General features: G+C 41.3%; 1 protein-coding gene across 1 annotated transcript; it reads right to left on the bottom strand.

Moving 5' to 3' along the window:
* Positions 1-18,533: 18,533 nt before the first annotated feature.
* Positions 18,534-115,853, bottom strand: LOC147636014 (uncharacterized). The gene is made up of 4 exons (XM_086802058.1): positions 115,692-115,853; positions 115,225-115,596; positions 18,817-18,941; positions 18,534-18,663 (listed from the first exon to the last, which is right to left on the bottom strand). Exons 1-4 carry the CDS (start codon positions 115,851-115,853, stop codon positions 18,534-18,536), a joined length of 789 nt encoding a protein of 262 aa, XP_086658184.1.
* Positions 115,854-139,543: the final 23,690 nt, after the last annotated feature.

Here is a 139,543-nt window from a genome sequence, read left to right as displayed (position 1 = left end):
GAATATTCCATCGTAATGATTTGAAGCACTGGTTGAACAAGCATTTTAGGTGCCTATTTACTTAACCAAATTTCTTTGAACGGAATGGGTGCCTATTTACTTAACCAAATTTCTTTGAACGTAATGGGTGCCTATTCACTTAATCGAGGTAAAGTGAACATGCACTATATAAAACACTTTTTTCAAGTGCTTCAAATCATTATGATGGAATATTCTAAACTTATTTGTGTAGGTTTGGGATGTCTTTAAAAAGAAGAAGAAGTAATAAACCTTGTCCAAATTCGCCCTAAAAGGAGTCTAGATGCAAGGCCCTTTTTGTGATAGAAGGTTATCTCTGAGCCTTCTCTTCTCATTCCTCTGGCCCTAGCCATAGTTTGTCTAATGTGTGCTCTCTCTTTCTCTCTCTCTCTCTCTCTCTCTCTCTCTCTCTCTCTCTCTCTCTCTCTCTCTCTCTCTTTTTGTCCATGTAGTGAGAACCATTAATCGACATGCTCCATCCATGTATCCCCTCCCTGCTACTACTACTATTAAGTGGTTTGATACATGTGATGCGACATTTGTTGTGCATGACATAGGAAACTCACTCCATACTCTCTTTCTAGCTAACTTGTTGAGAGCTGAGAGAGAGAGAGAGAGAGAGAGAGAGAGAGAGAGAGAGAGAGAATGCATGAGACAAACTATGGGTAGGGCTAGAGGAATGAGAAGAGAAAGCTCAGAGATAACCTTCTATCACAAAGAGGGCCATGTATCTAGACTCCTTTGAGGGGGAATTTAGACAAGATTTATTGCTTTTTTTTAAAAGACATCCCAAACTACACAAATAATTTTGAAATATTCCATCATAATGATATTAGGTGGTGCTTATTCACTTTACCACAATTAAGTGAATAGGCACCCATTATGCTCAAAGAATTTCGGTTAAGCGAATAAGCACTTGAAACACTTTTTTCAACAAGCGCTTCAAATCATTACGATGGAATATTCTAGAATGAATACTTTTAGCATCAAATTATCTGTGAAGTTTTAGCAATAAATCTTGTCTAAATCTACCTTCAAAGGAATCTAGATGCATGGTGATTGGGAGAAGGTGCTCTCTCAACATTTTGTTCTCATTCCTCTCGCCCTGGCCATAGATTGTCCTCCTACTCTCTCTCTCTCTCTCTCTCTCTCTCTCTCTCTCTCTCTCTCTCTCTCTCTCCCCCCTTTACTATATGTAAAGGCCCTAAAATGGAGTCTCTCTCCCTCCCCCCCTCTCTCTCTCTCTCTCTCTCTCTCTCTCTCTCTCTCTCTCTCTCTCTCTCTCTATACTTTACTATGTTTTAGGGCCCTAAAATGGACTCTCTCTCTCTCTCTCTCTCTCTCTCTACTTTACTACGTGTAAAGGCCCTAAAATGGAGTATCTTATACAAGATGGGTAATTGAGCTTTCCACATGCTCAATGATTAGTTGAGGCACCCTTTTCTTGAACATTGCTACCCAATCTCCTCAACAAGTTATAAAAAACAAGACATATTACTGAAAAATCTTTAACTACGATGTTTTAAAGATTCCTTGTTGAGAGTCCTTGTTGATAATGCATTGGAACTTTACAAAATTGTTATATCTTTTGAAGGAAATCTTTAACTATGATGTTTTAAAGATTCCTTGTTAACTTTACAAAATTGTTATGAAATCCATTATATAAATGGGGACAGACCATCCAAGCCACCAATACGAGATGGGTGAGCCATATGTGTAAAATATTATCCTCTTATTAAATCACACTCGTGACATTTCATGTGGGACTACCAACTTGCCTTATGTGCATGGTTCAAACATCTAAGAAAGTTCTCTTGAAACAACTGGACATGAAAATATGAACTTTATGACATGCCATGATCTAAAGTTTCCATAGTGTATGTTTTTAAGAGTTTTGGTAATTGTTTTACATCCACATTAAATCTCCATGTACTTCTAACAAGAAATATGGATTTCTCAAAATTTTGGTTTTCTTTCTCAAAGGTCTTTTAAGCATGCCCTAAGAAGTATACCCTACTTTCTTTCTCTTGAAAGTTTTAAAAAAAATGTTTTGTTCCTTTAATCATGCCTTAAGAAGTATACCATATTTTTTTCTCTTAAAAGTATTTAAAAAAGAATATGATAACACAAAATATTACTTTCCATAACTTAGAGATGTTAACCACTTGAGATAGGGAAATTCGTCTTATTGTGCTTGTCACATTGATTATGTTAATATTGCAAATCACATATGCTTTATTGATCTCTAGAAATTATTTTGGATGAAGGCCCTTCCACATGTTCTCTCATTCTTGCTTCTAGTCCTTAAGGTCTCTCCATAATTAAAAAACTTCTTGCAATAGAGACCCTAGGGGGATTTTCACTTTTGAACACAAGAAGGCATTAAGTCTGACAATCTACTCATAATTACTCAAGGAGGGCTAGGGTGGGGGATAGTATATGGAGTTTTTGCTAGCTCCTTAATTAAGACAAGATTCTCTAATAGGGAAGCTGTTATGTCTAGAAAATAAAGTGTCTTGCCTTATCACCCCATGGGTAATCCATCAAAGCCTTCTTTTAAGTGTTTCATAATAGCATCAAGAATTTCTTGGAATGGACTGACTATTTCACATGATTTCTTCCTAAATCTTTACTTAGGTTTTCTTTTCCTAGGCTCAAGAATGGTCTTATGTTAGTAGTTTAGTTTGGTTTAGGGTTTAAGTTTATGCAATAATTCATATGGCATTTTTCGTTCTAGTGCATGCTTTAGTTGATCTTGGCATGATCTAAAGGAGTCATGTGCCTCCTCAACTCAGAATTTCTACATGCTTTAGTTGATAGTGGCATGATCTAAAGGACTCCCGTCCCTCCCTGATTTGGAATTTCCAACATGGGGTCAGGATACTCTCTTAACCCTTTGGGGACTTGATGTTATAACCCAATAGGTGTTTTGTCTAGTACCTACAATAAAATCATACCATCCTTGGTATTATTTTATTAGTGATACACTCTCAAAGGAATATGATGAAGTACTAGCTCTAGTATGATTTTATCAGTGATACACACTCGAAGGAATATGATGTAGTGGATGGTAACTTTATTGCCACCCTTGCTGATACATCTTGCCCTATCTTAATGTGCATTCTTAGAGGTCTTTTAGTAAGCAGAGACATTTTCTTTGGCATGAGACATTAAGCAAAGACATGATTTCCTTTGGCATGAGATTTCTTGGTCTTAACAACTTGGTCTTAACCACCTTAAGGGTCAAGGATTGTGCTACCTTTTTTATGGTAGAATCTTGTGTAGCTTACTTTACACCATCCTTAGTCGTGGCTTGAGCTTTGAGTTAGGATTTCTAGGTAACATGTGTGGTTGTGTGGCTTCTTTTACAAGGACTCTTACTAGCCTTGTGACTACATCGAACAGAATCATTTGAATGTAGCCTTGTGACTACATTTAATAGAATTATTTAATTTTTTAAGACACTTTTAGCTAGCTAGGGGTTGGTAATAAATGGGAACCATGCTTGAATGGAAATAGTGAATGGCTCTACCTTGCATGAGTTTCCTCTGGCATGATACATGATTTGGCAAGGGAAGTGCTACCATTAATGAACATATTTGGTGCCATTTCTAGGGACTAGCCTTAGGGCTATAGCTCCAAATCGGATCTATTCCAAGCTATTGGGATCACCTAATATTTCTTTGTATTGAGATACGTGTATTTCAAAACTTAAATGTGATATCTATCTAGATGTTCAAGTCAAGAGCTTACATTAGCCTTGCTGAAGCATGTGTTATTGGGTCTTGCCTTTGAGCTCCAAATGCAAACTTCCCATTGTGGGTGCACTAGCTCATCTACTATCGCATCCTCACTCTATTGTCACATCGAAATGATCATTGCCAAAGGGCTAAAGGGAGAGCTCTCAAATGCCTAGATGGAGCCAAGAAGAGATGGTCCTTTGCGATGGGAGAAGAAGAAGCTAATTGAAGAGGGAAACCTACTATCAAACCAATGTAAGCATGGATCCATTTAGCAAGCATGGATCCATTTAGCAAGCATGAGTTCGAAACCATACAAGCAAGTGAGAAGATGAAAGAAGGAGAGCTCACAAGAAAACTATTGTGAGGGAATGGTGTGTATTACTTATTGTGAAAATTGACTTATATACATATGACTACTAGTTTTCACACTAGACTGACCAAACTTAAAAATGGTCCTACCTCTATGACTAGTCTTTTACACGAAGTCCGTAGACTTTCCCTATTTGATTTTAAGGTCAGGCTTACCATGTGGCCTCAGTGAGTAAAGGCAAAGAGTCGCTTATTTGTCCACGATGAAATCCTTGACGTCATTGCCATTGGCTTTATTGGTGCGCTTGGTTGAGATTCTAGCTCTAGGTGGTGTAACTTGGTGTTGTAACATGGTGCACACAACGTTATGGGGTTGTGGAGGTGATTTTCTTGAGTCTTGAGGTTGCACAGTGGTGCCATGGAAGTGTGTGCACAGCTCTCTTTGGGGTTTGGCACCATGGGTGACTCTTCTTTGATGGGAATAAGGATGTTAGGGCCATTGCATGTGGGCAAGTTGTTACCTCTTTGCTGATTTGAGTCTAAAGGCTTTTCCAACTTTTCTAAAAGTGGTGTTGATATATGATTAGGGGTGGAAGCCACTACTCTCCAATCTTGCTTAACTTTTGGAGTTGACATTGTGAAGGCATGGCTTTGGGTCTCGACAGCCACTTAGATTTGACGTTCGAGGGTGTGGTTTGTGGGGTTCTAGGGCACGGGTTGACTTTGAAACCCAAATGTGGGAGGTCCCTACGTAGAATCCTTGTGATTTTCTAATAATTTTGTTAGGATCCAACGAAGCGTTAAATTTGAGGTGGTACTAGGTATTGAGGCTTGTTATGGCTCACCCTAACCCTCCTTGAAACATATCCAAAAAAAGATTACTTGGTGAACTGCAACTGTCGTGAGGATCTTTTCAATGGCCGAGCTCGTAACCCTCGAGGTCTCCAAGCTCTATAACTCCTTGAGAAGCAATTCCACCACGCCTCCCGCGAACGAGCATTGTCACACCGTCGTGTTGCACTACGGGTCCTCATCTCTCCTCTCATCTCACTTCACTCACACATACTCATGCAATAGAGAAAGAGATTAGCAAGAGGATTAGCAAGAGCAAGACTCAATTGCACAATGGGAGAGTATGTTGTATTATGAGAGAAATTCACTTATATACATGGCCATAAGTGTTTACACTCACCTTAAACTGTGGCCGCGGCCGAGCACTTTAGGCTCATAAGAGGCCAAACGCTATTACCAATGACTACTCTCCTAATATATCCATGAAGTACATCACTTAGGACTTCATCCTAACTTGCTACCACACGCTCTTGAAGCGAGAATCGCTATAAATACTCCATCACACCATTATGGGCGCTCATCCAAGTTGTAGCTTTGGACACTATTGCTTCATATCTTGAATGTATGACCCTTTGGTGTATCTATCGTGACTCCTTGATGTAAGATAATGGACACTATTGCTTCATATCTTGAATGTATGACCCTTTGGTGTATCTATCGTGACTCCTTGATGTAAGATAATGGTGGTAGCTCTTGTTAACCTTAGAATTGGGTTATCACCCTAAGAACATGAAAAACTACAATAACAATAAAATAAATAAATTAAGCAAAAGGTATTCTTTTCAAAAACAAAAAAGAGAGCTATTCTACACCAAATCTCACACAAATCACCATCAAGTCCACATCTTTTTCATGGAAAACCAGTAATTAAGATAATGAAAAATGAGTTATCCATAGATTAGAGGAAAAACGATAGAAAAAGCCAAGGGATGGCTCTCGAGCAACGGCACCAAAAATGTTATGGCTCACCCTAACCCTCCTTGAAATATATCCAAAAAAAGATTACCTGGTGAACCGTAACTGTCATCATGAGTATCTTTCCAATGGCCGAGCTCATGAACCGCAACTGTCATGAGTATCTTTCCAATGGCCAAGCTCGTAACCCTCGAGGTCTCCAAGCTTTACAACTCCTTGAGAAGCAATTCCATTGCACCTCCCGCGAGCGTTGTCACACCGCCGCGTTGCACTACGGGTCCTTGTCTCTCCTCTCACCTCACTTCACTCACACACACTCACTAGCATGCATTAGAGAGAGACATTAGAAAGAGGATTAGCAACAGCAAGACTCAATTGTACAATGGAAGAGTATATTGTATTATGAGAGAAATTCACTTATATACATGGCCATAAGTGTTCACACTCACTTTAAATTATGGCCGGCTGGGCACTTTAGGTTCATAAGAAAAGTAATGCTATTACAATGATTACTCTCATAATATATTCATGAAGTACATCACTTAGGACTTCATCCTAACTTGCTACCACATGCTCTTGAAGTGGGAATCACCATAAATACTTCGTCACACCATTACGAGCGCCCATCCAAGTTGTAGCTTTGGACACTATTGCTTCATATCTTGAATGTATGACACTTTGGTGTATCTACCGTGACTCCTTGATGTAAGATAATGGCGGTAGCCCTTGTTAACTCTAGAATTGGGTTAACATCCCCCCTTCTTCTTTGGCGATCACGTCGTGTTGAAGACCTTTGTGTGGGGAGAATGAATCAAGCTTTGTCGATGGCTTTGATGTTGAGTGACGTTCAATGGTCTTTGTTCCTCCGGAAGGCATAAGAAAAGCTAGTTAGTGAATGAAGAGGTTAGTGGTGTATTGGGAATTCCTAATGGGGTGGGGGTGGGCTTTTTTTATGAATGATTGCATTTTTATATTTGTGTGAGTCCTTTTTTTTGGCTCAATGGCTCAATTTATTTTTGGCAATGCTACATGTGATTTGTGTTAGTGGGGATGCTAAGAGATGTTAATAATGGGAAAGAAGAGAGGGAAGAATCCAGAGGAATGTAGAATTAATCATCAGAACGAGATGGTGATTCTCATTTCCTCATTTGATTCATGCAACATTCATTATTTGAAGAAATTGACGTTTGATGATGTCCCTTTGTGTGGCAAGATTCTTGTCAAATATTGTCGAGTATGACCTGTTCCTGTCTTCTTCTGCCCATGTGCTTTTTATGTTTTTATGTATATCTTAAGAAGAAAATATAAATGGAGTACAAGAATTGAGTCATATAGACTCTTATTGAACTGTTCTATGTTGAAGTAGTTGTGTTGTTTGGAGAGGTTTGTAAGTTGAAGGAAAATTCCAGGCAATGGGTTGTACCATTGACCAGGCTTTTGCCCACCATGGCCCCCCCATCCAAAGATGTGCCTAGAAGTTGTCAATGGTGAGGCTTTGGTGCAAATGTTCTCCTATGCATGAGTATGGATATGTACTCATGAAGCAGCTGCTGCGACATTAATTTAGCTTAAAGAATTGTAAGCAATAAGCTTAATAAATATATAATTAGATCGTTGTGCAAGTGTTAATGCGTGAGATGGCTTAATCCGTGATGTGGCTTAAATCGTGAAAGTGCAGGTTCTTAAGCCGTAAAACTGTTAACTCTTTCGATACCTGAACTCGTTAGATTGAGGGTTTTTTGGCCGTGAAGGGGTATTCCGTGAAACGGTCTAATCCCATGAAATGGTGTTTCCGTGAAAGTGCAGGCCGTGAATTGGAATTTCGTGTGAGGGGTAATTCCGTGAGGGGTAGTTTCATGAGATGGAATTCCGTGAATTTGCAAGCCGTGAACTAGAATTCCGTGAAAGTGCAGGCCATGAACTGGAATTCCATGAGAGGTAATTCCGTGGAAAAGGAATTCCGTGAGATTGCAGGTTTTGACCCCGTGAAGTTGCAGGTTTTGACCTCGACCTCGATAGTGTTTTTTATTCTAATTGATTTTATGGGTCAGCTAGGTCATGACTTGTGAGCAACAGCTTCTTGTGCCCTTATTTCTCACATCGAGAGGGGCGATAAGAGCATTGTTATTTTGTCCTTGATGCGCTCATAAGTCTCCATTTGCAAACGTGGGTATTGATTCTTGAATTTGCTGCTCAAATGTTGTCGAGGTAGTAGGTAAGACTGCTGATTGTTTGGTTGAACATACAATCTCTTGTGTTGGTGCAAAATGCACGAGAGTGGTTAAGTGATTTGCTTGTTGTTGCTTGGGCCTCCATTCTTGTTGAACTTAGGTAAAGTTGTTGGGGTTGAAGTTGGTGGTGAGGCTTTCTTCACATTGTTCGATTTTGGCAACCATATGATGGAATTACCATCGTAGTATCCTTGTTGTTGAAGCACATGCACAACTACCCATCTTTGATAAACATTATAAATTGGTGGCCAATGTGCTTGGTGCCGAGGCTTCCTTCTTTTTGCAGGCTTAGGGGATTTTGTGATGCGCTTGGGGATCCAAGCTTTGGTATTTCTTTGGTAGTACCCTTGTGCCTGTAGTAGTGTTTTTGGTACCCACACTTGTTGGCTTGGTGGAGTTCTTTGAGAAACGTGCATAGGCTTTTATGGATTGTGTTGTGGAGTACTTTTCTTTTTCCTTGGCCTCTAAGTGCTACGTTGGGGAAGAGGCTTTGACTGTCGAGGCACCCAAATTTGATTGACACCTTCATAGTAGCCTTGAGCTACAAGTAGCTGCTTCTCCACCCACATCTTGATACTATTAAGATACCTTGATTATGGTTGTCTTGGTGGAGTTTTCTTTTGGGTTGATGTGGAAGGTTTGGGGCCCTCCTTGACTTTGGCTGGCACAGAAGCTACAGGGTTGAGACTCATGGGCAGTATTGATGATGATGAGGCTAGAATCTCTTGTGGAGTAGATGTCGATGATGAGGCTTTCAAGCATGTGGTTGTCTCTTTTGGTGAGGTTTGTCGATGAAGATGCATAGGCTCTGGGGCCTTCCCTTTGAGTTTCTTGTTGTTTGGAGATAGATGGTTGGGCTGTAGGAACTTCTTCAGGAATAGCTGTTTGCGAGGTTTTGGCATCGAACTTCGTAGGTGAGAATGGGGTTGAAGGAGTAGATGCTCTAATGGAGTCGGTTGTTGACGCAAATGGTAGATGCTCTAATGGAGTCGATTGTTGATGCAAATGGTAGATCATTGTGTAGAGGGGATTTTGTGAAAGAGTCTTGTATCCTTTTGTGTTCAGCATCATAGAAATCCATTAAAGTTGGATCCTCTTCCTTGCAGTATGGTATTGTCAACTTTTTGTTGTTGCCATATTACTTCCAACACATACTCAACCACAAAAAACTTGCAAGTGAGGGGGTTAGTCTCAATATACATTTTATGTTCAAAGTACCCCAAACATGGCATGTTCAAGTCTTGTGTAAAGTTTATTCTTTTTGGATGGGCTGTGAGTGTTGGTTGACCTAACAAATCCCATAGCTCGAGCGTTATGAGATTGTATTCTCGTGTTGGATAAAGCTGCGCTTGAGCTGTGGTGATTTTATGGGAAATTTCCAATCCTACCAGAATCCTAGGGATCTTTTCAGTACGATATGTTGGAAGTTCCATCTCCTCCAAGGTTGCTTCCTCCTGTAATAACAATTGTACATCGCCTGCTCTGCAGGAGCGTTCAAGGTGACTGTTTGCATGGATTCATCTATTAAATACAACGATTCACCTATCCAAGTTCCACCAAGGACGACATCATACTCAAGAGAATCTAGGGTAAATGGAATGTAAATTCCATATCGCCATCGATTATTTGAGTAGTGTATCTAAAGTAACCTGGAACTTTAATGTTTTGTCCATTGGCTCCTCTTGCAAAACTCCACCGATCACCTTGTCTGGAAAAGCCATGTCTAAAGGCTGATTTCAAGGTTTTGAAGTTGGTCTTGATCGTCGTCGACATCAATACAATGAACCATCGACTAGCTTTTCTCTCCAAGCATAGGTTCAACGCATGTACCTTAGTGGGTAGTTGGGATTTCCAAAGGCTTCACATCTCTGTTCAAACATTTGAATGAATTGAACAGGGTCTGTTGTTTCGTCGTATTTACCCATAATTTTGGAAATTTGTTCAGCGGTATTTCTGTATGAGTCACTGAGGCCGTATGTGAGTGCTCTTGTTGGGAGAGACTCACTAAGTCCTTGCGCTACCCCCCTTCCTAGACTAGTTAGTATGTCCAAGGTGTGGGCATCTAAGAAAGGGTTGGTACTTATAGGATTTTTGGAGATGTTAGGTAAGGAACCAAAGCCCGATGGGATCGAAGTGACAAGGGGTGTAAAGCCTAATGACACGCTTTTTATAGGCATGGCCAATGGTATTGGGAGGTGAATTTACGGCATAGATCTCAATGTCTCGAAGATAGCCATTGGGTTCAGTCCTTGTGTGATCCTTGGCAATCCTTCTATCGTGGCCATGTCGGAGTGCCTAAATTCTCCTTAATTAGCAAACACAAGTTTTTTTTTTTGCTTTTAATATTCTCCCACAGCCCATTTTATAGCCTTAAGAGGCTTGGCATACTCTCTATTGGGTCAAACGGGTGTCTGGTCGCCCTAATTAGCTTATTCGCTATACACGTGAATGACCATAGAGATAATTTTCTAGAAAAAGCGTATGCTAGTAACTTCTCAGATGGAAGAGGAGGTCCTAAAACCTATTTTCCATCACTGTCTCAAGATAATTTTTTTGAGAATTTTTTCCCTGTTTCGCAGCACGTTTTTGAGGGTGTTCCAAAAGGAATTTTGAAAAACTCTATATGAGGAAGTTGTAGTATTTTTGGAGTACTACAACTTTGTTTCCTTGAGTCATCCATGATTTTGTCGTTTAGACCTTCAAAAAGTAGCCCGAATATGGCTCGTTGTTTTCACACTGTTTTTTACAATTTTTCGTGTTTTTTGGGTTGTTTGCCTCGATTTTCGGATCAAATTTTGAGGCTTCTAGTCGGAGGCCAAAATGGTTGATTTTGACTTCGGACAGCGAGTCCAAAGTCGAAGAGCTCGATGTCAGCTTTTCGAAGCCCTAGAGCGCCTTCATCGGATATACAGTTTAAGAGAAATGGGCCTCTAAATAGGGGTATTTTCCATAGTTTTTTTTTGGGGGCCAATGGACCCCTGTTCACGCCATGAAGCGGACTTCACGAGTTTTATATATTTTGATTAATTGATTGATTGATTTTATTATTATTATTATTATTATTATTACATGTGGTTCTTGAGGGCATGAACCCTTTGGCCGTGAAGTTGTAGAAAACGGTTCACGTCGTGAATCGGACTTCAAAGAACTATTAAATTAATTTATTTTTTTGGCCGATGGACCCTTGTTCACGTCGTGAATTGAACTTCACAAATTTTATAAATTTTAATTGATTTTGTTTAATTAATTAGAATTTTTTTGGGGGTAGTTCCCGACGTGAACGCTTTGGCCATGAAGTTACAGAAAATGGATCACGTCGTGAATCGGACTTCACAGGGATATTAAATTTATTTATTTTTGGACGCGTGCAGTTCCCAAGGACGTGAAGTTGTAGAAAACGGTTTACGCCGTGAACCCGATGGACCTCACAAAACTATTAAATTTGTTTTTTTTAAGTCTAGTGGGAAATACAAATTTCTTGTTTTGGTGAGGATATTTTTTGAATTTAAAATGAAAGAGATATAGGCATTTTCCCAAAAAGGTAAGTGGGAATCAAAAAAGTCAACCTTTTAATGGCACCCCTTACACCCTTCATAAATGACCCCCAAAATGGACAGTTTGACAACTTATGAGCATCTACTCATTGAATGCTCATTAGCCTTAATGAGTTATGTAAAAAGGTGATTAAGAATTAATGCAAGATTAATCCTTTCACTAATCTTTTTCTCTTACACTAATCAAGGACTTTAATTAACCATTAATTCACACAATTGAGCATATCATTGGATAGAGCAAGGGAATGCTAATCTTTATGCATTAATAAATGTGTAAATTAATCTAAAATAGGAGATTAATTAGACTCTTAATTATGGTCTCCTCTTTTTAGGCAAAATTAAGCAGAGAGTCAAATTTCTCCAATTAATGAAAAAATTGATGTAATTAGGTGTTTTGAGGCATCTAGATGCTCTCAAAACACTAAAAAACACCAATTTCGACTACTCATATGATCAATTTAGACCTCAATTAACACATTTTCTAAATTTATTTTGTTTCTTGAGCAAGATTAATCACCCTTAATGACAAAAACCAATCCATTAAGAGAAATTAGTTAAATTCAAGGGTTTTTTAATGGTTTTATGATTTTTTTTAAAAAAGATTAAGCTACTTCTAATGCTTGCTAACACTCCAATCCAAGCAATTTCAACAACAAACACACAACTAAACTAAAATTAATGATCTTAGTTCTATGTTTAACGTTAAAGAGAGCTATCATTCACTAAAAGTTACATTCTATTGCATTGTTCGATGCAATGGATGCAAACTAAGCCTGATAAAAACTATGTGCAAGGCCTAAGAACATGAAAAACTATAATAACAACAAATTAAGCTAAAAATTAAGCAAAAGGCATTCTTTTCAAAAATAAAAAAGAGATCTACACCAAATCTCACACAAATCACCATCAAGTCCACATCTTATTCATGGAAAACCATTAATCAAGATAATGGGCAATGGGTAGATTAGAGGAAAAAAGATGGAAAAAGCCAAGGGATGGCTCCCTCCTGGCAATGGCGCCAAAAATGTTATGGCTCACCCTAACCCTCCTTGAAACACATCAAAAAGAGATTACTTGGTGAACCGCAACTATCGTGAGGATCTTTCCAATGGCCGAGCTCATAACCCTCAAGGTCTCCACAACTCCTTGAGAAGCAATTCCACCGCGCCTCCCGCGAGCATTGTTATATTGTCGTGTTGCACTACGGGTCCTCGTCCCTCCTCTCACCTCACTTCACTCACACACACTCACTAGCATGCATTAGGGAGAGAGATTAGCAAGAGGATTAGCAAGAGCAAGACTCAATTGCACAATGGGAGAGTATGTTGTATTATGAGAGAAATTCACTTATATACATGGCCATAAGTGTTCACACTCACTTAAACTGTGGGCTTAACCGGCTGGGCACTTTAGGCTCATAAGAGGCATAATGCTATTACAATGACTACTCTCGTAATATATCCATGAAGTATATCACTTAGGACTTCATCCTAACTTGCTACCACACGCTCTTGAAGCGGGAATCGCCATAAATACTCCGTCACACCAGTACGGGTGCTCGTCCAAGTTGTAGCTTTGGACACTATTGCTTCATATCTTGAATGTAGGACCCTTTGGTGTATCCACCGTGACTCCTTGATGTAAAATAATGGCGATAGCTCTTGTTAACCCTAGGATTGGGTTAACAAGGCTGTCCCTTGGATCTTTTTGGCTTTAGGGTTTGTGTAAACAACGAGGTTTTTGGGACCGAAAGATATTCATTTTCTTTTTTGTGGAAGCCGTGGGCTTCTAGCAGCTTGATGAGGATCTATTGGGACTCAAGGTTTGGGTAAAAATCTATCACTTGAGGGGTTCTTGCATGATAGAAGATCTCCACTCATGATTAGATTTTGGACCAAATGGTGGCTGCCAGGTCCTTGCACATAGGCATCATACTTTCCCTGGCTAGCTAGGTCCGTGCATAGGCATGATACTTTCCCTAGCTAGCTAGGTCCTTGCATAGGCATTATACTTTCCCTGGCTAGCCAGGGTACTCTTGATGGGTAACCATTCCTTCTTGGTAACCTCCCTAAAGAGTTTCTAAGGTTAAGGTTTGGAGGTTGGTCTTTGTCTCCAACGAGGTTTAGGATCTCCATAATGGTTTGAGGGGGTGATTCGGCATGACATTGTGTAGTGTTAGAGGTTACCTAAGGTGGTGGCTTGTAAGTGGAGGACTAGGCTTGTGATGTTGATAGATTTGTGTTGACCTCATCCTCCAAGGGTACGCGATAGCCATTCCAAAGGGCAGCTTGAGCGTTGTGATCCTTCTTCACAACAGTAGTTGATAATGCAATTCGTGGCCATAATCCATCCCCTCCCGAGGATGATTATCTTTTTCAATGTACATATAGGGGTCACATAAAACTTGCATGACCATGTAGGTTTAAATCCAAAAAGAGACTTTGTTTCAAAACAACCGACGATCATAGATTGGGAATTATTTACCATGGTAATGGTTGTTGTAGATGGTGCAAGGAGTGAGTGGCCTAATGAGGTCCACATCTCTTAAGCCAAAATGTTGTGGCTAGCCTTGGTGTCAACCAAGGCAGACCACATAGCCAGATGGTCTTTTTAGGGGAACTCTAACTAAAGGTGAGTCGGTTCCACTACTAGTTCTATATTGAATGCATCGAGCATGAACATGGATGTGATTTTGGCATTGTTCATTCATACAAACTTTGTCCCAACCTTTTATAGAAAAGCATCCACGGTTACAAAAACATGAATCCAGTCCTTGGACTCAATATGCTCTGGGAGGGGCTTATGTTCTTGGTCCTTATCTTCACCATCCAACATCTTCTTACAAGCACTATAATTATCAGTCGATGTCATGGTGTGAGTTTTTGCATTGCATGCTCTGTAATATCGCGAGATTGAACAAGTTCGAGCGATTGTGTAAGACTCATTGGTGAGAATACCTAGGTGTGATTTTTTGGTGAGCTTTCTTTTTGCGAGCTTCTGAAAATGGTGAGCTTATGGATCTTTCATGTCTTTTGTGTACTTAAAAAGCTCATGGTACCTAGTCCATTGTATGCAAAAGAATATATAAGTGAACTGGCATTTGTTGAGATAAAAAAACTAATGAAGAGTAAAAGGCATACAACATACCATGACGAGGAGACTATCTATGATTATTACATTTCAAAACCAGATAAATGGTTACTGCATTTTTCAACTTACTATTTAATTTCACCATTAAGAACAACGTTCCATAAATGTATTATGATTAACATATTCATGCAATATGATCCAATGGTTATTACATTTCAAAACCAGATAAATGGTTACTGCATTTTTCAACTTACTATTTAATTTCCCACCATTAAGAACAACGTTCCATAAATGTATTATGATTAACATATTCATGCAATATGATCCAATGGTCCATAAATGTAATATGTTCAACCATAAATCATAATACAAGTCTTGTAGCAACTCAATCATAAAATAACATAGAATTCTCATAACATACATGATAAGCACACTTGGTTCTTGTTGGGTTTCGTAGTCCGCCGCCTCGTGTTCATCGTATTTGTGTGTATCCACCTCGTGTGTGTGAATAGCCCCTAAAGGGTTATGTATGTGTGTGTAACCTTATGTGTTATGTGTAGGTGTGAACACCCTCCTAGTTGTGAACACGCTTATGCATTTAAGTGTGTATTGTGTGTGAACACCCTCCTAGTTGTGAACACGCTTATGCGTTTAAGTGTGTATTGTGTGTGAACAACCTCTTAAGGCTAGATATTATATGTGTGTGTATGTGAGAAATCATGTCATTACGTGTGCCATGTGTCAATGTTATGTGAGTCAAAAGATAAGGTTTGCAACCTATGAAAATGCATGTACTTGGTGTACTTTGAAATATTTTTTTTTGAAAAAAGCGTGAACTATATTAAAAGGATGAAAGTCAATACAAGATACAAAATTATTTTTTTAAGAAGCATAACTTGCTAGTGTGGATAGATCAAGCTAACATATTTCTCACTTCCGTGAGGTTCAGGATGTATTTATGTAATTCAAAATCTTTGAAGGATAGATCTATTTCCTCTGAGATCACTTGGCCGTCTTCTTCTAGGCGTTCTTTGTGGATTTGACTGATTTTATCTTGAAACTCTTCTTGAACTTTGTTCATTTGAATCAATTCCTCCATTGCGTTCTTTGTGTATTGTGCTTTACATGCTTGCATATTGGCTTTGTGAAGGGTTCTCATTTGCAAATTCAGACCCTCTCAGACCACACATCATATTGAGAAGGGTTCTCATTTGCAAATTCAGACCCTCTCAGACCACACATCATATTGAGAAATACATGATTAAAAATGCAGTTATTTTGGTTTATCCAAATAGCCCACATATATTCAGCACGAATAATGTTCCATAACTCTGCAAAATATTTAATTTGTTGACCTAGAAGAATTTATACCCAAGTAAAATCCCATTGTTGGACCGGTGAGATACATTGATTCAGAAATTTTAATGCATTGATTCAAAATTTCTACCCAAGTAAAATCCCATTGTTGGACCGGTGAGATACATTGATTCAGAAATTTTAATGCATCTGCATTGTAGGCAATAAACAAGTGGGAAATTGTTGCCGACTCCTTTTTACATCTTGGGCATAAACCGTCTCCATAACCAATACTGTAGGCACGTGCATGTGTCCACAACGCTTTATGCATGATCAACCAAAGTAGACAAGATTTCTTTGGTGGGATGATGGGCCACCAGATTTTTGAGAATTTAAAACCCCATTGTTTCCTGTCCCACAGCATGTTCCACCGACTATTTAGTTTGCAATGTAGCGGTGGATCTTGAGATGGGAGAGAGGGAACATGTAGAAGGTTCCGTTTGGATTTCCAGGAGAAGGCCTTGTGTGACAGAGGGCATTTAAGCTGGAGAAAAGCTAGTCTATCATCAGGCCATAAATGCACTCTATCCTTAACCAGTAGAGTCCGCAGTTCTGTAAATTGTGCATAGTTCTCGATCCGATTTCCAGCTACCATTAACACTGCACCAGATATCCTCCCAAGTTTGGATCCCCTTTTTGTGGAGTTTAAATGCATGTTTATATTGTTCTACAGGGATATTGCTCCCTATGGCAGTAGAGAACCAAACCGAATCTAGATGTAAAATATGTGCATGTTTTCTAGATTTATTGTGCAACTGAATTTCTGGTTTACATCTGTTCCACGCTCGCCACATTGCTTGGATCAGAGGGCTGCCCTGTGGTTTTATTTTGACCATACTAAAGAAAATCGTCAGCTCTAGGAGTTTCTTCCATTGAGGGAAGTCTGCACAGTACTATATTGTTCCACATTTCTTTTGAGAAGGATGGCCCAATCTTCTTAAGGTGATAAATTATCCATTTAGTCTGCAAAATCCACGATGTTGGGGATTCCTACGCCTCCCTATTGTTTGGGTTTACTTTAGGGATTTTTATCTCCTCTATATTTCCTGGCCAAAGAAAATTTCTGCATATCTTATGTAATTGCTTTAAGTCAAAATTTGAGGGGCGCCAACAAGACAAAAAATATATTGCAGTCGGAAAGAGGATATGCTTGAGCACTAGAATTCAACCTGCAAAGCTGTGCTATATGCCTTTCAAACGTCTGAATTTATTCTACACTTTATCTAGGATCCATTGCCATCGTTGATGCATAGAAACCCCAAATCCCATCAAGATTCCTAAAAATTTTCCCCTCATTCAGAAGTTTACATCCTTGATTCAAACAGTGTTTTGATTTCTGTTTTAGAATGATTTATAAAACGGACCCTAACGCCAAACAAAAGACATAAAGGCAGTCCCAAAAGGTGCTGATTGAGCCGGGGTCATTGTGAATAAGACCATTGGTGTTGTTTGCAAATTGTTGGAGACAAGTTTGGCCCTTGTTGTTTGGGAGTTGGATTCCCCTCATAAGTCCCTTTTCCATGGTACTTTGGACTAGCCATCCTAATGCATTAGCAACAATTGCGAATAGAAGGGGAGCTAAAGGGCATCCTTGTCGAATGGAGTGGGTCAACTTAAAGGATTTAGTTAAATTACCATTGATAGTTACCCTTGCCATAGCATTTCCAAAGAGTACTTGCACCATTTTCCTGGAGTTGGGGCCCAGTCCCATATCTTTGTGAGTCAAAAGATAAGGTTTGCAACCTATGAAAATGCATGTACTTGGTGTATTTTGAAATCCATACAATCACATCTTAGAGTCATGTAAAAATCTCTATCATTTTTTAGTACTCTCTCTCTCTCTCTCTCTCTCTCTCTCTCTCTTATTGCCTGCGCACAATAGCCATGGCCTTCTTTGAACGTCCATAGCTCTCACATGTGCTCTATGTGCATGCTTGTATACATCACGTCTTCTATCGCACTGGTGTTACTGTCTTCTTTTTGGTGTCCCACATAAAGCCTACCACCAGACCATAGTGCTTGTTGAACTCCGTCACATTGAAGATGTAAGCTTCTTCACGACAGCTGTAGTAGGGCTCTCATTAGATATCGGGGTGCCCTGCAACGTGCACCCTATTCGACCGGCATGTCACCAATTGCACCGCTTACGCTGGTGACGTGGCTCTTTTTTAATAAACATGTGTTTAAACATTATTGTTTGCACAATATATTCAAATGTGTGTCGTTTGACGGGAACACTTGCCGTTCCAAAGCAGGGGGTAACGGGTTACGCAGAAGGTTCAAACTTTGGTTAAACAAAAATTTAAACACTATGTTTAAACATGGTGTTCAAGGGGCTAGAGGTTGGGAAACAGGGTGCCACGTGTACAGGCACCCCAGATTTAACGAAAATCCTGTAGCAGCCTTGCCACCATGAGCACTAGCCTAGGCTACCGTCGCCTCAGTCACCTATCTCAGTGGCGAGCTTACAGCCCCGCCATCTCTCCAGTGGAGCTAGGTTCTGCTGTACCCACACGCCCATACACTGCCGGCTTCACATCAGGGCTACCACTCGCCATTGTGCAGCGCCTGGCAACATCACCATCGTATACTAACCTGTAGCTTGTTGGCAACAGAGCCAGCACTTAAACGCTTCAGCCCTGCATATAATGCTTCTGTTCCGCCTCTGCAACATCAGCGTCCGTCGACAGTCACAGCTCCCGTCGATGACTGTGACTACTCTCTTTCACCTCTCCAGCGCCTACACACCTGCGCGACCTAGATGCACGCCACCTGAAGAGCTCGTCCGTGTGGCATGTGCGCACCTCTGTAGCCTCCCTCCTTCCGATCGGTGCGCTGCTGCCCATGTGCACAAACCAGACGGTTTTCAAAACCTTGTCAGAAAGGCTTCAACATTTCAAATATTTTTAATATCAAAAGCTTTTTTATGTGTATTCACATGGGAAAAAAGGGAAATAATTTTTGGGCTTCACGCGTTCTTACGCTTCATCAAATGCTTCTACCGCATTGGCATGGTCTCTTTGACACCAACATCGGCCTCATCATTTGACACAACATATTTTACTAAACACCCATTTCCATCCACGAGACTCAAGTATTGGAGTCATGGAAACTCCGTCGTAAAAGGCATCTCGTTCATTGACACTCTTTCAAGTGAGGAGGGATCCCTCTTTCTCGACGTTTTCATTTAGTTTTCTATGTTTTTTTTGTTCAGGTAGTCCACCTAAAATGTGTATTTCTTTGTTAGGTTGTGTGTGTTTCCACTATGATGCCAAACTACTCTCCGCATAGAGTAAAGGGGGGCTAGTTCTGGGAGCTGAGGGATTTCATGTGTGGTCAAGCTCCTATCAAGCCTTGCATGAGAGTTTCAACTGTTGGTACACTGTGATCTATTGTATCATGTGTACAATTGTGGGCCCAAATCATCATGAATATGAATGCTACCCACATAACACCTCGCTGACTCCGAAGGGGGTTTGTTGGGTTTCGTAGTCCACCTCGTGTCCGTCATACTTGAGTGTATCCACCTCATAGTGTGTTTACAACCTTATGTGTTATGTGAATTTGTAGGTGTGAACACCCTCCTAGGTGTGAACACTCTTTATGTGTTTAAGTGTACTATGTGTGAACAGCCTCTTAAGGCTAGATATTATATATGTGTGTATGTAAGCAGTGATATCACTGAGTGTGCCATGTGTCACTGTTATGTGTGGTTATGTGAGTCAAAAGATAAGGGTTGCAACCTATAAAAATGTGCATGTACTTGATATTATATATGTGTGTATGTAAGCAGTGATATCACTGAGTGTGCCATGTGTCACTGTTATGTGTGGTTATGTGAGTCAAAAGATAAGGGTTGCAACCTATAAAAATGTGCATGTACTTGATCACTAACATTTCCATCACATCTTATTACACTTGAGAAGTGGTAGGGTATATTGATGATTTCACTTGTGAACTAGTACGGATGAGGACAATTGTTGATTCCTCAACCACCACTGAATGTTGCACATATTGCTTACTTCCATCTCACTTGATAATCTCCTTTGTTTGTGCTTGAAGGTTGTATAATGACATATACCTAGAAGTGTGCGATTCACACAATTAGTAATCACATATTACCCAATCTTGTGTAGACAATTAGCAACAACCGGTGTACTTTGAAATCAATACAATCACATCATAGAGTCATGCAACAATCTCTCTCTATCGTTTTTGAGTTCTCTCTCTCTCTCTCTCTCTCTCTCTCTCTCTCTCTCTCTCTCTCATTGCTTGCACATAATAGCCATGACCTTCTTTGAACCTCTATAGCTCTCATCTGTGCTACCCCTTATACATAATTAACTTTGGTAAAAACACAACATAGTTGCATAATGGAGGAAGCTCTAGTGCTTGAGCTTATCACTGTTGTTAGGTCCTATACAAAGCCTAAAATGGAAGCTATGAATTAGTGGCTGGTATTATATATATGCTCTTAAGAATATGTAAAAAAGTATAATCTTTATACATAAGACCATATACTCTTATCATAAGTAATATGCCATACACATAACATTACCATAAAGCAACATTCTCATGGGTAATTTTATAAGCTTTAATGAATTTCTATATATGCCTTTTTTTATATATTTACACTTGCTTGCACCCAAAAATGCATCTATACAATTGCCTCCAAGTTTTTTTTACATGATGGTCTCCAACTTTGCTCCATCTACATGATGGCATCTAATTCTACTCTATCTACATGCATAATGGCCTCCAGCTCTAATACTCCATTGCTCAACCCTCAAGGTCTCTTAAACCAACTTCTTAACCTCCATTATAGACATGTATATCTATATGTTTTCTTACACTTAGCCATAAGACTAGGCTACTCATGGCCATGCTTGTTGCTCCTAGCTACTCCTCACTTCTTCTCTACACAATTACGTATCATTATTTCGTGTACATATTTTTGTGAGATGTTCACCAAAATGAACATTCACCTTGCATGAGGAGAGAAAAAGCGAAGAGAAGATGCAAGGGTTGATTCAGGGGCATGCAGCAACTAGCCAACCCTACGAGGGTTAACTCCTCGATGAGAAGCCGCTAGGGGTTCACTCCACCACCACTTGTGTCACTCAAGTGGAGCTTTCATGTGCTAGGTAGAGAGCAAAGAGGGAAGGAGCTATGTAAAACTCAACCACTACCTCAATACCTTCACGTGTGCATGGAGAGAGAGAGAGAGAGAGAGAGAGAGAGATGGAGAGCATCACCTACAAGCACACATGCATAATCAAGCAAGCAAGCATTCATAGCAAACAAGCTCAACACAACCATCACCACACAAGAGAGAAAGAGAGAAGAAGATGACTCAAATGTGATAATGGGATTGTATATCCTTCCATATTTCTTCAAATCACTTATATACAAGACCTCACTTTTTTACAATAGCTAGTAAGGTGATGATGAGGTTAAAGAAACGGGTGTAGAGGGAGTAGGTGCGGGAGAAATCATACAGTGATTTGGGGTATTGGGGGGAGCGATGGAAAGCTTTGTAGCTTGTCTAGAAGACTGTCTCCATCATGTCTTTGAAGGTTTGGAGTTGCCAAGCTAGCATCCACTGAATGTGCTCGTAATATCCAAAGAGTTGCTTAAGGGTGGGTCATTGTTGATGTAGAATGCAAGGCCTTGGTCACCTTCGTCATAGTGATGCCATGTTGGAATCACGGCATAGTAAGGTGATGATGAGGTTAAAGAAGCGGCAATGATGGCCGACTTGGGCAGCACTAGCTTGTATTTGCAATTGAAGGCTGTCATCCGGGCGATCATGATTTCTTTTGTGTAAGGGCGACCGGAAGGGGGGGAACTAAACCATGGGAAGTTGAATTGTAGCTTTGGATTCTTTTGATGTTCTTGGCAAAATAGGTCCCATGCCCATTGTTGGAAGATGGGTAAGTAGGCTAGGTTGGTGCGGATATGCCGTGGGGCTTTGCAATACTCTAGCCAGACATGGGGTTTCAAAAATAAGGGGCATCGCCAGACAGGTTGTTTGCCCATGAGAGCAAAAGTGATTGGCCTTGTGTCAGGGTAAGGTTGCATGTATCCCCCTTGTTTCCCATGTGTAAGACCTTAAAAAATGGCATGTGCACATGCACTTACCCATTATGCATGAACATGTGCATGGATGCATCTATGTATGTGTGTGCACATGTGCGTGCATGCATATGCTATGTACATGTGTATTCTATGTGCATGTGTGTGCATGCACATGCTATGTACATGTGTATTCTATGTGCATGTGCATGCTCTATATATGTGTTTATTTTATGTGCATGTTCTATATATGTGTTTGTGTTCTATATGTGTGTGTTTTTTATGTGCATGTGTCATAGATAAACATAGGTGTAGAGTGCTTTACACTATCAACAATCAACCCGTCTTAGAGGAAGGTCCAGGTCACTCGTTGTTTCTTTGATTTTAACTCCCCTATTCTTGATCCCACCCCACCCCACTCCCTCTCCCACTTAGTTTCCTTCTTTATTAGTTTTACCCCCGCTTGCCCGTTTCTTTTTCTTTACCCCCCCAAAAAACGGTCCCTCCCCCCCTTAATTTTTAATAAGTTGTATTTATTTTTAGTTAACTTTTTTTGATATTCTCTTTATCATTGAATTAGAAAAACTCTAAATTCGCCCATCTACCCACTTAAACTTAAACCCCCCTTGCCCCTACGGAATAGCCCCAATTGATCAAAACCTGCCAAGTATCCCCTAGCCCTGCCCAAAGCTAAACTCGATCCAACCACCCTCGTGCACACTAGCCTTGCCTGCTCGTGAAACTCGTCATCATCTGTAGCAAAATTTCCATGGTCAACCTTGTCTATTGACATGTCAATTTCACCCCAGCCTTACATACATGAACCTTGCCTCCCACCTACCCTTAGCATTACCTCCCAGGGTCTTAAAGACCCTTGTCGGATGGCATCAATGGATGTCATTGATCAAAATTGCAAGGCCTTTTTTTAGGCCGTCGGATAAAGTAAACTAGGGGTGAAAAATATAAAATATAATGGCTTGAAACCATATGGTTTTGTTGCTTGAAGGTATAGTGTAGTGGTAAGATGTTTCTAATGGTGATCCAAGATCCCGAGTTCAAATCCACTTTTCCACATAACATCTTGCTCCAAATTTTTCTAAGTCCCAAACCCAAAGTCACCCTCATCCCACGAAGTAAACTAGGAAGTGCTGAGTAAACTAGGAAGTAAACTATGCCCGCTTAGTAAAGTTAAAAGTAAACTAGGAAGTAAACTATGAAGAAGAATTTTTTGTAGTTTTTTGTAGTTTACTTTACTCGCTCTAGTTTACTTGCCCTAGTTTACTTTATCTAACGGCCAAAAAAAGGCGTCGCGATTTTTGATCAATGCTATCCATTGATGCCATCTGACAAGGGCCTTTAAGACCCCACGGGAGATAGCGCTGAGGCCCACCTACCCTTGCCCTTACCGTAAGCTCATGCCTCGCCTCAAGTAGATCTGCTACATCTGCTAGCATGATGCCCCTTACTCACATTCAACATTCTTTCTTGGTCTTAGCCTTTGCTTACTTTACAACCATGCCACGTAGCTAAATAATTAGAGCTAGCTAGCATCGACTTGTAGATGTAGTAGCTAAATAATTAGAGCTAGCATCGACTCGTAGACGTAGTAGCAAAGCAAAGGTGCCAATAAGCTAGGCACAAAGCACATAACACATCATTGTAAAGGTAAAAAGTGTATAGAAACAAAAGAAAGAAGGCCTAAAAGATAATGAGATCACAACAACTTGTAGGCGTTTCAACACAAAAAGGGGCAGTGTGCCCTCCCAAAGCCAGCGCATGCACTAGCTTCTAGAGGGCATAGTAGCAAAACAAAAGCTCCAGTAAGCTAGGCACATAGCACATCACACATCAGCGCAAAGGTAAAAAGTGTGCAACAAGAAAAGATCAAGAAAAGGAAGAAGGCCTAAAAGATAATGAGATCGCCAATGGCTTGTATGCATTTCAACACAAAAAAGGGGCAATGTGCCCTCCCAAAGCCAACACATGAAGGGTACATTTTCCCCCCTTTTTTTTAAATGGGCCTCATCATCTATGTGTGCCTCACATGAGATGAGAAGACCTCATGATTAGCGAACCCCATTAAACCCATATATATATATATATGTGTGTGTGTGTGTCTGTGTTTGTGCGTTGTCGTGCCATGGCACGTCTATGGTGTGAAACCATGCATGTGAGGCCATCAAATGCAAATCCAGATGCATGGGATTAAGTGCCACACTGTACATGATATTCCGAGGGCCAGTAGAAGTCCCTGTGCCTGTGTACATATGGTGTGCGTGGTTTATGAATAAGCTTTGCTCTGAATGCCCTGGCAAATGTACAGAGTGGGTGGTTTTATGTTTTTTTACGAGTTGATGGTGATGCCTGCATGTGAAAGTGTGCCGGAAACTCCGAATGTGATGATGGTTGGTCAATATGGGGCTGGTTTTGGATGCAGAGATGGCACTCCATTTTTAGCAAGCGTGTGGCAATGATCGACAGTGCATGGCTCCGATGGAATTGATGTGTTTGGTAAGTTGATGCTGCTGACTATGAGCTGTGGGCACTTCTTACATCTGTTCTGGAAGAAAGTCGTGGATGCCGCACTTGAACTTGAAACAAGGTGATGTAGAGGGCATTAGTGGCCATTATTGAGCTTTAAAAATAAATAAAATATGATACAGGTGGCCAATAATTAGAAGAGATATGTGGAGGTCTTATTTGTTTGCCAGCAGAGGTTCCAGAAAGGTGGCGAAGGCGTGGAAGGTGGGTGAGCTAGTGGAAAAGGAAGAATTAGCCATCTAGAGGGGCCTCGGGTTCGGCAAACAGGAGAAGTAGTGAAGGTAGTGTTGTCGCCTCGTAAGCTGGAGGTCGCTGGCTGGAGACTTGTACAAAAAGGCACCCGGGTGATCGTGCGAAGGGAGTGTGCAGGCGAAGAGGAGCTCACGACTGGAGCCGCCTTGTGTGAGTGAAGCGCCGGGGGGGGGGGGGGGAGCGAAGAGCAGCAGTAGCTGAAGGCACTGGGAGCCGCCTGTGCGAGTGTGGAGTCGGGGTGTAGATGAGCGAGGGAGATCGCTTGCAAAGGTCTTAATGTCATAATGTTATATGTTTCCTTGGGTTTTGGAAATCATGTGATGATGTATATATGCCATATGCCATCTTTTGCTTTGTGAGTTGTTGGAATCTGAAAGCAGGTTTTCATGAGATCAAGAGTCATCTTGAAATGGTGATGTTGACATTATGTTAAACATGTGATGTGAATGGTCACATGTATATGGGAATCTTTTGAAGATTGTGCTATGCCTACATGTATGAGGCACTTGGATAAAGGGTCAGGAGATCTATGCTTGAAGCGGGTCATGCTCTTGACTCGTAATGTATATGCATTCATCAAGCTGAATTTGGGGTTGCTTTGAAGTGAATTGGCACATGCACATGTCGACCAAAATTGAGATGTCATAACCCCCTTGAAGAGTTATATATTCTGTTTCCTTGCTGGGATTTGAAGCTACTCTCACAGCCAGAAGTCTCACGAGCGACAGCTTTGGTGAACCCGACGTGAAACTGCTGGGGTGAGAGTTAGTGGTGAAATACACAGTGCAAGCTATGGCTGAGAATCCTGAGGGACAGGGGGTTCGTTTTGACCCTGGGGTTATGCAAATGTTTCAGATGTTTACTATGTATATGCAACAGCAGCAAGTGGCTGAGAGGGGGCAAATTTTTCCGACTAAAGCACTGTAGTCAATTGTGAAAAAGGTGGATCAATTTGATGGTAAAGACATCACAAAGTACCTACGCAATTACACAAAGGAAAAGGAGCTAAACAGGGTGACTGAGGAGGATATGGTTCGAAACTTTGAGCTAGTATGTGTTCCCGAAATAAGAGAGCGCATAAGAGGATTACAGGCAGCACATGGTGGCAGAAATTGGGAGGAGTTCAAGCTTGCTTTGAAGGATGATTATTTCATGGAGGATTCCGAGCGGGTGACCAAGCGAACTTTCTTGGAGTGGGTTACAAAACCCAAAATTGGAATTTCTGCCACAGAGTTGCTAAGAGAGTTTGAGAAGCGCTATGCCCAGCTGTCAAAGATTGAGCGCACAACCTTAGACAGGGAAAAAACAGAGCTCTTCTTACAAGCAGCTGGGAAAGATCTCCAAGAAAAACTAGAAATTCTCCTTGAGGATAAGGATATAGAGCAGGGGCTAAAGAATGATTGGAATGATGTCGAGGATGCGGTCACCATGCTAGCAAAGCGGCAGCGAAGGAGGGATAAAATGGTAATGAGCTTGGCAACTCCTATAACTGTTTCCCCTGAGAATCTACCAAAACCTGCTGCTGCAATCCCAAAGGTAGAAGGGCCGATGGATGAGCTTATTAAGGGCATACGAGACCTAAAATTGAAGGTGTCCAAGATTGAGGAAAAAGGGCTACCATTAGGGCAGGCTTCTATGCAAAAGCCTCAAAGCAAGGAAGGGTTTACATTCAGATGTATATGGTGTGATGACCCAGAACATGCAAAAAAAGACTGTGCCAGCTATAAGGAAGCTCTCAGAAACCAACTTGTATTTTTCAAAGATGGAAAAATCCACCTTACAGAGACTAGTCTTTCGTTAAACACAAACTTTGGAAAAGGAGGGATGAAAAAACTGGTTGAAGATATGGCTGCCAGCCATGCCATCTCTATGGTTGAGGCAGCAACCTATGGGTAAAAGGCCAGCCAATCAAAGTAGGAATCTGAAAAGGATGAAGACTATGAGAATGAAGATTTTTGGCCATCAACAATGGAGCTAATTGCGTCAAAGAAGGTGTCTAAGCAGGCTTTGCATGAGGCAGGAGACTGTATACGTCTTGAGACTGGCTGGGAAGAACCTGTGGATTCTTTATCTGTTCATGCCTACATTGCAAAATGCCAGAATAATGAGGCACAAATAAAGGAAAAGCGTAAGAGGGAAAATGAGGAAGGAGGGTGATCAAAAAGGGTCACTCGTGTGGTAGTGGAAAGAAGGACCCTAGGCCATCACATGTGCCTCCGCCACATAACCAGCCTCCACAGGAAGTATCAATGGAAGAAGCGCCAGCAAAGATGAAGCATGATAAGGAGAAGGGTAAAGGGAAAAGTCCGCTCTACAAGCTCCAATCTGATATTGAAGCCGCAATGGATCTCAAAAAGGTGCTAGAAGAAAGGATTCTAAACAGTAGGGTGGAATTTACACTAGGGGAAGTCTTGGGGATTGCAAAGAAAGAATTCCATGAGATAATTGATATTATACGAAGGAAAAGGCAGTCCATAATTGAATCTATTCCATCATAGGGGGAGACAAGCACTTCCAAGACTCATGGAGTACAGGTACAGCAAAAGGAAGAGAGAGAGAATGTGGTGGAATGCAGTCACTCTACTGGAGGGGCACGACAAGTGCGCTTTGTGGATGAGGGTGATGAAAAAGAAGTTCTTGCAAAAAGTCATTACTCTAGGAACCATTGGGAAAGGGCCACCACAGAAACCCTTGTCAAGATAGGAGACTTGGAAGAGCCGTATGTTGCCTTAATCGATCATGGGTCTGAAATAAATCTTATGGCTAAAAACCTCTACAACAAATGTAAGTGGCCAATGGATGTAGATCATGGGTGGATGATTAAGGCGGCTAATAACTCATCTGGAGAGCTCTATGCAGCCTGTCCAAATGTAAGGATAACTATAGGGGATGTGAAAGATGATCAGAACTTCTTTGTCCAGGAGATGTCATCGTATCCCCTCATCCTTGGGCAACCCTATATTACAGCTGTGAGGATGGAGACAAAAGTCTTAGATGATGGCTCAGCATATGCAAGAATAAGGAGTAAAGATGGCAAGAAAGCTGTTCAGTTCTTGACAGTTTGCATTAACCACCATGAAAGGAACCGTGAGTCTCTTCGAGAACAGTCACTCCCAAAGATAAACAGAGAATTCATGAACTACAAGGAGATGAGGGATTTTGGCCAGGTGCCATTGTAAAGCGGGATCGCAATGGTACAAGGGGCAATGAGTTCTCGCAGGACTCAATCAATGTAAATAACTTTTCAGCAAACTTTCAGAGATTCTCTAGCTATTGTCAATAGTCTTCGTAAAAAGTAAGGATTTGAAGCGTGGTATGCGTCGATATGTACAAAATGTACAAAAAAGTCTTGAGCAGTGTGGTCTTTTGGAGAAAAATGAGTTTATTTCAGGTGTGCTTGACGAGGTGTCATTTGTGGATACTATGGGTGAGCTTTTTGCCATGGAATGTGCATGCTTACAGGGTGGGAATGAGATGGTAAAAGTGTCATCTGTGGGGATGTATGATATAATCCGGGAATTTAAGGGAATGGAATGTAAAAACATGTATTGTGAGATGAATGCTCGTGTTGATACAAAGTATAAAACAGTTGCAAAGAAGGTGAAACCAGTTGCCTTGCCCCTGCTGTGCCACCAGAAAGCAAGGAGAAGATAGATGAAGCCTCTATGCAACCGAATCTCAGAGATCCGAAGAAAATTGGGCATAAGTTTACACAAGAAACCCTAAAAGAGCTGAAGATCAGTGACAAGGATTTCTTGCTACCATTTGAAAAGGAATGCTTTGAGGAGATGCTTGTAAAACATGGGAAGGCCTTTGCTTTTCAGCCGCATGTTGATCCAAGCGTGATAGCGCGGCGCCAATGGTGATCTTCACTGTTCCACATGTGCCCTGGAACCTGCGGCGGCCGATTCCAGTACCAAAAGCTCTCTTGCCAAAGCTGATGGAATTACTAAAAGAAAAGATCAGGATGGGAATTTTGGAGCCATCATGCGCTCCATACTCCAACAGATGGTTTACCGTGCCAAAGAAAAATGGAGCATTGTGCTTCATTCAAGACATGCAACCTGTAAACAAGGTCACAATCAGGAATGTGGGAGCAGGTCCGATTGTGGACGAGTTTGCAGAAGCATTTGCAGGGAAAGCTATATACTCTATGGGTGATCTGTATTCGGGATATTATCAGTTCCAGCTGGATATACAAAGCAGGGACATGACCACAATGAAAACTCCTTTGGGTTTGGTAAGGATGTGCACCTTACCACAGGGAGCCACCAACTCAGTGGTGCATATGATGAATGGAATGAATAAAGTCTTATGAGACTTCATACCACAAATAACTATGCCTTTTCTGGATGATGTGCCCATAAAAGGTGGTGATGAAAAAGATAAAGATGGGGATTTGGATTCGAAAGGGTGCCGCAAGTTTGTGGCAAATCATATAAAAGGATTTGGATTCGAAAGGGTGCCGCAAGTTTATGGCAAATCATATAAAAGATTGTGGTAAAATTCTATCCAGGCTCTTGAAGAGGTGAATCTTACTTGTCTGGATTGAAATCAGTGTTTGGGGTTGGTGAAGTACTAATCGTGGGGCATCTTTGTAGTACTAATGGGCGCAGACCTTGTCCAGCCAAGATAGATGCGATACAAAGAATGAAAGAGATATGCATTAATGTTACAGAGGTGAGGAGATTTCTTGGTGCATGTGTCTTTTATGTTATATGGATCCCACATTATGCACATGTAGCAGATCCTCTCTACCAACTTTTGAGAAAAAATCAGAGATTTTTATGGAGTGCTGCACATATTAAAGCTATGCGGAAGCTGAAATGTCTACTCCAATCATCACCTACTCTAAGGAAGGTAGATTATGAGTGTGGAAGGCCAGTGATTGTAACAGTTGATACTAGTCCTACTGGGATAGGATGGGCAGTAGGGCAAGATGATGAGGATGATCACAGGTATGTAATCAGGTTCGGAGCAAAGGTACTGAGCATTTGCCCCAGCAAAATTATCTGCAGATCAAGAGGGAGATATTGGGAGTAGTCACTGCTCTAAAATGTGAAAAAGAATATCTTATTGGAGCATCCGTGCTTGTGGAAACTGACTGCTTGCCACTCCTTGGGATGATTGCAAGCTGTACCACTCCTCCAGATATCTCTATGCTCAGGTGGATTGCCTATATCTGTGTGGTCATTAATGAAAGTCACATAATACCTGCAGCCTCCCATAGATATGGTCTTCGTAGGACCCCATACATCTGAATGCACAACATCTAGTGCATTTCTGCTCACATATCTGTTACGTGGAAACACATGCTTTGTTTGCTTCCCAAATTGGCATGCTTCACATATTTTTTGCATACCTTCCACTTTAAATTTTGGCAGCCCTATCATAATTCCTTTTGTCTGCATAGACTTCAATCTCTGCACATTTACATGTCCAATCCTTTTATGCCAAATGTCTGTGTCTGCAACAATTCCTGAACCATTTGCAAACATCGCAGCACTCATTTCAGGCATGTCTACATTCAACGTAAACATTCTGCCCACTCTGTTGCCTTTTGCAACCAACCTGCACTTGTCTTTGAAATCTTCAACATAACACCCATCAGGGTTAAACCGAACCTGCAAACCCTGCTCAATCATCTGGCCAACTGAAACCAGATTCTTTGTTATGTTTGGTACATGAAGTACATCTGCAAGGTACTTCACTTTGCCATCCTGCATAGATAATGGCACATCTCCAACGTGGGCAATTGGATGAGCAGTGTCATCCCCTGTTTCCACAAAACCTAGTCTTTTCGGGTTTTTCATCTCCTTGAACCACTCCCCATGACTCGTCATGTGGTTCGAAGCGCCTGAATCCACATACCATACATTATCTTTTTGTGCTGCATCAACATTTTCAGACATGGCATTCACGACATGCTGCATAACAAACAACCTTTCATTATCCTCATTATTTCTGCTTGAGGATGCATAGTTGTTTTGCTGCACTTTCCCGTTTTGCATGTCAGCCTGCTTCTTATAACATTCTGCCTGCACATGTCCAGGCTTACCACAGTAATAACATTCACGTGCATCATTATATTGCCTTTGCCAATTTCCACGGCCTCTTTGACTCCCCCTGCCTCTGAATTTGCCTCTTCCACCTGCGTGTTGTTGTTGTTGTTGTTGATTCTGGGACTGTTGTTGTTGCTGCTGCTGCTGCTGGCCATAATTCTGATTACCTGTTTGGCCACCTCCTTGACCGCGTCCATGGCCTCCTCTACCTCGTCCTCTTCCTGAACTCGTGTAGAAGGCCTGTTGCTCTGAACTGTTTTTGCTTTGTGAAGACTGTTGGTCTTCACCCAAGCTCTTCTCTTCGATAATCAGCATAGACACCAAATCTGTAAAGTTGGGAATGTTTTCCCGAGTCTGAATGGACGTCTTGAACGCCTTGTATTGTGGCCCGAGACCACGTAGACTTCCCGAGTCTGAATGGACGTCTTGAACGCCTTGTATTGTGGCCCGAGACCACGTAGACAGACTTCCACCTTGTCATCATCATCTACTGACACACCAATAGATGCAAGGGATTCCACAATACCCTTTATCTTCAGCGCATAGTCATTCACAGACATGCTCTTTTTCTCCACAGTATGAAGTTCATTCTTCAACTGTATCTTACGTGCCTTGGTATTTGTTTCATAGAGCTTTACCAAGGTGTCCCACGCCTCCTTGGGGGACTTGGCATCCTGAATGTGCCCAATCATGGTGTCCTGTATACTCAATACATAACCTTCCTGGCTCCTTGGTTCCAGTCTTTAAACTCTTTCACATCTGCAACAGTCAGATTTATATCCGGTATCTCCGGTGCCTCTTCATGCTCACCTTCTATGTAGTCCCAATAGCCTTTTCCCATCAAGAAATTCGTCAACCTGAACCTCCAAGCATGGAAGTTATTCTTATCCAGCTTCTCAGCCACAATTTGTGTTATGCCATCATTAGACATCTTGCCAAACACACAATTTTACCAGAAACTGCACTCTGGTTTTTCTTGCACAAATACTGTATTTTCTACAACGGTACTGTAGTACTCTCAAATGTCACAACCAGTGACTTCAATGTGCATACATACACCCAATGGCAACTGTAGACCTCTTTGCAGCACCCACAGTGTCTGCACAGTCAATCTGTCTTCCTGCAGTTCTTAAAATAGGGTTTTGCAGAGAATCAATGACTTACCCGCTGGCAGTGCTCGAAATCGCCTGCTTTTTGAAAAACGGAGGTCCAGACGCGCCCGAAACGCGTTTTCGGCCCGAAAATCGAAGTCCGATAGGACTATATAGTTGCCCTATAGCTTTACTCCCGCGAAGAAAGCTCCTCAATCAGAGACCGTTTGCCGGTGCCTCCCGTAGAGCTCCCGACAAGGGTGTAGTCACCAACACAATAGGGAAGAGTAGTTGAAGCTCTTACCCTCGTACCGCTTCCTGTGGTTCTCTTGCTTGCAGCTCAGCCCTTAGCACAAACCAGGCTCTGATACCATGAAAAGATACAGGGGGGAAGAGAGCTTGAGCTCTTGCAAGCACACACACACACACTCACAAAACCCTAATAGAGAACACACAAGGTGAGAGGCTGAAAATCTTCTTCTTCTCTACTCAACACTCAACACACCATATACAAGATAAGAGTACTCATAATATGAAAGGTACTCAACCAATACATACACGGGTTCTCTATAGTGTGAACTCGACTAAATGAGCTGGCGCTATAACTATGCCAGTCTCTAGAATGGCTGTCACACAGCCTGTCATCCCACTGGCCGCATATCATCCAAGATCTCACCAACCATGCCAGTGGTGTAAGTGTGGGGCCTATCCCCCAAGCGGGTCATCAGTGTCCACCGCCTCACTAGATGAGCTCGATATCTCAACAATATATATGAGGAGATCATAGAACAAAGAGATGATATCCAAGTGGAGAGGGTCGCTTTAATGGCCGCTTGTTGTAGGTGTCTCAACACAAAAAAGGAAAATTTCAGTAAACACAAAAGGACATACGAGCTAGAAAATGCATCCATTAGATCTCAATTATCATAGTTGCTAAATTGCTTAAAGGATGACCACATGTGAAGTTTTTATATACATATATATGTAAGTTCTATATATACATATATATATATATGTAAGTTTTATATATAAATACATATGTAAGTTATATATATATATACATATGTAAGTTTTATATATTCATATTTATGTCAGCTTATATATATATATGTATATATGAACGTTTTGTATGTACATATGTAATCTGATGTATATGTATATGTATGTATATATATATATATATATATATATATATATATATATATAAGATCTTATTTCTACCTATTTTAGCTTAGAGAAAGAAAATATTCTAGAGAGAGGTTATTCAGATTTTATATATTTTTGGATGGAATAATATCTCTTCTTATTAAAATAAAATTTCCAATACAGAAGTTCAAAAAGATTTTCAGAAGGTGCATTAGAAATAAATTATAATCTGTTCAAAATTCCTTATCCTAAGGGTCTAGATTTTTTAAAAATTTTAAATTAACGTTCTAAGGGGCCAATCAAATTCATCCAAATGTATGGAGGAGATAAATTGAAGAAATAAAGAAATCCCCTCCCAAAAATGAGTAAATACTCACATAAGATGAAGAGTGGACTAAGGACCAAAGGAAATACTAAAAAAATGAATTTTTGACACCTCAAGAGCGGGGATTCCCCCTCATGAAGGAGGCACCGATTTCCCATGTGTGGTGGAGTTTTAAATTCTCAAATATTGAGATATTTCCTCTCTCCTCTCTCCTTATTCAAGTCTAGTTCCAAAAAGTAAGCTAAACTGACCCAAAAATGGTCAAAAATGGACCAAACTGATTTGGAAAAGTCTAGAATCAGTTTGCTTGGTTAGAAGCTCACTTTTTCCTATAAATAGAAGCCATCCCCTTTGTAGAAGCTTAATAGTGTTTTATACACTGTTACTCAACTCCACCCCAGAGCCAAAGACAGTGAATTTATTGATAATTCATTAGTTTTTGACCTTTCCCTCTTCAAAAGAATTGGTTGCCACTCTTGTTGCAAACAAGAGTAGACCATCAAGCCAAAGGAAAGCTCACAGAAATTCAAGTAAGCTAGAAATCCTACTTTTTCTTTTTAATGGTTTTCTAATTTTTATTTTCTTTAAAATGAAAAAAATGATGTTATGTCTTGTTGGAAAGGCTTTTCCCCTCTCTTCATTCTTAAATTTAGCCTTTCTTTATCCTAGATAAGTAATCAAATTGTTAGAATTAAACTTTTCATACTGTTTCTCTTTTAAAAATGAAATTTGATTAGTTTAGAATGCTTTAAACAAATTTCTTTATCCTAGCCTTTCTTTATCCTAGATAAGTAATCAAATTGTTAGAATTAAACTTTTCATACTGTTTCTCTTTTAAAAATGAAATTTGATTAGTTTAGAATGCTTTAAACAATTTGGAATAATTTTTGAGTAACTTGAGGGTAGAAAAAATTAAAAAATAGTCAGCCATACAAAGGAGGTTATGGTAAAATTTTCTTAAATTTTGTGAAATAAGTTTTATCTTTTATTATTTAAAAAGAGTAATCCTTCTAAATGTGTTATTTTCATTCTAGGCATAGAAAAATGCATAGTAGAAATATTTTTATTTTAAAAGTGTTATTTCTATTAAAATTTAAACTCTATGCATAGAAAGATGCATATTGGTTATTTTTTTATTATAAAAGAGTGATTTTCATTAGATTTAAATTCTATGCATAGAAAGATGTATATTGGTTATTTTTTTATTATAGAAGAGTGATTTTCATTAGATTTAAATTCTATGCATAGAAACATGCATATTGGTTATTTTTTTTAATTATAAAAGAGTGATTTTTATTAGATTTAAATTCTATGCATAGAAAGATGCATATTGAATATTTTTTTTAATTATAAAAGTGTGATTTTCATTAGAATTAAATTCTATGCATAGAAAGATGCATATTGAAAATAATTTTTTTATTATAAAAGTGTTACTTAATTGATTCTTATGCATAAAATGATGCATAAAAGATTTTTTTTAAATTATAAAAGTGTTACTTTCACCAATATTGATTCTTATGCATAAAATTATGCATAACAGAATTTTTCTTATTATAAAAGTGTTACTTTCACCAATATTGATTCTTATGCATACAAGAATTTTTTTATTATTATAAAAGTGTTACTTTCACCAATATTGATTCTTATGCATAAAATGATGCATAAAAGAATTTTTCTTATTATAAAAGTGTTACTTTCACCAATATTGATCCTTATGTATACAAGAATTTTTTTATTATTATAAAAGTGTTACTTTCACCAATATTGATTTTTATGCATAAAATGATGCATAAAAGATTTTTTTTATTTATAAAAGTGTTACTTTTATCAAAATTGATTTTTTTACATAAATAGATGCATAAAAGGATTTTCTTTTATATAAAAGTATTATTTTCATAGAAGTTGGATTTTATGCGTAAATAGATACATACAAAATTTTTATATCAAAATAAGAGTTCTCTTTAATCCTATGTTTAAATCCCATGATGAATAAGTAAATACTCTGTGAGAGAAAATTCTATCGTTTCATATTCTCTAAGATGGTAATGAGAAAATTCAGAAAAACTATCAAAGTCGAAACTTTAGAAAAATGATTAATTTATTCTTCATAGGAATTCATGATTAGTTTTAAATTCAGTTAAGCAAAATACTCAATAAATGATTAATTTATTCCTCATAAGAATTCATGATTAGTTTTAAATTCAGTTAAATTCATGATTAGTTTTAAATTCAGTTAAGCAAAATACTCAATAAATGAAATTGAGTAAAGTAGTAATTGAAATATTACCCTTCGAGAAAGTTAGTTCAGGGAGAACCTTTCCAAACTCAAACCCTGAATCAGACTATGACCAAGACTTAATCTCCTTTATCAGTTTCAAGAAAAGACGATGTGACCAGTTCAGGAAAGTTTCACTCAAATCACCCACCGAATATGAAATCAAGTTAAGACCCTTGATTCTGAGGATCAAGGTTACAGAATTCAAGAAATTCTGTTGGAATTTTAGATCCATGATCTAGAATTATTGGAATACGGATTTAAGATATACCCATTGTATTCAAAAGAAAATCAAAAACTAAAAACTTGCATAGAAACCTTGTTTTCTTAAAAAGGATTGTCTTACGCCAGAATGCTAGAGGGAGCATTTGGTATATGTGTTTTTCTAAGGGAAGTTCGGTTTTGCAACAACTGGCGGGGAGTGTTCAAAGGACGGCTCACGCGGCAAAAACCTACCCAGGTCTTGACAAGCCTTAGTATGGTGAAAAATGGTATGCTTCTGGTATGATGGGCGAGGGCCAACGAAGCGGTCCCTGAGTGAAGTGCCAGGACACCTAAGGACGATCCTGGAGGGTTCTGACCAGGCGATGCACGGGCTCACGGTGCTTAGGACACCCATGCGTATATTGTGGAAGATATATATATATATGATGACCAAAAAATTATTGTAATCTGTTACTAGATCTCGTTGTTGACCTGCTGGTCTCAACGGAGAGTCTAGAGTGATACTGTTTTGTGAGAAACAAGGATTGAATGGAAATTTTGAGTTATGACATCTGTAACCAATAATTGTTTGTCAATGGATTGTTTTAAAAGTTAAACTTTAAAGAGGAGTGTGTGCGTATGTGTATTCTAAAGCAAAAGTTAAGAAAGGCATTCAATTATGGGTGGGTGAGTACTTTTCTGGTTCTACTAATTCCAGTGGTTGGGCGGTGGCTAACCAATGGGCCGGATGGGGTTAGGCTGGAATCAGTAGAGTTTTAATAATAAAATTGATTAATAGGAATACGCATAGAACTCGAGTAGTTAAATAAAAGCCCGAAGACTTCTGTAATGAATAGATCAACACGGCTATGCCTGATTCAATTAGGAAAAAGGCATTGATTCCTTCAAGTTAAGTCTGTAATAGTTTCCCTTCTATCTGATTTAATCAAATGAAGGTTAGTTTAGTATCTTGATCTCGTTAGAAAAATTTGTTAAGAAAATAAAAAATGGTGGCATTGTCCTTGTTTTTCGGGCATGGAAAATTTTCTCGGTTTCGATTGTCGGAATGACCACCAGCTTAGTCTCGTGCCCAAACATTCGAGGGCGAGGCCCCGAGTGAGAAACCTTGGCCGAGAATCCGGTGCGCAGAGGGGGCAGTGGGATCCCACAGTTGGTATCAGAGCTGTTGTAAATTTACGTAACAGCAACAGAAATTGCTTAAAATTTTAAAGTAAATATGGAAAATAATGTTTTCACTTGTTAATATTATGTTGAATGAACTTCAAAAATTAAAAACTCATAAATTGAATTGAAAATCTATAGATGGATACCCCGAATCTATCTGGCATTCCTGAACTCTCCCAAAGTCAGGATATGATAGCCTTTGCATTCGAGCACCACATCAACTCTGCGACCCGAGTAAGCAGAGTGAGAATCGCATGTCATTTTGAGAGTCTTTACTTTCTTGATCCTATGTATTAATGTCAGTACCAGTCATCATCAGAGGCTCAGGCAAAATATTTCCTTAGCCATGATTCTGATAAGGCTAGGGCTTGTTCACCATGTACAACTCTTTGATTATTCACCCAGGAACTTCAGAATTTCATGCCGAGTTTTTAGGCTTCTTAGCCGCTTTATTTCCTCCTAGAAGTAGAATTACAGCACCTCTTTCTGTAATGAATCATGTGTACCATGGTATGTCTCCTTCGTAGTTTTGCTTCTTTATGCGTATGCGATTAAGGCAGTGATTTTGGGAGCCGTGATGCTCTATGTATATATCGAAAACTTTTGATAATAAACGATGTTTTACAAAAAAAAATTTAAATTATTTTCATGATTGTGAATATGGTTAATAAAATTATCAGAGTAAATCTTGTTTCATGAAGTATGATGAAATAATTATCTGTTTAAAGAATAAATCAAAAAATTAAAGAATCATAAATCTGTTGTCAAAGTTAAGTTGACAAAAATCTTGTTTTGTCAGAATCATGAGGCGCGCGGCCTGTGCAAGGCAACCGGATCCTCTAACCGGATGATGAAGAGTTAGATCCGGATGTTCGAAAAGCCCTGCACAGATCCCAGCCTGGTCCCTTCAACCAAGGGTGAAGGGAAGCAGTTAGGTGAAGTAGTGGAGAAGTGGATTGAGGCTATGGAAGAATACTTTGATGTAACTGGCTACAATGAGAGAAGCAAGATGGCTCTCGCCAGGTTAAAGATTGTGGAAATATCCAGGGTCGCCTGGAGGAATCACTGCGAGACTAACCGTCTCGACCGAAATACCCAGACCTGGACCGATCTCAAAGCTTACCTCAGAAAGAGGTTTTGTCCTTCGAGCTTCCTTGAAACTAAAATGAATGAGTTCTTGGAACTAAAGCAGGATAGCCGGACAATTGAAGAGTACCATCAAGCTTTTGCCCTTCTCCTCAAATATTCCCCGCAATTGGATAAAGAGTAGCTGGTGGCCAGATTCATTCGAGGAATGAACGAAGAATGCCAAACCTGTCTTAATGGGCTGAAGCTGTAAGAATGGCAAAGGACTTTGCCAAAGCCTTTGTAGTTAAGATTCCGTCGAAGCCTACACCCTCTAACTTTAAAAGATTCCAAACCCCGGGAAGTACTTCAAACTTTCCTCCCCCAAAGAGGCAGCAAGGCCTAAATCAGAATCAGGATACTAGGAGATTCAGAAGTGAAGGAAGACCCTTCCCACATAACACTTTCTCAGGAGCCCCACCTCTTTCAAGGACTCAGAGGGATGAGCTCAGACGTGAGAACCGATGTTTTAGATGTCAAGGTTTTGGTCACCAGTTGAAAGACTGCCCGACTCCTGCCATGTCAAGTGGACAAGGAAGTCAAGGACCGAGAGTGTAGAGACCAGCCCCTTCCTATCAGTCAAATCAGGGTCCATCTCGTCAAAATCAAGGCAATCCTAGGAGAACTCCAGCTCATCAGCCATCTGCCTCTGTCCAGAGTAGCGGCAAAACTCCTTCCCAGAAGTGGGGCAACCACCAAAGAGAGTGCAGCAGCCAGAGCAATCACAATAGAGCAGAAGTAGTGGAAGAGGAAAGAGGACAGATTTATGCAGCAATTGAAAACCAAGGACCAAATTGCCAATTCTCCATCATTCATACTCCAGCTGAGTATTAGGGTAAGCCTTTTAAGCTTTTGATTGATTCAGGCAGTACTCATTCTTTCATTTCCCCAGGATGCTTGGGTGAGCTAGTCTTAGAACAGAAATCAGGGAAACCTATGCAAGTTGAATTGGCCAGTAGAAAGATTCTTTTCACTCACCTTGAGATAGATCATATTTAGTTCAATCTAGATGGGAATTTAACTCACTGTCAGTTCACAGTTCAATCTAGATGGGAATTTAACTGACTGTCAATTCAGAGTTATACCTTTGGGAGTTTTCGACGGGATCCTTGGAGGAATGGATTGGCTCCACAAAAATCAAGCTGACATTCAATGTCATAATGAAACCATTTCCTTCCATGACCTTCACGGAAATAAAGTTCAAGGAACCAGAATTTTAGGATCCCCAAGAATTTTAGTAAAGGCTTCTAAGTTACTAAAAGGAGTTAGTAAAGGCTTCTAAGTTACTAAAAGGACTTAGAAAGAAGCAGCTTATTTATGTTGTCAAAATGAATCCAGTAGGACACAAAGTTAAAAGCTAAAGAACCTGAATGGTTAAGTGATTATGATGATTTATTCCCAACAGAATTAACAGAGATGCCTCCAATTCGGGAAGTAGATCATGAGATAGAATTGACCCCCGGAGCTTAGCCACGCACGTACAAAATGCTAGTTCGTGAAGCCATCGAACTCAAGGAACAGCTTAGACAATTGTTAGAACAAGGGTTTGTAAGACCCAGTGTTTCACCTTGGGGTACGCGAGTTCTCTTTTTGAAAAAGAAAGATGGAACGCTTAGACTCTGTGTGGACTACAGAGGCCTCAATCAGCGAGATAGTTAAGAATAAGTATCCTATCCCCAGAATTGATGAGCTTCTGGACAGGCTAAGTGGAGCCTAGATCTTCACAAAGATAGATCTCAAATCAGGGTATTATCAGATCAGGATTAATGAGCAAGATATCCCGAAGACAGCCATCAATACTCGGTATGGGCATTATGAATTCACCGTCATGCCATTTGGATTGACAAATGCCCCGGTTACATTTAATCGCTTAATGCAGGACATTCTTAGAGAATACTTGGATGATTTTGTTCTTGTTTTCTTTGATGATATTTTGATTTACTCAAAGAATGCAGCTGACCATGAAGCTCATGTCAGAAAAGTAATTGAGATTCTAAGGAAGCATCAACTCTTTGCAAAAAGGAGCAAATGCACTTTCTCTGCCGACCATGTTGAATACTTGGGCTTTCTGGTATCCAAAGATGGAATTTCTCCAGATTCCGCTAAAGTCCAAGCAGTCATAGATTGGCTGAACCAAAGACAATGAAAGAAGTCAGAGGATTCTTGGGATTGAGTGGTTGGTATAGAATTTTTATACCAAAGTATGCTCTCATAGCTTCTCCCCTAACTAATCTTCTCAAGAAGAATATTTCGTTTCCATGGTCTACCAGGTGCCAGAGTGCTTTTGATAAGCTGACGACCGCCTTGGTAACCAATCCCGTTCTAAAGCTGTGCCGGATTTCTCTCTACCCTTTGAGGTAGTAAACTGATGCTATTGGTTTTGCCCTAGGAGGTGCACTCATGCAGGAAGGTCATGCAGTGGCCTATGAATCCCGAAAACTCAAAACGCATGAGAGAAATTATGTTGTCCACCACGACCTGGAACTACTTTCACTAGTATATGCCCTGAAGTTGTGGAGACATTACCTACTGGGTCAAAGATTCACTTTGATGAGACAGATCATTAGAGCTTAAAGTGGATCTTCACTCAAAAGGATCCAACATACCGCCAAAGAAGGTGGATGCAGACCTTGCAAGAATTTGATTTTGAAATCAAGTACCGCCCAGGCTAAGAAAATGTGGTAGTAGATGCCCTCAGCAGAAAAGCCTCCTTGCTTGCAATTACTGTAGTGTCAAATCCTTTGATTATTGAAGCAAGAGAGAAGATCATGCAGGATAGATTCTTTGGCCCTATTGCTACCCTACTCATGCAGGAAAGCAAAACTCCACAGGAGTTGAACCGAGTTCAAGGGTACAACCTGGATGATAGAATTATGTATTATAATCGTAGGCTATGCATTCCCAATGATGAGGGAACTAAGGGTCAAATTCTGAATGAAGCCCATGACAGCCTTATTTACAGGACATCCAGGTTTCATCAAAACCTACATGTCTGTGAAGAAAAGCTTCTTTTGGCTTGGTCTAAAAAAGGATGTGCTTAATCATGTACGTCAATGTCTGACTTGTCAGAAAGTTAAGGCCGAGAGAGTAAAAATGCATGGGTAGTTACATCCCTTAGACATCCCCCTGATGAAGTGGGAATGTATCAGTATGGATTTTATTACTGGATTACCTTCAGTGCAATCAGGTTACAACTCCATCTTCGTGGTAGTTGATAGACTACTAACCAAAGTTGCCCATTTGATTCCAGTAAAAGAAACCTACACTGCAGTGGATGTGGCCAGAGTGTTCCTCAAGGAAATCTTTAGATTGCATGACCTACCCAGAAGAATAGTAAGTGATCGAGACCCCAAATTCACGTCAAGATTCTGGACTGCATTTTTTGAAGTAGTAGGAACTTTCTTGGATCTCAACACAGCTTACCACCCCGAGACCGATGGTCAATCAGAAAGGGTAAACCAAGTAATCAAAGATATACTTTGGTCATGTTGTGGGGCAGGGAACCCAAGAAGTGGCTAAGCTATTTGCACCTAGTCGAGTTCATGTCTACAATGCTTCTTATCATCGAAGTATTGGGATGAGCCCTTTCAAAGCTCTGTATGGACAAGATTGCTTAACTCCATTAACTTGGTCTGCTGACCCATTGATTAGGGTCGAGATGTCCAGAGAGATGCTTGACGACATGGAGCAGCAGATGCAGTCAATTTGCAAAGATATAAAAGCTGCCTAGGATAGACAGAAGTAGTATGCAGATAAGAAGAGGTCAGACAGAAAAATCAGAAGCAGATATGGTCTTCATTTGGGGTATTGGGGAGAGCGATGGAAAGCTTTGTAACTTGTCTAGAATACTGTCTCCATCATGTCTTTGAAGGTTTGAAGTTGCCAAGCTAGCATCCACTGAATGTGCTCGTAATATCCAAAGAGTTGCTTAAGGGTGGGGCCCTTGTTGTTGATGTAGAATGCAAGGCCTTGGTCACCTTCATCATAGTGATGCCATGTTGGAATCACGTCATAGTAAGGTGATGATGAGGTTAAAGAAGCGGATGGTGGCAATGATGGCCGACTTGGGCAGCACCAGCTTGTATTTGCAATTGAAGGCTGTCGTTTGGGCGATCATGATTTCTTCTATGTAAGGGCAGCCAGAAGGGGGGGAACTAAACCATGGGAAGTTGAATTGTAGCTTTGGATTCTTTTGATGTTCTTGGCAAAATAGGTCCCATGCCCATCGTTGGAAGATGGGGAGGTAGGCTAGGTTGGTGCGGATATGCCATGGGGCTTTGCAATACTCTAGCCAAACGTGGGGTTTAAAAAATAAGGGGCATTGCCAGACAGGTTGTTCGCACCATGAGAGCAAAAGTGATTGGCCTTCTCTCAGGGTAGGGTTGCATGTATCCCCCTAGTTTCCCATGTGTAAGACCTTAAAAAATGGCATGTGCACATGCACTTACCCATTATGCATGAACATGTGCATGGATGCATCTATGTATATGTGCGCACATGTGCGTGCATGCATATGCTATGTACATGTGCGTGCATGCATATGCTATGTACATGTGTATTCTATGTGCATGTGTGTGCATGCACATGCTATGTACGTGTATTCTATGTGCATGTGCATGTGTATTCCATGTGCATGCTCTATATATGTGTTTATTTTATGTGCATGTTCTATATATGTGTTTGTGTTCTATATGTGTGTGTTTTATGTGCATGTGTCATAGATAAACATATATGTAGAGTGCTTTACACTATCAACAACAATCAACCCATCTTAGAGGAAGGTCTAGGTCACTCGTTGTTTCTTTGATTTTAATCCCCCTATTCTTGATCCCACCCCACCCCCTCTCCCACTTTGTTTCCTGCTTTATTAGTTTTACCCCCGCTTGCTCGTTTCTTTTTCTTTACCCCCCCAAAAATGGCCCCTGCCCCCCTTAATTTTTAATAAGTTGTATTTATTTTTAATTAACTTTTTTTTGATATTCTCTTTATCATTGAATTAGAAAAACTCTAAATTCAGCCCATCTCCCCACTTAAACTTGAACCCCCCTTGCCCCTACTATGGAATAGCCCTAATTGATCAAAACTTGCCAAGTATCCCCTAGCCCTGCCCAAAGCTAAACTCAATCCAACCACCCTCGTGCACACTAGCCTTGCCTGCTCGTGAAACTCGTCATCATCTGTAGCAAAATTTCCATGGTCAACCTTGTCTATTGACATGTCAATTACGTACATGAACCTTGTCCCCCACCTACCCTTAGCATTATCTCCCAGGGTCTTAAAGACCCTTGTCAGATGGCATCAATGGATGTCATTGATCAAAATTGCAACACCTTTTTTTGGCCGTCGGATAAAGTAAACTAGAGGTGAAAAATATAAAATATAATGGCTTGAAACCACATGGTTTTGTTGCTTGAAGATCCCGAGTTCAAATCCAATTTTCCACATAACATCTTGCTCCAAATTTTTCTAAGTCCCAAACCCAAAGTCACCCTCATCCCACGAAGTAAACTAGGAAGTGCTGAGAAAACTAGGAAGTAAACTATGCGCCCGCTTAGTAAACTAAAAAGTAAACTAAAAAGTAAACTAGGAAGTAAACTATGAAGATGAAATTTTTCTAGTTTTTTGTAGTTTACTTTACTTGCCCTAGTTTACTTCCCTAGTTTACTTTATCTGACGGCCAAAAAAAGGCGTCGTGATTTTTGATCAATGCTATCCATTGATGCCGTTTGACAAGGGCCTTTAAGACCCCACAGGAGATAGCACTGAGGCCCACCTACCCTTGCCCTTACCGTAAGCTCATGGCTCGCCTCAAGTAGATCTGCTACGTCTGCTAGCATGATGCCCCTTACTCACATTCAACATTCTTTCTTGGTCTTAGCCTTTGCTTACTTTACAACCATGCCACATAGCTAAATAATTAGAGCTAGCTAGCATTGACTCGTAGTAGACATAGTAGCAAAACAAAGGTGCCAATAAGCTAGGCACAAAGCACATAACACATCATTGTAAAGGTAAAAAGTGTATAGCAAGAAAAGGAAGAAGGCCTAAAAGATAATGAGATCACAACAACTTGTAGGCATTTCAACACAAAAAAGGGGCAGTGTGCCCTCCCAAAGCTAGCGCATGCACTAGCTTCTAGAGGGCATAGTAGCAAAACAAAAGCTCCAGTAAGCTAGTGACATAGCACATCACACATCAGCGCAAAGGTAAAAAGTGTGCAACAAGAAAAGGAAGAAGGCCTGAAAGATAATGAGATCGCCAATGGCTTGTAGGCATTTCAACACAAAAAAGGGGCAATGTGCCCTCCCAAAGCCAACACATGAAGGGTACATTTTTTCCCTTTTTTTTAAATGGGCCTCATCATCTATGTGTGTCTCACATGAGATGAGAAGACCTCATGGATTAGCGAACCCCATTAAACCCATATATATATATGTGTGTGTCTGTGTGTTTGCGTGAGGAGATTGTAGTTTTTATATACATATAAGTGTAAGTTCTATATATACATATATATATATGTAAGTTCTATATATATATACATATGTAAGTTTTATATATTCATATTTATGTAAGCTTATATATATATATGTATATATGAACGTTTTGTATGTACATATGTAGGCCTATATATATGTATATGGAAGTTTTGTATGTATATATGTAATTTGATGTATATGTATATGTATATGTATATACATATATATGTAAGATTTCTCCCTAGCCCCTCAAGATTTCTCCCTAGCCCCTCAAGATGTCCACTATCTTCCCCCTGTAATAAAAGATCTTGTTTCTACCTAGAGAGAGAAAATATTCTAGAGAGAGATTATTCAGATTTTAGATATTTTTGGATGGAATAATATCTCTTCTTATTAAAATAAATTCCCTCGAAATAGAAGTTCAAAAAGATTTTCAGAAGGTGTATTAGAAATAAATTATAATCTGTTTAAAACGCCTTATCCTAAAGATCGATTTTTTAAAAATTTTAAAATAAGGTTCTAAGGGGCCAATCAGATTCATCCAAATGTATGGAGGAGATAATTGAAGAAATAAAGAAAATCCCCCCCAAAAAATGAGTAAATACTCACATAAGATGAAGAGTGGACTAAGGACCAAAGGAAATACTAAAAAAATGAGTTTTTGACACCTCAAGAGTGGGGATTCCCCATCATGAAGGAGGCGCCTATTTCACATGTGTGGTGGAGTTTTCAATTCTCAAATATTGAGATATTTCCTCTCTCCTCTCTCCTAATTCAAGTCTAGTTCCAAAAAGTAAGCTAAACTGACCCAAAAATGATAAAAAAATTGACCAAACTAATTTGGAAAATTCTAGAATCAGTTTGCTTGGTTAGAAGCTCACTTTTTCCTATAAATAGAAGCCTCTCCCTTTATAGAAGCTTAATAGTGTTTTATACACTGTTACTCAACTCCACCTACTCAACTCCACCCCAGAGCCAAAAATAGTGAATTTATTGATAATTCATTATCAAGCCAAAGGAAAGCTCACGGAAATTCAAGTAAGCCAGAAATCCTACTTTTTCTTTTTAATGGTTTTCTAATTTTCGTTTTCTTTAAAATGAAAAAAATGGTGTTATGCCTTGTTGGAAAGGCTTTCCCCCTCTCTTCATTCTTAAATTCAGCCTTTCTTTATCCTAGATAATTAATCAAATTGTTAGAATTAAACTTTTCATATTTTTTCTTTTTTAAAAGTGGAATTTGATTAGTTTAGAATGCTTTAAACCATTTGGGATAATTTTAAGTAACTTGAGGGTAGAAAAAATTAAAAAATGGTCAGCCATACAAAGGAGGTTATGGTAAAATTTTCTTAAATTTTGTGAAATAAGTTTTATCTTTTATTATTCAAAAAGAGTAGTATCCACCATTTGTGTATTCTAAAAGTGTTATTTTCATTCTAGGCATAGAAAAATGCATAGTAGAAATATTTTTATTTTATAAGTGTTATTTCCATTAAAATTCAAATTCTATGCATAGAAAGATGCATACTGGTTATTTTTTTATTATAAAAGAGTGATTTTCATTAGATTTAAATCCTATGCATAGAAAGATGCATATTGGTTATTTTTTTATTATAAAAGAGTGATTTTCATTAGATTTAAATTCTATGCATAGAAAGATGCATATTGGTTATTTTTTTATTATAAAAGAGTGATTTTCATTAGATTTAAATTCTATGCATAGAAAGATGTATATTGGATATTTTTTTATTATAAAAGTGTAATTTTCATTAGAATTAAATTCTATGCATAGAAAGATGCATATTGGAAATAATTTTTTTATTATAAAAGTGTTACTTTCATCAAAATTGATTCTTATGCATAAAATGATGCATAAAAGAATTTTTTTATTATAGAAGTGTTACTTTTACCAATATTGATTCTTATGCATAGAATGATGCATAAAAGAAATTTTTTAATTATAAAAGTGTTACTTTCATCAATGTTGATTCTTAGGCATAAAATGATATATAAAAGATTTTTTTTTAAATTATAAAAGTGTTACTTTCACCAATATTGATTCTTATGCATAAAATGATGCATAAAAGAAAAGTGTTACTTTCACCAATATTGATTTTTATGCATAAAATGATATAGAAAAGATTTTTTTATTATTATAAAGTGTTACTTTCATCAAAATTGATTTTTTTACATAAATAGATGCATAAAAGGATTTTCTTTTATATAAAAGTATTATTTCCATAGAAGTTGGATTTTATGCATAAATAGATGCATACAAAATTTTTATATCAAAATAAGAGTTCTCTTTAATCATATGTTTAAATCCCATGAATATTGGTAAATGAATAAGTAAATACTCTGTGAGAGAAAATTCTATTGTTTCATATTCTCTAGGATGGTAATGAGAAAATTCAGAAAAACTATCGAAGTCGAAATTTTAGATAAATGATTAATTTATTCCTCATAAGAATTCATGATTAGTTTTAAATTTAGTTAAGCAAAATACTCAATGAATGAAATGGAGTAAAGTAGTAATTGAAATATTACCCTTCGAGAAAGTTAGTTTAAGGAGAAGCTTTCTAGACTCAAACCCTGAATCAGACTATGACTAAGACTTAATCTCCTTCGTTAGTTTCAAGAAAAGACTGTGACCAGTTCAGGAAAGTTTCACTCAAATCACCCACCGAATCTAAAATCAAGTTAAGACCCTTGATTCTGAACTGAGGATCAAGGTTACAGAATTCAGGAAATTCTGTTGGAATTTTAGACCTGTGATCTAGAATAGGGATTTAAGATATACCCATTGTATTCAAAAGAAAATCAAAAACTGAAAACTTGCATAGAAACCCTGTTTTCCTAAAGGACCGTCTTACGCTAGAATGCTGGAGGGAGCATTTGGTATATGTGTTTTTCTAAGGGAAGTTCGGTTGCAACAACTAGCGGGGAGTGTTCAAAGGACGGCTCACGCAGCAAAAACCTACCCAAGTCTTGACTAGCCTTGGTATAGTGAAAAATGGTGTGCTTCCGGCACCAGGACACCTAAGGAGGATCCTGGAGGGTTCTGACCAGGCGATGCATGGGCTCGCGGTGCTTAGGACACCCATACGTATGTCGTGGAAGATATATATATGTATGATGACGAGAAAATTATTGTAATCTGTTTTACTGGATCTCGTTGCTGACTTGTTGGTCTCAACGGAGAGTCCAGAGTGATACTGTTTTGTGAGAAACAAGGATTGAATGGAAATTTTGAGTTATGACATCTGTAACCAATAATTATCAATGGATTGTTTTAAAAGTTAAAGTTTAAAGAGGAGTGTGGGCGTATCTGTATTCTAAAGCAAAAGTTAAGAAAGGCATTCAATTATGGGTGGGTGAGTACTTGTTTGGTTCTACTAATTCCAGTGGTTGGGCGGTGGCTAAAACCCATGGGCCGGATGGGGTTAGGCTAGAATTAGTAGAGTTTTAATAATAAAATTTATTAATAGGAATACACATAGAACTCGAGTAGTTAAATAAAAGCCTGAAGACTTCTCTAATGAATAGATCAACAGCTGTGCCTGATTCAATTAGGAAAAAAGCATTGATTCCTTCAAGTTAAGTCTGTAGTAATAGTTTCCCTTCTATCTCATTTAATAAGATAGAAGGTTAGTTCAGTATCTTGACCTCGTTAGAAAAATTCGTTAAGAAAATAAAAAATGGTGGAATCGTCCCCGTTTTTCGGGCATGGGAAATTTTCCCGGTTTTGGTTTTCGGAATGACCACCATCTTAGTCTCGTGCTGCTCGGACATTTGAGGGCGAGGCCCCGAGTGAGAAACCCTGCCCTACGCAAGAGGAAGCTACTTCCGCTGCTACCATCCGGGAATCCAACCAGTGCGCAGAGGGGGCAGTGGGATCCCACAATATATATATATATATACATATACTATCAAAACTTTTTGGCACTGTCTTTTGGGTGTTCATTTCATTGTCATTACTGACCATCATGCCTTGAAATAACTTCTCAACAAACTGCAAGTGGCTGGAAGGGTGTGGTGGTGGTTCCTTCTTTTTCAAGAGTTTGACTTCAAAATTCCTCTTTGCCCAGGAAAACATCACGTCATGGCATATTATCTTTCTAGAATCGACTTCGGAGAACAAGCCACACACTTAGGTATTGATGACCTACCTGATAATATCCTTTTCAAAGTTGATGCTACCCCGGACTGGTGATGTGTCAGTCCTCATGATGTTTCGCACTTAGTGGAAGATGCTCATGCTAGTTTGGCAATGGACACTACCTGGTTGTTACCATAGCTGTCCATCTTTTTCAATCAGGATTGTGGTGGCCCACCGTGTTCAAGGATTGTAAGGAGTTTGTACTATGTTGTGACACATGCTAAAGGTGTGGCTCAAAGCTCGCCAAACAATCTCATCATCCTCTCCACATTTCTCTAGCATGGTCACCCTTTGAGAGGTGGGGGATCGATTTTGTTGGACCAATTGAACCCACTGCCCATCCTAGTAGATGTAAGTGCCTTCTAGTGGCCACAAACTATGCAACAAAGTGGGTGAGGCTCAAGCAATAAAATATTGCACTACCCAGGCATTGGCATGATTTCTCTACGAGCATATATTCACAAGGTTTGGATGTCCACTAGAAATCAGTAGTGAGACTGAGGCTCACACTTTGTCAACGAACTCATCTCAACCTTTTTGGCCAACTACAAATTTTCCACAGGAAGTCCTGTGCCTACTACTCTTGAGAAAATGGCCATGCCAAGAGCACCAACAAAGTTTTGAGTCAACTTTTAAAAACGATATGTCACCAACACACAAACGGACAGCTGGAAGCTCTCCTTGGCACCAACACACAAACGGACAGCTGGAAGCTCTCCTTTGGGCATACCGCACCACTTATAAGGCCACAACTCAACACAACCCATTCCAATTGGCTTTTGGCTTGGAGGCAGTCTCTCCTTTTGAATTCAACAAGGGTTCACTCTTAGTAGGTTCCACTTGCCTCACCTAACCCGTGGCCATGCACACTGCCAACTTCCTCCATCTCTCTATTTTGGAGGAAACACGGGCAAGGGCCTCTTAAGCACTTTAGGAGGAGAAGAATAGAACAAAAGCATGACATGACCATTACTTGCGCCGACCACACTTTGGCATAGGTGATCTAGTTCTAGTGTACCAGGTGCGCAATACCTGAAGTGGGCCAAAAAGTTATTGCTAGCATGGGAAGGACCATTCATCATTTAACACATCCTCGATCATGGAGCTGTTCAACTCACAACCATGGATGGTCAACCGTGACCATTGGTCAGTGGATTGCAAGTCAAATTGTACCGATAACAAAAAAATTTAGACCCTCAAAAGCCATCTTCAGCCTATTCCATTATTACCCCAATATTTAAGGGGTAAAAAAACCTTCACACTCTCGGGCCACCCATTCCACCCACCCTTTAAAATCCGCCTATGCTGGTCATGTTTTTTTTGCACAATCCTATACCCATCCAAAGTCTAGCTTATAAATTTTATCTTCATTTTTAAAACTTTTTAACCACACCCTTCGACATTTGCACACCAGCACATTGACTTCCATCCACCCACCCTCTCAATTTTGGTGCACCACCACACCTTCAACCCATCAATTTATATCCACCTTGCCATCTCCTTATTCTAGGGTTTCTTTGGTTGCTCATGTTCTTATCTCTATTTTTCTACCAATTCTACATTGCTATCTTGCTATTGCCCTAGGGTTTCATCACTTGTGTGGAGAAGCTTTTGCAAGTCCATTTTGGTATCTACTAGTGTTGTGCTATGCTTGCTTGGCTGATCAAGCACTTGTGCTTTGACCCCTCATAGCTTCATTCCCCTCTTGCTTGCCTCATCCACCCAACCACCCCTGAGCCCCAAGGGTGCACACATAAACAATGAAGTATCACATATCTTACCTTTGTGTCCCATACCACCACCAAGAGATATAACTTCACTCCAGAGTAGCACTTAGCTCTAGCTTGAAATGGCAACAGAGTAGACACAATGCTCTACACAAGAGAACATCCCTTGAGAATACCCCATGCCCCTATTATATAAGAGGGCCCTCAAGTGACTCTTGACTCTTCATTTCCATGTGTGATCCTTGGTTGCCTAACCCTAACCTCAACCCAAGGTTAGACCTAACCCTTGCCCCACTAGAGCATATTCCCATGCTCCCATGTTCACAAGCCTAGGGTGGGTTAACCTCCTAGTATATGCACATATAATGTGCACATAACAATGTCCTCATTTGTGTGTTCTATGTACTAGAGTGAGCTATGCGTGTGTCCCATAACTCACGTTCCCCTAAGTTGTGATGACAACTCCTGAGGGCATATTGCCCTAGAGGAAACCCTGTGTTCACTGTGGTGTACACCATCCTAGCGGTTAAAGAGATGTGCTACAATTATGATTTGGAGCAGAAAGGTTATAGATGTTATAACCCTACCACTTGTTAGATGCGAGTAAGCACATATGTTATCTTTGATGAGATGAGTAGCTAATATGCACCAATGAAGACAACCAAAGATATAGATGTAAGAAGTAATAATGCTACCCCACATGTAGAGTAGCAGTCATATGTGCTTGGTGGACCTCAAGAGTCCCCTAGCAGTGGATCTAGTGTTAGTCCATGGTTAGGTAGGTTGCAGACATATGTAGATACACATATATCACACAAAGGGAAGGAAAAGGTAGATTAACTTTTTGTGCCTGATCTACCAGCAAGTCACTTATATGTGGATGGTGACTCTAGTTGCTTTGAGCATAGCCTTAATGAGGAGCTTGGAATTCTGTCAATGGTTACTTCTGGTGCAAGGAGAACCAAGGATGTTTTGAGGAATCTTGGCAGTGATCTATTATACACAGGTCTACTACGGTTAGATGGGTGTTTGCAAGATGAGGTTATCTAGTTTCGTTTAGTGGGCGCTCTTGGATTTAGCCTAAAAACATGCAATTTTTCAAGAAGAATAGCCAATCTCTCCTAGTTAGCAAAGGAGTTTCACTTCAAGGTCTTCTAATGAAACATCACATGCAAAGTTGGGCAACTAAAACTATAATCTAATCGAATATCCAATAATTCCAAGGCCCCTTTTCTTTGGGAGCCAAAATTGTATACAGGCTCTGTCAGACATTTGGATACGTGCACTAAATGTGAGTAAATTGCTTATAACTTTTATATTATTACTTATATGATGTTCCCACTTTGCATATCAGAAATTCACATAACATAGAGCTCAACTTGATTTATCGAGTAATTTTTTATGTGCTCTACTATTTTTTGTATTATTTAAAAGGCATTAGAATTGTTAAAAAACATACTATTTTGTCCTCCCACCACATCTACCATTTAAAAAACTCAAATTGTATGGATTTAGTGATAATTAGATTGGGGAAGATTAGTAGAATGTGTATCTAAAGTAAAATTACAAATCTAACTGTTGGATTTTTGTAGATTTACTTTGGAAAATTTGTTATGACTGTTAGAGGCCCATTAAATCAATTGTAATTTAATTCTAGAAAATCAAATATTAAATCTTCTTTCAATCTAAAAACTCTAGGGATCAATATACTTGTTACCATGAATTATTTAAAAAATGGCTTAATTTGAGTATGGGAAGGTCCATTTTCAATCCTCCTAAATGAAAATTCCCATATTGTGTCCACTCTCCCCTTTTCAAGTCTAAAATCAATCTTAGTTAGGTTTGAAAATCTAGGCATGGTAATCTTCAAAGCCTCGATATCATGCCATGTGTGAGGCTTGGGTGGACACAAATCTTATATGTGCATGCCACTTTATCTCTACATCAGCTTCAAGAGGATCCACATAAGCATCTTGCCACCTCCACTCTCCATGTCAACATAGTCAATCTAGTTGACTTCCCACCTCATCATCCTAGTCATTCATTAATGCCACATCTTCTTATCACCTTTGCATGCTACCTTGCACTTGGTGACATGGCATGCCACATCATAGAATAGCCACATCAGCCATAATAGTACCACATCAGCCATAAAATGCCACGTGGCATGCACGCCTGTGAACGTGGCACCTCCTTCCCACCTTCCTATAATATTTTAAAAATTTATATTTTTAAAAATTTTAATTTAGTATATTTTTAATATTTTTCAAAAAAAGAGAAATAAAATATAAAATTTTAAAGAATAAAATATATCTAACTTATTAATATAAAAGAATTTAAAATCACTAATTTCAAAGAATTATATTTTTAAAATTAGATAAATAATAATTTTATTTTATTTTATTTTAAATTTTAAATTTTTTAAATTTAATATTTCTTCAAAATATTTTATGTGTAGGAAAAATCTTTGAATAAAATTTTAAAAAAAATACATTATGAAAGAAAATATTTTATATAATTATAAAATAAAAGATAAATTTTAAAATATATTTATATATCTAGTAATGTTAAATATTTAGATTTATAAATATTTTTCATTACTAATATTGATTTTTAATAAGTGGATAATAGTTTTCTTTTTATCTTTATGTTTATCTTAATTATCTAATCAATCATAAATAGGAAATCCAATGAGATTTGAAGTGGATAACCTATTTTTCTTATATAAACACACATCTCTAGTACTATCCCACACACATCTCTAGTACTATCCCATCATTGAGCCTTCATAATTTTTTCTCTCTTAGCTTCCTTGAGAATGGGTTCTCAAAGTCATAGGAGTCAGAAACATGATATGACTAGACTTCCCCCCATCCACCAAGTTAGAGGAGGAGAGGAAAAGGGTAGCTCGTGAGAGAAAGAAAGAGTGGAGAGCACGTCAACGAGCAACACCTTCTGTTGGTGGAGATGAGCCAAGCCTTGCCCCTTCTCTTCCTCTTTCTCTCCCTTTGCCTCTTCTCCCCCACTATCCCATAGTTTAGATAATCCACATGAACCAGCCCTTCTTGAGCCCCCTTCTCTTCCACAAGAACCCACCCCCTCCTTTGGGGTGCCCATAGTGTAGGAAAGAACTCTCAAAGTCAGGGGTGCATCGTCGTGCCCATGCAATCTTCCAATCCTATTTCTAAGACCTTACGCCTTCATCACAGGCATGCATGCTTGATGCTTTGATCGATCTACCCAACATGGCCAATTGCAGGGCGCTTTCTGACATTGGAGGTCGAAGAGAGAGGAGAGCTGGCATGGCGGTGCTACAAAGTGTTCATCATTCCTATATTAACAAGAAGAGGAACTCTGCAGACGCATTGGTGGCTGCTTGATGGGCTATTGTGGTAGCCATAAGTAGCTCCCAAATGAAGGGTAAGGTGAGTGCCACATCTCGCGTCCTTTCCATAGCACCACACGCACTTAGAGGTGGGTCTATTAGATGACAAAGTTTAGATGCCAATGAGGCTAGTGCTTTGTGGGCGAGTAGTGGTTATGCTTGATGCTTTGATCGATCTACCCTACATGGCCAATTGCAGGGTGCTTTCTGACATTGGAGGTCGAAGAGAGAGGAGAGCTGGCATGGCGGTGCTACAAAGTGTTCATCGTTCCTATATAGTTAACAAGAAGAGAAACTCTGTAGACGCATTGACTGCTTGACAGGCTATTGTGGTAGCCATAAATAGCTCCCAAATGAAGGGTAAGGTGAGTACCACATCTCGTGTCCTTTCCATAGCACCACACGCACTTAGACATGGGTCTATTAGATGACAAAGTTTAGATGCCAATGAGGCTAGTGCTTTGTGGGCGAGTAGTGGGGTCGTGTAGCTAGGCATGATCACCTACTAGTAGATAAAACCACTAGAGCCTTGATAGAAATTGTCGTGCCTCACAAATTTTCTAGAAATCTTTGTGTAAGAGAGTCACAAGAGGAGTGTTCATTGAGCACGGTGCTTGCTTTCTTGAAATGACCCAAGCAGAGTTGTATTCTTAGTTTGTGGCATCATGTTGTCGCTACCATGTTGAGTTCCAACTTTTTTATGATGTGTTCCATTCTCTTAGTGGGCATAGAGAGTTGCCTTGCAGTCCTCGTCGTGATTTCATCCATTCTCTTTTGTGTGCACGCACACAGAGGATGCCCATTTCCATATGATCTCTTGTGTGGAGAGTAATTGCACATTATGTGGTCACTTGTGCATCTACAGATGGTAGATCTTGATGCAAGTTACCAAGAGATAGTGCCATGGGCGACGTTATAAGTATGTGACATACCAGCTCTCTAGAGTGGTGGTGGGTAGTCCATGAAGTTGCAGCTTGTGGAAAAACATACACCATGTTATCACTTCATAGCCACATTTAGTATGTGACACACCAGCTCTCTAGAGTGGTGGTGGGTAGTCCATGAAGTTGCAGCTTGTGGAAAAACATACACCATGTTATCACTTCATAGCCACATTTAGGGAGCAGATCTACCCCTATATACGGGACAATCATTGTGCCAAGTGGCAGGATCATTAGTTCCGAGCATGCCTGGCATAGTTTCCTATTGGTGTGGTCGTCTTTGTGGTTGATTTTGTAGAGAACTACACCTTCACACCTTTTTAGGAGATACAATCTGAGTATTACTTCTCGGAGCAGGTAATGGTTATATTTCATAATATTTGTTTTGTGTTTGAGCTATACTAAATTTATTTTTTGTGTCCTAATCGTCTCTCTACCTTACCTCACCAGGTTGCTATTATGGTCCACATTAGCTATCGACATGCAGAAACACATGTAGATGGGATAGTGAGTACCCCTCGAGGCCCGTGTCGTTATTTGAGAGTATCATTTCTACATTAGTATGATCGTTCACATGATGCACATTTTGTGCAACATTGTTTCTTCTTAATGCTGTCGTGGAGGTCCTGTCAGCCTGTTTCTAAGCCGACGTGCTTCATGCACAAGTATATAAGAGTTGCTCTCTTTTATTCATTCAACCATCTTACATTGCCCTATTTGCTGGCTCTTGTACTCTGTAACCTCAAGCTAATAAAGCTCTTGTTCTTGCTTGCAATCTTTCTCTCTCTCATGTTTATTTACTTCTGCTTGTGCACATTCTTTCATGGTATCATATGCTTAGGCTCTGGCTATTGCACAATCTGCTTCTCTCCATTTTTTGCTTCCCTAGATTCTCCTGGCTGTAGATCCTTCAAACAGTTTGGCTGCGTTTTCTTGCTTAGCTGCGTTTTTTGACCTACAAGCCTCCTACTGCTGCCGGCCAGTCCCCTGGCTATATTTTCTTCTACTACAGAGGCAAGTGGAGGAGTTCTAGCTGCAAATTCAGTAAGTGCAACAGACAAGTGGCACATCAGCTCTTCTCCCTCCAGGATCCCCTCCCCCTTCCGGTAGGAGATTCCCGGTTGTAAGATTCCTCCCCAGCCTTCGAGGTATACAGGAGTAAGAATCTCCCTTTCTGATCTTATAATTATTCCCTCTCTAAAATAAAAGAAAGTTTCTGTTTAAAAAAGGAAGACCCTTTCCCTAGAATACTTCGCAGGAGTCCCACCTGTTTTAAGGATTTAGAACAATGAGTTCAGAAGTAAGAATCGATGTTTTGGATACCAAGGTTTTGGTTTTCATTCGAGTACGGCCCAAAAGAGGTTCTTTATCTCTTGGGGAGTATAAGAAGTTATCCCCCAGGTATTGTGACCCTTATATCTGAATTCAATGAAAGTAGGTGACTTAGCCTACAAGCTTCTTTTATCTCCTCATCTCAAAATTCTTAATACCTTCTATAGAAAAATGTGTCAAACTCAAATCATGGAAAGACGGTAAAACTTCAGTGGCAAGTTACCGTTGGCTTCTAGGTTACGCTAGCTCCTTCCTTTATATAAGTCGTAACTTTTACTTGTCGCTCACAGTAATCTTACTCCCATCAATCTCCTTTCTTTCTTAATCTCCTTCATGGCTTGGCAACAGGAATTAGTTTTATCCCTGTGATTTCTCACCTTCAAGACGCAAGAGAATCTGTGAAGAAAGACTTTATAGAACAGTATGAGCGCTCACTTTTTCCTCACCTAGGAACTTTTGTAGCTCAGACCAAATTGCGGACCTATCAAAACATAACTAGGGTAACACCCTGGGGTCAGCAACACTTTCGTAACAATGTCCGCTTGGCCATGGTTATTGAAGCTTTGGGTTTGGGTCCACGATACTACTGCATCATGAGATCAAGGCATCTTGGGTTTTTTGAGCGGGTCTTCTTACTGGCGTGTTTTCTTCCTCATGAGAAGATATGCCTTTATCCCGTTTTTGGCTTGCCTCTCAGAGGTCCTTTTGTTAGATCACCTCATACCACTGAGATAGGTGCGGCAATAACCAGCAGAATCATTCCCATAGATGAGTTACCCTATACTTGTGCAGCTTGTGAGTGCTGCTTTTGTGACCATATGATGGACGGGCTTATGGAAGTGTAAAGAGTTCTTCTATCTTTACTGTATAAGTTCCGAGAATGAATAAAGTTTAAATCTTGTTCTATCTTGCTTTCTTTAAGACTTTTCTTGGTGGTTAATCTTGATTAAAATTTTTCTCTAAGTTTCATATTCGTGCATCTTGCGAAATTATCCCAGTTTGCGAGATGAGGACATCTCGCATTTTTTAAGTGGGGTAGAATGTAAGATTCCTCTCCCAACCCCTTTTTGATGTCTAGCATATTCCCCAGTAATCAATTCCTTTTCTGAAATATAAGAGATCTTGGTTGTGGCTGTTTTAACCTAGAGAGAGAAAATATTCTAGAGAGAGAATATTCAGATTTTGAATATTTTTGGATAGAAAAATATCTCACCTTATTAAAATGAATCCCCCTGAAACAGAAATTCAGAAAGAATTTTCCAATGTGCAATTGGAATTAATTGGAAATAGGTATAAAGAACCTTAGTCTAAGGGTCTAGATTTTCAAAAATTTTTGGATTATGGTCCAATTAAGGTTCCTATGGGCCAATAGCATCAATCCATGTGTAGGGAGGAGATAAATCCAATTTGTAAAAGAAGATACCCAAAAATGAGTAAATGCTCACCTAAGATGAAGAGTTGAAAATGTACAAGGTTTATTAGTAAAAAACTATGAACAATAAAATTTTGACACATATGTAAGGAAGGGGAGTTCTTTAAAGAAGGTGCATATTTCACATAAGATGAAGAGTTGAAAATGTACAAGGTTTATTAGTAAAAAACTATGAACAATAAAATTTTGACACATATGTAAGGAAGGGGAGTTCTTTAAAGAAGGTGCATATTTCACATAAGATGAAGAGTTGAAGATGTACAAGGTTTATTAGTAAAAAACTATGAACAATAAAATTTTGACACATATGTAAGGAAGGGGAGTTCTTTAAAGAAGGTGCATATTTCACATAAGATGAAGAGTTGAAAATGTACAAGGTTTATTAGTAAAAAACTATGAACAATAAAATTTTGACACATATGTAAGGAAGGAGAGTTCTTTAAAGAAGGTGCATATTTCACATAAGATGAAGAGTTGAAAATGTACAAGGTTTATTAGAAAAAAAACTATGAGCAATAAAATTTTGACACATATGTAAGGAAGGGGAGTTCCTTAAAGAAGGTGCATATTTCACATAAGATGAAGAGTTGAAAATGTACAAGGTTTATTAGTAAAAAAACTATGAGCAATAGAATTTTGACACATATGTAAGGAAGGGGAGTTCTTTAAAGGAGGTGCATATTTCACATGCTTGAATGAGTTTTAAACGCAAAAATAATGTGATATTTTTATCTCTCATATCTCTTGAACCAAACCAAATCAAAATGGAACCAAATCGAATCAAAAAGTAACCAAACTAGGTCCAAATCTAGTCCAAATTCAACCAAACTGACTTGGAAAATTCTAGAATCAGTTTGTTTGGTTAGGAGCTCAATTTTTCCTATAAATAGAAGCCTTCCCTTGTTGAAAAAGATATAGTGTCTTATGCATTGTTACTCTACTCCACCTAAGCCAAGAACTGTGAATTCTTTAATAATTCACTAGTTTTTGACACTTCTCTCTTTCTTCAATCTCCATTGGTGGCTCCATCAACATACTAAACCAATTGATTGGTTGGGGGCCTCTACCGTGAATAAAGAATCAAGCAAATTATAAGGTAAGTATAGTGAATTTTGATCTTTTCTATAATTTCTCAATGATTCTCTCTTCTCAAACCCTCTCAAGCTTGAGAAGCTTAATTGGTATGGTTTTTGAAATGCTATTGAAGTTAATTAATTAATGATAGTAAATAATTACATAAAATTCTATTTATATTTAATTCTAATGATTTTTCTCTCTCTCACTTAAGAAATGGTCATACTCATGACCCTTTTCAATCCAAATGAAGCTTTTCATAAGGCTTTTTCTTAATCCAAGATTAAGCTATACTTGAGGCCAAATTAATGGCTTTTTTCTATGCTTTTAGTTTATGTATATTGATGATTCAATCCATTATGGATTGATGATCCAATTAGAGACCATTCTAATTATTTCCTTAACGATAAGCTTTATCCCTTAGAAAAAATTGAGATTTATCAGTCATAGTAGCGGAGCTATGGCAAAATTTTTATAGAAATTACGCATAAAATAATTTCATTCAAAGCATAAAAAGAGGACTTCCTACCATATTCTAGGAACTATCATCCTAGATTAATTAAAAGAATTTTATTATGCATGGAGATGTGGATGTTTGCATGTAGATGTAGATGTTTGGATGTGAGTGTGAATGTGGAGGTGGATGTATGCATAGAGATGTGGATGGATGCATGTAGATGTAGATGTATAGATGTAGATGGGAATGGAGATATGGATGTATGCATGTAGATGTAGATGTATAGATGTAGATGTGGATGTAGATGTGGAGGTGGATGTATGCATGTAGATGTAGATGTATAGATGTGGATGTGAATGTGGAGGTGGATGTATACATGTAGATGTAGATGTATGGATGTGAGTGTGAATGTGGAGGTGGATGTATGCATGGAGATGTGGATGTATGCATGTAGATGTAGATGTATATTTGAGGATGTATACATGTAGATGTAGATGTATGGATGTGAGTGTGAATGTGGAGGTGGATGTATACATGTAGATGTAGATGTATGGATGTGAGTGTGAATGTGGAGGTGGATGTATGCATGGAGATGTGGATGTATGCATGTAGATGTAGATGTATATTTGAGGATGTAAATGGAGATGTGGATGGATGCATGTAGATGTAGATGTATAGATGTAGATGTGAATGGAGATGTGGATGTATGCATGTAGATGTAGATGTATAGATGTAGATGTGGATGTGGAGGTGGATGGATGCACGTAGATGTAGATGTATAGATGTAGATGTGAATGGAGATGTGGATGTATGCATGTAGATGTAGAAGTATAGATGTAGATGTGGATGTGGAGGTGGATGTATGCATGTAGATGTAGATGTATAGATGTATAGATGTAGATGTATAGATGTAGATGTGGAGGTGGATGTATGCATGTAGATGTAGATGTATAGATGTAGATGTGGATGTGGAGGTGGATGGATGCATGTAGATGTAGATGTATAGATGTAGATGTGGAGGTGGATGGATGCATGTAGATGTAGATGTGAATGGAGATGTGGATGTATGCATGTAGATATAGAAGTATAGATGTAGATGTGGATGTGGAGGTGGATGTATGCATGTAGATGTGGATGTATGCATGTAGATGTGGATGTGGATATAGATGTGGAGGTGGATGTATGCATGTAGATGTAGATGTATAGATGTGGATGTGAATGTGGAGGTGGATGTATGCATGTAGATGTAGATGTATAGATGTGGATGTGAATGTGGAGGTGGATGTATGCATGTAGATGTAGATATATGGAGGTGAGTGTGAATGTGGATGTGGATGTATGCATAGAGATGTAGATGTATGCATGTAGATGTGAATGTACGCATATAGATGTGGATGTATGGATGTGAATGTGCATGTAGATGTGGATGTATGGATGTGGATGCATGAATGTGCATGTAGATGTGGATGTGAAAATAGATGTATGGATGTAGATGTGGATGTATGGATGTGAATATATGATATGTGATATGAAGGAATCTGAAGTGATGAGATGGAAAATGATGTGATGGGATGAGTATACATATAAATGGAATATGGAATAAGTAATGTAGATTGATGAGGGATAATGTGGAAAATGAAAGTTAAAATAGAAATTGTATTGTAAACTGTTTGTAAATTGTTAACCCATGACGGACACATACTATGTTTTACATCATTAATTTAAATATTCTGAGTCATGGGCCGGGCTTGTCGGTACCATATGTTAAGGATGAAGGGATTGGGTGATCGCCGATGAGAGGCGCACCTTGGATATCAGTAGGATAAGGGTTAGGGTCGGCCGGCCATGTATGGGCGCCCAAGTGTGAACGGCCAAGTCACCTATATGAGTCAAATGTAACCCTAAAATCCTCATTCTCATGTGTTGTGAATAGAAGAGTGCTCTTGCCTTATCTCTTTGTTTTCCTTCTCCTTCTCCTGCGTGTGTGAGAGAGAGAGAGAGAGTGAGAGAGCGATCGAGCGCACTGTGTAGCGGCACGGCGAGGCGGCGGAGAGGCGGTAGAGCGGCGACGACGGCGGCTCCTCCTTCACGGCTGCGACGCGGGAATCCTTCAAGGCGGCAGTTAAGCGGTGAGTGACACACCTTTTGCATTCTGTTTTGAGCTTGCCTTCCTGGTTGTATGCTTGCAGCCATTCGTGGCTCGTATACGGTGTTCGGCAAGTCCCCAGCTACGACCTGTGCGGCAAAAGCGCACATTTTTGGCGCCGCTGCCGCGGAGTTGCCCTGCACCAAGCTCCAGTTTGCAGCTCGGCTGCTGCGCGAAGCTTAATCTACACTGTAGGAAAGCGACTGTGTGTTTGTTGTTGAGGTGTTTCTGTGTTTCACAATCTGTTTCTGCAATTTGTCTTTTTGCATTTCTGTTTCTTTTGTTATATTTCCGCTCCGCGTGTGGGCGAGCGTTCTGTTATCTGGTTTCTGCGTGCGAGGGGGATTTTTGAATCCCCAGATCTGTGCTGTGTGCGAACTGCGCCGCGGCCAAGGCTAAAGGCTGAACCGTAAAGGAACCCTAGAAAACCTATCTAAAAAAAAAAACAGAAAACAAAAATTTAAAAAATTAAAAATCAAAAATTAAATTTTATTTCTAAAGAAGAAACCAAACATGTGGAGGAAAGATTTTTCAATTGGAAAAAAAATTTGAAAAGAAAAAACCCCCAATTGACCCCGGCCCCGGCCTCGGTCTCGGTCTTTTGATATATATATATAGGAGAGTGAGCCTCCATAGCTTTCTCTCAAGTGAGAGCTTATGGGAAGTTGTGCCCTATATGTAGCCCACTCCCCAAGGAGTAAAGTGAGTATGTGGGATAAAGCCCTCACCCTTTCCTCCACAAGCAAATAGGCTTTTGCCCTTTCCCCCCAAGGGAAACGGACTGTTTTGAGGACTACAGGAGCTCTAGATAGGCGAACACGGTGCTGTAAAGCACACTAGGATCCTTTGAACGATACGCTCGTTTCGAGCTATCATACGCCCTAGTCCAAGTTCGACCGTAAGTAAGGGGGTCAAAAACGGGTTAAAAACAACACAAAAACAAGTAAAAACGGGGTGCGAAACACCTAAGAAACCACTTGTGTGAGTTTCAAGGGTAGTTACCAACGCACGTAGGGTACCCACGTCACATGCATCTACGTTCTGGTCGGGTACTAGAGCCGGAACCACTAGAAAGCGTTTCAGTCTACGCAGGCTCACACCATCCCTCCACGTTGGCATCTTGGCCTTCGGCTGGAACCCAAGGGAGTGCAACCCAAGATCCACGAATAGTGGATAGTGACTCATCCTCTGACTCAGAAGCCATGGAAGGGCACCCTACCAAGAACCCTGAGGAGACAAGCCAAAACATGCCAGTGTGGGCCCCACAACCTGGATCTAGCATGTTTAGTCGTCTAATAGAGACCTTTAGTAGAGCTACACGCTCTGAACATGCGACAAGCGAAGTAAATGAGGAAGGAGGGGTAGTAGATTCGCCATTCACATCTTATGTGGACCCTACCCTCCCAAAGAGTGTCCATGTGGATATTCTACCTACTTCGTTTAATGAGGGCCCTACTGAGCTACCAACTTCCGATGCTCTTCCTAAAGTAGAGGTCCCTAGAAGCCAACCCATAAGAAGTGACATTGCGTCCACTTCAAGAGAGCCGTTTGGCACACCAAGTCTAGATGGGATATTTCTCAATGAAAATTGGGAATATGATCTACACACAGAGACTCTAACTGACCTATACACAGGTTACACATACCATGTAGGTTGGTTAGAAGTCCTACGATCTACATCTAGCACCACTAATCTAGAGGAGCAACAACACATGATATGTGAGGTGATTCATAGAATTATCCAAATTGAGAGGCAAAATAGGGGAGTGAACTTAGTTTCCACTGGCCCTATGAGGTTTTTGGATACGGGCAAGGCCAAACAACCAACCCTATCACAATTGGAGACTCCCTCGGTGAGTCCCATAGACCCTTCATATGTTGTTTCGCCTGGAGTCTCAATGCAGGTTGAGCCCACGAGTAGTAACTTTAGCTTTCCAACCTTGGCTCAACTTTCCATTAGGGAATCCGCAATGCCTACCCCAATGATGAGCATAGCTGAAAGTGCACCTGTTACCGCTGTAGTTAGTACGACACCGCTACCTAGTGGAACAGTACCTACAACAATGCGTGCCAGTGCCTATCGACCCTATGTACCTATCGCTACTCATGCTCAGGTAGCTCCTACGCCTCCTAGTATGCCAATGGCGTATGCTCCAAGACCGCTTTATCATAACCATTATCCAAGAGGAGCTAGACCTAGCCACATATCATATCCTACGTCATTTGCCAACCTACTCAGACCAATGCCAACTCCTATCAGCCAGGCTATCCCAGAAGTGCTTCCACCAGCTATGCCTGCTCACCTAGGTGATCTCGCAGCATTTGCTCAGACGATCGGACGATCTATTGCGGAAAACATGCGGGGTATGCCTGAGAGAGAACCTAGAAGCAAGGCAGTACAAGTGGCTAAGCTCACTCAAAACTTCAGTGGTAACGAGGACGTTAGGAAGCACATTGAAGTCTTTGAACACGTGTGTGATTCCTTGGAAGAGCACAATGAGCTGCATAAGTGTAAAGCTTTAGGCTTAACCTTGAGTGGGAAGGCTGGAGATTGGTATCGAACCTTAAGGGTTGAAGAGCGCACTCACTACCCCACTCTCAAGAGACTGTTCTTGAAGGAATACATACGTGAGGGTGTGCTTTGGGGAGTAGCATCTCAACTCCAAAAAGCTGAACGCGAGGAAGGGGAGTCAGTGAGAGACTTTATAAGTCGATTGAAGCATCTAAATTCTCGCTGCACTCCCGATGAACGCTTCAATAATAACCAACTCCTCGATAGATTCATCCGAGGATTGCGCCACGAGGACATTTACAATGGCCTAGTCATTAGAGGTCTTACAAAGTGGGAAGCAGTCACTGCCAATGCAATCCAGTTAGAAGACAACTTGATGATTGCAGGTAAAAAGGTGTCTTCGGAGACAAAATCCGTTAGTTCGCAAGTATCTGGGCACGAGCCAATGACGGTAAAACCTATCGCAAAGGAGCCCAAGATATCTGAAATGTCTGTGACCGACCTTACCAAGGCTCTCCAAGAATACTTTAGGGGTAATCGAGCTCCTCAGAATAGCCATATGTACCCAAGGAGAGAGCAACAATGGTGTTCGGTGTGCTTAGGACCACATAGCACGAGTGAATGTCCCACATTCAGAGTCAAATTCAATGGGAATTGCAATGCATGTGGTAAGTATGGCCATCAATCTAAAGATTGCCTAACACTTAAGCGAATGTTGGCAAACCAGGCACCACTAGCTTGGTCAAGCACACCTCAAGTACCCGCGCTAATGCCTGCACAACCTATCGAGCAACCGTCACAGCACATAGTTCCAAGGAACTCGAATGTAGTCCAGTCTGTGCCGTTACCACCGCCAGTGCTAGGACCACAACCTCCACATCCAAGGATTACCCCAATAAACCAGATGGGTTGTGAGTCACATAGTGCGTGTGGGGATTATGAAGAGGAGATAGACCCCACTGCTCCATACGGGATTGATACGTTTGAAATGATTCCCCAGTACTACATGGAGGATCATTTTGGGCAAGTCAAGCCTGTATATCAAGCGGCTGCTCTCGCCACAAGAGGGCAAAACCTTAACACCTTGGCAAGGAGACCACCTCTTCAATGCTACGAGTGTGGTGGACCACATCGTGTAGCAGAGTGCCCTAATAGGCTACAGAAGATCTCTACTCAGATGCAACCAAATCAAGCGAGCACATCGGGAATGCCGGTACTTACATGTAATCGTTGTGGCATAGATCATTTGATCGCTCAATGTCCACATAATCCTAATGCGCCCAAGATTACGCCATTGAATTTGGTTGAGGTCACCAACCAAGCACGAGGAACCACACCTGTTGTACCCGCGAATGTAGTTACACGGTCAATGCTTCAAAATCAAAACTACATTCTTGAAGAGAGGGATACTGCATCAATCGCTCAGGCAAAGAAAAAGAAAACACGGCGAAAGAGATCGCTTAATGCCACGAGCTCCAAGCCCAGTTCAAAGACTAACATAGGGACAGGAGACGACCCCGTGTATATGAATGATCCTGAAGATGATTCTGATTCAATAGAAACCATGGGGACCAAAGCCACTACCTTAAGGGAGGAACCCACTCGGGAGCTCAATGAAGGAGAATCAAGCGAGTACCTAAATAAGGGAAAACAAAAGGAAACTTCCTCGACCCCACAACCAAGTCAGTTAATGCCCTCTCGACCACCCAAACTGACTGAGACTCCCCAAGACAAGCCACATGGGCCAAAAACCCTCAAGAAAAAGATTGGAACTTACCCGAACCCAGTTGAGGAGATTGAACAAGTGCAACACTTAAGGGGTTTGGTGGAAGAAACACAAAGAGAACTGGAGCCAAGAAAAATCAAAATTCCAGACACAGTGTTTCCTACGCAAGTTCAGCCTCACCGGACCCATAAACCGTTAGCTATACCTAGTATCATTCGGGAAGAAAGCGAGGATAGGACATCCGGAAGTGGGCAAACACCCTTCTTGCTGGACAGAATGTTTAGTGAGGGACTGCCTGACCCCATTGAAGAGGAAGTGATTCCATCTTCACCAGTCCCTAGTCAAGGGGCGATGTCTCGAAAAGTACCATTGAATGTGTCTAAGCTAATGGATTTCATGTCCTCTGAGATTAGAACCACGATCATATCCAAATTATACGGAGATCCTGAGCTATTCTTAGCTCTTCGGGCATTTCTCAATGGAGAACTAAAGGCGGGGCTACCACAATTTGCAAATATGGATAGACCCGATACGCTTCAAGATGAAGGAGAACATTGGGATCTACAACCCAACCTAGATGAAAACTCGGTCGTGGAAATACCTGTTAACAAGTTGGGACAGTACTTTGAAGGGAACGAATCTAATGCCACCCTCCCCATTACTACCAAGGGATTAACTCTAAAGGGAATCCTTGATGGTGGTGCTGGAGTGAGCATTGTGACTAAAAACTGTTGGGAATCTATGGGAAGGCCTCACCTTGAAGTCACAAACATAGTGGTTAAGATGGCAAACGGAACCATAGCTAAACCTATTGGAATGTTAAGGAACCTCAAGATCAAGGTCCTGGGATACAAGGTAAAACATACCTTCATTGTAATGGATTTCTCCAAGCATCCTATGTCATATCAAATGATCTTAGGTCGTCCTTTCATGAGGGAAGCACAAATGGTGCATGACTGGTCGAAAAACCATGTCTACCTACAATTCCAGGACTCTGTCATTCGAGTTGATCTTGAGAATGGTCGTGCACATCCTTTAGGAAGCAAGGTTATCATTGATAATCGATCGGATACCACTATTCACTCCGCCCCATTAAGGTATTGCTATACATGCAAAAAAGAGACTGATGATGGGAAGGATTCTCCTTACATGGATGTCCTACCGGGTATGACTGAGTCGGATAACGTGGATTGGGTACACCTAGCGGCAACCATAGACACATGGGGAAATAGAGGTACAAGTTGGGTAACACCTGAGGGGCAAGATATGCCACCGTTAGTGCCAATAAACATGATAGGTGTTATGCACTTGACACCTAATTGCGAGAACGTGGCAAACTCCACTAACACTGACAGTAGTGAAGACTCAGACCAATGCAACTCTGAGTATGAATCTCAACAAGAAGAAACTGACTCTGAGCCTGATGGGGGGGATAAATCAAATATTCACCCAAATGTGGAAGCAAGGTGCTCAAGGCCTAGGACAGTGGCCTCCTGCAGTTCGTCCGAAAGTGAAGATCGACCAAGTGAGTCCGAATCTGATAGAAACAAAAATCAAAAACTTGGTAAGAAGAAAACGAGACATAAGCGCCAACGCTATCGAGCTAATGTACGCACTGCAATAAACAAGGAAAGATCTACTGCAGAATGGCTTAGTTATGTAGGAGCCATTGACGCTCATCGGAAGATAGCGGATAATTGGGGACAATACCTCCAAAGTGTCATGTGGTGTATTCCGCAACCTCATGACGTTGCCCAATTAGAAATCGAAGAGAAGCCAAAACTAAGTCGTACTGCAAGAAGGCGGCAAAACCAAGAGTTGGCTCAACAGCAAAAGGAAGCGGAATTGAAAGAAAAAAGCCTAGCACAACAAGAACCAGTAGACTTACACCCCGCCCCCGAGCATTTCAAATCTTTCACCACAGGGGAACGTAAAGTAGTCTACACAAAAGCCCAACGAACGCCTACCAATGGGAGTAGCGGTGTCTACGATGGCCCTGCGGTAGTTAAGGAGATAGACTTAGCAGATCCGGGTGAGGAGTCTAAACCAGTTTTTATTGCTCAAGACCTCACCAAGGCGGAAGAAGCTGCACTTACGAAGCTTCTTAAAGAATTCAAGGACATATTTGCATGGACATATCATGACATGAAGGGTGTTCCACCCTCGGTGGTGCAACACACGATTCCAATGATTAGCACTGCTAAACCAGTCCAGCAACGTCCCTACCCAATGAATCCTAAGTATGCAAAGATTGTACAAGAGGAAATTGAAAAGCTGGTAAAATGTGGATTCATATACCCAATTGAGCACTCAGAATGGGTTTCTCCGATAGTCATCGTGCCAAAGAAGAATGGGAAACTCAGAGTGTGCGTTGATCTCAAAAAGGTTAATGCAGCCACCAGAAGGGATCATTACCCCTTGCCATATTCTGAACATGTGCTTGAAAGAGTGGCAGGCAAGGAGGCATATAGCTTTTTAGATGGGTACTCGGGTTACAATCAGATCACAATTGCAGTCGAGGACCAAGCTAAAACAGCATTTATCACGGAGTTTGGAGTGTTTGCCTTTCGCGTCATGGCCTTTGGCTTGACCAATGCACCTGCAACATTCCAACGATTGATAAACACGGCCTTTAAGGAATATCTAAGGGACTTCTGTGAAGCTTTCTTAGATGATCTTTGTGTTCATTCCTCGTGGAACGAGCACTTGATGTGTTTACGAAAAATATTTGAAAGGTGTAGATTATATCGCATCTCCTTGAATCCTTTCAAATGCCAATTCTGGGTTAAACACGGAGTTATCTTAGGGCATATAGTGTCCAAAAATGGGATTTCCACTGACGAGAGTAAAATCAAGGTCATTTTGGAATTGCCACCACCCACCAACTACAAGGGAGTCCAACGCTTTATGGGCCACGTTGGTTATTATCGAAGGTTTATTCTATTCTTCGCCGAGATAGCTCGACCATTGTATAAGCTTCTCATCGAGTTTATTTGGACCGAAGAATGTGACCGTGCCTATGAGCTATTAAAGAAGGCCTTGGCGAGTGCTCCAATCTTGAGAATGCCTAACTGGGATTTACTCTTCCATGTGCATATTGATGCATCAAACTTTGCTATTGGGTGTGTTTTAACTCAACCTGGAGAACACAAGCTAGACTACCCCATTAGCTTTGCCAGTCGCCAGTTGAACGATGCTGAGATGAACTACACCACTACGGAGCGAGAAGGGTTGGCAATGATATATGCAGTAAGGAAATTTCGTTATTACCTCCTTGCCACCAAGTTTGTTTTCTATGTAGATCATCAAGCATTGTTGTATCTGGTAAACAAACCATGCTCCACAGGAAGAATCACACGATGGCTACTGATTCTTCTTGAGTTTGATTTCACTGTTGTTGTGAGACCTGGCAGAAAACATGTTATGGCTGATCATTTGTCTCGCATACCTAATGGTGAGGCTCCTACGGGGGTTGATGATGACTTACCAGACACTTCCCTGTTCATGGTGGAGACAATGCCTGAATGGAGTGAGAAGATTGTTAACTTTTTGGTTAATGGCTTTCCACCCAAGGAGCTTCGTAAAGATCTAGCTCGAAAGCTGATCAAAGAATGCGAACCCTATTGCCTGATAGCAGGGACTCTTTATAAAAGAGGAAAGGATGACGTTCTTAGGCGTTGTGCCCGAGAGGATGAGTATCTATACATTTTGCAAGAGGCACATATGGGCGTAGCCGGTGGTCACTTCTCAGGAGACTTAACTGCGCGAAAGATCTTACAATCAGGGTATTGGTGGCCCACTATGTTCCAAGATGCATCACTCTTTGTGAAGGGTTGCGATGAATGCCAACGATACAAGAAACCCCAGAGGAAAGATCAGATGCCCCTACATCCAATCAAAGTAAACCAACCATTTGAAAAGTGGGGTTTAGACTTTGTAGGTCCGATTAGCCCAGCGGCCCGAAACACACAATCTCGCTATATTATTGTGGCCACTGACTATATGACCAAATGGGCTGAAGCGAAAGCGACACGTAAGGCAGATGCAAGGACAACAGCCAAGTTCCTCTTTGAAAATATAATCACACGCTTCGGTTGTCCTTTTGAACTTGTGAGCGACAATGGTACACATTTTATAAATGAAGTGATTAAGGAGCTCACAACAAATTTCATGATATCCCATCATAAATCTACTCCTTACTATCCGCAAGCGAATGGCCAAGCCGAGAGTACCAACAAGACTTTAATCTCTATTTTGACAAAGACAGTTGAAGCTCATCGCACGGATTGGGATCTAAAGCTTACGACAGCTTTATGGGCCTATCGTACTGCGTACAAAGTGGCTATTAATTGCACACCATTCAAAATGGTATATGGCCAAGAAGCAGTCATGCCGTGGGAATTTGTCATTCCTAGTCTTTGTGTTGCTACTCAAGAGGGATGGGATGGTAATCCCTTAGTAGAGCGTCTATATATCCTTGAGAGGCTAAACGAAGAAAGACAATTGGCTGTATACAATGCCCTTGTGGAGAAGGATAGAAGGAAAAAATGGTTTGATCGCCATCTAAAGGACAAGGACATCAAGGTTGGGGATAAAGTCCTGATGTATGGAGTGCGAAACGAAAAGAAGAAGCTCAAATATGCTGGTAAGGGACCATATAGAGTATGTGAAATTACCCCGCAAGGTACCATTAGAGTGGAGACTCTCGACGGAGTTGAAACCATTGGATTCCTTAATGGGAGTAAATTCAAACGATACTATGACCCCCTGAGCCAGGAGGAGTTACATGCAATCCATCAAAAGAAGGCAGCTAAAGAACAAGCTGAGCTTAAAAAGATACAAGTGAGAGTCGAAGCTAAAGAACGTCAACAGCGTGCTAGGAGACAACGAGAAGCCAACTTGGGAATTACGCAAGTATTTTTCGAGGAAGCAGAGGAGGATGCACTGGAATCTGACCCACCTCTAAGATACCCAATTGAGTTACGGAGTCCTTACGGGGAGGTGTTGTATAATGCATTATTGGATACAGGAGCTCAACACAATTTGCTATCATATGGTGTGTGGTGTCAACTGGGAAAACCACCTTTAACCAAGAGTTCTATCCAAGTTCAAGGAATCAACAAGAAGAAAACCCCTGTCTCAGGAATTCTGCACACTCCGGTTGCTTATGACAAGGGAACCATAATTCAAAGCTTTTTGGTTATGCCTGCTGGTACCATGGAAGGGACTGTAATCTTAGGGCGCAAATGGATGATGGCCACCAAGTGCAATATCGATTGGGCAACCAGACAAGTCACAACGCAAGAACCAACACTAGGTCTGACCGCTCAAAATCTCGCTCCTAAGCCATCCACTCTGGACAAAATGATGGATAACAAAAAATCACCAAGTCCAGTGGCAAAACCATCTTCGATTGTTGGCCACCCCTCTAACGCTTCAATGCCAAGAGTGGAAACAGGCAAGGTGGTCCCTAAAGCTTCGCTTACTATGCCAAAAAACACATACAAATGGGTCCCAAAAGCTTCGTTAATAGCTAATTCCCCTGCTCAATCTCGTTCAACCACCAAGAAGCCTCGTAAAAGGAAAGCAGCTACCCACCCGAGAAAGGGCAATGTAACATCACGATGGATCCCTAAAAAATTACTAGTAGCCCAAGGGTACTACGAGGGAAATGACCAGATTTGGGTCCCTAAACATAAGCTGAATCCCTCTACATCACCTGTGAAACCTTGCAAACCAATTGTTGCCACCCCAACGATAATTCAAGATCGTGGTAAGGGTAAGGTAACAGAGTGCTCCCTACCACTTCTTCCAGAGTTAGTCTGGATTCCCAAACGATATCGATCACTACCACCTAGCTCAGGAAGGGGGGAGCCACATGAAGCTTCTAGCTCCTCATGCCACGCACACACTCATATAGAAGTTTCTACATGCTCTACACCTACTCTTGTCAACACCCAACAACAAACCGATAAGTCTACGTCTCCCCTTGTAATAGTATCGTCGGAAACCATTTCCTCCATTCGTCAATGGGAGCGTACACTACCATCTTTGCAATTGGATGTGGCCACAAGGGTCATAAAGAGCTATCTGCCCACATCACAACCTATGACCCGCTGGGCAAATTGGTTCCAAGAGGCTGCAACATCATTGCAAATAATATGATCTGTCCAAGGAAAGGCGGAGTATGTACTCACGCTTGACATTTTAATGCTTCCTCCTTAACCTTCTCCCCTGACCATGTAATTGCCAAATTCAAGGGGATGTATATATATAGCTTCATACATAAAAAACAGAGAAAAGAAAAACAAAAAATAGTAAAAAGAGCAAGAGCACAAAACAAAGAAATATCCGTATACAATCAAGAACTAGATTGACCTATCTAAACCTACTGATGCTATATCTGTGTTTGCAGATATGGCAGATGCCCGATCATCATACACTTCATCCACTCCTACCTTTGGTGAGAGGTATCATCTATACCTTTCTCAGATATTCCACATGTGCTATCCGGTAATTGAAACTGAATGGGATCATATAGATATACTAGCCAGAGAGGAAAATGTTGAGGAATTAGAATGGCTAATTCGGCTATTGACCATGACTGACCCCTACTCCGTAGAGGACATATCCCCGATAGCCCAATGCTTTCCTTTTCCACAAGATGACTATCCTCGCATGGTTATATTCTTGATGAGTCTATGTGGATGGGAAAATGAAAAGGAAATATCTGACAATGATGAATGGACGAATGAAACTCATGGCACTACTGAGGTTGATTTTATTTATTTGGATGATGCGGATAGAGGCTTAGCCTTAGGGCTAGAGCCAGGACTCTACAACATCCTCTTACCGTATCCTCAGTAGTAGTGTGGTGACTGGTAGGTAGGTTAGTGTTTTCTAGTTTTTTCTAGTTCAGATTCCTTAAACAAGTCTTGAAATTTTCACACTGATGTGCCTCTCGAGGTATAGTGCTTGTTAGTTGATTGTACAGGTTAAAAACTTTATGGTGGGTTCGCTTCCAAGTCCAGAGACTGCCGCAACGTTCATCAAAATATATCTACATCAAATTGCAAGCTGTCTCGTCAAATCAAGGAGATCTCCAATTACAGGTGTAATTCTTCCATACCCACTCTCTTTCGTTTTTACTGTTCAATCAATTGCATAAACTATAATGCATGACCACATGGAAATTGTCAATGTACTACTTAGTTTTTGAAGTTACTTGCATGCTAGTGTAAATCATTAATGAGCTTAACTTTATTGGAAATATTCCTAGGCAGCATGACGTCTTTAGTTAACCTTGGAATACGATTGTCTTAGGTCTAGGGTAAAACCATCTTAATGTTTGACACCTGGCCATGTGTGTGTTGACCTCTAGGACATAGCTATTACCCCTTTGTCGAAAAGATGCAAGACAAAATATAGTTCAGGAGCGAGGATCAAAAGAAATAGATTTAAAAAAAAAACAACAAGCCTACAATAAATGGCAATACAAGTCTATGATGTGCTTCAATGTTGGCCTATCGCCTTATTGACACTTGGTAGGCGAGGAGTATTCTACTCCAAACCGATGCCTTGGTTGGTAGGGGTAGCCTTGCCTAAAGTGAGCTAATAGATTCCTGGATAATGCCTTGTGTTAAACATGGTACCAGAATCGATGTTAGTTTTGCCTTAGGAAGGTCGCCATTGTGTAAAAATTGTCACGTGCATTTTAAAAAAAAAAAAAGGCAAAAGGCTCCTGTAACTCTAATGTTTCTTGTGTCCCTAGACTCGTGGTATTAACTTGTTCTTAGAGTAGACACAGTGTGGTTATCTGTTTATTTATTAAGCTTGGTTATTTACCTTGACTTACGCCAGTTATAAACCTTGATTAACCTTTGACACCTTGCTTACTCTGGATTTATTTTCAATAATTTTAAACTCCTGTTAATTTGCTACACTAGCTCATTCATGTGACCCTTAAACTAAGTTCTCCTAACAACATCCATTGTGGTCTAACATGCTTGAATTTATACACTTTATATCTTTTGAATTCCAGCATACTTTCACTCTACTTCCCTGTTTTGCAGACGGTCAACAACAACAACCCTCTCGAGCTTACCATACCATAGCTTCCGAGGACGGAATCTACATCAGGAAGGGGGGCATGTTAACCCATGACGGACACATACTATGTTTTACATCATTAATTTAAATATTCTGAGTCATGGGCCGGGCTTGTCGGTACCATATGTTAAGGATGAAGGGATTGGGTGATCGCCGATGAGAGGCGCACCTTGGATATCAGTAGGATAAGGGTTAGGGTCGGCCGGCCACGTATGGGCGCCCAAGTGTGAACGGCCAAGTCACCTATATGAGTCAAATGTAACCCTAAAATCCTCATTCTCATGTGTTGTGAATAGAAGAGTGCTCTTGCCTTATCTCTTTGTTTTCCTTCTCCTTCTCCTGCGTGTGTGAGAGAGAGAGAGAGAGTGAGAGAGCGATCGAGCGCACTGTGTAGCGGCACGACGAGGCGGCGGAGAGGCGGTAGAGCGGCGACGACGGCGGCTCCTCCTTCACGGCTGCGACGCGGGAATCCTTCAAGGCGGCAGTTAAGCGGTGAGTGACACACCTTTTGCATTCTGTTTTGAGCTTGCCTTCCTGGTTGTATGCTTGCAGCCATTCGTGGCTCGTATACGGTGTTCGGCAAGTCCCCAGCTACGACCTGTGCGGCAAAAGCGCACATAAATGTTGTTTGTAAATGCTGTTTGTAAATGACTGTTTTATGTCAAGAATGCTGGGGGAGCATTTTGACCGTCTTGTGATTAAGGTCGTGGACCTAACTGATAAAGTTGCAACTGCTAACGGAGAGTCAATGAAGGACGTCTCGCGTAGCAAGGTCGGCCGGTCTTGACCAGCCTCGGTGCGATTAAAATGGTGAGCTTCCGGTACGGTGGATGAGGGGCCAAGGAAGCGGCCTATGAGTGAAGCGCTAGGTCACCTGCGAAGGATCCTAGAGGGTGCTGACCATACGGTGCTCGGGCTCTGGGTCACCTAGGATACCCACGCGTGCGTCGAGGAAGATATTGGAACAGAGTTGGAGTTGTTTTCTGAAATCGGGCATGGATCTGGTTGATTGACCTTGCTGGTCTTCAATGGATGAGTCCATGGCTCCTTATATGGATCTATTGGTTGATCTTGCTGATCTTCAACGAGAGTCCATCTTGATAAGTGATTATATTGCTGAGTATTATGGGCTAGGAACTATCGAAACGGCCCCTGAGCGTTCTAGTTGCCAATGATGCCATAGATACTCTGATGAAGGAATGATGGGAAATTAAGAATCAATTAGATAAATTGGAAGATGGTGATCAATGATACTATGGTTTTATTAAAGGATTGTTTTAAACTGGTTGAATCAGTGAAAAGGCAATTTCATATTGGGTGTGTGAGTGGTGTGACTAGTTTTATCTTTGCATGAACATCCGGCTAGGGGGCCTTGGAACTCTTTTCCTTGGTACCCGGGATAAAACCTAACCAAATTCTTAATTGGATCCCATCACTACAGTGGTTGGGTGGCTGGCTAACCCATGGGACTGGATGGAGTTAGGCTGGACTGATGGATCCGTAAATCGAGACTCAAACTTTTGTTTTTACGATAGATAAAATAAAACCCGGACAGTAACTGTTCTATGGGTAGGGATCAACGGCTGTGCCTCTTGAATGGGAAAAAAAGCGTTGATTCCAATGATCCAAGTGCAAGTTTCTTCCTTGATCTTACCAAGTATCTTATAGATGTAATTGGATCAGCTCGATCAGAAATGATCTTGACTACGTTAGTGTAAAAAGTTATCCTGGTGGAATCGCCCGTGCTTTCCGGATAAGGGAAGTTTTTCCAGGTTCGGTTTTAGAAAAACCGACGGATTAGTCTTTTGTCTGGATATCCGAGGGCGAGGTTCCGAATGTGGGACCCCTGTCCCATGCAAGAAGTGCTACTTCCGCTGCCAGTATCCTGAATCCGTTGCTCGGTGGGAATATGGATCTTACACCGGTGGTGTGTTTTAGGTTTCTTTTGCTGTCCAGCCTGCATCTTTAGAGGAGGCTACTAGTCCCTAGTTGGATCCTATGGAAAGGTGCTTGAGAGAGCATGTGGATTGCTTAGCTTATAGAGGTTGTTTGAGACATAGCTTCTTTGAGGCAGACATGGGTCCCCCCCTGCACGAACAAGGAGGACATGATCATTACGGGGGACCATGATGCAGAGATCTTTGATGTAAAGATCTTGCTTAGACAGAAGTTTGAGATGAAGGATCTGGGGGAGCTCAGATATTTCTTGGGCATTGAAATGATTAGGTCACCACATGGTATTGGATTACTGCACAGATAGTATGGCATGGACATGTTGTCCAAGTATGGTATGATAGGCTATAAGCCTATCTCAGTGCCATTGGATCATAATGGCAAGTTGAGTGCAGATTCAGGAGAGATTTTGGACGATCCTACTATGTAGAGGCGCATAGTAGGAAGCTTGATCTACATGATAATCACTAGGCCAGATTTGAGCCATGCTGTTGGGTTGGTGAGTCAGTTTATGCAGGTTCCTTGGAAGCTGCATTTGGATGCATTGAGACGCATACTAAGGTATGTGAGGTCTACTTTGCATTGTGGACTATTTTATGAAACTGGGACAGAGATATGTGTACATGGGTACACAGATAGAAGATCTACTAGTGGCTTCATGTTTTCTTTGGAGAGTGTGTGACTTGGAGCAGCAAGAAGCAGCCTACGGTTGCTCTATCCACCAGTATAGAGGCCGAGTACAGAGGTACTGCTGTGGCAGCATGTGAGGTAGCTTGGTTGAGAAAGCTACTTGCAGATTTGGATCTATCAGTGGTGGATAGACAAGTTTTCATTTTTTGTGACAACATTAGCAGCATACAGTTGGCCAGGAACCTAGTTTTTCATGCTCGCACAAAGTATATAGAGGTTCGCTACCATTTTGTTAGAGAGAAGGTTTTGGCAAGAGACGTTGACCTTGTTTATGTTAGCACATAGGATCAAGTCACTGATATCTTCACCAAAGGATTGGGTACAGAGAAGCTCCGCAGATTCAAGGCTTTGCTTGGTGTACATGAGATGGAGTTGAGCTCGAGGGGGAATGTTGAGATATCGAGCTCATCTAGTGAGGCGGTGGACACTGATAAGGGATAGGCCCCACACTTACACCACTAGCATGGTTGGTGAGATCATGGGTGATATGCAGCTAGTGGGATGACAGGCTGTGTGACAGCCATTCTAGAGACTGGCATAGTTATAGCGCCAGCTCATTTAGTTGGGTTCACACTATATAGAACCCTAGTATGTATTTGGTTGAGTACCTTTTCATATTGTGTGTACTCTTATCTTTGTATATGGTGTGTTGAGTGTGTGAAGAAGAAGAAGATTTTCAGGCTCTCACCTTGTGTGTTCTCTTTTAGGGTTTTGTGAGTGTGTGTGTGTGTGCTTGCAAGAGCTCAAGCTCTCTTCTCCCCTACATCTTTTCATAGACCCTAATCCTAACACAAATGGGCATGTCAATGTGAAAGGTCCAATGCTTAGTGCTAAGAAAATTCTAATGTAGCACTAATGAAGCTTTAAAACAACACTAATGATGGATTCAAAGCCCACTAATTGCGCTTCAATCCAAGAGAGCAAGGAGAGTGAAAACGACGTGAGAGAATAAGGGGGAAAAAAAACTTTACGGTTTTATAATCTCGATCGAGGTTCGGTGGCGTGAATTTTAGGGTTTTCAAGATCAACGACCCATATGTATGCGTGGTTTTAGGGTTAGTGAAACAAACAGCCTCGATATTCATTTGATTTTAGGGTTGATGGTGGTGATCGACAACTTCGCTTTGACATAGGTATATCCATCGAGATAAATGGATGGCTTAAATTTTGAACGAGTATCTCGATTGAGATACGTTGGACAGTCCTGATTCGACTACATATCTCAATCTAGATATGTCAACGGCTAGGATCACATCTTGGAATGAATTTTAATGGATGTGTTTGATTATATGGACTCATCTTGATCGAGATATTTCTACGGCTTTGATTACATCTGGATATCTTGATCGAGATATACGAATGGATATCTTGATCGAGATATACGAATGGATGAGATCACTGGAGAGACGGAAAACTCTCTCACTTGTAGCAAGAGTAGTATGATCCACATGTAGCTCAATCCAATGGGATTTGCATCCCTTTCGGAGCTAGGGATTCAACCCGTACCGGTGCACAAAAGCTTATCCATTTGATGGAAAGAATGCTAGGAATACTACTACTATTGACATAGACTTAACATACACACAAGCTCAATCTTGTTATTGCTCACTCAACTCCACATTCCACTCATCCATGCATCCAAACAAGAAGAAAGCTTAGCTATTGCATACACAAGATCCAAGCATTCTTCATTCTCAAATACTCATTTCCCTAGCATGCACACAAATCTTGAAGCTATCAATAAGAAACATGCACACTAGAGAATTGACATGAGAAGAGAGACAAATATCAACTCATTGCATTGAATTAACAAAAGAATAGAACTTACAACAATGTAGATGGGGATAGAGAAGAGCTTGCGTCTCTATGGGAAAAGAGGGAGAGCTAGTCTCAAGAGAGCTCAAACATGATTTTGCCCAATGTCTCCCTAAGCTCTCAAATGAGCCACTTTTATACAAAAACTCTAAAACTCCCAAAAGTTCCCATGTGGGATTATTGTCAAGCCCACTCCCACATTCATCTACAACTTGGAACTCTTTACAAGAGCCCTAAGTGTCTTTTTTGTTGCATCCTTGCATTGATCTTGTCATATGCAACACTCCCCCCTTCCTATTTTGCGTATGTCCTCGAGCGCGGTAGAAGCAAGAGCTGCAAAAAACAATGGATACAAGTAAAGCATTTTATTGAAAAAAAGAAAAGAAAAGGAAAGAAAAAAAACAGCAATGACAATTTCACACGTGAGCATATAAGTGAAAGACTGATTAGAGTTTTAAAGAGTACTAAAATAGGTGAGTGAAGACTAGTCAAAGTGAGACTAAGTGGTAGATAGTGCTATGCAAAGGCAAGTGTGCTTGCACACCACAGGTTATGACCGTAGTCTCAATGTCCTACAAGTATTTAAGTTATTCCTAATAAGTGGCAAACCTACTCCTAAATATGAGCAATGGTGATTGGACCTCTTTTTGTTTTTTTATTAATTTTTTATTAATTTTTTATTAATTTTTTATTAATTTTTTATTAATTTTTTAAAATTTTTTTAAAAACTTTTTGATGTGTGTGTAGAGAATGATAAAGATTAAGGTTCCATCCCAATGAGACCCAAGCAATGGGCCAAGAGACCTCCGCCAAGAGAATCTAAAGGCCGCTAAGTATCTCAAGGGCGACAGACCCTTTTCTTTCTTTTATGACATAAGGAGTACCCCATGAAGATGAGGGCATCGGTCCCGAGGGTCCCTAATGTACCCCAGAGTCCTACCAACATCTTTCAAGGCGATAGATTCCTTGAAGGTCTTTTTCTGAAGCTTTTAGACGTCAGTGTTCACCCCATGGAAACCAAGGCATCGGCCCCACGGTGCTAAGACAACCCCAGGTCCTACCAAGCATTCCGCATGGCTGTAGACACGTCATGTCTCGATTCACTTTATATATTTATTTAGGGTATATTTTCATAAATTTTTTATTAATCCTAGCACCTAGCTCATACCTAAGAGGTAGCTATCACTAGGGATAACTATACCTTGAGAGCATAAGAACTTGGCATACTCCATTGGTATATATCCTACACTGTCTTCCTTCTGTCTCCTCTTCTCGGCATACATCCCCATTACCGCCAATAAGCGGGTCTCATCAAGCTTTTCCAATTCGTCAATGCGTTGTGAAAGCTCATGGACCAGTCCAATCCAATTGTTTAGCTACTCGTAGAGTAGGTACAAGAAATTTAATGGGAAGAATTGCATCTAATCCAAAAGCAAGCTCAAATGGGGTTGTGCCCATAGATGTTTTATAGGCTGTCCTATATGCCCAAAGAACTGAGTGCAACTTTTGCTCCCAATCAGTCCTATGTCCCTCAACAATCTTTGTTAGTGCTGTGCAGAGAATCTTGTTAGTACTCTCAGCTTGTCCATTGGTCTGGGGATGATAGGGTGCAGAACGCTGTGAATTACCATAAATTCTTGAAGCAAAAACTCTATGACCTCATTTACAAAGTGCACACCTTGATCACTAACGATTTCAATGGGTAAGCCATAGCGTGTAAACACATACTCATACAGAAACTTGGCTGTGGTTCTGGCATCATTTTTGACTGTAGCCTTTGCCTCTACCCATTTGGTCAAATTAATGGGACCGACAAAATCAATACCCCATTTTGCAAAAGCACGTGTGCTTAACATAGGCCGCAATGGCATATTGTCCTTTTTTGTGATGGGAGGTTTGGTCCTTTGACAATCGTCACAACGTTTTACATATTCTTCGGCATCCATTTGTAAGGTTGGCCACCAAAGCCCAGACCACCTAATCAACCTAGCTGTGGTATTGCCCGAAAAGTGTCCACCCCCAACACCTGCATGTGCTTGAGTTAAGATTTTCAAATAGTCAGCTTCACATACACACATGCGTAAGTTGCCATCCTTGCCCCTCTTGTAGAGTTGGCCCTCTATCAGCATATAGTTTGGTCGCTTCAACTTTAATAGCACGCTTTCGATGTTTAGGAATTTTTTGATCAGTCTGACCATGCTGAAGATAGTCCACAATATACTTACTCCAACTTGGTGTAGTTGAAATTTGGAATAATGTGACATTATGAATTGGCTGTTGAATTTGACATGAAGCACAATTACGAATAAATTTTTCAGCATGGTAGGCCACCATTGCCCATCCTGAGATATACGTCGCACACAAGTAGTAGCTGATGCATGGATTTCACCGATACCTGCATGTGCCCATTCCAAGATTTCCTCATATGATCAGGGTTAGGTATAAGCCTCAACACTCCATCATTACCCTGACGATATAATCTCCCTGAGATTAACTTGAATGGTCGCCATAGGTCCACATTAGGACCCGCTAGTTGTATCTGCCCACTTGTCAAAATTTCTAAGATGGATTCAGACCATCTAGGAGCTGTCTCTACAAGGAAAAGTGTTGAATCTAACATATCATCATCCACACCCACAGGAGCTTCGTCGCCAGAGATGATTCGCGACAAATGATCTGCCCTAAGATGAGTTGTTCCTTTTCGAACTGCCACTTCAAAATCAAACTCAAGAAGGATGATAAACCACCTCACAATCCTTCCAGTTGCACAAGGCTTATTGACCAAATATAGCAATGCTTGATGGTCCACAAAAAATATGAATTTGTTTGCCAAAAGGTAATGGCGAAACTTTTTCACTGCATATATCATGGACAATCCTTCTCTTTCTGTTGTGGTGTAATTCTTCTCAGCATTGTTCAACTGTCGACTAGCATATGAGATTGGGAAATCTTTATTATGTTCTCCCGATTGAGCCAAACACATTGTTAAAACCCTAAGATCTCTCTAGATAATTGTTATGCATAAACATGCATAAATCAGGCATAAACTCAACCACCCAACCACCCCCGAGCCCAAGGGATGCACACATGAATCATAAATGAAATACATCATACCTCTACCTTGATGTCCCATACCATCAAGAGGTATAACACAATCCAATAGCATGTAGCTAAAGTGTGAAATGGTAGATGAGTAGATATGGACCTCTACACAAGAGACCATAGCATAAGCCTCAAGCTTCCTAGCTTCCAAGCCCCCTTGAGTGTGCCCCATACCCCTATTATATAGGAGGGCCCTCAAGTGACTCTTGACTTTCCATTCCTCATGAATTATGCAAAATTTTACAGAAATTTAAAAAATGAAAAATGGACTCAAAATACAAACACAAAAAAAATTTATTTTTTTTCTTTCTTTTCTCTCTTTTTTTAAATTTTTATTTTTCTCTTTTTTTTCTTTTTTTTAAATTTTTATTTTTCTTTATTTTTCTTTTTTTAATTTTTAATTTTCTCTTTTTTTTAATTTTTATTTTTCTCCTTTTTCTCTTTTTTTTTTCAAAATTTATTATTTTATGGTTTTTTATTTTTATTATTATTTTTTTTCAATTAACAAAGAAATTAACAAAAAATAAAAAAATAAAAAAATAAAAAAATAAAAATATCACTAACCTTATCACCTCGATCCGGATTCCTCGCCGGCGCACGTGGTTCCTTGCTGCGGCCAGCTACTCGTCGGCCCCCACCTTCTTCTCCACTCCACCGCCAACTTCAATGCGCCCACTTCGCAACGCAACTACCTTTTTTTGCTCTCTCAGGCGCCCTCCACGGTGCCCTTTTGCTCTGTCGGCCGCCTCCACCTCTTCGACGGCCTTCCTTCCCAACTCCACGTCTGCTACTACAGCCTCCCTTACACTCTTTTACGCTCTGCTCGGTGCTCTCAGCCAGCCGCCTTCCTTTTTTTTAATTATTTTTGCTGCGCCTTGCCTGACGTGTGTGGCCAGCCTTCGCTCTCAGCAGGTCGCCTCGATGCCTTCTTGCCTCCACGCAGCCTCCACGCACTCACCTCCACGCAGCCTCCCCGCACTCGCCTCTTCACTTCGACGCTCCTTCCACGTACTCGCCTGCTTCTGCTTGTGACCGGACAAATCTCTTCGCTAACGCCGCACGGCTCACCTGGCTATATATTTTTTTTCCTTTTTTTAAAAAAAATTTGTCGCCTCTCTCTACCGGCCTTCACACTGGTGGCTTCGCCCTAGCTGCCAACAACAGACCAACAGCTTCACCTCTCCTCTTCGACGGCCTCTGCTGCTGCGCCCGATGAAGACGCCCCCCCACAGCCCGCCTTCTTCCTCGCTTCAGCGTATATATATATATATATATATATATATTCTTTGCTGCGCCTCAACAACTGCAGCTACTCTCCACGCAGGTCGGCTTCACAAACTCCACGCAGCCTCTTCGACGGCCTCTCCACGCAGACCCACACGCCTTCAACTTTTGTGTGTTATCTTTTTTTTACCAAGAATATATATATATATATATAACAAAAAACAAAATTTCAAACTCTCCTCTCTTCCTGTCTCCCTTCTCTTTCCCTCTCTCCTGTCTTCCTTAAGGAGGCTTCTCACTTGGGAGCCTATGGAGCTTGTGTAAGCTATGGAAGAGCTTAGCAACGCACCTCTTTTCTTTTTTTTTATTTTTATTTTTTACTAATTACATGTTAACGAAGAGCATGAAAGCATGAAATGGCAAAAAAAACAATGAATGTAAGCATACTGACGGTACTTGAAAAGCAATAAAACATAAAAAAACAATGCGGGAGAAACCTCAACCGTTCAATGTTTTTTTTTCTTATCCTAACCTTATCCACTCACATCGAGATCACACACCCAAACTTAACCTAATCACTCAATGGTTTTGCAACCAAAGGAGGAAATAGTGGTGGTTTCCACACACTCTCAACCGGATTTGAGTCTTCTCCCCCGGCAGCGGCGCCAATGGAGAGACGGAAAACTCTCTCACTTGTAGCAAGAGTAGTATGATCCACATGTAGCTCAATCCAATGGGATTTGCATCCCTTTCGGAGCTAGGGATTCAACCCGTACCGGTGCACAAAAGCTTATCCATTTGATGGAGAGAATGCTAGGAATACTACTACTATTGACATAGACTTAACATACACACAAGCTCAATCTTGCTATTGCTCACTCAACTCCACATTCCACTCATCCATGCATCCAAACAAGAAGAAAGCTTAGCTATTGCATACACAAGATCCAAGCATTCTTCATTCTCAAATACTCATTTCCCTAGCATGCACACAAATCTTGAAGCTACACATAGACTTAACATACACACAAGCTCAATCTTGCTATTGCTCACTCAACTCCACATTCCACTCATCCATGCATCCAAACAAGAAGAAAGCTTAGCTATTGCATACACAAGATCCAAGCATTCTTCATTCTCAAATACTCATTTCCCTAGCATGCACACAAATCTTGAAGCTACCAGAGGATTAGGTGGTTGTCATCTTCACAAAGACACTACGTACAGAGAGAATCTCCATAGGTTTAGGAGCTTACTTTGACTACAATGTGTGGAGTTAACTTTGAGGACTATTGAGCTTAACTAGTGATGTAGACATTGATGACCCGCCTGGGTGATTTCTTCCGCATGTATGCCAGTTGGTGAGATTATGGTTAATATACCACTAGTGGATGATAGGCTATGTGGTAGAAAGATTTGGATTACTAGAGTATGGCATAGTTAACAAATAGCTCATGTAGTCAGATTCACGGTTTAGATCGACCACTATATGTTATAGTAAGAGAGTACTTTCTCTTAAAGTATGTACTCTTATCTCTTTAGTTTATGGTTGTAGAAAAGAGAAGAAGATAGAAGAAAATTCAGCTATCCATCTCTCTCTTGTTTTTTGCTCTCTAGTGTGTGTTTTCTTACAGGGAACTCAAGCTCACCCTCTCCCCCATATTCTCTTTACATATGACTCATAAATCTCCTATTGTAGACCCTCGCGGAGTCCAATCTGGCAAAGTCATTGAGTACTGATGTACTAGTGAGGTCCCAACAAGAACCGTTTAGGGTGGTCATATTGGAGGTGGGTATGGCATTGGTGGTGGTTTGTACACCTCTGTACATACCTCATAGTACGTGGTTTCGATATATAGGCCCTAGACCTTGTGCTTGTTGAGAAGCATTTAGTATGAGCAGTAGGGCTAATGGTTGCTTTGGCACCGGGGGGCATAGTTTGTGGTGTGGGGTTTCCTTGGTACCAACAATGAGATGTGTTATGGCTCCCGTGGTGCTGGTAATGAGCACAATACTATTGTTGTCTAGGCCTTAGTATTAGAACTCCATACTTATATGGTTTTAACCGTAGATTTTGCACCAAACCGGTGGATTTTCTTTTATTCTTGCATTTTTCTTATTCAAACACTTGGATTAACCCTATTGGGCCTTTAGAACATGCTTTGTACCTCAATCCATAATTTTTTGAAAATGGGTATCCTTAGGCTAAGGTGTATAATGCACATATTCAATTAATTTCTAATGCATATTAGAAAACTCTTTTTAAACTTTTGTTTTAGGAAAATTCATCTTAAATTTGAGGGATAACTTTATATCCAAAAATATCTCAAAACTGTATTATCTCTCTCTATAATATTTTCTCTCTCTAGGCCAAAAACAAAGGAAAACAATATTTTCTTGCATTCTGAAATAGGGGATGATTACAGGGGACTCAGAGGAGAACTTATACATCTTTTAGGGGCTGAGGAGGAACCTTACATTACATGAAACCCTCTTCTTTGTCTTCAAGGAAAAGTTTGAATGAACAGATCTTGATGGGATCATTAATCCTTTAGATGGCCTCACAAATTTGATTGAACTTCTCTTGGTATTAAATAGGATCTCCAATTCCATCAAATTTGGTCATCATCCTTGAGATGTGGATTGGCTTTATTTTGCCCAACTCCGAGCCTCTAGGTATTATGTTTGTGGCAAACCCCCTTCCCATTTTAAATGCCACCCTAAGCATATCTTCTTTGTATTTATGTGGTGATGGAAGGTAAGAAGATGGTTGTGCGATACTCTCTATTTTAGGGTATGGGATCTCTTTCCTAATGGGGTTGGACTATCCGGTTTCTAATGAAACTTATCTCCTTCACCGGCCTGGCTTTGAGATTTCATGCTTGCCGCACACCGGTGTGGCAGGGTGTCTAAGGACATGTTCCATGAATGCTCATGTGGACTATCCGGTTTCTAATGAAACTTATCTCCTTCACCGGTCTGGCTTTGAGATTTCATGCTCGCCGCACCGGTGGCGTCTAAGGACATGTTCCACGAATGCTCATGTGGATGCCTATAAAGAGGTAGTCATAGACATTGGCTCTTTATCTTTCCCCAAATAGAGAAGAACTAGAACTTGGTTCCGTGGGTGGTAAAGCTATACAGTGGGCTCTTGTGTGGAGAGTGGGACTCGTATGCTTATGCTTTGTACGCTTGTGATATTGTGTGTATTGTGGAACATTTATCCCTTGTGGTACAACAAGAGTGGGAGCCCTGCTCTTGTGCTATTGTATGTATTATGGAACATTTGTCCTTGGTGCTGCAACAAAAGAGATATGTCTTGATTATTGTAGCTCGCAGTTGTTGGACTGTTTGTTGGTCATGCTCTACTTGGGATAAACCTATCTCAAGATCAACACCAAATGTTTAAAACATTGTGGCATCTATGGTTTTCTTGCTTCCTCTAGGAGTGAACCTTGAGGTACAGGCCTTGCTTCCACTCCTTCACTAGATATGTGTGTTGAGATATCGAGCTCATCTAGTGAGGCGGTGGACACTGATGACCCGCCTGGGGGATAGGCCCCACACTTACACCACTGGCATGGTTGGTGAGATCATGGGAGATATGCGGCCAGTGGGATGACAGGCTGTGTAACAACCATTCTAGAGACTGGCATAGTTATAGCGCCAGCTCATTTAGTCGGGTTCACACTATAGAGAACCCGTGTATGTATTGGTTGAGTACCTTTCATATTATGAGTACTCTTATTCTTGTATATGGTGTGTTGAGTGTTGAGTGAAGAAGGAGAAGATTTCAGCCTCTCACCTTGTGTGTTCTCTATTAGGGTTTTGTGAAGTGTGTGTGTGTGTGCTTGCAAGAGCTCAAGCTCTCTTTCCCCCTGCATCTTTTCATGGTATCAGAGCCAGGTTCGTGCTAAGGGCTGAGCTGCAAGAAAGAGAACCACAGGAAGCGGTACGAGGGTAAGAGCTTCAACTACTCTTCCCTATTTGTGTTGGTGACTACACCCTTGTCGGGAGCTCTACGGGAGGCACCGGCAACGATCTCTGATTGAGGAGCTTTCTTCGCGGGAGTAAAGCTATAGGGCAACTATATTGTCCTATCGGACACCATATTTTTAGGCCGAAAATGCGTTTCGGGCGCGTCTGGACCTCCGTTTTTTAGAAAGCAGGAGATTTCGAGCACTGTGGGTAAGTCATCGATTCTCTGCAGAACTCTGTTTTAAGAACTGCAGGAAGACAGATTGACTGTGCAGACACTGTGGGTGCTGCAAAGAGGTCTACTGTTGCCATTGGGTGTATGTATGCACATTGAAGTCACTGGTTGTGACATTTGAGAGTACTACAGTACCGTTGCAGAAAAATCAGCAGTTTGTGCAGAAAAAACCAGAGTGCTGTTTTTGGTAAAATTGTGTGTTTGGCAAGATGTCAAATGATGGGATAACCCAGATTGTGGCTAAGAAGCTTGATAAGAATAACTTCCATGCTTGGAGGTTCAGGTTGACGAACTTCCTGATGGGAAAAAGCTATTGGGACTACAGAGAAGGTGAGCATAAAGAGGCACTAGAGATACCGGATATAAACCCGACTGCTGCAGATGTGAAAGAGTTTAAAGACTGGAACCAAGGAGCCAGGAAGGTTATGTATTGGCTCTCCATTAGTATACAGGACACCCCATGATTGGGCATATTCAGGATGCCAAGTCCCCCAAGGAGGCGTGGGATACCTTGGTAAAGCTCTATGAAACAAATACCAAGGCACGTAAGATACAGTTGAAGAATGAACTTCATACTGTGGAGAAAAAGAGCATGTTTATGAATGACTATGCGCGCTGATAAAGGGTATTGTGGAATCCCTTGCATCTATTGGTGTGTCAGTAGATGATGATGACAAGGTGGAAAGTCTGTCTACGTGGTCTCAGGCCACAATACAAGGCGTTCAAGACGTCCATTCAGACTCGGGAAAACATTCCCAACTTTACAGATTTGGTGTCTATGCTGATTATCAAAGAGAAGAGCTTGGGTGAAGACCAACAGCCTTCACAAAGCAAAAACAGTTCAGAGCAACAGGCCTTCTACATGAGTTCAGGAAGAGGACGAGGTAGAGGAGGTCGTGGACATGGACGTGGTCAAGGAGGTGGCCGAATAGGTAATCAAAATTATGGCCAGCAGCAGTAACAACAACAACAGTCCCAGAATCAACAACAACAACCACACGCAGGTGGAAGAGGCAAATTCAGAGGCAGGGGGAGTCAAAGAGGCCGTGGAAATTGGCAAAACAATATAATGATGCACGTGAATGCTATTATTGTGGTAAGCCTGGACATGTGCAGGCAAAATATTATAAGAAGCAAGCTGACATGCAAAATGGGAAAGTGCAGCAAAACAACTATGCAGCATGTCGTGAATGCCATGTCTGAAAATGTTGATGCAGCACAAAAAGATAATGTTGGTATGTGGATTCAGGCACTTCGAACCACATGACGAGTCATGGAGAGTGGTTCAAGGAGATGAAAAACCCAGAAAGACCAGGTTTTGTGGAAACAGGGGATGACACTGCTCATCCAATTGGATGACACTGCTCATCCAATTGCCCATGTTGGAGATGTGCCATTGTCTATGCTGCAGGATGGCAAAGTGAAGTACCTTGCAGATGTACTTCGTGTACTGAACAATACAAAGAATCTGGTTTCAGTTGGCCAGATGATTGAGCAGGGTTTAGGTTTAACCCTGATGGGTGTTATGTTGAAGATTTCAAAGACAAGTGCAAGTTGGTTACAAAAGGCAACAGAGTGGGTAGAATGTTTATATTAAATGTAGACATGCCTGAAATGAGTGCTGCGATGTTTGCAAATGGTTCAGAAATTGTTGCAGACACAGAAATTTGGCATAAAAGGATTGGACATGTAAACGTGCAGAGATTGAAGTCTATGCAGACAAAAGGAATTGTGACAGGGCTGCCAAAATTTAAAGTGAAAGGTATGCAGAAAATATGTGAAGCATGCCAATTTGGGAAGCAAACAAAGCATGTGTTTCCACGTAACAGATATGTGAGCAGAAATGCACTAGATGTTGTGCATTCAGATGTATGGGGTCCTACGAAGACCATATCTATGGGAGGCTGCAGGTATTATGTGACTTTCATTGATGACCACACAAGGAAAGTGTGGGTGTATTTCATGAAGGAGAAGAGTGAGGTGTTCACTCACTTTCAGAATTTCAGAGTTTTGGTTGAAGCAAACATGGAAATATGTAAAGTGCCTAAGGTCAGATGGAGGGGGAGAGTACTTCTCCAATGAGTTCTCTGAATTTTTGAAGAAGAATGGTATTCGGAGACAGTTTACATGCAGATACACTCCGCAGCAAAATGGAGTTGCTGAACAAAAAAACAGGCACATTGCTGAGATTGCGCAAGCATTGATGGAAGAGAAGAATATGCCGCATTGCTATTAGGCTGAGGCTGTTTCTACAGCAGTATACATCATGAACAGGACTCCAACTGCAGCCATACATGATGTAACTCTAGAGGAGAGGTTTACTGGTAGAAAACCAGATTTGTCTCATCTGAAAGTCTTTGGATGCATTGCATATGTGCATGTGCCAGATGAGCTGAGAACTAAGCTGGATCCGAAAGCTGAAAAATGTGTGTTTATTGGATATTCCCTTGAGCAAAAGGGATACAAGTGTTATAACCCTGCTATACGTGAGTTAAGGGTAAGCAGGGATGTTGTCTTTGATGAGATGAGCAGCTGGTATGCTGCTGAAAAAGAAGCTGTTGGGGCTGATGTGAGTGGAAGCCTGGTTGCACAGAATGCAGGTCAGCAATCACAGTCTTTGAGTGGACCAAGAGAGTCCTCATCTAGTAGGTCTGTTGTGATAGACCATGGAGTGGCAGGCTGTGTCATAATACCAGCCTTGCAAATGTGATTAGTACATCACGTAAAGGAAAAGAGAAAGTGGTTGAGCCCCTTGGTATGCCTGACATTTCTGCAGGGCATTCTCATGTTGATGGAGAGTCTAGTGGCTCAGATATGAGCTTTGATGAGGAGCTTGGGATCCCAGCTCTATGAGAACACCTGGTGTAAAGAAGGCTATGGAAGCCATGAATGAAAAGCTGCGAAGATCTGGGAGAGTGAAAAATCATGTGCAGAGATTTACCTATGAGGCTGTTGGAAATGTGTGTTGGGAGAAAGCTATGGATGAGGAGATGGATGCACTATATGGAAATGAGACTTGGGATTTAGTGCAATTGCTTGAAGGCAAGAAAGCCATTGGATGCAAGTGGGTGTACAAAGTTAAACATAACAGTGATGGAAGCATAAACAGGTACAAGGCTAGATTGGTAGCGAAAGGATATACGCAGACATATGGGATTGATTGAGGATTGATTATTAGGAAACTTTCAGCCCAGTTGCCAAGATGGCAACGGTGAGAGTTGTGATAGCAGTGGCTGCATCAAAGCAATGGTCTTTACATCAGATGAATGTAAAGAATGCATTCTTGCATGGGGATTTGCAAGAAGAGGTGTATATGTTGCAGCCACCTAGATATGAGGATGTGGGTCACCCCGAGCATGTTTGCAGGTTGAAGAAAGCCTTGTATGGCTTAAAACAAGCACCAAGATTATGGTCTGACAAGATTTCTGAATATCTTGTCACTATTGGCTTTCATGTAGCCAATGCAGATTTCTCGCTGTATGTGAGACATGGTGATAGAGGAGTTGTTCTTGTTGTCATCTATGTATATGACTTGATCATTACGGGGGACCATGATGCAGAGATCTTTGATGTAAAGATCTTGCTTAGACAGAAGTTCGAGATGAAGGATCTGGGGGAGCTCAGATATTTCTTGGGCATTGAGGTGATTAGGTCACCACATGGTATTGGATTACTGCAGAGACAGTATGACTTGGACATGTTGTCCAAGTATGATATGACAGGCTGTAAGCCTATTTCTGTGCCATTGGATCAGAATGGCAAGTTGAGTGCAGATTCAGGAGAGATCTTGGAGGATCCTACTATGTACAGGAGCATAGTAGGAAGTTTGATCTACATGACGATCACCAGACCAGATTTGAGCTATGCTGTTGGGTTGGTGAGTCAGTTTATACAGGTTCCACGGAAACCGCATTTGGATGCAGTGAGACGCATACTGAGGTATGTGAAGTCTACTTTGCATTGTGGACTATTCTATGAGACTGGGACAGAGATATGTGTACATGGGTACACAGATGCTGATTGGGTTGGTAGTATCTCAGATAGAAGATCTACCTGTTAACCCATGGCGGACATTGAGACGTACTATGTTTTACGTCATTAATTTAAATATTCTGAGTCATGGGCCGGGCTTGTCGGCACCATATGTTAAGGATGAAGGGATTGGGTGATCGCCGATGAGAGGCGCACCTTGGATATCAGTAGGATAAGGGTTAGGGTCGGCCGGCCATGTATGGGCGCCCAAGTGTGAACGACCAAGTCACCTATAAGAGTCAAATGTAACCCTAAAATCCTCATTCTCATGTGTTGTGAATAGAAGAGTGCTCTTGCCTTATCTCCTTGTTTTCCTTCTCCTGCGTGTGTGAGAGAGGGAGAGAGAGAGAGAGTGAGAGAGCGATCGAGCGTACTGTGTAGCGGCACGGCGAGGCGGCGGAGAGGCGGTAGAGCGGCGACGGCGGCTCCTCCTTCACGGGGCTGCGACGCGGGAATCCTTCAAGGCGGCAGTTAAGCGATGAGTGACAGACCTTTTGCATTCTGTTTTGAGCTTGCCTTCCTGGTTGTATGCTTGCAGCCATTCGTGGCTCGCATACGGTGTTCGGCAAGTCCCCAGCTACGACCTGTGCGGCAAAAGCGCACATTTTTGGCGCCGCTGCCGGGGAGTTGCCCTGCACCAAGCTCCAGTTTGCAGCTCGGCTGCTGCGTGAAGTTTAATCTACACTGTAGGAAAGCGACTGTGTGTTTGTTGTTAAGGTGTTTCTGTGTTTTGCAATCTGTTTCTGCAATCTGTCTGCTGCATTTCTGTTTCTTTTGTTATATTTTCGCTGCGCGTGTGGGCGTGCATTCTGTTTTCTGGTTTTCTGTGTGGGAGGGGGGATTTCTGAATCCCCAGACCTGTGCTGCGTCTGAACCGCGTTGCGGCCAAGGCCAAAGGCTGAACCGTAAAGAAACCCTAGAAAACTTATCTCAAAAAAAAAAGAAAATAAAAAATAAAAAATATAAAAAATAAAAAAAAGAAAAAATTAAATTTTATTTTCAAAGAAAGAACCGAACGTGTGGAGAGGAAAGATTTTCTAATTGGAGAAAAAAATTTTGAAAAGAAAGAACCCCAATCGACCCACGGCCCCGGCCCCGGTCTCAGTCTTTTGATATATATATATAGGAGAGTGAGCCTCCATAGCTTTCTCTCAAGTGAGAGCTTATGGGAAGTTGTGCCCTATATGTAGCCCACTCCCCAAGGAGTAAAGTGAGTATGTGGGATAAAGCCCTCACCCTTTCCTCCACAAGCAAATAGGCTTTTGCCCCTTCCCCCCAAGGGAAACGGACTGTTTTGAGGACTACAGGAGCTCTAGATAGGCGAACACGGTGCTGTAAAGCACACTAGGATCCTTTGAACGATACGCTCGTTTCGAGCTATCATACGCCCTAGTCCAAGTTTGACCGTAAGTAAGGGGGTCAAAAACGGGTTAAAAACAACACAAAAACAAGTAAAAACGGGGTGCGAAACACCTAAGAAACCACTTGTGTGAGTTTCAAGGGTAGTTACCAACGCACGTAGGGTACCCACGTCACATGCATCTACGTTTTGGTCGGGTACTAGAGCCTGAGCCACTAGAAAGCGTTTCAGTTTACGCAGGCTCACACCATCTCTCCACGTTGGCATCTTGGCCTTCGGCCTGGAACCCAAGGGAGTGCAACCCAAGATCCACGAATAGTGGATAGTGACTCGTCCTCTGACTCAGAAGCCATGGAAGGGCACCCTACCAAGAACCCTGAGGAGACAAGCCAAAACATGCCAGTGTGGGCCCCACAACCCGGATCTAGCATGTTTAGTCGTCTAATAGAGACCTTTAGTAGAGCTACACGCTTTGAACATGCTACAAGCGAAGTAAATGAGGAAGGAGGGGTAGTAGATTCGCCATTCACATCTTATATAGACCCTACCCTCCCAAAGAGTGTCCATGTGGATATTCTACCCACTTCGTTTAATGAGGGCCCTACTGAGCTACCACATTCCAATGCTCTTCCTAAAGTAGAGGTCCCTAGAAGCCAACCCATAAGAAGTGACATTGCGTCCACTTCAAGAGAACCATTTGGCACACCAAGTCTAGATGGGATATTTCTCAATGAAAATTGGGAATATGATCTACACACAGAGACTCTAACTGACCTATACACAGGTTACACATACTATGTAGGTTGGTTAGAAGTCCTACGATCTACATCTAGCGCCATTAATCTAGAGGAGCAACAACACATGATATGTGATGTTATTCATAGAATTATCCAGATTGAGAGGCAAAATAGGGGAGTGGACCTAGTTTCCACTGGCCCTATGAGATTTTTGGATACGGGCAAGGCCAAACAACCAACCCTATCACAATTGGAGACTCCCTCGGTGAGTCCCATAGACCCTTCATATGTTGTTTCGCCTGCAGTCTCAATGCAGGTTGAGCCCACGAGTAGTAACTTTAGCTTTCCAACCTTGGCTCAACTTTCCATTAGGGAATTCGCAATGCCTACCCCAATGATGAGCATAGCTGAAAGTGCACCTGTTTACCGCTGTAGTTAGTACGACACCGCTACCTAGTGGAACAGTACCTACAACAGTGCGTGCCAGTGCCTATCGACCCTATGTACCTATCGCTACTCATGCTCAGGTAGCTCCTACGCCTCCTAGTATGCCAATGGCGTATGCTCCAAGACCGCCTTATCACCACCCTTATCCAAGAGGAGCTAGGCCTAGCCACATATCCAAGAGGAGCTAGACCACCCTTATCCAAGAGGAGCTAGGCCTAGCCACATATCATATCCTACGTCATTTGCCAACCTACTTAGACCAACGCCAACTCCTATCAGCCAGGCTATCCCAGAAGTGCTTCCACCAGCTATGCCTGCTCACCTAGGTGATCTCGCAGCGTTTGCTCAGACGATCGGACGATCTATTGCGGAAAACATGCAGGGTATGCATGAGAGAGAACCTAGAAGCAAGGCAGTACAAGTGGCTAAGCTCACTCAAAACTTCAGTGGTAACGAGGATGTTAGGAAGCACATTGAAGTCTTTGAACACGTGTGTGATTCCTTGGAAGAGCACAATGAGCTGCATAAGTGTAAAGCCTTAGGCTTAACCTTGAGTGGGAAGGCTGGAGATTGGTATCGAACCTTAAGGGTTGAAGAGCGCACTCACTACCCCACTCTCAAGAGACTGTTCTTGAAGGAATACATACGTGAGGGTGTGCTTTGGGGAGTAGCATCTCAACTCCAAAAAGCTGAACGCGAGGAAGGGGAGTCAGTGAGAGACTTTATAAGTCGATTGAAGCATCTAAATTCTCGCTGCACTCCCGATGAACGCTTCAATAATAACCAACTCCTCGATAGATTCATCCGAGGATTGCGCCACGAGGACATTTACAATGGCCTAGTCATTAGAGGTCTTACAACGTGGGAAGCTAGAAGACAACTTGATGATTGCAGGTAAAAAGGTGTCTTCGGAGACAAAATCCATTAGTTCGCAAGTATCTGGGCACGAGCCAATGACGGTAAAACCTATTGCAAAGGAGCCCAAGATATCTGAAATGTCTGTGACCGACCTTACTAAGGCTCTCCAAGAATACTTTAGGGGTAATCGAGCTCCTCAGAATAGCCATATGTACCCAAGGAGAGAGCAACAATGGTGTTCGGTGTGCTTAGGACCACATAGCACGAGTGAATATCCCACATTCAGAGTCAAATTCAATGGGAATTGCAATGCATGTGGTAAGTATGGCCATCAATCTAAAGATTGCCTAACACTTAAGCGAATGTTGGCAAACCAGGCACCACTAGCTTGGTCAAACACACCTCAAGTACCCGTGCTAATGCCTGCACAACCTATCGAGCAGCCGTCACAGCACATAGTTCCAAGGAATCCGAATGTAGTCCAGTCTGTGCCGTTACCACCGCCAGTGCTAGGACCACAACCTCCACATCCAAGGATTACTCCTATAAACCAAATGGGTTGTGAGTCACATAGTGCGTGTGGGGATTATGAAGAGGAGATAGACCCCACTGCTCCATACGGGATTGATACATTTGAAATGATTCCCAGTACTACATGGAGGATCATCTCGGGCAAGTCAAGCCTGTATATCAAGCGGCTGCTCTCGCCACAAGAGGGCAAAACCTTAATACCATGGCAAGGAGACCACCTCTTCAATGCTACGAGTGTGGTGGACCGCATCGTGTAGCGGAGTGCCCTAATAGGCTACAGAAGATCGCTACTCAAATGCAACCAAATCAAGGGAGCACATCGGGAATGCCGGTACTTACATGTAATCGTTGTGGCATAGACCATTTGATTGCTCAATGTCCACATAATCCTAATGCACCCAAGATTACGCCATTGAATTTGGTTGAGGTCACCAACCAAGCACGAGGAACCACACCTGTTGTACCCGCGAATGTAGTTACACGGTCAATGCTTCAAAATCAAAACTACATTCTTGAAGAGAGGGATACTGCATCAATCGCTCAGGCAAAGAAAAAGAAAACACGGCAAAAGAGATCGCTTAATGCCACGAGCTCCAAGCCCAATTCAAAGACTAACATAGGGACAGGAGACAACCCCGTGTATATGAATGATCCTGAAGATGATTCTGATTCAATAGAAACCATGGGGACCAAAGCCACTACTTTAAGGGAGGAACCCACTCGGGAGCTCAATGAAGGAGAATCAAGCGAGTACCTAAATAAGGGAAAACAAAAGGAAACTTCCTCGGCCCCACAACCAAGTCAGTTAATGCCCTCTCGACCACCCAAACTGATTGAGACTCCCCAAGACAAGCCACATGGGCCAAAAACCCTCAAGAAAAAGATTGGAACTTACCCGAACCCAGTTGAGGAGATTGAACAAGTGCAACACTTAAGGGGTTTGGTGGAAGAAACACAACGAGAACTGGAGCCAAACCCGAGAAAAATCAAAATTCCAGACACAGTGTTTCCTACGCAAGTTCAGCCTCACCGGAACCATAAACCATTAGCTATACCGAGTATCATTCGGGAAGAGAGTGAGGATAGGACATCCGGAAGTGGGAAAACACCCTTCTTAGGAAAGAATGTTTAGTGAGGGAATGCCTGACCCCATCGAAGAGGAAGTGATTCCATCTTCACCAGTCCCTAGTCAAGGGGCGATGTCTCGAAAAGTACCGTTGAATGTGTCTAAGCTAATGGATTTCATGTCCTCTGAGATCAGAACCACGATCATATCCAAATTATATGGAGATCCTGAGCTATTCTTAGCTCTTCGAGCATTTCTCAATGGAGAACTAAAGGCGGGGCTACCACAATTTGCAAATATGGATAGACCCGACACGCTTCAAGATGAAGGGGAACATTGGGATCTACAACCCAACCTAGATGAAGACTCGGTCGTGGAAATACCTGTGAACAAGTTGGGACAGTACTTTGAAGGGGACAAATCTAATGCCACCCTCCCCATTACTACCAAGGGATTAACTCTAAAGGGAATCCTTGATGGTGGTGCTGGAGTGAGCATTGTGACTAAAAACTGTTGGGAATCTATGGGAAGACCTCACCTCGAAGTCACAAACATAGTGGTTAAGATGGCAAACGGAACCATAGCTAAACCTATTGGAATGTTAAGGGACCTTAAGATCAAGGTCCTGGGATACAAGGTAAAACATACCTTCATTGTAATGGATTTCTCCAAGCATCCTATGTCATATCAAATGATCTTAGGACGTCCTTTCATGAGGGAAGCACAAATGGTGCATGACTGGTCGAAAAACCATGTCTACCTACAATTCCAGGACTCTGTCATTCGAGTTGATCTTGAGAATGGTCGCGCGCATCCTTTAGGAAGCAAGGTTATCATCGATAATCGATCGGATACCACTGTTCACTCTGCCCCATTAAGGTATTGCTATACATGCAAAAAAGAGACTGATGATGGGAAAGATTCTCCTTATATGGATGTCCTACCGGGTATGACTGAGTCGGATAACGTGGATTCGGTACACCTAGCGGCAACCATAGACACATGGGGAAATAGAGGTACAAGTTGGGTAACACCTGAGGGGCAAGATATGCCACCGTTAGTGCCAATAAACATGATAGGTGTTATGCACTTGACCCCTGATGGCGAGAAAGTGGCCAACTCCACTGACACTGAAAGTAGCGAAGACTCTGACCAACGCGACTCTGAGTATGAATCTCAAGAAGAAACTGACCCTGAGCCTGATGGGAGGGATGAATCAAATATTCACCCAAATGTGGAAGCAAGGTGCTCAAGGCCTAGGACAGTGACCTCCTGCAGTTCGTCCGAAAGTGAAGATCGACCAAGTGAGTCCGAATCTGATAGAAACAAAAATCAAAAACTTGGTAAGAAGAAAACGAGACATAAGCGCCAACGCTATCGAGCTAATGTACGCACTGCAATAAACAAGGAAAGATCTACTGCAGAATGGCTTAGTTATGTAGGAGCCATTGACGCTCATCGGAAGATAGCGGATAATTGGGGACAATACCTCCAAAGTGTCATGTGGTGTATTCCGCAACCTCATGACGTTGCCCAATTAGAAATCGAAGAGAAGCCAAAACTAAGTCGTACTGCAAGAAGGCGGCAAAACCAAGAGTTGGCTCAACAGCAAAAGGAAGCGGAATTGAAAGAAAAAAGCCTGGCACAACAAGAACCAGTAGACCTACACCCCGCACCCGAGCATTTCAAATCATTCACCACAGGGGAACGTAAAGTGGTCTACACAAAAGCCCAACGAACGCCTACCAATGGGAGTAGCGGTGTCTACGATGGCCCTGCCGTAGTTAAGGAGATAGACTTAGCAGATCCAGGTGAGGAGTCTAAACCCGTTTTTATTGCTCAAGACCTCACCAAGGCAGAAGAAGCTGCACTTACGAAGCTTCTTAAAGAATTCAAGGACATATTTACCTGGACATATCATGATATGAAGGGTGTTCCACCCTCGGTGGTGCAACACACGATCCCAATGATTAGCACTGCTAAACCAGTCCAGCAACGTCCCTACCCAATGAATCCTAAGTACGCAAAGATTATACAAGAGGAAATTGAAAAGCTTGTAAAATGTGGATTCATATACCCTATTGAGCACTCAAAATGGGTTTCTCCGATAGTCATTGTACCAAAGAAGAATGGGAAACTCAGAGTGTGCGTTGATCTCAAAAAGGTTAATGCAGCCACCAGAAGGGATCATTAACCCCTGCCATATTCTGAACATGTGCTTGAAAGAGTGGCAGGCAAGGAGGCATATAGCTTTTTAGATGGGTACTCGGGTTACAATCAGATCACAATTGCAGTCGAGGACCAAGCTAAAACAGCATTTATCACGAAGTTTGGAGTGTTTGCCTTTCGCGTCATGGCCTTTGGCTTGACCAATGCACCTGCAACATTCCAACGATTGATAAACACGGCCTTTAAGGAATATCTAAGGGACTTCTGTGAAGCTTTCTTAGATGATCTTTATGTTCATTCCTCGTGGGACGAGCACTTGATGTGTTTACGAAAAATATTTGAAAGGTGTAGATTATATCGCATCTCCTTGAATCCTTTCAAATGCCAATTCTGGGTTAAACACGGAGTTATCTTAGGGCATATAGTGTCCAAAAATGGGATTTCCACTGACGAGAGTAAAATCAAGGTCATTCTGGAATTGCCACCACCCACCAACTACAAGGGAGTCCAACGCTTTATGGGCCACGTTGGTTATTATCGAAGGTTTATTCTATCCTTCGCCGAGATAGCTCGACCATTGTATAAGCTTCTCATCGAGTTTATTTGGACCGAAGAATGTGACCGTGCCTATGAGCTATTAAAGAAGGCCTTGGCGAGTGCTCCAATCTTGAGAATGCCTAACTGGGATTTACTCTTCCATGTGCATATTGATGCATCAAACTTTGCTATTGGGTGTGTTTTAACTCAACCTGGAGAACACAAGCTAGACTACCCCATTAGCTTTGCCAGTCGCCAGTTGAACGATGCTGAGATGAACTACACCACTACGGAGCGAGAAGGGTTGGCAATGATATATGCAATAAGGAAATTTCGTTATTACCTCCTTGCCACCAAGTTTGTTTTCTATGTAGATCATCAAGCATTGTTGTATCTGGTAAACAAACCATGCTCCACAGGAAGAATCACACGATGGCTATTGATTCTTCTTGAGTTTGATTTCACTGTTGTTGTGAGACCTGGCAAAAAACATGTTATGGCTGATCATTTGTCTCGCATACCTAATGGTGAGGCTCCTACGGGGGTTGATGATGACTTACCTGACACCTCCCTGTTCATGGTGGAGACAATGCCTGAATGGAGTGAGAAGATTGTTAACTTTTTGGTTAATGGCTTTCCACCCAAGGAGCTTCGTAAAGACTAGCTCGAAAGCTGATCAAAGAATGCGAACCCTATTGCCTGATAGCTGGGACTCTTTATAAAAGAGGAAAGGATGACGTTCTTAGGCGTTGTGCCCGAGAGGATGAGTATCTATACATTTTACAAGAGGCACATATGGGCGTAGCCGGTGGTCACTTCTCAGGAGACTTAACTGCGCGAAAGATCTTACAATCAGGGTATTGGTGGCCCACTATGTTCCAAGATGCATCACTCTTTGTGAAGGGTTGCGATGAATGCCAACGATACAAGAAACCCCAGAGGAAAGATCAGATGCCCCTACATCCAATCAAAGTAAACCAACCATTTGAAAAGTGGGGTTTAGACTTTGTAGGTCCAATTAGTCCAGCAGCCCGAAACACACAATCTCGCTATATTATTGTGGCCACTGACTATATGACCAAATGGGCTGAAGCGAAAGCGACACGTAAGGCAGATGCGAGGACAACAGCCAAGTTCCTCTTTGAAAATATAATCACACGATTCGGTTGTCCTTTGGAACTTGTGAGCGACAATGGTACGCATTTTATAAATGAAGTGATTAAGGAGCTCACAACAAATTTCATGATATCCCATCATAAATCTACTCCTTACTATCCGCAAGCGAATGGCCAAGCCGAGAGTACCAACAAGACTTTAATCTCTATTTTGACAAAGACAGTTGAAGCTCATCGCACGGATTGGGATCTAAAGCTTACGACAGCTTTATGGGCCTATCGTACTGCGTACAAAGTGGCTATTAATTATTGCACACCATTCAAAATGGTATATGGCCAAGAAGCAGTCATGCCGTGGGAATTTGTCATTCCTAGTCTTCGTGTTGCTACTCAAGAGGGATGGGATGGTAATCCCTTAGCAGAGCGTCTGTATATCCTTGAGCGGCTAAACGAAGAAAGACAATTGGCTGTATACAATGCCCTTGAGGAGAAGGATAGAAGGAAAAAATGGTTTGATCGCCATCTAAAGGACAAGGACATCAAGGTTGGGGATAAAGTCCTGATGTATGGAGTGCGAAACGAAAAGAAGAAGCTCAAATATGCTGGTAAGGGACCATATAGAGTATGTGAAATTACCCCGCAAGGTACCATCAGAGTGGAGACTCTCGACGGAGTTGAAACCATTGGATTCCTTAATGGGAGTAAATTCAAACGATACTATGACCCCCTGAGCCAGGAGGAGTTACATGCAATCCATCAAAAGAAGGCAGCTAAAGAACAAGCTGAGCTTAAAAAGATACAAGCGAGAGTCGAAGCTAAAGAACGTCAACAGCGTGCTAGGAGACAACGAGAAGCCAACTTGGGAATTACGCAAGTATTTTTCAAGGAAGCAGAGGAGGATGCACTGGAATCTGACCCACCTCTAAGATACCCAATTGAGTTACGGAGTCCTTACGGGGAGGTGTTGTATAATGCATTATTGGATACAGGAGCTCAACACAATTTGCTATCATATGGCGTGTGGTGTCAACTGGGAAAACCACCTTTAACCAAGAGTTCTATCCAAGTTCAAGGAATCAACAAGAAGAAAACCCCTGTCTCAGGAATTCTGCACACTCCGGTTGCTTATGACAAGGGAACCATAATTCAAAGCTTTTTGGTTATGCCTGCTGGTACCATGGAAGGGACTGTAATCTTAGGGTGCAAATGGATGATGGCCACCAAGTGCAATATCGATTGGGCAACCAGACAAGTCACAACGCAAGAACCAACACTAGGTCTGACCGCTCAAAATCTCGCTCCTAAGCCATCCACTCTGGACAAAATGATGGATAACGAAAAATCACCAAGTCCAGTGGCAAAACCATCTTCGATTGTTGGCCACCCCTCTAACTCTTCAATGCCAAGAGTGGAAACAGGCAAGGTGGTCCCTAAAGCTTCGCTTACTATGCCAAAAAACACATACAAATGGGTCCCAAAAGCTTCGTTAATAGCTACTTCCCCTGCTCAATCTCGTTCAGCCACCAAGAAGCCTCGTAAAAGGCAAGCAGCTACCCACCCGAGAAAGGGCAATGTAACATCACGATGGATCCCTAAAAAATTACTAGTAGCCCAAGGGTACTACGAGGGAAATGACCAGATTTGGGTCCCTAAACATAAGCTGAATCCCTCTACATCACCTGTGAAACCTTGCAAACCAATTGTTGCCACCCCAACGATAATTCAAGATCGTGGTAAGGGAAAGGTAACAGAGTGCTCCGCACCACTTCTTCCAGAGTTAGTTTGGATTCCCAAACGATATCGATCATTACCACCTAGCTCAGGAAGGGGGGAGCCACATGAAGCTTCTAGCTCCTCATGCCAGGCACACGCTGATATAGAAGTTTCTACATGCTCTACACCTACTCTTGCCAACACCCAACAAAAAACCGATGAGTCTACGTCTCCCCTTGTAATAGTATCGTCGGAAACCATTTCCTCCATTTGTCAATGGGAGCGTACCCTACCATCTCTACAATTGGATGTGGCCACAAGGGTCATAAAAAGCTATCTGCCCACATCACAACCTATGACCCGCTGGACAAATTGGTTCCAAGAGGCTGCAACATCATTGCAAATAATATGATCTACCCAAGGAAAGGGGGAGCATGTACTCACGCTCGACATTCTAATGCTTCCTCCTTAGCCTTCTCCCCTGACCATGTAATTGCCAAATTCAAGGGGATGTATATATATAGCTTCATACATTTAAAAAAAAACAAAGAAAAGAAAAACAAAAAATAGTAAAAAGAGCAAGAGCACAAAACAAGAGAAATATCCGTATACAATCAAGAACTAGATTGACCTGTCTAAACCTACTGATGCTATATCTGTGTTTGCAGATATGGCAGATGCCCGATCATCATACACTTCATCCACTCCTACCTTTGGTGAGAGGTATCATCTGTACCTTTCTCAGATATTCCACATGTGCTATCATGGGATCATATAGATATACTAGCCAGAGAGGAAAATGTTGAGGAATTAGAATGGCTAATTCACCTATTGACCATGACTGACCCCTACTCCGTAGAGGACATATCCCCGATAGCCCAATGCTTTCCTTTTCCACAAGATGACTATCCTCACATGGTTATATTCTTGATGAGTCTATGTGGATGGGAAAATGAAAAGGAAATATCTTACAATGATGAATGGACGGATGAAACTCATGGCACTACTGAGGTTGATTTTATTTATTTGGATGATGCGGATAGAGGCTTAGCCTTAGGGCTAGAGCCAGGACTCTACAACATCCTCTTACCGTATCCTCAGTAGTAGTGTGGTGACTGGTAGGTAGGTTAGTGTTTTCTAGTTTTTTCTAGTTTACATTCTTTAAACGAGTCTTTGATTTTCCACACTGATGTGCCTCTTGAGGTATAGTGCTTGTTAGTTGATTGTACAGGTTAAAAAGTTTGAGGTGGGTTCGCTTTCAAGTCTTGAGACTGCCGCAACGTTCATCAAAATATATCTACATCAAATTGCAAGCTGTCTCGTCAAATCAAGGAGATCTCCAATTACAGGTGTAATTCTTCCATACCCACTCTCTTTCGTTTTTACTGTTCAATTAATTTCATAAACTATAAGGCATGACCACATGGAAATTGTCAATGTACTACTTAGTTTTTGAAGTTGCTTGCATGCTAGTGTAAATCATTAATGAGCTTAACTTTATTGGAAATATTCCTAGGCAGCATGACGTCTTTAGTTAACCTTGGAATACAATTGTCTTAGGTCTAGGGTCAAACCATCTTAATGTTTGAACACCTGGCTGTGTGTGTGTTGACCTCTAGGACATAGCTTTTACCCCTTGTCGAAAGGATGTAAGAACACATTTTAGTTCAGGAGCGAAGATCAAAAGAAACTTTATTTTAAAAAAAAAGCCTACAATAAATGGCAATACAAGTCTATAATGTGCTTTAATGTTGGCTTATCGCCTTATTGATACTTGGTAGGCGAGGAGTATTCTACTCCAGACCGATGCCTTGGTTGGTAGGGGGTAGCCTTGCGTAAAGTGAGCTAATAGATTCCTGGATAATGCCTTGTGTTAAACATGGTACCAGGATCGATGTTAGTTTTGCCTTAGGAAGGTCGCCATTGTGTGTAAAAATTGTCACGTCATTTTTAAAAAAAAAATAAAGGCAAAAGGCTCCTGTAACTCTGATGTTTCTTGTGTCCCTAGACGCGTGGTATTAACTTGTTCTTAGAGTAGACACAGTGTGGTCATCTGTTTATTTATTAAGCTTGGTTATTTTCCTTGACTTAGGCCAGTTATATAAACCTTGATTAACCTTTGACACCTTGCTAACTCTTGAATTCCTTTCAATAATTTTAAACTCCTATTAATTTGCTACACTAGCTCATTCATGTGACCCTTAAACTAAGTTCTCATAAGCAATATCCATTGTGGTCTAACATGCTTGAATTTATACACTTTATATCTTTTGAATTCCAGCATACTTTCACTCTTTTCCCTGTTTTGCAGACGGTCAACCACAACAACCCTATCGAGCTTACCATACCATAGCTTCCGAGGACGGAATCTACATCAGGAAGGGGGGCATGTTAACCCATGGCGGACATTGAGACGTACTACGTTTTACGTCATTAATTTAAATATTCTGAGTCATGGGCCGGGCTTGTCGGCACCATATGTTAAGGATGAAGGGATTGGGTGATCGCCGATGAGAGGCGCACCTTGGATATCAGTAGGATAAGGGTTAGGGTCGGCCGGCCATGTATGGGCGCCCAAGTGTGAACGGCCAAGTCACCTATAAGAGTCAAATGTAACCCTAAAATCCTCATTCTCATGTGTTGTGAATAGAAGAGTGCTCTTGCCTTATCTCCTTGTTTTCCTTCTCCTGCGTGTGTGAGAGAAGGAGAGAGAGAGAGTGAGAGAGCGATCGAGCGCATTGTGTAGCGGCACGGCGAGGCGGCGGAGAGGCGGTAGAGCAGCGACGGCGGCTCCTCCTTCACGGCTGCGACGTGGGAATCCTTCAAGGTGGCAGTTAAGCGGTGAGTGACAGACCTTTTGCATTCTGTTTTGAGCTTGCCTTCCTGGTTGTATGCTTGCAGCCATTCGTGGCTCGCATACGGTGTTCGGCAAGTCCCCAGCTACGACCTGTGCGGCAAAAGCGCACACTACCAGTGGATTCATGTTTTCTTTGGGGAGTGCTGTTGTGACTTGGAGCAGCAAGAAGTAGCCTATGGTTGCTCTATCGAGTACAGAGGCCGAATACAGAGGAGCTGCTATGGTAGCATGACTTGGTTGAGAAAGCTACTTGCAAATTTGGGTCTATCAGTGGGGATAGACAAGTTGTCATTTTCTGTGACAACATTAGCAGTATACAGTTGGCCAGGAACCCAGTCTTTCATGCTCGTACGAAGCACATAAAGGTCCACTACCACTTCGTCACAGAGAAGGTCTTGGCAGGAGATCTTGACCTTGTTTATGTTAGCACACAGAGGATCAGGTAGCTGACATCTTCACCAAAGCATTGGGTACAGAGAAGCTCCGCAAATTCAGGGCTTCGCTTGGTGTACATGAGATGGAGTTGAGCTCGAGGGGGAGTGTTGAGATATCGAGCTCATCTAGTGAGGCGGTGGACACTAATGACCCGCTTGGGGGATAGGCCCCACACTTACACCATAGGCATGGTTGGTGAGATCATGGAAGATATGCGGCCAGTGGGATGACAGGCTGTGTAACAGCCATTCTAGAGACTGGCATAGCTATAGCGCCAGCTCATTTAGTCGGGTTCACACTATAGAGAACCCGTGTATGTATTGGTTGAGTACCTTTCATATTATGAGTACTCTTATTCTTGCATATGGTGTGTTGAGTGTTGAGTGAAGAAGGAGAAGATTTCAGCCTCTCACCTTGTGTGTTCTCTATTAGGGTTTTGTGAAGTGTGTGTATGTGCTTGCAAGAGCTCAAGCTCTCTTTCCCCCTGCATCTTTTCAATGTGCCCCAAAATAGGACAATTGAAGGCCTTCTTCATAAAATTTAAGGCGATGTTAATAGAGCCAATTGGTGAATTGGGAGTTCGAAGGCTCATGGCGATTCTTGTTTCCAGGGGTTTCACTGTGGGGGGTACCACTATTCCTCCATTAACATCTATGGGGTTTTGTTGTTTCTCCACTAACGTCTGTGTTTCGTTGGCTCAGTTCTTTCCAAATCTCCTTGCTTAGAGGTGGATCTTAAGGAGTCTAGCCTTCTTAATATAGTAGGGAGAGTAGTCTGTTGAGTACTAGTAGTTTGCTGAGATTGAAGGCTTGGTGGGATTGAGGAGGTGTGGCTTGATGTGCTACAGTCTACTGTATTATCATTTCTAACAATTAGCGAGATGATCAAGTTTGCATTAAAGGCCCTTGGTGTTTTTAGATCAAGTCTGGAAAGTTTTTTTGTGTGATGCTGCTAAGCTTATATGTCTAGGTTCACATCTCTAGCCTCACATCTCTAGGCTCACATATCGAGGTTCATGTCTCTAGGCTTATGTGTCTAGGTTAACGTCTGTAGGTTTACGTATCTAGGTTCATGCCTCTAGACTCACGTCTGTAGGCTCTCACTTTTTTTGTGTGAAATCGGCTCACGTATTTCCCTTGTATGAAATGAGCCTACCTAGGGTACATAAATCTAGGAACATGGCATATGAGAGGGTTGGTGTATAATGATTGGGTAATAAGTGTACTTAATTCTCCAATAATTATGAAATTTGTAGCTAGTAGAGATTTTATGATAAGAAAATCTTACAAGACTTGGATAGATGTGATTGTATAGGTCTTTAATAATTGGTTTGTACTATATTAGGTATATCTACTTCCAGAATCATGTCTCCAGGCTCACATGTGTAGGTTCAAATGTCCTATATTAGGTATACCTACTTCCAAAATCATGTCTCCAGGCTCACATGTGTAGGTGGGTGGTTGCAAGATGAGGTTATCTAGTTTCATGGCGTGGGCGCCCTTGGCTTTAGCTGAAAAACAGGCATTTTTTCAAGAAGAATAGCCAATCTCTCATAGTTAGCCAAGGAGTTTCACTTCAAGGTCTTCTAATGAAACATCATATGCAAAGTTGGGCACCTAAAACTATAATCTGATCGAATATCCAATAATTGCAAATCCCCTTTTCTTTGGGAACCAAGTTTGTATACAGGCCCTGTCCTAGGTTTAGACAGGTATAGTGAATGTGAGTAAATTGCCTATAACTTTTACATTATTACTCATACGATATTCCCACTTTGCATTTCACAAATACAAATAACATAGAGCTTAACTTGATTTATCGAGTAATTTTTGATATGTTCTACTATTTTCTATATTATTTAAAAGATATTAGAATTGTTAAAAAACATACTATTTTATCCTCCCACCACATCTACCATTTAAAATGCTCAAATTGTATGGATCTAGTGATGATTAGATTGGGAAAGATTAGTATAATGTGGGTATAGGATAAAATTACAAATCTAACGGTTTGATTTTTGTAGATTTACTTTGGAAAATTTATTATGACTGTCAGAGGCCCATTAAATCAATAGTAATTTAATTCTAGAAAATTAAATATTGAATCTTTCAATCTAAAAACTCATGGGATCAATACTCTTGTTGCCATGAATTTATCAAAAAAAATTTGGCTTGATTTGAGTATGGGAAGGTCCATTTTCAATCCTCCCAAGTGAAAATTCCCATATTGTGTCCACTCTCCCCTTTTCAAGTCTAAAACCAATCCTAGTTAGGTTTGGAAATCTAGGCTTGGTAAACTTCACAGCTTAGGTTTCATTCCATGTGTGAGGCTTGGGTAGGCCCAAACCTTATACATGCATGCCACTTTATGTCCACGTGAGCATCGAGAGGATCCACATAAGCAGCTTGCCACCTCAGCTTGCCACCACCTCCACCCTCCATGTCAACATGGTCAACCTAGTTGACTCCCCACCTCATCATCCTAGTCATCATTAATGCCACATCATCTTGCCACCTTTGCATGCCACCTCGCACATGGTGACATGGCATGCCACATCATGGAATTGCCACATCAACCATAATAGTGCCACATGTCAAGAGAATGCCACGTGTCATGCACGCTTGTGACACGTGGCATCTCCTTCCCACCTCCCCTCTTTTTTCAAAAACATATTTTTGGAAAAGTTAATTTAGTAATTTAGAGAAATAGAATATAAAAATTTAAATAATAAAATATATGTAACTTATTAAATAAAAGAATTTAAAATCACTAATTTAAAAGGATTATATTTTGGGATTAGATCAATAAAAATATTATTAAAGATCATATTATTAATTTTAAAAAAATAAATTTTTTATTTTTATATTTCTTGAAAATTTTTTATGTAGAATAAACCTTTGAATAAAATATGAAAAAAATACTTTATTTAAAAAAAGCAGTTATATAATTATAAAATAAAAGATTTCTTTAAAGATATATTTATATATATTTATATATCTGGTAATGATAAATATTTAGACTTGTTAATAAATATTATAAATAATATTAATTTTTAAGTGGATAATAGTTTATCTTTAAATATCTTTATGTTTATCTTAGTTATCCAATCAATCTTAGATAGGAAATCCAGTGAGATTTGAAGTGGATAACCTATTTTTCCTATATAATCACACATCTCTAGTACTATCCCACACTTATCTGTAGTACTATCCCATCATTGAGCCCTTATAATATTTTCTCTCTTAGCTTCCTTGAGAATGGGTTCTCAAAGCCGTAGGAGTCGGAAACGTGATAGGACTAGACTCCCCCCCATCCACCAAGTTCAAGAGGAGGAGAGGAGAAGGGTAGCTCGTGAGAGAAAGAGAGAGTGGAGAGCACGTCAACCAGCAACACCTTCCGTTGGCGATGATCCAAGCCTTGCTCCTCCTCTTCCACTTCCTCTCCCTTCGCCCTCTTCCCCCCCACTACCCCTTAGTTTAGATAATCCACATGAACCCGCCCTTCTTGAGTCCTCTCTTCTACAAGAACCCACCCCCCCTCCTTTGGGCGCCCTTCGTGTGGATAGGAAAGAACTATCAAAGTCAGGGGCACATCGTCGTGCCCATGCAATCTTCCAATCCTATTTCAAAGACCTCACGTCTTCATCACAGGCATGTGTGCTTGATGCTTTGATTGATCTGCCCAACATGGCCAACTGCAGGGCGCTTTCCGACATTGGAGGTCGAAGAGAGAGGAGAGCTGGCATGGCGGTGCTACAAAGTGTTCGTCATTCCTATATAGTTAACAAGAAGAGGAACTCTGCGGACGCTTTGGCTGCTCGTCGACGGGCTATTGTGGCAGCCATAAGTAGCTCCCAAATGAAGGGTAAGGTTAGTGCCACATCTCGCATCCTTTCCATAGCACCACACGCACTTAGAGTTGGGTCTATTAGGCGACAAAGTTTAGATGCCAATGAGGTTGGTGCTATGTGGGCGAGTAGTGGTCGTGTAGCTAGGCATGATCGCCTACTAGATGAAACCACTAGAACCTTGATAGAAAGTTTTTGGGAGGAGAATTGTCGTGCATCGCCAGTTTTCAAGAAAGCTTTGCGTAAGAGAGTGACAAGAGGAGTGTTCATTGAGCACGGTGCTTGCTTTCTTGAAATGTCCCAAACTGAGTTGTATTCTCAGTTTGTAGCTTCGTATCCAGAGCTTAAAATTGGGCAAAGGTCATTTGAGGGGTGTAAGCCTTGGTTTGTGAGGTACTCACGTCAGCGTGACACATGTTGTTGTCGCTACCATGTTGAGTTCAATCTTTTTTATGATGTGTTCCGTTCTCTTAGTGGGCATAGAGAGTTGCCTCGTAGTCCACGTGATTTCATCCACTCTCTTTTGTGTGCACGCACGGAGGATGCCCAGTTCCATAGGATGCCTTGTGTGGAGAGCAATTGCACATCATGTGGTTCACTTGCACATCTACAGATGGTAGATCTTGATGCAAGTGACCAAGAGATAGTGGCATGGCAACGTTATGAGTATGTGACACACCAGCTCCAGAGTGGTGGACAGTCCAGGAAGTTGCAGCTCGTGGACAAACATACACCACGTTGTCACTTCACAGCCACATTTAGGGAGCAGATCTACCCCTACATACGGCACAGTCATTGTGCCAAGTGGCAGGATCGTCAGTTCCGAGCATGCCTAGCAGAGTTTCCTATTGGTGTGGTCGTCTCTGTGATTGATTTTGCAGAGAACTACACTTTCACACCTTTTCAGGAGATACAATCTGAGTATTACTTCTCAGAGCAGGTAATGGTTATATTTTGTACTATTTGTTTTATGTTTGAGCTTCATTACTTAATTGATTTTTTGTGTCCTAAACGTATGTATTGCTTCCCTCACCAGGTTGCTATTTTGGTCCACATTAGCTATCGACATGCAGAGGCTCATGTAGATGGGATAGCGAGTACCCCCGAGACCCGTGTCATTATTCGAGAGTATCATTTCTATATCAGTGATGATCGTTCACATGATGCACATTTTGTGCAACACTGCTTTCGTCTCCATGACGATTTTTTAGGAGATTGTGGGATCAGACATGTCCAGCGATGGGTTTGGTCGGATGGTTGTGGCGCACAGTTCAAGTCATCACGTCAATTCTATTGGCTCTACAGGTTGTACTTATGGCTTTCTTACATTTTCAATTAAACTAAATTCACTAGAACATCTTAAAGAAAACAATAACTAAGACTATCTTTTATGGATTTATAGGTGGCATGTGCAGTCTAGTATCCCAGTGATTTGGTCATTCTTTGAGACTGGTCACGGGAAGGGTGAGCATGATGGTGCAGGCGCGTGTGTGAAACGTGCCTTGAGGCGTCATCAGCTGCGACAGGATGCTCAGCGGTTCAGAGATGCGGGCCACGTAGTCGAGTGGTGCTCCCAACATTTGTGTGGGAGTGCAGCATCATCGTACCCCAGACGTGATGCTCGGATTGTCAGGAGATTTTTTTGGCATGTGGATGGTGGCACGATTGACCGCCGCAGAGCCTCCCATGATTGTGACACAGTACCTGGCACCTTGGGCTTACATTCCATCAGGAGCACGTGCATGGCGGCCCCCATGATTTACACACGACGGTTTGCATGCTTCTGTGGAGCATGTATGGATGGCGATTGGTCACATTGTGCCTCGAGAGGATGGGCAGATGCATGGATACAGACATTCCTCTCCCCCGAGCATCCTTCACATCCAGTGGTGTCTGTTGAGCACACAGGTCCTGCGTTCATGGTCAGTTATGATGACCTGACAGATTTGCTACAGGAGGGTGATGTATTTGCTGTTATTGCCAGTGAGGGAAACAGCGAGGGAGTAGACTACTATCTGATGAGTTGCACTAGGCCAAAGTGCATGCTTGACCAGGATACAGTGGATGATCATGGGTTTTCTTATGACGCCCATAGCATGATTGTGGCAGGCCGGTTCTACCAGCAGATTCGACTTCATCGGGGGAGTCTTGAGTTCCAGCAGTGGAAGTGGGAGTTAGAGGCATTTCAGTTCTCTCATCTAGTGGTTGCTACTCTTGTTCGAGTACAGAGCCGAAAACACAGTTCTCACCCTCGTTTTCGGCTTCGAGTGGATGACCATGAGAGCATTCTAGAGCAGTTGAGAGCTAGAGAGGGTGCTGCTGACTAGATCTCTATCTTGATAGTGACTAAACTCAGACTAGCTGGGTTAGCTCACTTACATTGTACTTAGATTTTTGGGCAGTGACTAACCTCAGACTAGCTGGGGTAGCTCATTTTCATTCTGATGTACTTATTTGATGTTTATATCATTATGAGTTTTCTCATTATTGAGTATCATTACATTTTAGTTGATGTTCTTGATTTTATTATATTTTTTAACACTTTGGCTATCATATTGTTTGTTGAAAATCTCCATGCCATTGTACCCAAACATGCTCCGATGGGGACCAAACTTTGCAAGCATGTGGGGGTGGGCCCCCCCCACATGCTTGCAAAGTTTGGTCCCCATCGGAGCATGTTTGGATTGGCAATCGGCGCCCAGTGCGGTTTTTTCAAGTCTCTTGGTGCTTAAGAGGCCATGGAAAATCCGGGCCTTCCCCATACCATCGTACCCAAACATGCTCCGATGGGGACCAAACTTTGCAAGCATGTGGGGGGGGCCCACCCCCACATGCTTGCAAAGTTTGGTCACAATCAGAGCATGTTTGGATTGGCAATCGGCGCCCAGTGCGGGTTTTTCAAGTCTCTTGGTGCTTAAGAGGCCATGGAAAATCCGGGCCTTCCCCATACCATCGTACCCAAACATGCTCCGATGGGGACCAAACTTTGCAAGCATGTGGGGGTGGGCCCCCCCCAAATGCTTGCAAAGTTTGGTCCCCATCGGAGCATGTTTGGGTTGGCAATCGGCGCCGCCCAGTGCGGGTTTTTCTAGTCTCTTGGTGCTTAAGAGGCCATGGAAAATCCGGGCCTTCCCCATACCATCGTACCCAAACATGCTCCGATGGGGACCAAACTTTGCAAGCATGTGGGGGTGGGCCCCCCCCACATGCTTGCAAAGTTTGGTCCCCATCGGAGCATGTTTGGGTTGGCAATCGGCGCCCAGTGCGGGTTTTTCAAGTCTCTTGGTGCTTAAGAGGCCATGGAAAATCCGGGCCTTCCCCATACCATCGTACCCAAACATGCTCTGATGGGGACCAAACTTTGCAAGCATGTGGGGGTGGGCCCCCCCCACATGCTTGCAAAGTTTGGTCCCCATCGGAGCATGTTTGGGTACGATGGTATGGGGAAGGCCCGGATTTTCCATGGCCTCTTAAGCACCAAGAGACTTGAAAAACCCGCACTGGGCGCCCATTGCCAATCCAAACATGCTCTGATGGGGACCAAACTTTGCAAGCATGTGGGGGTGGGCCCCCCCCACATGCTTGCAAAGTTTGGTCCCCATCGGAGCATGTTTGGGTACGATGGTATGGGGAAGGCCCGGATTTTCCATGGCCTCTTAAGCACCAAGAGACTTGAAAAACCCGCACTGGGCGCCCATTGCCAATCCAAACATGCTCTGATGGGGACCAAACTTTGCAAGCATGTGGGGGTGGGCCCCCCCCACATGCTTGCAAAGTTTAGTCCCCATCGGAGCATGTTTGGGTACGATGGTATGGGGAAGGCCCGGATTTTCCATGGCCTCTTAAGCACCAAGAGACTTGAAAAAACCGCACTGGGCACCGATTGCCAATCCAAACATGCTCTGATGGGGACCAAACTTTGCAAGCATGTGGGGGGGGGCCACCCCCACATGCTTGCAAAGTTTGGTCCCCATCGGAGCATGTTTGGGTACGATGGTATGGGGAAGGCCCGGATTTTCCATGGCCTCTTAAGCACCAAGAGACTTGAAAAGCCCGCACTGGGCGCCCATTGCCAATCCAAACATGCTCTGATGGGGACCAAACTTTGCAAGCATGTGGGGGTGGGCCCCCCCACATGCTTGCAAAGTTTGGTCCCCATCGGAGCATGTTTGGGTACGATGGTATGGGGAAGGCCCGGATTTTCCATGGCCTCTTAAGCACCAAGAGACTAGAAAAACCCGCACTGGGCGCCGATTGCCAACCCAAACATGCTCTGATTGTGACCAAACTTTGCAAGCATGTGGGGGGGGCCCACCCCCACATGCTTGCAAAGTTTGGTCCCCATCGGAGCATGTTTGGGTACGATGGTATGGGGAAGGCCCGGATTTTCCATGGCCTCTTAAGCACCAAGAGACTAGAAAAAACCGCACTGGGTGCCCATTGCCAACCCAAACATGCTCCGATGGGGACCAAACTTTGCAAGCATGTGGGGGGGGCCCACCCCCACACGCTTGCAAAGTTTGGTCCCCATCGGAGCATGTTTGGGTACGATGGTATGGGGAAGGCCCGGATTTTCCATGGCCTCTTAAGCACCAAGAGACTTGAAAAACCCGCACTGGGCGCCCATTGCCAACCCAAACATGCTCCAATGGGGACCAAACTTTGCAAGCATGTGGGGTGGGCCCCCCCCACATGCTTGCAAAGTTTGGTCCCCATCGGAGCATGTTTGGGTACGATGGTATGGGGAAGGCCCGGATTTTCCATGGCCTCTTAAGCACCAAGAGACTTGAAAAACCCGCACTAGGCGCCCATTGCCAATCCAAACATGCTCTGATGGGGACCAAACTTTGCAAGCATGTGGGGGTGGGCCCCCCCCACATGCTTGCAAAGTTTGGTCCCCATCGGAGCATGTTTGGGTACGATGGTATGGGGAAGGCCCGGATTTTCCATGGCCTCTTAAGCACCAAGAGACTTGAAAAACCCGCACTGGGCGCCGATTGCCAACCCAAACATGCTCTGATTGTGACCAAACTTTGCAAGCATGTGGGGGGGCCCACCCCCACATGCTTGCAAAGTTTGGTCCCCATCGGAGCATGTTTGGGTACGATGGTATGGGGAAGGCCCGGATTTTCCATGGCCTCTTAAGCACCAAGAGACTTGAAAAACCCGCACTGGGCGGCGCCGATTGCCAACCCAAACATGCTCCGATGGGGACCAAACTTTGCAAGCATTTGGGGGGGGCCCACCCCCACATGCTTGCAAAGTTTGGTCCCCATCGGAGCATGTTTGGGTACGATGGTATGGGGAAGGCCCGGATTTTCCATGGCCTCTTAAGCACCAAGAGACTTGAAAAACCCGCACTGGGCGCCGATTGCCAATCCAAACATGCTCTGATTGTGACCAAACTTTGCAAGCATGTGGGGGTGGGCCCCCCCCCCACATGCTTGCAAAGTTTGGTCACCATCGGAGCATGTTTGGGTACGATGGTATGGGGAAGGCCCGGATTTTCCATGGCCTCTTAAGCACCAAGAGACTTGAAAAACCCGCACTGGGCGCCGATTGCCAACCCAAACATGCTCTGATTGTGACCAAACTTTGCAAGCATTTGGGGGGGGGCCACCCCCACACGCTTGTTGCAAAGTTTGGTCCCCATCGGAGCATGTTTGGGTACGATGGTATGGGGAAGGCCCGGATTTTCCATGGCCTCTTAAGCACCAAGAGACTTGAAAAAACCGCACTGGGCGCCCATTGCCAACCCAAACATGCTCCGATGGGGACCAAACTTTGCAAGCATGTGGGGGGGGCCCACCCCCACATGCTTGCAAAGTTTGGTCCCCATCGGAGCATGTTTGGGTACGATGGCATGGAGATTTTCAACAAACAATATGATAGCAAAAGTGTTAAGAAATATAATAAAATCAAGAACATCAACTAAAATGTAATGATACTCAATAATGAGAAAACTCATAATGATATAAACATCAAATAAGTACATCAGAATGAAAATGAGCTACCCCAGCTAGCCTGAGGTTAGTCACTGCCCAAAAATCTAAGTACAATGTAAGTGAGCTAACCCAGCTAGTCTGAGTTTAGTCACTATCAACAGCAACCCAATCAAAATCGTCATCTCTAACTGCCGGTCGACGTGCGCGTCGAGGCTGCTGTGCACGTCGAGGAGGCTGTGCCGGCTGCGGGGGTCGTCGAATGTCTGCGGGGAGGTCTGCCTCAAAGGAAGGATCGTGAGCTGGTGCCGGTATACTCGGGAGCTCACGAGTCCCAAAAGCTGCTATGGCCCTCTCTCTCTCTCTGCGTCGTGCTAATGCAAGACGCCTCTGTCTGTACACCCAAAATCTATAATCTGCAATGGTGCGTGTCTGCCACTCTGCTCGTGTAAGCTCCTCTACTGTAAGGACACGCTGCTCATGAGAAGCAGCACTGCTGCTAGCACCATCACCCGCTGTGCCACTAGGGCCAGCACCACCCACGCGCTCAAATGCTGTCACCTGGCTCTCATGTAGGACTCTCTGGTAAGCGTCGAACTCATGTGAGCTCCACTCTATCTCAGGAGGCACCTCAGGCTCCTGGGCTCTATCGTCGAAGGCGTCGAGTCCCAAGTCCATAGCTGATGTAAAGTCGACAGGCCTCCCAGTCCTGGCATCTACTCGTACAATGCATGGGTGAAGATCATCGATGCCCAATACCCTGTACGTCGCTAAGTCGACGCGTGCACGGCAGGATGGGCATGCTGAGAACCGGACGAGCTCCTGGGTGATGCAAGACAAGTGGAAAATATGTCCACATCCTAGGGCATATCCTCCTGTACTATCAATGTCCTCGATACATAAACAGCAGCACGCATCACGTAGGAAGGGAGGTGCATCCTGAGGGAGAGGTCGTCGAAAAACCTCTGTGATAGGCCGTGGATATAACGGTAGGTAAGGCACTGTCACATCCGATGATCTACGATACTCTCGAACATGCAGCATCAGCTGCTCTGCCCTGTGCTGGGCAATCTGCTCCATAATCTGATGATGCTGTGCCTCAGCTCTGGAGCTCTCTACCTCGGTCCGAGCCTACGCAAAAAAGTAAAGCATTAAAATATTTGATTAGTCTCTCATTAGGTATTACTTAAAGAAATTTGTAACTTAAACGTGCAAGAGAAACCTACCTGCTGGATGTCGGACTCTCTCAGATGCTGTGCCTCTGCAGTAGCTGCCTCTGCCATCTGTAATGCAGCTCGGAGGCGGTCTATCTCCGCTCTCGCCTCTACCAACTCCTGAGTGAGCCTCTGAGTGGCAGGTGTGGGAACCTGCGTGACACAATCAACCATGCTGCTCATGTAAAAATATAGAAAAGTACATATAAACATGAAGATAAATGACCAAAAAAACTTAAGACGTAATATATATGTAAATACCTCCACATCTGTCGTCGGTATAGCTCGTGAGAATAGGCGCACCACGTGCTGGATGCTCTCCGTGGTACTCCGTACGTCAATGCCGACCTGCGTGCCAAGAGCCTCTACTGTCGACAATGGCACAAATGAAGGATCTGTGGTGGCAGGTGCTACACGAAGTGTTGGTGGAGGCCGCCTACCCTGGTCCTGGAGACGGCCTCGGCCAGCACCACCACCCGGACGATGGCTGGTGTAATCGACCTCCTCCCCTAAGACAAACTCCGCATATAACTGCTTTGCGAAGTATATGGGGATCTGGCGGTTGTTCGGCATCCTCCCATATGCGGCAACATATCGACTATAGATATGTGCCGCCATACGAGGATGCGAACACCGCGAAATAGTGAGGGGCTTCCCCGCCCCGGGCCTCATCCCACGACTATCGAGGAAAAGATCTAGGAAAGCCCCATCCCTAATAGGAGCAAGATCACAGACCTGACGATATGTCAGGCCATGTGACACCGGAGCAGCGCGATGGTGGGCTATCCACTCATCTACATAAACAATATCGTGAAGGCTACGAAGGGACGCAAGCATCGCCTCCAAGTCTGCCACGATATGTAATGTAGACGGAGTGTCTCTAGCACTCCTACGGATAGCCGCTAACTCACGGTCTATCTCCGCGATGAGGTCCGCAATAGATGAGCGGCCCTTCTCGTGGCCCTCATCGTGGCCCTCCATGCTAAAACCTAAGCCCAATGTGAAGGGTCCAATGTGAAGGGTCTAATGTGAAAGGTCTAATGCTTAGTGCTAAGTAGCACTAATGAAGCTAAAAACAAAGCTAATGGGCTCACTAACACTAATCCAAATCAAGAGAGAGCAAGGGAGTGAAAACGACTTGTGAAAATGAGGCCAAAAAAAAAGTTTTCCGGTTTTATAACCTCGATCGAGGTTCGGTAACATCATGCAATTTAGGGTTTGCAAGATTAACGCTCTGGATATTAGGGTTAGTGCAACATACGGCCAAGATACACACCTAATTCTAGGGTTGGGGAAGGATCGACGGCTGAGATTTGATATTAATATCTCGATCGAGGTAATTGGACGGCCACGATTTAGAGGCATTACCACGAAAAGGTATCTCGACGGTCAAGATTCATTATATACCTCGATCGAGATATTTAAACGGCCGAGATCGCATCTTCCAGCGTACGTGAATGGACGGTATAGATTGCGTTTCCTTATCTCGATCGAGATAATTGGACGGTGGATATTGCATCTACGTATCTCGATCGAGATATTCGGACGGTGCAGATTGAATCTCTATATCACGATCGAGATATTTGGACGGCTGAGATTTGAACTCAGTATCTCGATCGAGATATGGGGACGGTGGAGATTGTATCCGATTACCTCGAACAATGAATGGTCGCGATTGGATGTATATTTCTCGTTCGAGATACGTGGACGATGGAGATGTGCTAGTCAAATATGCCTACGGGGATACAGCGTGGCCCTGATGTGGATCCGAGTGGCATAGATATCTCGATCGAGATATTGTGGTGGCGGTGACATGTATTGGTGACATGGATGACGCCTAGAAAGCCGGACCTACTAGCGTGGCATTAGTTGGCATCTCGATCGAGATATGTCGATTTAGGCTCGGGAGGCACGTGTCGTCTTTTGATTCGCGGCACTATCACGATCGAGGTACTCCGCCCGAGATGGATGGATGTCCCAATTTTGGAGAGAGTGAACGAAAGTGAGTACCCTCATCTTGCAACCACCCAGGTTCATATGTCCAAGCTTATGGCTAACGTGTCCAGGCTCATGGCTCACATTTCCAGGCTCACGTTTATAAGCTCATGTGCCCAAGCTCACTTCTTTTTGTGCAAGACTATGGGCTCACGTTTCCTACCCCCGCAAGCTAGTTTAGCTTGATTTTTGACATCTTGATGGGGTATGATTAATGATCCTAATCCTAGCTAATTGTTGTGATACGACTAATTAAGTGTTTTTTGATGGTTCAACATGCTTCTAATCTATCAATTCCAACAATGTATGTATAAATTATGAAAAATATAAAATGCATGAATAAAAATCAATAATTTCACTTTTTTATTCAACCTAATAGAGCTCAATGCTTATGTTTTCAGAGTGGATTCCACTCCTAATCACAATTGATAAGCTTATCTTGAGATCCAATTTCATGTAAATCACCAAAGAAAGAGGGTTTTTTCCTACTAATAGATGAAATAGAATTCCCTAATACAAAATAAACTTTAAATCAAAATCAATAGCAACAAACAAACACATCCAATGGCTCTAAAATTGTGTGTTTTAGAGCCAATACTATAGAGCAATATTGGGTGATCCCAATAGCTTGGAATGGATGAAAAAATAGAGCTAAGCCCTAGGTTAGTCCTCAACAGTGGGACGGCACCAAATATGTTTAAGTCAAGAGCTTACCTTAGCCTTGTGAAGCATGTGTGTTGGGTCTTACCTATGGGTCGCATATGCAACATTCCCACTATGGGTGCACTAGCTCGTCCATTGTGTCCTCACTGCATTCACACCAAAATGCTCCTTGTGCCAATGGTGAAGGGAGAGCTCTCAATGCCTAGATGGAGGCAAGAAGAGATATCCTTCACAATAGTTCTCTCTCATAAAAAGCAAGGGGAAAAGAAGCTAATCGAAGAGGGAATCCTACAATCAAACCTATTCAAGCATACATTCATCTAGCAAGCATGAATTTAAAAGCATATAACGTAAGCAAGAAGAGGGAAGGAGGAGAGCTTGCAAGAAAACTATTGTAAGGGAATGATTGTGTATTTCTTATTGTCAAAAATGACTTATATACAAATGACTAGTTTTCACTCTAGGCCATCCAAACTTAAAAATGGTCTGGTCTCTATTACTAGTCTTAAGCAACTATGTACGGAGTTTATAGACTTTTCCTATTTGATATTATTAAGCATAGGGTAAGGCTGATTTATGTATACCATCCAAACTTAAAAATGGTCTAGTCTCTATTACTAGTCTTAAGCAACTATGTACAGAGTCTTAAGTAACTATGTACGGAGTTTATAAACTTTTCCTATTTGATATTATTAAGCGTAGGGTAAGGCTAATTTATGTATACCATGAATTCAAAAGCATGTAAGGCAATCAAGAAGAGGGAAGAAGGAGAGCTTATAAGAAAACTATTGCAAGGGAATGATTGTGTATTGCTTATTGTCAAAATGACTTATATATAAATGACTAGTTTTCACACTAGGCTGCCCAAACTAAAAAATGGTCTAGTCTCTATTACTCGTCTTAAGGAACTATGTACCAAGTCTATAAACTTTTCTTATTTGATATTATTAAGTGCAGGGTAAGGCTGCTTTATGTATTCCAGCATCGTCTTACAAAAGTTAAGTGCCCATTTAGGCGGATAAGATGGCAAAGTGCCTTACGGTAGGTTGGATGGGTGAACCATGTTAGCCTATTGAAGTGGTAACACTAGAAAAATAAAATCAACCAAGATGTAGCAATTTGAATGGCACCAGATGGATGCATAGAGCTTGCATGTGTGTGTTTAGGTGTGTGTGTGTTTGTGTGTGTTTGTGTGTGTGTGTGTGTGTGTGTGTGTGTGTGAGAGAGAGAGAGAGAGGCCTAAAGCCACTACCTTATAGTGTGTTCATCAAGGAAGAGACTATGAGGTGTGGTTGTGTCTGTAGAGAAGAAGAAAAATAGAAATGACTATCACACATGGCATAAGAAAAACATACCACCCCACCTATATATTCCCCTTGGTGTTCACCTTTTGGTCACTTGCCCAACTCCATATTTGGAATTTGCTCTCTGGGTCACAACCTCTATATATTCCCCCTGTTCAAAAAATAGCTGCTTCTCAAAACCTTAAGAAAATGTGGATGACCTTTTGCAAATGTGCCCTCATGACCTATGCACATTTTTTTAATGGCTCCTTGTGTTAGCTCTATGTATGAATGCATAAAAGAGCTACAAGGCTCTATGTATACACACATAGCTCTATGAATTGCTTCATACGTTGCTCTATGCATATAGATTTATACATGGGCTCTATGCATACATAGACCTATGCCCACATACATAGAGCCTTGTAGCTCTATGTATGCATCCATACTTAAGAAGTTGCTGTCTTTATGTTTCTTTATAGTGGCACGTGTACTATTAACTTTTAGTTTTTCTTGATTTTGTGTATAGAAAGACTTGTGAAATTTCTTATATTTCCAAATACAGTCTTAAACGAAAACATTTAAAGAGCTAATTGTACTTTATGTGTACACATTTTAAAAAACAGCTGCTTCTCAAAACCTTATTAAGCAAATGTGGATGACCTTTTGGAAATGTGCGCTCATGACTTGTGCACATTTTTATGACTCCTTGTCTATGTATGAATGCATAATAGAGCTATAAGGCTATATGTATACACACATAGCTCTATGTTGTATACACACATAGCTCTATGCATGGCTTCATATGTTACTCTATGCATATAGCTTTATACATGGGCTCTATGCATACATCGACCTATGCATGCATACATAGAGCCTTGTAGCTCTATGTATGCATCCATACATAACTTTATGTATGGATGCTAGCTCTATGTATACATGCATAGCTCTATGCATTGCTTAATACTTTGCTCTATGCATAGAGCTTTATACATGGGTTCTATGCATATATAGACCTATGCTTGCATACATAGAGCCTTGTATCTCTATGTATACATCCATATGTAACTCTACATATGCAAATCCTGTAAGATGTCCAGCATCTTCCCCTGTAATCAAATCCCTCTTCAGAAATATAAAAGATCTTGTTTCTACCAGTTTTGGCCTAGAGAGAGAAAATCTTCTAGAGAGTGGTAATTCAGTTTTTAAATATTTTTGGATGGAAAAATATCTCTTATTATTAAAATAAGTTCCCTCGAAACAGAAGTTCAAAAAGATTTTCAGAAGATGCATTAGAAATCAAGTATAATCTATCCAAGAGGCCTTATCCTAGGGGTCCAGATTTTTGAAAATTTTTAAATTAAGGTTCATCCAAATGTAGAGAGGAGATAAATGGAAGAATAAAAGGATAATCCCCCAAAAATGAGGCGCCTATTTCACATGTGTGGGAGAGTTCTAAACTCCCAAATAATGAGAGTTTCAACTAGATCCAAAAAGTGGACTAAACTAACCCAAAAATGGTCAAAAATTGACCAAACTGATCTGGAAAATTCTAGAATCAATTGGCTTGGTTAGAAGCTCACTTTTTCCTATAAATAGAAGCCTTTCCCTTTGTTGAAGCTTAATAGTGTTTTTGCACTGTTACCCTACTTCTCCCAAGAGCCAAAAACTATGAATTTACTCATAATTCATTCGTTTTTGACCTTCCCTCTTTTAAAGATTGGTGGCCACTCTTGTTTTAAACAAGAGTAGATCCCTCAAACCATCAAGCCAAAGGAAAGCTCTCAAATTCTCCGTGTAAGTTGGAGATTGTTCTCTTTCTATTCATTTTATGGTTTTTTATGATTTTTGTCTTCTCTAAAATGAATATGATGTTATGCCTCATTGAAAAAAGGCACTCCTCTCTCTTCTTTAGTAAATCCAACCATTCTTTATCCTAGATGAATGATTAATGGATAAAATCAAGTTTTTCATAATATTTTCCTTTGATAAGTAGAAAATGTTTACATTAGAATGATTTAAATACTCTTGGTGAACTTCTAATTAATTTTAGAGAGTTAAAAATTGAAAAATGGTCAGCCATACAAAGGAGGTTATGGCAAAATTTTCTAAAATTGTGAAAAATAAGTTTTACTTTTTTTAATTCAAAAAGAGTAATTCCCATCATATATGTATTCTTAAAGTGTTATTTTTCATCCTAGGTATAGAAAAATGCTTACTAAAATATTTTATTTAAAAAAAAGTGTTACTTCTTTAGAATTAAATTCTATGCATAGAAGGAAGCATATTGAAATTTTTATTTTGATCATAAAAGAGTGATTTTCATCATAAATGATTTGTATGCATAAACATATGCATAAAAGATATTTTTTTTATATTAAAAGTGTGATTTTCATCATAAATAATTTTTATGCATAAATGGATGCATAAAAGAAATTCTTTTATATTAAAAGAGTGATTTTCATCATAAATGATTTGTATGCATAAACATATGCATAAAAGATATTTTTTAATATTGAAAGTGTGATTTTTATCATAAATAATTTTAATGCATAAATGGATGCATAAAAGAAATTCTTTTATGTTAAAGATGTGATTTTCATCATAAATGATTTTTATGCATAAATGGATGCATAAAAGAAATTCTTTTATATTAAAAGAGTGATTTTTATCATAAATGACTTTATGCATAAATAGATACATATAGAATTTTTATATTTAAATAAGGGTTCTCTTTAATCCTCTGTTTGATTTTCGTAAAAATTGGAAAAATGAATAAGTAGATAATATGTGAGAGCAAATTCTACCGTTTCATATTCACTAAGATGGTAATGAGAAAATTCAAATAAACTATCGAAGTCGGAGATCGAGATAAATGATTATTTTATTCCTCATAGGAATTCATGTTTAGTTTAGAAATCTGTAAGCAAATATTCAATGAACGAAATTTTAGAAAAAGAGAAATTGAAATATTACCTTTCAAGAAAGATAGTTTAGGAAGAACCTTTCCAGACTCAAACTTTGATTCAGACTATTGACCAAGACCTAATTCCTTCGTCAGTTTCAATTAATGAGGATGTGCCCACTCAAATCACCCACCGAATCTAAACTAAGTTAAGACTTTTGATTTTGATTTGAGGAACAAGTTAATAGAATTTGAGAAATTTTGTTTGGAATTCAAACCTGGATCTAGAAGTATTGGAATACGGATTTAAGATTTATTCATGGTATTCAAACAAAATCAAAACTGAAAACTTGCATAGAAACCCTGTTTTCTTAAAGGACTATCTTATGCCAGAATGCTGGAGGGAGCATTTGGCATACGTGTTTATCTAAGGAAAGTTCGGTTGCAACAGCTGGCAGGGAGTGTTCACGGGACAGCTCACGCCGGCAAAAACCTACCCAGGTTTAGACCAGCCTGGGTATGGTGAAAAATGGTGTGCTTCCGGTACGATGGGCGAGGGCCGACGAAACGAAGCGGTCCCTGAGTGAAGTGCCAGGACACCTAAGGAGGATCCTAGAGAGTTCTGACCAGGCGATGCACGGGCTCGCGGTGCTTAGGACACCCATGCGTATGTCGTGGAAGATATATATATATGTATGTTGACGGAATGATTATTGTAATCTGTTACTAGATCTCGTTGACGGAATGATTATTGTAATCTGTTACTAGATCTCGTTGTTGTTGCTGACAAGCTGGTCCCAACGGAGAGTCCAGAGTGGTACTGTTTTTGTGAAACAAGGGATTAAATGGAAATTTTGAGTTATGAAATCTGTGACCATATCTGTTTTGTCAATGGATTATTTTTATATTAAAGTTTTAAAGAGGAGTGTGGGCGTATCTGTTTTCTAAAGCTAAAGTTAAGAAAGGCATTCAATTATGGTGAGTACTTGTTTGGTTCTATCGATTCCAGTGGTAGGGTGGTGGCTAACCCATGGGCCAGATGGGGTTAGGCTGGAATCAATGGAGTTTTAATAATCAAACTGAAAAACCTGAGGATTACACTATAATTCAAGTAGTTAGTTAATTCCCTGATAAATTTCTCAATTGAGTGGATCAACGACTGTGCTTGATCTTGATTAGGAAAAAAGCGTTGAATTGCTAAGATAATCAAATTATATCAGTGATAGTTTCCTTCTATCTAGTTTATTCAGGTGAAGGATAGTTTAGATTTTGATCTCGTTAGAAAAAATCGTTAAGAAAATTCAAAAAGGTGGAATCCCGCTTTCCGGGCATGGGAAATTTTCTCGGTTTCGGTTATCAGAGTGAGCACTAGCCTAGTCTCGTGCTGGACATTTGTGGACGAGGCCCCAAGTGAGAAACCCTGCCCCGCGCATGAGGGGGCTGCTTCTGCTCTGCTGTTAGTCCCGGGGGGCAGAGGGACCTCACAGTTGGTATCAGAGCACTGTTGTAAATTTAAGTAACATCAGCAGAAATTGCCTAAATTTTTAATAGAAATCTGAGAAAGAAATGTTTTTCGCATGTTAATACTATGTGAATGAACTTCAAAATTGAAAGACTCATAAATTGAATTGGAAGTTTATAAATGGATACTCCGAACCTATCTAGAATTCCTGGACTCTCTTAGAGTCAGGATATGATAGCTTTTGCATTTGATCACCTCATCAACTCTGCTACGACCTGAATGAGCAGAGTGAGACCTGCTTGCTATTTTGAGAGTCGTTACTTTCCTTATCCTCTTGAGCGACGTCGGTATATGTGGTTCTGTGGAGGACGATGTATTAATGTCAGTACCAGTCAGCGTCAGAGGCTCAGGCAAAATATTTCCTTGGCCATGATTCTGATAAGGCTAGGGCTTGTTTAGCATGTTCAACTCTCTCATCATTCACCCAGGAACTTCAGAACTTCATGCCGATTTTTTAGGCTTCTTAGCCGCTTTATCCCTAGAGATAGAACTACAGCACCTCTTTGTGTAATGAATCGTGTGTACCATGGCATGTCTCCTTCGTAGTTTCGCTTCTTTATGCGAATACAATTGAGGCGGTGATTTTGGGAGCCGTGATGCTCTATGTATATATTAAAAACTTTTGATAATAAATGATATTATGCGAAAACAATTCCTAGATAGTTCTTGCGCTTGCCTCTTCTCAGCGGTGGCCGATGTTTCAGATGGATGTGAAATCTACGTTCTTGAATGGTGACTTGCAGGAGGAAGTGTATGTTGAGCAGCCTCCAAGCTTTGAGGTTCTGGGATTAAAAAGTTTGGTTTATAGGTTAAGGAAGACCTTGTATGGTCTTAAATAGGCTCCCAGGGCTTGGAATCATAAGATCGATTCCTTGTTTTTGCGAAAGGGTTTCCAGAGATCCAAACTTGTATCTCTTTTGAAAATGTGGTATGGTCACTTTGATTATCCTCTATGTGGATGATCTTATCCTCTATGTGGATGATCTTATCCTCTATGTGACGAAGGCTGCCTTGTCTCAGAGGAGTTTGAGATGACGTACTTCATTTCTTCTTGGGATTGGAGATTTGACAGACCTAGAGGGGTTCTTTGTTTCTCAGCAAAAAGCAGTATGTTTATGAGTTGCTAGAGGCCTTTGGGATGGAGACCTACAAGCCTATTTCATCTCCGATGGACCCAAATATGAAACTTACTATACATGATCCTTGTGAGCAGATTGATGACTCCTTGTATTTATTGGAAACTTGTTGGCTCATTGATTTGGTTGTTGAACACCAGATTAGACTTGAGCTTTCCAGTGGGGCTATTGAGCGAATTTATGCAAACACCTTTGAAGACTCATTGGGATGCAACAGGACTGCGGATCTTATGGTATCTTACAGGGTACAATGGATCTCTAATTCTTTTATAATAGTGGAGGGGGAACGAGGGATCGAGTCAATCTCCAAGGTTGGAGTGACTCTAATTGGGGAGGAGATCTAGACACGATGAGATCTACTTTAGGATATAGCTTTACCCTTGGCTTAGGAGCTATTTCTTAGAGAAGCAAGAGGTAGCCAACTATTGCCTTGTCTTCTATTGAGGCAAAGTATCGGGCTACTTGTGCTGCTTCTTATTTACGAGGTGGTGTGGCTACAGAGGTTACGAGATTGGATTTCCATAGAAGGAACACATAGTCATCCAGTGTGCGACAACCAAAGTTGTATAGCTATTGCTCGGAACCCGGTCTTCCATGCCCATACCAAGCACATAGAGATACAATATCACTTTGTTTGTGAGAAGATTTTGGCTGGTGATATCTTGCTCATCTTTTTTTTCGATAGAGGACAATGCGACGGACCTCTTCACAAGCTTCCACCTCAGCAGATGCTCCGTCAGCACTCCACCTTACTAGGGTTGGTTCCACATCATCCAAGAGCTGAGAGGGGTTGTTAGCAGTCATCTCATGTCTGTACCATATTACACTATAGGGAGTGAGGGCCAATGTTGTGGGTGTGCCCATCCGTGTATGAGTTTCTCCATTTTTCCCATTTTCCATTTTCTTAGTTGTGTGGGTGATGTTTTTCAGTGTCAAGCTATAGGTTTTTTTGGTCGGGTGGGGCCTTTTTTTGGTCGGGTGGGGCCTTTTTTTTGTTTTGGCCAACTTGCTGGTTGCTCGTTAACTTGTTTTCTATTGGCCGAGTTGTGTTTATGCTGATCGACTCGATATTATCCAGTCGTGGGCTTGTCGAAGGGTTGTCAGTGCCGACCAGTAGCCCCAACCCATATATATGTGGGCCTTGCCCCCCCACTTATTAGTCTTGCCCCCACTTAGGCTTTGTCGGCCTATTTTGTAGTGGTGGCCGATCAGCAGCCCCAACCCATATATATGTGGGTTGCCCCCATATATAGTCTTGCCCCCACTTAGGCTTTGTCGACCTATTTTGTAGTGGTGGCCGATCAGCAGCCCAACCCATATATATGTGGGCCTTTCCCCCCACTTAGTCTTGTACCAAATTTTGGTGTATATAGTAGAGTTTATACAAACTTCGCTTCTCTTTCATTTTTGTACTTCTGCTCTCAGTGCTTTGTCTCATTTTTTGCTGCCCATTTTGACACTATCATCTCTCTAAACCTAAAAAATAAAGAAAATAAAAATAAGGACAATATAGAGACAACCCGAGGGACTTCGACTGTCCTCCTTCTTCTTCATTTTTTGATTTTTTATTTTCTCACTGATACTCTAGACCCCGAGGACTTACTGGAAGATTTGCTAATAAATACATCTAATCCACGATAGCCAGGGTAGCCTGTTCTTGAACCACCAACTACTTCCACCAACATGGATGTCATTTTGGATATGCCAGCCAATGAATATGAGGTGATGATCATAGCAGGTAATCTACTACTATACCTAAGGCTCATGCTAAAAACATTAAACAAATCACACCTTTCAATCCAACTACGTCAGTCTTTTCCCCAAGGTCGTGGGACAAAAATGTAAGAATTAATGCCAATGGACAAGCAAAGGAACTAAAAATGTAAGAATTAATGCCAATGGACAAGCAAAGGAACTTTATGGAATATGTGGCTAAGCATACAAAGCTAGCAAATCCACACTTTGATGATCTATGAGAAATCAGAATTGTGATGTATATAATCAACTACTGGTACAAAAGGTGGTAGGTAAAATACCATGTAAGAGACAGAGAGGGGGGTATGAGGAAATACAGATGTTGGTGGCACATTCATAGCTGCCTGTTATGGCATCAAACTAACCTGAAGGTCACACTTACTTAGAGGTTGCCGTTTACTAAAGCACCCCATGAAAACTCTGACTGGACCCGTGTACATGCCAATTTAAAGGAAAGATTAATTGAAGTAGGGTTCAAGGCTCATAAGAAAGAGACTCCCATTATTGTTTTAATTTTCCATTCTTAGAGCATAATACTTTTACTACAATAAACGAGCAGTATATGCTTACTATCATCAAATCTTGGGTAGACATATCCGATCCAACAAAGATTAGGATTTTTAAATTACTCATTGTTTTATTTTATCAACAAAATGAGTATGTATACTCATTCACACTAGGGAAAGATTAAAGTTTGATCTAGACAAAAGGGCCGAAAGGAGGATGTCATCATGTTCTACTACCATAAACTCTAATGCATGCCCTCATACTACTTTTGAAGATATGATCGACACAGGGTTCTAGAAGCCTTTCTATTACCTACAGTACACCCTACTGCAACTACAAACCCGAAGATACCACACAAGGAAAGTGTGGGTATACTTCATGAAGGAGAAGAGTGAGGTGTTTACTCATTTTCAGAATTTCAGGGTTATGGTTGAAAAGAAAATAAGGAAACATGTAAAGTGCCTAAGGTCAGATGGAGGGGGAGAGTACTTCTCCAATGAGTTCTCTAAATTTTTGTAGAAGAATGGTATTCAAAGACAGTTTACATGTATATACACTCCGGCAAAATGGAGTTGTTGAGCGAAAAAACAGGCATATTGCTGAGATTGATTGAGGATTGATGGGAGAGAAGAATATGCCGCATAGCTATTGGGCAAAGGCTGCTTCTATAGTAGTTTACATCATGAACAGGAATCCAACTGCAGCCATATATGATGTAACTCCAGAGGAGAGGTTTATTGGAAGAAAACCTGATTTGTCTCATCTAAAAGTCTTTGGATGCATTGCATATGTGCATCTGAAAGTCTTTGGATACATTGCATATGTGCATCTACCAGATGAGTTGAGAACTAAGCTGGATCCAAAAGTTGAAAAATGTGTGTTTATTGGGTATTCCCTTGAGCAAAAGGGATACAGGTGTTATAACCTTGCTACACGTGAGTTGAGGGTAAGCACGGATGTTGTTTTTGATCAGCTGCTGCTGGTATGCTGCTGAAAAAGAAGCTGTTGGGGCTGATGTGAGTGGATATGTGGTTGCACAGAATGTAAGTCAACAATCACAGTCTTTCAGTAGACCAGGAGAGTCCTCATCTAGTGGTTCAGTTGATAGACCATGGAGTGGCAGGCTGCGTCATAATACTAGTCCTGCAAATGTGATTAGTACATCACATAAAGGCAAAGAGAAAGTGGTTGAGCCCCTTAGTATGCCTGACATTTTTGCAGGGCATTCTCATGTTGATGGAGAGTCTAGTGGCTTAGAGATGAGCCTTGATGAGGATCTTGGGATACCAGCTATGAGAACACCTAGTGTAAAGAAGGCTATGGAAGCCATGAATGCAAAGCTGCAAAGATCTGGGAGAGAGTGAAGAATCCCTTGTAGAGGTTTACCTATGATGGTTATGTGGCACATCACTATGCATACATGGCAAAAGTTATACAGGTTGTAGAGCCCACATGCATTGATGAGACTGTTGGAAATGTGTGTTGGGAGAAAGCTATGGATGAGGAGATGGATGCACTATATGGACATGAGACTTGGGATTTTGTGCAATTGCCTGAAGGCAAGAAAGCCATTGGATGCAAGTGGGTGTACAAAGTAAAGCATAACAGTGATGGAAGCATAAGCAGGTACAAGGCTAGATTGGTAGCCAAAGGATATGCGCAGACATATGGCATTGATTATGAGGAAACTTTCAGCCCAGTTGCCAAGATGGCAACAGTGAGAGCAAAGCAATGGTCTTTACATCAGATGGATGTAAAGAATGCATTCTTGCATGGGGATTTGCAGGAAGAGGTGTATATGTTGCAACCACCTAGTTATGAGGATGTGAGTCACCCCGAGCATGTTTGCAGGTTGAAGAAAGCCTTGTATGGCTTAAAACAAGCACCAAGAGCATGGTCTGACAAGATTTCTGAATATCTTGTACTATTGGCTTTCATGTAGCCAAAGCATATTTCTCGCTGTATGTGAGACACGGTGATAGAGGGGTTGTGCTTGTTGGTGTCATCTATGTAGATTGAATTTTATTTTTCAAAGTGTCAAACGAATTCTATAGCTTCTCATTCCACTCAATCAGAGAATTAGACTTCTTATTTTTACCCTTAAAGAAAGTTGGTAAAAGACAGTGTTAACTTCAAATAATCCCAGACCGATTTTCAAAGAAATACCACAAAACCCAAGAAAGACCTCAACTGTTTCACCGTTTGCAAAACTAGCCATCGACAGCTCGGAGGCAAAAAAAAAACCCAGATATTTATAGTGTTGTGAGGCCACCTGGTAATGATACGGATGGGGTTAGAGGGTAGAAGGTCAGATTCTCTTAGAAATTTGAGCCCGATCTATTATTCTAATCTTTTCAGTCCACTTAATGGTAGTGATAGCCGTCCTTCAACTGAACAAAGATTTGATTTTATGGTAAGGGAGGCTTGGAAAGGAATTCAAAACGAACAAAATAATATAGGAAATGAAGAGGAGCTTGAGATGGTGCCGGAGATTGCTCTTTCTCATGAAGAACTACCTAGAATTTACATGCACGTGGAATGTTAAGGGCATTAAAGATAAAAAGAAGAACGCCTTGTTTTGGGGATTAGTGAAAGCCTGGGGTCTCTCAGTTTTCTCTATCCAAGAACATAATCTTTTTGGGAAAGTTCCTAGATTAGATAGGTTTAGTGAATGGGTAATCTTTTATGGTGGGATTAATTTGGGATTCAGCGGGGTTATGACCATAGTGAGGAGGGATCTTAATCCGAGTGTTGTTGCTAAACCATCCTGAGGACATAATCTTGGTAATTGAGGTTTTGTTAAATGGGGAAAGAATATGGATTACCAACATTTATGCGGCTCACAATCATCAAATTAGGAGTAATATGTGGAATTGGATTACCAACCTAAATATTCAAGTTCCTTGTATTGTCCTAGGGGACTTTAACATGGTGGAAAAGATGGTGGATAGGTGTGGTGGAAGTACTGTCCTCTTAGGGAAGGAGAAAGGAAAATGGGAAGAGCTTAGAAGGGGACTTGGCCTTAAGGACAATTGGTATTTAGGTAAGTGGAGAGACAACCCGGGTCATACCTATTTCAGCCTTCAATATATGTCTTCATCTTCCACAATTGATAGGGTCTTTTTTAGTCAGGAGGCTATGTGGGCACCTCACACTTTGAAGGTCTCTGTAGATTACAGCTCTACTCTTTCTTCTGATCATTTGCCTCTGAAATGGGGCTAGAATATCAATGTTGGGGCTGACATGGATCTCTCTCATTACCCCACAAGGAAGTTGAGAGTGAACAACTTGCTTCTTAAGGACCCTCTTTTTGTGGATTATACGAAAGAAGCAATCAAAAAACTTAAAAGGAGAAAGGGGGCGGATGGTGCCTGGAGGCAGCTGTGCCAATGAAATGTAGGGGGTTATTAGAGCTGAGGAAAGAAGAGGAGAAAAAAGGAAATGGGTTGCTTTACTAGAGGAACTTCTGGTTAAGAGACAAACTAAAGTTTTGGATGTAGAGGATACTGCCTTGTACTTTAAATGCCAAGCTAGTATTAAGGAAGAGGAGAATAGATGGTCTAGAGAACAGGAGAAGTGGGTTAAATGGAAATTCTTTAATAACAAAAGGAAACCAAATAGTACCTTATTCAAACTTCCTAAAAGGAAGAGTGATAGAGAGGTTCTAGGGAACATTCTGGATGAAGATGGGATACCCTTGAAGGATATGAACACTAATGCTAAGAAGTGGGTAAAATTCTTGGGGTCTACTCTTAGTATGAAGGAAGATTGTTCTATGAAGAGATTTCAAGCTGAAGATAGGTTGTTGGGCTTACTAAGTCAAAATGTGGATCCAGACAAAGCAAGGTGGCTAGAAAGGGATATTGATGTAGAAGAATGTAAGCCCCAAGTTGGGATGGTCTATCCAGAAAATTTTTTATAGCCTTTTGGCCTTCCTTGAAGGACTTTGTGGGTGATATTTGTAAGAGAGCTTTCAATATAGGGATTATTGATAAAGATTTCAAAGAAGGTCTAATGAAGCTTAATCCAAAACAAACAGCGTGTAACAGGTTTGGTCATTGGAGGCCATCACATTGCTGACTGTGATTTAAAAAATCCTGGCCAAAGTGATTGTTGTTAGAGTTGCTCTAGTGCTGCAAGATGTGGTGTTAAAAAAACAGCATGGCTTTATCAAAGGTAGGTCAACATATGATAATATATTTGTTGCATTGTTGGGAAGAGATGTGGATATTAAAACCCATCAAAAATGCATCATGTTACAACACTGGATCTAGAGAAAGCATATGACAGAATTCATTGGTCCTTTATTGTAAGGGTGATGGAAAAACTTGGTTTTGGAACCAAAATAGCAACTTGCATTTACACTCTTTCTTGGGGTGGTTACTCTAAGGTGCTACTAAATGGAAGATTGGTAGGTGGGTTTGAAATTAATAGATCAATGAGATAAGGCTGTCCTCTAGCCCCCCTTTTGTTTGCTATTGCCTCTCACCCTCTAGTAATTTCCCTAGAAATGGCTTGTAGAGATGGGAACATTACTGGGCTAAAGCTTAAGCATAGTGAACAACTGGTTATTCAATGTTTTGCAGATGATTCCCTACTGTTTCTAAGGGCTAAGAACAATAATGTTAGATTGGTAGGTGGGTTTGAAATTAATAGATCAATGAGATAAGGCTGTCCTCTAGCCCCCCTTTTGTTTGCTATTGCCTCTCACCCTCTAGTAATTTCCCTAGAAATGGCTTGTAGAGATGGGAACATTACTGGGCTAAAGCTTAAGCATAGTGAACAACTGGTTATTCAATGTTTTGCAGATGATTCCCTACTGTTTCTAAGGGCTAAGAACAATAATGTTAGATTGGCTTTAGAGATAGGACAGGAGTTTGCCAGTGCCTCTGGTTCCAAATGTAATATTTTGAAGTCCAAAATTATCAGCTTGACTAAGGATAATGATTTTGATATGCAAAGGTCAGGCTATGAAGTGGTGCAAAAGGGCCATATTGTCAGATTACTTGGAGTCCCCTTTGGTAACTAATATTGGTAGAGTGGTAAATAACTAGGTTTTTGGAAAAAATAAAAAAAATGGAAGGGTATCAGAGTTCCTTTTCATGGTAGAGTTGATATCTGCAATGCAGTGCTGAACGCTTATTTTATGTTTCTCTGTCTTGTGTTGGATCTTGGCAAGTGCCACTGCAAGAAAATTATTGGACCTGTTAGAGACTTCCTATTGAGGAATGGCAATATAAAAAAATCTTATGCTTGTCTAGCCTGGGACAAACTGGCAAATCCTAAAGGATAAGGGGGCACTAGTATTATTCACATGCCAACTCAATGCACTGCAAGAACTTCTCTGATGCTCCCTAGATGCTTATCTTAGAATACTACTTGGTCATTAATGATGAGGGAATTGGTTGAACTCTCTGATGTGGTGGCTAAAGGTAAATTGATTGACTTAAATTGGAAGGAGGAAGGACAAACTCTTTTCATTTGCTCCTCTGAAGGTTACTAGTTCATAAGTTTGTAAAATGTTATGCAAGAGAAAGCTTGCCTGGATTTCACTTCTTAGGATGGGGGTGGCAGAGTGACTGGCAATTCAATGTTCAGATTGGGTATTTGGTGGACACACAAATTTAATCCCCCTCTAGCCTTACTTGATATTTCCTCTACTTGAAACTCAATAACAGTGGTCTTAAATACTTGGGTGACTGTTGGGATTGGGATGTAGTTGGGTGGAAGGATGTGGAGCATATAATATTGGAATATCACTTATCTGGTAGAGAGAGGGATCTAATGACCCAAGTATTGGATCTATCTCAAAGAGAGTTGTGCTCGACTACCTCTGATATCTCTGTCTAGATTAAAGATTGGGTTTGGCTTAATGGCATTAAGCTAAAGGATGGCAAAACCAGAGAGCTATATGAACTAGTGAGAAAAGGAGATGCCAATGTAGTGTATTGCAATAAATCAGTAGTTTGAGGATCAATAATAATTATATATAAATCAATAACCTATAAACTACTGAACTTTATAAATCTCTCTGTCTTTTTTTAAGGATCAATAATAATTATATATATTACCTCAGAAGCTGTCCAAAAAACTTGAGTACAACCATGTAGCCTATAAACTACTGAACTACTGACTAGGCACACCGATTATTTGAGTGGCCTAGCTTATTTGGTGCCACCTTTGATACCACCTAATGCTCAAGGTAAGGACCACAATGCAACATTTCTCTGGGATGATGTCTCATGTGTATGGTATACTCTAGTACTTATGGAATACACAAGGGTGCGAGACTTCATTACTTGCGATATATGGCAATCATTCCACATAATGATGTTACAAGATTTGGTCGCTCGGCCAAATATTCCAACACACACTAAGCTTTAAATAGGCTTTTGCACCCTCGCTGAAGGAGAAGCAAGATTCTCAAAATCTTGTTGCACAACTGATTCTAAATAACACAACAAAGTTTGGTGCATACCATCAATATGAAAACCATAGATACCATAGCATAACTCAAGAGCATAAAATCAAAGAACACAAGATTGGGTGCAATCCTCCCCCCCGACGTGTATGTCTCCTCTCCCACATGCGGCATTTAAATCATATTTAATAAATTTAGCCCTTCGAGCCATAAATAGCATAGCTTTTCCAAAATCAGACTTTTACAAAAATCAAACCATAGTCCAATGCTTTTGAAGTAAATCATCGAAAATAGACCTTGCCCAACATATGTATAATGGGCCAAACCATATACAAAATTAATTATTTTGCACACATGTGTACGGCTAGATAATTCCGTCCAATGTCCACCTTCGTTGTTCCGAACTTATGATCTGTACTCAAAGATAGTCCATAGTGTTAGATCACAATTACTTTGGATTCACTCACAAAAATAATAATGACAAGTGGAAATCATTATCTAGATTAACTACCATGCATCACACATAATATTAATCGGATTCACTCCCACATTGGATTCACTCACAATGTCTTTACACTATCTGAAAATTTATTGAATTCACTCCCACATTGGATTCACTCACAATGTCTTCACACTATATGAAAATTTATTGAATTCACTCCCACATTGGATTCATTCACAATGTCTTCACATGTGTCACACGTGTTCATAGAGTTGATCGAATTCACTCACCATTTTCTTCCTCGACACATGCGTGGGTATCTTCGGCGACCTAGAGCCAGAGCACCGTATGGTCAGCACCCGCTAGGATCCTTCGCAGGTCACCTAGCACTTCACTCATTGGCCGCTTCCTTGGTCCCTCATCCGCCGTACCGAAAGCTCACCATTTAAATCGAACCGAGGCTGGTCAAGACCTCAGCCGACCTTGCTATGCGAGACGTCCTCCATTGACTCTCTGTCTTCACAGCTATTGCAACTTTATCACTTAGATCTCCACGACCTCATTCACAAGATGGTCAAAATGCTTTCCCAGCATTCTTGACATAAAACAATCATTTAAAAATAGGTTTCATAAATACGGTTTCTAATGAACTCTCATCTTTCCACATCGTTCCACATCATTTCTCGTTATTCCACATTCTTCTAAATCAATTCACTTTGCTTTATCCACATCCAATCATATGTATTCCCATCGTCCTTCATCCATTCTCATCCAATCACATCATATTACATCACATCACGTCTATCCACATCTGTCCTCATCACATCTCATCCATTCTCATCTACCCATATCCACATCACATCACATCACATCCATTCACATCTCATCTCATCCATTCACATCTACCCTCATCCACATCACATCACATCACATCGATTCTCATCACATCTTATCCATTCACATCATATCTCATTCATTCACATCTATCCCGCTTCACATCACATCGCATTCATTCACATCACATCTCATCTATTAACATCTAGCCCGATCCACATCACATCACATCCATTCACATCACATCTCATCCATTCACATCGCATCTCATCCATTCACATCTACCCTCATCCACATCACATCACATCACATCCATTCTCATCACATCTCATTCATTCACATCTATCCCGCTTCACATCACATCGCATCCATTCACATCACATCTCATCCATTCATATCTAGCCCGATCCACATCACATCACATCACATCCATTCACATCACATCTCATCCATTCACATCTATCCCGATTCACATCACATCACATCCATTCACATCACATCTCATCCATTCACATCTATCCCGATTCACGTCACATCACATCTCATCCATTCACATCTATTTACATCACGTCACATTCACATCCATTCACATCACATCACATCCATCACATTCATTGCATCCCCATCCCATCACATACATTCCATCCACATTACATCACGTCCACATCTATCCACATCATATCTCATTCATTCCATCCACATTACATCACGTCACACCCATTCACATATCATCACATCGCTTCACATTCACATCCACATATATTTACATCACATCACATTTCATCCACATCTCGTCACATTCACATCCACATCCCTTTACATCACATCACATCCCATCCACATCCACATCCATATCCATTTACATCACATCACATCTTATCCCATCCACATCCACATCCATTTACATCACATCACATCCTTTCACATATCCTCACATCTCATTCTCATTTCTCTCATTCACATCCACATCCACATCCATTTACATCACATCACATCTTTTCACATATCCTCACATCTCATTCTCATCTCATCATTCACATCCACATCCATTTACATCACATCACATCCTTTCACATATCCTCACATCTCATTCTCATCTAATCATTCACATCCACATTCATTTATATCACATCCTTTCACATATCCTCACATCTCATTCTCATCTCATCATTCACATCCACATCCATTTACATCACATCACCTCCTTTCACATATCCTCACATCTCATTCTCATCTCATCATTCACATCCACATCCATTTACATCACATCACCTCCTTTCACATATCCTCATAGCTCATTCTTATCTAATCATTCACATCCACATTCATTTACATCACATCACATCACATCCTTTCACATATCCTCACATCTCATTCTCATCTCATCATTCACATCCACATCCATTTACATCACATCACATCCTTTCACATATCCTCACATCTCATTCCATCTCATCATTCACATCCACATCTATTTACATCACCTCACATCTCATCCACATTCATTTAATCACACCACATCTTATCACATCCACTCACATCTTATCACATCGCATTCACATCTTATTCACATCGCATTCACATCTATTCACATTTAGTAACATTTTCTATTTTTGATACCGATGGGACTTTTCTAAATTTCTGCCAATTGCTTGGCTTAGTTATAAAGGTACTTTTTCTCGACGGATATTTTCATATTCTTTCTCAAATTTCTCAAGTGAATTATATTCAATATTCTTCTTTTGAGTAAACGATTCATGGGATTTACAAAAATCAATTCTACCCATATTTTCCAATAAAATTAATAATGCTCAAAATTTCACTTTTGATAAATACTCATAATTTGAATTATGCTAAAACTTCATCTTTTACCATTTAATTTCTTGGATCTCAAATATCATGAAAATTTTCCTTTTTGCATTTAAATGATTGAATTCCAAATGTCATGGGAATTCCTCTTTTATCATAAATTTATCTGAAATTTCTCTTTTATCATAAAATAAATTTATCTGAAATTTCTCTTTTCTTTAATAAAAATATCCGTTATTTCAATTGTGCCAAGAATTCCACTTTCACCATTTAAAGAATTAGTCATAGGAATGACTATTCTTTTCGGAGAGAGAGAGATATACATAAAAAGCATTCTAATTAAGCATAAAGATTATCTTTTTTGTGATTAATCATTAAAACTCTTAGAGAAAACTTGATTTGCATTAAAAACAACTAAATAGAAACTTCTCAAGCTTGAGAGGGGTTGAGAAGTGAAATCATTGAGAATATTAATGAAAACCATGAAATTACTTCTTACCTCTAGACTTGGCTTGCTTCTTTATCTTATAGAAGGAATCCCCCAACCAATCAATTGATTTAGTATGTTGAGAAGAAAGCTCCAAGAATTGTTGAAGAGAGAGAGAAGGTCCAAGCTCTCCAAAAATAGAGGATTTTAAGCGATAATAGAAAATATCATTATTTTAATGTAATACTGGCATGGTATAGTTCACAGATTTTTTTACAAAAGACTAAGGATCTATTTATAGGTGAGGGAGGCCACTAACCAAGTCCAACTAGGTTCTAGAATTTTCTAGGTTTTGTTTAACTTAATTTGGACAAGATTTGGATTAGTTTGGCTCCCTTTTTTATTTGGTTTGATCCAAGAGAGAGGAGAGATAAAAATATCACAATTTGTTTGAATTAAAAACCCTTCCACATGTGTGAGTTAGGCGCCTACCTCAAGAGTCCCCCTCTCCTTACCAAGGTGTCAAAAATGTATCATTATTCCAAAATATCTCATTTTTTAGTAATATATCGTAATTTTTAACTAATAACTAATAAACCCTGTACTCAGTCAACTCTTCATCTTATGTGAGTATTTACTCATTTTTTGGTATTTTCTTTTATTCTTTGGATTTATTTCATCCCAACACTTGGATTAATCCAATTGGCCCATTGGAACCTTAATTGGACCATAATCCAAAAATTTATGAAAATGTAGACCCTTAGGCTAAGGTCCTTATACACATTTTCAATTAATTCCAAATGCAGTTCTTTTTGAATTTCTGTTTCAGGGGAATCAATTTAGACACTAGGAGGATTTTTATATCCAAAGATATCTCAATTTAGGACTATCTCTCTCTAGACTTTTTCTCTCTCTAGGCCAAAACAGGGTAAAACAAGATCTTTCTTATGTTTTATGGAGGGGAATAATTTCAAGAACAGAAGGGGAGGTTCTTACACCTTTACACCTCAAAAGCTGGAGGGAGGAATCTTACATCCTACCCCACTTAAAAAACGTGAGATACCCTCATCTTGCACAGCTGGAGGACAAACTCTTTCCCTTAAGATACAGCTGATTCTAGGGTTCCTTATAGTCTGGTCAACCCAACAAAATCCTGGGATAAAGATGCCTTCTAGAATATATAGAACTCATTATCAAATAACAATTCATTCAGAACATATCACTCATATCCTTAACACAATAATGGTCCCCACCATCAAACCGAAAATTCCATCTGAACATTCCTCCCTGGGAATTTCAGTTATGCAGGTTCTCAATTTGTCATCCCTTAATTAGATCCACTGGGTCCAAGGTCAAATAGCAGCAATCTGTTTCATCAGCACAATCCACTAATCTCATAGTGATTTTTCTGAAGTCATTATCGCCATTTCGGTTATTAACATCATTACTGGGATTCGTCCCATTCATCCTCATTGTGGTTTTGTTGTTCAACTTATCTTCTTTCAACCAGAATTCAGGAATCATCATCTTTTAATCAGAATCCAAATCAACTCATCAATTCTCAACCATAATTCTAAAATCATATCAACCAACATTCGAATTCATCATCTGGATAGCATTTTTGCTTATAATTTCAAGGTCTTAGATTTACTCGTATATATTGTCAGTAAAGAGCTGCAGATATACTCATGGTATATACGGGTAGTCATGGTCCTTGGAGTTATAAGGTAAATACCATCATATCTAGGTCTCAAGCAAGTTAGGGATTCCATACAAATGTGGTACTTCCATCTGAAGACCCAATTACCAATTTATGAATCTTTATTCTGAATATCAATTTATATGAATTCATCACACAATTACAATCTTTTACTGGTACTTCATAAATTTTTGACATTTCTTGCTTCTTGGTTGATCCACTTTAGCCAATTCGCTCTGATACCAACTGAAAGATCCCTACCCTCTCAGTGCAACGAAATCAGGGGTGCTAGCAACGGAAGTAGCACTTCGTGCGCAGGGTAGAGCCTCTCACTCGGGGCCTCGCCCATGGATATCCGGACAAGAGACTAATCCCTCGGTTCTTCCAAAACTGAACCCGAAAAGACTTCCCTTGCCCAGAAAGCATGGGCGATTCCTCCAGGATATTTTTATTCTAACGTAGTCGA

The sequence above is a fragment of the Cibotium barometz genome, chromosome 8 (assembly GCF_041138505.1).
Source record: "Cibotium barometz isolate CiBa-2024 chromosome 8, ASM4113850v1, whole genome shotgun sequence".
NCBI classification, from domain to species: Eukaryota; Viridiplantae; Streptophyta; class Polypodiopsida; order Cyatheales; family Cibotiaceae; genus Cibotium; species Cibotium barometz.
The sequence above is the reverse complement of the archived record's forward strand: the minus strand, read 5'-3'. Positions and strand labels throughout refer to the sequence as shown.

Coding starts and splice junctions, on each gene's coding strand:
- LOC147636014 (XM_086802058.1), bottom strand. CDS start 115,853: ATGGTTGATTGTGTCACGCAGGTTCCCACACCTGCCACTCAGAGGCTC. Junction 115,597..115,691: donor GAGAGTCCGACATCCAGCAG/GTAGGTTTCTCT, acceptor TTTTTTGCGTAG/GCTCGGACCGAGGTAGAGAG. Junction 18,942..115,224: donor TCGACTTAGCGACGTACAGG/GTATTGGGCATC, acceptor CTTTCTGACAAG/GTTTTGAAAACCGTCTGGTT.